Raw genomic sequence first — 144,179 nt, 5'->3', positions numbered from 1 at the left:
CTTTTCATCTTCTTCTTTGCTCATTTTCCTGCTTCCCTCCCACCCCTTCTCCATTCAGGGACTTTTTCATTCTGATTCTTTAGTCATTTTGGCATTAGCATTGTTGCACTTACATCTTCAGACAGGCATGAAAGCCAAAAAGCTGGTTGCCTTTAATGCTTCCAAGATAAGGTGTAAAAAAATGAAAAGCAAAGAAATGAAAGTGAAAGGTTTTATGCTGTTTTCAAGTGATATTTGGTCTGGTGTGGCACAATGCTTTGAAGTATATCTTATTAAAAGCAATGTCACATCCTGCCGAGAAATGGCACTGCTCAGCACTCAGGGAGCTGGGTAATCTCACAGAAACACAAAAAATGGACTTGCCAAGGAAGGAAAGAACTTATTAGGTTATGTAGATGTTCTGCAGGACCTATAATCAGCATGATAATACTGAATGAATCAATGAAATGAGTGTTGTCTTAATAACACCAGCAAAAGACGTATGTCTGTCAAGGTTTGCCACAACAACAATTTTCATTTGAAGCGCTACCTAATCTCAACCTTTTTTGCAGCTGGCATGGATTAACACCAACAGTGGGCAACTTTCAACAATTCCTGAGTCACAAAACAGCCAAGGCTATTTGTTCCCCTCTCTTGACACTTACCAGAATACATCAGTCATTAAGAGCTTGACATTCATGCGTCTTGTGGCAATAGGGATGTCATCACTGATTATAGAGATTAGTGTGGAAACATCTGGGTTTAGAATTATACAAAATAGTTTCTCAATAAACACTTGTTTGCATCTGTGCTAAAATACAATTTATTTGTTTTCCTGGAGAAAGTAGCTTAGTGGAATTTTAGAGTTGGTATTAAATAAGAAATAAGTTTATTCTTTAAACAAAAGGGGATTGATTCCTAGTCAGGATAAATTATTCAGAACCAGATTTATGTCAAATAAGAGCTAGCCCCTGCCTCATTAAAAGAATTATTCAAGCCCCTTGTAGCAGGTGGCAATATCTCACTGACCTCATCTCAACCCAGACCAGGTTATAGATGCTTTAAAGGCAAAATGTATCAGTGTGAGCTCAGTGCACCTGAAGCATTGTATTTACAGTGTGAAAAGCTCTCAGTTGAACACTCATCAGTCACCTCTGAAGGGCTCTTTTGTTTTGATGAATTAAAACCTGTTTCCAGTTGATTTCAGGTAAGCTGAACAAAATAAGGATCTTCCACATTTGGATTTCTATCAGCTCAGTTTTGGAAGTTTACAGCCATACCTTGGTTTGCTGGAGCATCTTTCCCACAGGGGCTAAGCCCAGCCACTACAGACAATGCAAAATCATAACTGCTGCCCTATAGCCCTTAGATATTCCTCTGAGAACATCTTTCATATTGACCAAGTTGTGTAGGCATACAATGAATTTGCAGTTTTTCAACTCCTTTTCCATTGATGTAAGTGAATGTGATATGGTGTTAGAGCAGGGCTACATTTGGATTGACAACATAAATAATCCTGGAACATGTGCACATTTAAAATTCAGGAATACTCATGTGCACATCCATTATGATGAGAGTCAACTTGTGATTAAATTGATCTTTGCCTCAATACAAAAGTAGTACAATAAGTGCAGCATATGCACTTCTAATTGAGTACTCAAGCATGCATATGAGAGAGTAAAGCCACACTTAGGATCAACTATGACATTATTTACATTTCCAGAAAAGTGTATGTCCAAAGTTTTTTCCACTGTACTGTAGCACAGGAATTACATCATTATGTCATTAAATGGAAATAAATAAAATGTCCAAGATTTTGTTTGAATTTTCTTCAATTCTCTAAGTTTTCTTTAGTGCAAGTTATTCTCCCAGAAAGTACATTTTGCTCCAGAAATATAAATATTAAAAAAAAATGATGCACTGTGGAACAGAAGTACTGACTTAATACTCAGTTTCAGGGTCCCACGTGCCCTATCATTAGTGGCAGACTGATTGTTTTCTACATTTCAGCAAAACACACTGGACTAATTATAATTTCACCAGCAATGGAGTTGAAGAACACAGATTAATGATCAGCAATTAAAACATCAACAACATCACAAACAATAATGCTTCATACTGTTAATTTCTGTTGCCTGAAGTCACGCTATTTCTCTTTGGGCATGAAATACATAATGCAGTCATTACTTCCAACATGAGTAAAATGCTATCACATTACATGCTGAGATTCATATACTGTAGCTAATTTACAGCACCTAGACAGGAATGTGCACTTGGTGGATTGTGCATATGAAATAAGAAGCTAAATCAGTGTTAAGATCTGAAATACCAGAACTCAGATTGCTCTATCCAAACATATGCAGCACCAAACTCAGATTTTAAACAACCATAAGCTCAATGTAAACAAAGTACATCAGACTGGAGTCTTTACCTTCAGAAGTTTTTCTGGCAGACCAACGCTGTCAGATTCAACTGACAGAGGTACAGCCTAGACTTTCACGCTACATTTTCTTAGAAAACTAACATTACTGTAAACCTGTCTGGTGCAGCATTCAATTTAATCAAGTCTCTAGCACAAAGCTCATCTGATGTCATTTCTCATTTGCACCAGGAAATCAATGGCTGCAGCTGCAAGTCACTGCAGTAGGTAACTGTGGTTTGCCCTTGCCCTTTGAGCATTTGCCTGCAGAGTTTGGAGGCTGTCACCCTGCAGTCAGCATGGCTTGTGGTAGCACAACTAGGGCAGGACTTAAAACAGCCCTTTTGTCAGCATATCTGCAAGGGCATCCCATTAGCTATGGTACAAGTGATTGTGTGAACTCACTTGCTGTAACGCTGTTTCTCTTATGCTCAATATTCTCTGTTATCTTTTTCACCTACTGAAATTTATGTTGGGAGAGGCATTCAGTAAACTGAAAAATAAACAAATGTACTATCTCTGTATTGAATGTCAGCACCTTTATGTGATCTGAAACACTAAAAAGCAAGCTGGGGACTGCTTTGTTATAAAAGAATGGTGAGCAGAGGCAGACACACAGAGGGAATGAAAGCAAACACACGAATCTCACTAGTCATTTTCAGATTGGAAATATTCTGTTCACTCAGATGCAGCCCTATTATGAAAATTGAAATGGATAATAAACCCAGAAAAGACAGGCATTAATTAATGTTTGCTACAATTAAAATTTTCTCTATATGATTCAACGGGATAAAGCAAGATGCCAGCAGCTGATGTGTTCTTTATTAATTGTTTACCAAGGACAGCTTGATAAACATGACAGCTTGTTATTCATGACAGCTAAGTCATCTCTTACCACGGGTAGAGACTCCTGATGACTACGGAAGTGCTAGACGGATATGGAGTAAAACTGCCCATCAAGAGGAAATATCAACACTAGTTATGTCCAAAACTGAAACAGGTGCAGAACTGTGAAAGGACATAGAGATAAAGAATTTGCCCATCAGTTCACAGGGATGATCTGCCTGGTATAGCAAATATCAGATCACTAGAAATGTCATGGAAGTGAAAGGCAAAGTCAGGTGTTTCATGTAATTGTAAAAACTTTCTGATTCATGTCTAACTTCAGACATTTCTTGTTCCTTTCTAAGCAGCTGGAATTAAAGTTGTTCTTGAGCTGCCACCCATGAATAAAGATTCTGCTACCCTGACTTTCTGCATCAATATCTCACAAGTGTCATTAAAACCAGCTGGTATATTTATGAACAAAAATGTTACATTGTAGAAAGCTTGGCAGAATTTTTCCCTAATACATTAGCAGCCCTGGAGGCATTGTCACAGAGCTGCCAGAAAAAGGTTTGGTTTAACTTCCCAAATCCAATTCCCAGGAGCAGCAGGGATTACAGCAAGAAAGGTCTTTAGCAATTGAAAGAGACTTTCCTTATGCCACTTAATGGGATGCCCTCTGGCCAAATGAACATACTCTGTGGGTTCTGAATTCAGCCAGGTTGAAATTCACGGTGTTTCTTGCTATGATACAGAGAAGTAAGGATGCTTCCACCTGACACCTCACACATGGCATATGGGCAACTATCACAAGTGATAAACAGAATGTCTGTTACCATTTCTCAAACATAAGCATGGATGGCTGAAGGCCCAATTGAAGAAAATTCCCCTTTTAGAGCCAAACAACAGGTGGAACAGAATTATCATCATTTTCTTACGATACTTTATCAGCATTGTCAGATGCTCAGACAACAGAGCTGATCTGCTCAGCTGCTCTACTTGCAGACTAAGGAGTTGGGATATGGACTTTATATATAATTTAAAAACAAAGAGCTATGATTCACAAATAATTTTGCCAACTGGTGGATAGCCAAAAACACAGCCAAAGAGCTATGCATGGGCTTTATATACCAACTCAGGGAAACAGTTTACTCTCTGTTGTAAAGCTTTTTCATTACCTTCTTCATTAACCTTTCCTTAAGCATTACAATACCTATTACCTTCTCTTGAGCAGCATGTTCACACACCATTATTTTTCATCATTCATGTTCCCAGTATGGTGGCACCCAGTTCAGATCATCTTCAAAATGGCAAACAAAGTGAGCCATTCTGGAGCTTAGTGTTGTCATTACTGTTTCAGACAATTTTGCTTCAAATGCTTATGTGGGAAGAGTCTTATATTAACCTTATATCCACCATCAGAGAAATTTTGCATAACAGTAGATGTTCTTAAACATGTTTTCTTCATTTTGCTTTTTTCTCTTTACACAAACTTTTATAGGCCTTAAATTCTATACAAGGATCCTGGTAGAGGTGCTAAAATCACAGACATTGTGGTGCTGATGTTTCATCACCTCATTGTGCTGGCCTGCCCTGTCATAACCAACACTTCCTCCCTGAACACAACTGGTAAGATACATCCAAATCCTGCAGAAAAGCCCAGACCATTCTGCAGTGCAACTCTTAACCAAAACCACCTCTTTGTGGCAGTTCTACAAATTATATCTGGTGATACTGGTTAGAAGAGCACAGGCAAGCTCCATTCATCATGGTAGCAGTGTTTTTCTTTTAAATATTATCTTCTGCAATATGTAATTGGAAGAAATATCATGGTAAGAAGGAACTATTTCAGAGGCACTCTCTCAGGAGGCCTGTGTTTGAAAGGTTTAGAAGTACTGGTACAGCTTGACCTGATATCAATAGCATCAGCAAATGCTCAGTTCCACACCTGGATATAAAGGAGTCAAACAAGACACTGACAACAGCCCCCCAACACACACCTCCCCCACCAGGCTCTTTTTTTTTTTTTTTTGTCTTATGATGAAGCTAAACTCCAGCTCAACAAACCCACAAAATGAAATCACTTTCCATTGCATTATTCCTTTTGGATGTAAACTTACTGTGGCAGATATCACCAAAGGATTTCAGAAATAGAGAGGTGTTCTTACATAGCTTTCAGCAGCACATAATTAGGTATTTGCTCTCAGAATAATACAGTGAACCTTTTGAGAAATATGTAAGCAAAAAGGAGGTTTTATACAGCAGTTTCACAGCAAATCAAACACATCTTATCAAAATGTGACCTATTCAAACTGCAAGTGATGTAGTGAAGAAAGATCATCCCTGAGCTGAGTACATGTTAAGTTCAGCAAAACTGTCAAAGCCCTTTAAGGCAAACAGCCCATTACAGCCCATGAACGTTGTAAACTATTACCACTGCCAAGGTAATGTGGGATAATTTCTCCAGAACTGCAAAGCTGACATATTGTCATTTGACTTTTCCTCAGAACTCTACAGATAGATCATCTCTGCAGATAACATGCTTAGCAGCAGGAAGGTTTTCTCCCTTCTCAGAACAGCTAACAGAAGAAATGGGAAAGGCAAGTCTGCACAGGCTACAGTAGCTACAGCAGCCAGAAATAATATAGCAACAAATTCTCTTAATAATTGCATAATTATATATTGTTCTATGGCACAGAGCTTGGAAAAAATCAGCTGGCAGATAGGCAGAAATCAGGACTGATTTCTGTGTCAGGGATAGAGAAATATTGCAGCACTGACTCCCAGCAGTAGAATCCTCAGTCCACAAGTTTACATGATTAAGCTGCGGCCATTTAACTCACCAGGCATTTGATCGATATCTCTGTCACACAAGAAAGGACACAAATTGCTTTGGGAAATGCTAATGGACGTCCTAAGGTGTAACTGCCTTCCAAAAGCGTTTTCCTATGTTTGTACACTAGGGGGATCTACAGCAGGAGCAGGGCTGCGGTTGCACGGAGAGCACACAGAGGAGACATAATTAAAAGATAGAGATAACAATGCAGAACATAATACTAACCATGAGGCAAAAATGGTTTTCCAAACATATATGGCTTTTAAAAGCAAATACAAAACCTGAGGTTCTTTAATAAAAAGGGCAGCAGATTATCCACTCTCCCTACCAGAACTGGTCTTTTGATACTTGTAACAGTGCAGTGTCAATGACACCTTTAGGATAATTACTGGTTTATTCTGAGGTCCTAAATACATAGTCACTTTATAACAGATGCAAATAGACTACAAAATCCAAACAGGTATCCCATAGGAAACAAATAAAACACAAGCTCCTAATGGAAAACCAATATTCCTTTAGACCTTCAAATCACAGTTGTGATAGAAAATACTTCAAGAAATCAACTAATCTGGCACTTTCTACTCTCAGTGACTTTCTCACAAATTATCACACCTTATTGAACTCTCACTGATTTGATATCACAGCAGCCCTGATGAAAAATGGCTAAAGAGAACACAGAGAACTTGCTGTGTTCAAGAGGCTGAAAATAGATGGTTTGTCCCTCTGGAGTTTCAAAACAAATAGAAGTTTAAAAGAACATACACCACAAAGTTGGGTTAAATCACTTACTGAGTAAAAGGTCACAGGCCACTGCTTTTCAAACTGAAATGCAGAGATCTGTACTAGAAGTATGGATAATAGCCCTAGAAAAGCAGGAATTTTTTGGTAACTTTTATTATAGGCAGTATACCTGTCCCTCATATGCCAATCAACAAAAACTCAAATCATGTTTAGCTGCTGGAACTTGAGCTCATATCCTAAAGATGCACAGGTCTAGGTGCAAAAATTAGTCTCATTCAGACTTTAACCAATTTGGAAATAAACCCCATTCACTGGACAGGGATTAGACTGAAAAAGTGTGGCTCAGCCAAAACAAAAAGAAGGAAATATCAAAACCATGCTGAACTAATTTCTAACAATTCTAAGTACAAATTTTATTTTTACATGTATTATTTGTTCCAAAGAAAACATCTCATATTTCTATTTCTTTAAAGACCTGATCTTCACAAAAAAGTTGAATTTGTTTTTATTTAAATTAAAAAATCCCTCCAAAACTATGCATAATATCTGTCTGTTTCACATCTGCTTTTCAGTATTGCCAAATAACAAAGAATTTCACAATTCACACTGTTCATTTCCATCCTGGTGATTTCATTTAAATGCCATATTGCTCCTAAAATACTGATAGCCACAAAAATGCCAAAGGTTTCTGCATCAAGGTGCAATTCCATTAAGCCTCACTTTGAACTTTCTAGGATATCCTCTGGCTGAATTTTACACAGATCAAGTTGGCTTTGAGATTCAGATTGAACACTTATCATGACTTTGTTTAAAAATACACTATTCAAAGATTTTTCTGCCCCAAGGAGCCCCTTTAACCTTCAAGCTGTACTTACTGTAGGAATTCATGTGAGCCTTGAGTAGTCCCAGCTCTCTCTTCTCACAGCAGTATTGTTTATGTTCATTGATATCTGTTCTCCATATCTTGAAATTGTTCCCCAACTGAACCATGCCTCTGGAGGGTATTGTTTCATCCATTTCCTGATTAACAATATGTTCTCCTTGGATTTCTAAGAGAAATGGCAAATACTGCAAAAGGAAAAAAGCAGAAGAAAGGATTCTAAATTTTGAATACATTTGAACTTTCAAAAAATTACTTGTTATTTTGTGTTTTGCTTAAATGAGCGTTCATTGAGTTTCATCAGCATGAAAGAACAGAGAAAGCGAATTCTTAATTTTCTTCTTTCAGATATTCATACCAGCCACTAGACAGGTTAGACACCTATGCATAATGAGGAGAACCACAAGTTTATTAGTAAGACCTGAATAAAAATCATGCATCCTCATGCTTCAAAGCATTACAAAAATAAACCTAGAACTGATATCCCTTTGCTCTATAAATAGCATTTGATGGAGATTAAAGAGAAACTTTTCTTCCCCATATTAGTTCCATAATTGCCTGATAGTACTACATTCTGAAGCAATTTTATCAGAGAGACAATAGACACATACACACTTTGCTGAAGAGAAAACTAATTTGCATCACTTATTCTATGGTAATTGTGCATGTTTTCAGCTCATAAACAAGTGAGGGTGCTTATCTCTCAGTATAAAAAATGCCATTTATCTTGTTGGGTATACCAGGGTATGAACACACACAGGAAAGTTTCCCATGTCACAAACAAAATGACAATTTCCTCAGAGGGCCTTGCCCACGAGCTCATACCCCAGGATAAAAGACCTTCCTGTCCTGCACAAACCAGCAGCTCAAAGCTATGTGGCAATTTGTAAACTCAAACACCCACTTCAGAGCAGTAAGAGAGTGCCTGTACTCAGCTCAGAGCACACAAACACTTACAGAAAAAAGCCTTCATCAGAAGAAGTAGCACATCTTAGAATGTATTAGACTAAGAAAAAGTTGCAATTCATCAAGCAATTTTTTCACTGTCATTTATCAGCAGTAACCATTAATAGATGTCTGCAAAGTTGCAGATGGCTCCATTTCAGCAAGTTTATCAGGCCACTGTTTAGAATATCATGGCATTTAAGCAAAATGTTAGGAGGTGACATCTTAGGATGTTATTTGACATTGCATATGGATGGATAAACTCCCTTCCCCCTGCCCATCAGCTGGCAGTTCCAAGCCAAAGAATCAGTCTGGAAGTTCAGAGTTATGAGTCCAGAATGAAAAACTTAGTGAGTAGAAGCAGCTCTCAATGGAGGCAGAGGGGTGCTACAAACTTTACACGCTCCTTTGAATTTACACAGCATTTTATCTTCCAGGCATGCACTCATTTTTAATGCAAATTATATAGAAAAAAAATATTGATTGACAATAAACATCTCCAAAAATAGTTTTTGTGAATAATGGACTTTTTCCCAGATATTTTCATTTAGTATCTTTGAAATAGCAAAGGCCGCAATAAATGATTTAGTACAAGTAACTGCAAATAAATGATAGAAATATTTTATGTCTTTTCTTAAGGGGCAATTCACATAGCCATCCCAGACAAGTGTTACTACTCAGAAAAAAAATCATCTACAGCATAAGTAAGACAGCACTGTGTGACAGACATTACTGAATCATACCACACTTTCCCAGGAGATCTGGAAATTTTCATCACAGCCACTTGCTATTAAAGCTCAAACAATTTTATAATGAGAGCTGACACATTTTAACAGTTGGTGCCATTGTGACATTAAATTATATGATGGACTGCCCCAAAATGTTAAGCTTTAAATTATGAAAAAGTTTATGATGCATAAACTCCCCATCCTCTGTTAACATCTTTTACCAGTTCCAATTTCTTCCACTTACAGTAAGTGTCACCAAATACTTTCATCCTTTTAGAAAACCACACTATAAAGTTGGAAAAAATTATAATAGAAAAAACTACATTTTCAGTCTCTTTCTTCCATTTATCGTGGTGTTAGGGTACATTTTGATAAAAGGAAAACCCAGTATGCAGACAGAACAAAGCAGATCCTCTCATGAAGTAACAACTAATGAGCAGAGGAACAAACTTTCAGTAATAATTCTGGAGGACAAAATGCTACATTTAGGTACACAGAGATCATAGAACAGACAAAGTTTGTGCATTGTCTTCAATATATAAACACACCAAAAAGCTCAAAGATATGGACCCTGTGGGGAAGTGAGTCAGCTTCCACATGCTGTCATTGCTCTGTCTCAGTGAAACATGGTGTCACTCAGTGCCAGGTGATCTGGTCCCCATGAGGTGGCTCTGCTCAAACTGCAGACCGGGAGCATCACCAAACTCACTCACTGTCAGCCATGCCTAAACACGAGGCTGTGTCCAGGAACAGATGCCCATGCACCCCATTGCCAAATCTTCAATCTGTACTTGTTACATAAAGGATTTTTCAGTCGTTCTTGTGCCTCCAAATTCTTTGTGCTTACTCTGGCTTTCTTGCTATTCCAAGTCCAAGGAAAGACAAATGAGATTATATAGAAAAAAATTAATTTATAACTGGGAATTAAAAATCTATTGTATTTAATATCTTTCCATAAAAGTGTTTCAGATATTTCACACAAGTAGTGGAGCACTGACTGTTTTGCACAGCCACACGTGGAACAGCAGATGCTACACCAGCTTGCTGTACTCAGTTCATTACAGTAGAAACAAGCTAATTTAAACATGTATACATACATATTTTCCATGCAACTGTATCTAGGAATGATTTCAAGTGTTCCTAGAGTGAAAGCAGAAATTCTGGACAAAGGTGCTATAAACAAATCTAAAATTCAGATTAAAAAAAAAATCTTTTCCAATATGACCTTTAACATTTTCTAAAATAACTGATAAATAATGACAGTCACTTGGTTTTTAATGAAATATAGACAAGAGGACAAATTCTATCTTGAAAGAGACTGGGGAAAATGCAGTTCTTGGTTATATAGCACAGCATTTCACATCAATTTTGCTGGCTTGCAAATGTAAACAATTTTACACAAAGCTTGGCAACCTAATAATCAAGCTGAGCTCCTCCCAGATAATAATAATTTTTACTTGAAAAGACTCCGATAACAAAGTTTCCTCTGCTGAGTTTCAAATGGAACTGTGAAAGTCAGACACAGTCAAGTGTTTCCATGTCATTGCTTGCTTACTGAAAGATGAAGAAAAAAACAAGATTTAAGGAACAGGTACTACAAGTAGAAGAATTAAGAAATAAACACCTGCAGAAAAAGACAGAAAAAAAACTTTCTCTAGCAGAATAGAATTCAGTGAAAGTTGACACAGTGTCCCTAGTAAAGACCCTGTTCTCAAGCACTTGCACCATTGAGAAAGCTGCAATCATCTGAGTGATGTGCCCCCCTAGCCTGAATTTCCCGGAAAATTTCAGTCAGAATACAGCAGCAGTTCCTGAGAAAAAGGCAATGAGAAATAGCATTTGCTTAGAAAGTTGAAAGAGTCTGAAGACCTTTCTTTAAAAAGTCCCATGCTTTAGAATAAGGACTTGCCAAGTTGGCAGTGATCTTGTGCCTTTTGCTCTCTCAATGAAAAGCCACTCAAAAAAGTCCAACTTCAAGCCCTGTGGTCTGTGCACAGCCAGTACTTCCTGGACTTGTATTTCCAACCTTTCTGTCTGTACTGGACATGCTCCAGGGGCCTGAGAAGGCACTGAGAATTACAGCTCAGTGCCAAATCCGAGTTGAACAATCTGAGCTAAGGCAAGAGGTCTTTGCTGCTATGTCAATACTTTCCTTACTAAGTCCAAGCAACACCAAAGAGGCAGCTCTCAAACTCAAATACCCAGGGAGAGCACCAATCCTTCAGGGAACAGACTGGACAGAGGAGGAGCTGGAGGAATGAAAAAGAAACTGGGTAAATGTAGGGAAAAGAGAGATTGAGACTCAAAAATCTTGGATTAGAAGAAAGAAGAAGGAGAACAAGTGGTGAGCAAGTAGACTGCTGGACAGGGAGACTTGAGTAAAATCCATGATAAGGAAAAGAAAATTCTGTTGAAGAACAACTCCCAGCTAGGAGAGATACTTAGGAATGAGGCTGGAGGAGCAAGAAACACAGAAGCTGTGTCTCCTACCATACCCCCTCCACTCCCCACCTAAACATCCTGCAACTTTTTAATATCACTATGTAAAGCTAAAGCTTTTGTTCTAAGGTGGTTTTTCCTTCCTTTCTCCAGCTTCTGATCATATTCATTATGTATAAAGTCCTACTACCTTCCTCTGAGGCAAACAGCATTTGTATTTTTGGCTTACCTTTTAAGGATATGGGTATTTGAATATTTTCCAAAGTCTTTTACAGCTTCCTGACAATTTTTTTTTACTATTTTTTAAAATGAAAATACAACATTCAAATTAAAAATAAGCTTTCAATAACATTTTTTACTTCCATCAGTGTACACGAACTCAGCTCAAAGGAACTTCCAAGAACACACCAAATCTTTTTTTTTTGTTTTCTCCTTTATAGATCACCATTAATTTAACAGTAGATCTATTTAGCTCAAATGCAGTGTTTCAACTGCTTTGGGAGAGAAAATTCAACTGCTTCTACAGAGCCATTTGATACAGAGTAGTTATTTGCAAAACACTCCAATATTTCCATTCCTTTTTTATGATTCCTTAAGCATCATAGTAGGTATGGTGTAAATGCATGTGATAACTAGTTGACTGAGTTTTTATTTTCTATAGTTTGGTTATAACTAAAACAATTCCCAGCTTAACAGTATCTGACCCAGCTAAGACAAATTCCACCAGGTTTGATGTGAAGTATTAAAGCACTCTGAAAAAAAATAGACATTAAAGTAATGAGGAGTGTTGCAAGTAGTTTGAATATCAATATAAATTTTCAGAGATTTTGTTCAACACTGAACAAAAATTCCAGTAAAAAATTAGCTGTAGAATCCTCATCTACCAATTCCCAGCACAAGAATACATCTACATCCAGGAATGGCTCACATGTCAAATGTTCTCAACTTAATCAACAGGATTTCCTCTAGGATTATTAGAATAAAATATTCCAATAAGGAAATGTTCTTCAAAATATAAAAAAAAGGCACAAAGCTTTCTCAAATATTTTTCATTCCATTCATTGCTTCTGGCAGTCATCAGAAGAGCTGACAGCTGCATTTCAATTTTCAGATTTCAATATTGCTTTTGATAGACATTATTCTTTGAATATATCTGAAATATTTCTGAGCCTTTTTCTTCTAAAAGTCCCCACGCAGTTGGATTTAGCTTTCACTGTCAGTGGCCTGAACAAGATGATCACTTAATGTGATAAGACCCATGAAGAAGCAAGAGAGAAGGACATGTAACAGTGTCAAATTCTGCAAGATTGTTCTGTATAACTTAAGTTCATGTGACTGAATCAGTGTCTGGAAAACTTAATTTTGGAACTCAGTACTAAGTTTTGGAAGGCAGTTCATAATTGAAAAGTTAGTTTCTAATGAAAATATGAGGTGATGAAAGGTTGCACTAGCAGACTAGATCATTTGAGTCTTTATTAATAATATGAGTTCATTTTAATTCAGTGAAGCACATAATTGGCATCAAGCTTTCCAAGATCAGCACTCTTTCCTGTGACTTGAATCTGTAATATTTTAAGACATTTTTAATGTTATGGTAGATGTTTTTATTATTTGCATTTCTAAATTAGGTTACTGTCAGATGGCTCAGAGGAATCATAAGCTTGTTGATTTTATTGAGCCCAATGATATCCAGTGGCTAGTGACAAATCTTTGTAAGCCTAAACCCAAATTCCTTGCAATGACTGCAGTCATCTGGCGCTGCGGGGCAGAGATGAACAGGTTCCCCTGAGATTACTCCACCTTGAACCACCAGAAACGGGCAATGGGGTGAATTACTCTTGCAGTTTACCCCACAGCTGCTGCATATAAATCAGTTTTCCAGAAGCTCTTAAAGTGCTTTAACAACATTTACTTCAATGCCATTATCTCTGTAATTCCAGGCATTGTCGATGAACAACAATGAAATCCAGAAATAAAAATACACCAAATGCAATGGAAATACTCTTGGCCGTTTAGACTGAAATCACCTCTCTGAAAAGTAAAGAAACTTTCTGACATTTGCCCTGCTATCATGCATTTTATTGAGCTACTTGTCTACAGGAAAGATATGCTTTAAATAACCTCATGTAATAAAAATCACTCAGTCACACCAGAAAGTCCCACTCTATTTGATATGAATTTTAATCAATAAGGTCCTTAGTACTTTTGCATTCTTAATGTTAGCAATGTCAGGAATCTCTGAATAACTGAAAATTTTTGCAAATCCATAATCTGATTTTTAGTTTAACTTTTCAAAAGAACCTGTGATTCACAAGTCTAAATTATATCACATTATTCTTTGAAGTATAACAAACTTAGGCCCAAAATGATTGACAACTAATAATGTTCAGCTAAGTGATTACCAATGAAATTATTGTTTGGCTTTTTTTTTCATAAACTGGTTATTTAAGTTTTTGGAAATTGAGAATCTGCAGGTATAGTTATAAAAAAAAAAAAGCTTAGAACTCAGATAAAGATAAAAGCAATCTCAAAGGACCAGTGGGTGAGTTGAAATTTATCATTATGCATCTCTGCATAGGTTTACAGCCCTCATTACCCAAATCATCTCCTTTAAACAGGAGTAAGATATTGCAAAGTCTAATTAAATACTCTATGGTTTTTTTAGGTTTACAGAGGCAGAAATAAGAACTAGCTACCCATCTAGCAATAGAAAAGCACAAGTCTGAATTTTCAGAAAGCCTCAACTTGCCATGGTTGAGCAATAAGGTGAGATTTTTCATATTTTAGCTAGGCTGATAAAGCTGATGAAGGTGGCAAGCAGAAAGAGATGGGGTGTGGCTGATGCAAGCAGCAAGTTCTGGCTTTCAGTTGTGCCAGGGCTGAACAGCAGCTCACATGGCTTTGCAGCATTTTCCTGATTCAAAATACAGATTTGGACCTCCAACATAGCAACAGAAGCTGAAGCCTACAGAACCTGTGGAATCATAAGGTCATTCAAACCAAGATTTTCCTTTCTGGAGCAGCATCTCACCAGAGCAGGATTCGAGGTGGATCCCTTCTCATACACACTCTCTCTTTTGCAAGGGTGTATAAAAAGCATCAAACAGGCAACCTCGCAGAACTTTCTTGAAATTAACATTCAGAATGAATTATTTCCCTTGTGTTTTTAAATAACCCCAGAATACAGAATATCATATATTAAGCTGGTATTCTTCAAAAGGAAGAAGACAGGAGGTACCAAAAGGACAGACAGTATCTTAGCAGAGAGGAGGATTCAGCCAGTCTCTCAGGTCCTCGAGGTTTGCAGCCATAACCTATCAAACTGCTCTAGGATGCTTTCTCACCCATTCAAAGCACTGCATAAGAAATTGATTGCAAAATCGTAGCCCTGTATTTTAACACCATTTAAACAATGGAGATACATTTCTTTTATCTGTTCAAAAAAGTCAACTCTGAAAGAACCTGCAGAACAAATACCATACTGCTGTCTGCCACCCTTTTGAAAATACTATTTTAAAAGGGCTTACCCAGTGTTTTCCTTCTAATAAATTAAAAAGCACCATTAAAAGTTTTCTACTAAATTGTTTTATTTGATGGATTTAGTCTAAATTCTGGATTCTCTTGCTGTGCCAGCAGCTATCATACTTCATGGCACTTCTTTAGAGAACATGTCTGCAGACCAGAACTCTGTAAAAAAGAACAAAACTAACTTTGCAGACTGTGTATTCCACATAAGAAGCAAATGGATGTCTGCTGAGGGCAATGCTCTCCACTGTGATAGTGAAAGCTTTGAAGCTTGGTCAAACTTCCAGGACACTGCAATCTGCTTCGAGTAGATGACAGCACGAGCTGCACTCTGGCAGAAGCAGATGAGGGACAGAACACACTGTCACCAATTATCTGAGCTTTTGACTGCTACAGATCCAGCTTTGCTCCTTTGTACAAGAATCCCAGCCCCACCAGTACTGTTCACTACTCATTCATCTCTTTTGTAAAAGTCTCTAGAAAGAGCCCTTCAATCCTTCATTTCAAAACCTCAGCAGACCCCTGGGTGGCTGTTAAACACAGAGTACTATTATGAAGCACTGTCAGCTGATGCCACCTCTAAGGGCACAGTGGAAGGGACCAGTTCTGGATGCCCACCAGCTCCCTAGCAGCAGAGTGGGGGATGCAAGCACAGACATGAAGCCCCTCAGTCTTGATGGGATGGGAGGCTCTGTTTGAAGGCAGCTCACGAACCACGCAACATCACGGATGCAGTAATTTTTTGATAAGCTCACTCTCACCTGTCCACCCCTACTTGTCTTTTAGAAGGAGACAATTTCTACATAATTGCACTGAGGAGTTAAAAATGAACAAAACTTCAGATGTGAGGGACATGACATGGGCAAGCACACTGGTGGGCTGTGCACCTCTACTAAGGGAAACTCCCATTACAACTGCTGACTCCAACAGAGCTTAGGATCCTGCCAAAAAAGGCAGCGCACTGATAGTTATCTATACATAGAATATTACTCCTAGATTCCAATTTTAAAATCCTAATTGAGCTATTATTTCAGCATCCCAAAAGAAAGTATTACCTGGGCACTTTGTGTGGGGATTTAGAGCCTAAAATAACTCTATTCAGGTAAGTAAGTGATATTGGAAGTCATCCAAGAATTGGTGACAAATGACAGTATCGTTTGTGATGCTCCAGGATGTTCCTTTCCTACAAGGATAGGATATGCCAAGTTCAAAGGAATTCAAACACAAAAAGTAATGCTCTAGAAAACTGCATGCAAACTGAAAGCACCAAAGTGATATAAATAAAGAATATTTTTAATCAAGCCAATTATTTTTAAATTTAAACAAAACAACAACAACATTTACAAAACCTCCACTCAGACCAAAAGGCACAATAGTTGTCCGGAACTGTAACTTGCAATTTCCACAGAATTTTGCTAGTGTCCTGATTCAGGTCCCTTTATAATACAGAAGATTAATAAAGAAGATCAACAACAAAGTTACAAGGATAAGACAAAAAACCAGTAGCAGTTGCAGCTTCCTTGTGTGATAACTGCTGATCAGGAAAACTTTAGATACTGCCTCTCATGCAGTGGGGCACATTTCTACTCTACCTGTGATTCTTAGCAGAGTTCATTCAATAAATCTGTGTCCTCAGTTCTTGACAGCTGCACATTCTGCCTTCTCCCTTTTCCTCTGAATTGCCTTCACTCCTTCAGCACAGATTGAATGACTGATTAATTGTAACAATTTTAGCATTGCCTTTGTTGCTCACATTAGAGATGCCATTCATCTGTGTGAGAAAGCAGAGATAAGCAGTGCTTAGTTCACCTCTCTGTCCTTGTACAGGGCCTAAAAAGGAGGAAGCTCTGAGTGTCTTCAGGGTAATTATGCTGGTATTTGTTACTGTGGGTAACTCTGAGTGCCTTGAGGTGGAAGCATCTTGTTACCACAGCATGACCACCAAGAGAAACATTCAAAATGCATGCATGTCTTGCAGATAAAAACAAGCACAGAATTTCCAGAAAGAACAGTTGGCAATTTTATGATAACTGGAAATTGAACATGTTTATGCTCCAATGGCAAAATATCTTTCTTCCTGCCTACAAACAAGGCTCAGACTTGCAGAAATGAAGCAGGGGAAAAAAGGGTTTTCAATACTTTTGTTATCATCCTGCCTTCCTGTATCCTGCCCCTTGTCCCTGGCTCTGCTGCATTAGCCTGTGGTCATGAATGAACAATTATAAAGATAAAATGTTTTCATTAGCAGCTTTTATTTTGCATTTTGTATGACTTCAAGTGAGGGCAGATTTGTTTTAATTACATCTTGCATTTTAGTAGCATACATTCTCATCAGGCACTTTTGTGACTCGTGAGCAGAGTGTGTGATCTACATGAGCACATGGCTGCTCTGTACTCTGACTGAACAGGCATGAATGCAACAGAAAACCTTACATAGAGCAGGAAGACCAAAGACTTTTTTAATCCTACCATGACTTAACCATGGAGAAGCCGGCTGATTTTTATTCTCCTGTACCACCCAGTCCTGTCCAGATTCAGGACCAAAAGCTAAAACATTCAGATTTTCAGTCTTGTCAGCTAACACCAAAAGGTACTGACAGATGCCTCAGAAGATTCTCCATGTCATGGCCCTTGAAACTTCTCTACCCTCTGCATTATCACTCTGCTTGCTAGTCAGGAATTGAGAAATTATGCTTTGCTTCCTTTGCATCTAATTTACATCTCAGACAGGGCTGTCATTCTAAGACAAAAATGAACAATCAAGGAAAAAAAAGAATGGCTGCAAGAACACCAGTAAAGTATACACCATTACTAACAGAGCTGTTTTTAAATACACAAAAATTTTTGTAAGGCTTTGATGAAACCCCCTCTAAAAACAACTTTCTGACCCTATGCTGATAGTAGGAAGGAAGATTGAAAAGCACCAGGAAACAATTCTGCAGTGTGAAATTCAGTGTGTAATGAGGGGTGCAGGTTCCCTCACCCTGGGCATGCTTTGGTCAACTTCATCAGGCAGCACTGCCATGGCTGAAGTACCACTGTGATTTGGGCAGTAAGGAACAACTCTGTTCACAGAAGCAACATCAAATTGAAACATACTTGGAAAACATAGAATCTGAATCATGCTGCCATTTAATGACTTTTACATCTTATGAAAGTGGGGTAGAAATTGCTGGTTTCTCGGCTGTTTTAATGACCTGGAAAGGCTCGGGATGGCCTTGGGCAGCCAGCGCTCCAAAGGACGAAAAGAGGCTTCAGGCTTTTTCTCAGTCTTCAGTGTTTATTAGTTATTTATCTAAAAGATTTTCTCTCGGCCCGACAGAGGTCTGCACAGCCATGAGCAAACACTCTAATTAACTTATCCCTTCACCATTCACCCCAGTGAAATCCTCCCATCCTCATACAGGTGTCGTCTCCCGTGCAGGATCAAAGTCCAGCCACCAGACACTTCTGGCAACATTCCAGGACCTCCGAGTCCCCCAAGAGTGGTCTCGGTCACTCTGCACATCAGTCCTGAGGTGCTGAGATCCCACAGAAATCTCTTACATTCTTTTGTATCTGCAGTTCTTTGATACTATGAAAGACCTGCTGCATTTCTTCCACTCTTCTCCATCAACCTCTTCCCAGGCACACCAAACCCAGCACATCAGACACGGGAACTCCATTCCTTCTATTGAACTTCCCCAGTGCTGTTTAAGACCAGAATAAGAACTACTGGTTTCAGAAATTGCCAGGGGAGGATTCCATAATGTCTTTAGAAAAAAAATTAGATTATTTGAGCCTGCATATAAATATGTAAAGACTGGAATTATATCAGGAAAAGATACACAGGTAGATCCTAGCATCAGAAGGGCAAGAGCAAACATTTTTAATGCAGCAGATGAGATGTTAGATCACAAACCTAACATTCAGTTAATCAAATTCTCGTGTGGTGAGAATTGACTTCCTAGACTGAACAGAATTACGTCAGTCAAGGATGATGTTCATTTCCAACTGCACTGGCTTTGTAAAATTTAGGGCCTGATTCATCAATATTCAGGGCACTTTGCAAAGGCCATCTTTTCTGTGAGCTTTTGTGGCAGAGATAGACTGATACATCCCAGTGGGTCTGTGATTCATAGTTGTAAGGTGGATTTGTTTTGGCATTAGCCTAGTCAATGATTAAATGAATTTCATTTATTAAATAAATTCTCTATCAAGTGCTGCATTGTAAATAAGATGAGGGGGCTAGAAACTGCAAAAATATCAGAAAACAATCAAAATCTATGTCAAATATTAAGAAAACTACACAGAATGCACATTCCTTCTCTCTCTGACAGGGGTGATTCTATTTTTTTCCTATCCTGTCTTCTCCTTCATCCAAGTTCCAACTTATTTCATACAGCTACAGTATTTAAAGCCATGTAACATACAACACATCCATTTATTATAGTCACTTGTTCACAAGATACAACCTAAAGAAGAATTTTCTTTCACTAGAATGCTGTTAACATCAGATTGTGTCATACATTCATGAGTTAAGGAAGGCATTTGAAATACTTCCTAATTTTAGAGTAATGTTAGTAGGCAAAGTTTGTTAACATGAATGTGTTAATGAATTCCCATCTCAGCAAGGAATGAGCTAACTACTCTTTGATTTTAGATTATGATTGTCTTGAGCTTCAGACAACTACTTTGGTCATGGAAACAAGCACCTATTTGCAAAAGCACATAGAATAAGATTGCATTTAACTCTGTATCTCTTTGGTTCTTGATAAATTTAACTTTAGGAAAGAAAGAGCAGGGGCAGATTCTGTGGATTTAAATTAGTTTTAGAATTTAATTTGAATAAAATAAAAATTAAAAGTATTGGCCATCACATCAGATAAAAATAGTGCAAACAGATACCAGACCATGAACACAAATCTACCCAAGGACAGTTCAATATAAATTCAGCAACCTCCATCCTCCAAGTCTTTTCCAAACATCAGAATTATGTCTCCTGTTCCTCTACCAGGGCCAGTCACAAAGTTTTCTGTGAACTGCACTGACTGAAGTGAAGGTCTCCAGCAGCTGACCAGGTTATTAGGTGACCAAATGTGGCAGCTCAAGCTGTGGGATATGAGCAAGCCCTGGGTCACCCCCAGCTGAAGGTCCCAGGCCTCCCAGCTGTCTCACCAACATGAAGGGCTGTCCATGTCATCCAACAGGAAGGTTTGATTCAGTCAATAGATCATCAGGTGGCCACACATGAATTTAAAATACTAGATTTTAGATTCCTACATGGTTATCAGTCTGAAGGAAACTGGAGATTTATAGATGATAACACAATAAAACTCACAGTTTGAGACTTATAGATCACCATTAAGGTCATTTAAGCACAGCTGTAAAATTCTGTAAACAGGTTGTAGGTTTTTCTCACCCTGGACACCGTTCAAGATAAACAGAAATCTAGTTAAAAGCCAATACAGTTTAGTAATTCATCCTAAAGTAAACATTTAAGAGTAGCTCAGATGGAACATTCCTTCAGTGTATCTATCAACACAGAGACTGATCAGATTTGAAGGATTTATCTGGAACATGAAGATTTGTGTCAAAGATTTTTGAACAAGGCAGAAATAACATGGTTTGGTTCCAGAGCCTGCAAATGATCATCCTAACTGAAAGCTACAAGGTACTCTGACCTGCCACCTACCATCTCCCTCAGCTTCCCACCTACACTTGCACTGTGCCTTTAAGACATTCTTCTGAAAAACAGTTTACGTTCTTACTATAAACCTTTGTTTAAAACAAACACCATTTTTACTGTGATTTTTGAAACATAAAAAATTAATCATCTAAATATCAAGGCAGAGATCTGTTGTTACAACATTTTTTTTTTGAGCCACAGGAGGGGAAGCCTGAATTTAGCATTCCCAGTGTTCTTATCAGTTGAAAAATCAACATGTCAAGTTAAGTAAATTGTCACAGCATTCATTTTACTGGACCAAAGCTGTCTTAACAAAACAAAAAAAGAAAACCCACAAAAAAAACAACCTATATTTACTGAAATACAAATGGATCATCACATATGCATTTACTTTCCCTTTTCTAGTCCTTGGCCCAAAATAAACACTAGAGAATGTCCAAAAAGAAGAGATCGAAGCAAACAAAAAACCACAAACAACAACCAAAAAATCCACATCAAACAAAACCAGCCAAGCAAAAAAACCCTTACCTGATAGCTTTTCAACTTTTTCTTGGCTCAAATTTGTGCTTGAAGTGCTAAGATTAAGTATTGGATAGAATATCATTTGAATTCACTTTTCATTAAAATATGCAGCATTTTTTAGGCATTTCTAGCTTCAAATACAAAAATGATTGTCCTCCTTTCCCCTGCAACACATAGTGTAAAGATGAGAATTAAGTATTGAATTAGGAAAAAATGTCCAAATAGATCAAATAAGAACTAGAAAATGAGATGAAGCAGAAATTCAAAATTACATTAATCAAATTCCACTATTAAGAAAAAATGCACATTTTCCTTGAGTTTATAACAGTCTTTCACTACCAAAATCCTGGATTTACAGATTATATTTTACCATTTTGCAACATGAAATTTTATGCAATCTAAGCACATAAGCACTTCTTAGTAAATATCAGTCTTATTTTATGAGTTGCCTAGCAAATGCATGGATATGTCATAAATAAATAACATTTTTATTAATAAATTATTATGGCAATAAATAAGTAATGTTTCAAATTACCCACTAGCAAAGCACAGATACTGAGCAATTTGCTTATTTTAAATTCAGATTTCCTAATACACTCCTTATTCCATGCTGCCACAACAGCATTACAGAGTTCTGATCTGCAACTTTCCAAACTCTAAAGATTGTGTTAACTTTAACTGTCTCTCAAATTGACTGGATTATGAATTTATGGAATGAAGACATTTATGCAATGATAAACAAGAAAACAACAACAACAAAAAAGAAGACCCCCCGAATCACACACAAAGATAAATCCAATGAAACAGAAATTCAAATTCTAAACAACATGTACCAAAAGTCAGTGGCTGTTTATACCTCAGATATTATCCAAAAGTACTAGAAATGAAACATTTCTAATTATAAGTAGGGGCATATCACATGAAACAATAAAATGGAAAAATATAATGAAAGCTTTGAATTATTAAGATGAACACAGGTCCACTCAGGTATTTACCACATATTCCTTGTGTGGCATTATTTTGACAGACCCATACTTTCAGTTTCCTTTTAATACTCTAGAAAGGAATAAAACTCTGCAGAGCAGAGCAGAAGCATTCCTGCTGCAGCCAGCAGTAAAAACCAATCTACACTTCAATGGATAATCCTCCTCTGGCTAAATACTGAGATAGCAACTCATTGGAATATCAATATTCTTGGACTGCCCTGGGTGCTTTCTTCTGGGAGACAGCATTTTCCTGGAATGAACATGTCTGGAGGTGGAAAAACTGAACCAACCCAAATATATGATGAAAAAAGGAAGAGCAAAGATGACTTTAAATATCATCTAAATTGTGAAATCATTCTCTAGAAGGATTTGAGTCAAACCCAAAGTGGATTGAGTGAGGATTTTGTGCAGCTGCTTAAATCTGTATGGTGGCCCAGAAGTGCTGAACTAGAAAGAGGCACATTATCCTCGGTTTCACCCTCAGCTTTGCACAAAGCTGCTATTGAGCAACACTGACTCTTCTGAGTCTTCCTGGCACAGGGAGAATGGTAGAGAGTGTTGGAGCTATGAACAATTTATCCTGAAATGTTTTGGGAGAGGAGGAAAAAAGCATTTCATAAATGCAGTATATGCCATTAGCAATCATCAAAGCTATTGCAGCCATACATTTCCTCTGTGAGGGAAAGCAACCTCAAGGGAAATAATGCCTTAGGAGGCAAAACTTGCATATCTGCAAAAACTAAGTGCTTAAGGAGAAAACCTGTCCAGTCAAAATGATCTGCAGGGCTGGGGGGATGAAGTGACCCAAGGGACAATCTCACACAGTGCTTTTGGTGCAAATATGTAGCTTAGTGCCTTTAATGCAGTAGAATCTGCATATTGAACAATATGCAAATCACAGGCACTGTTTTCACAATCTCAGGATGTTCAGACCTCCATCCTTAATAATCCCAATGAAGATCACTGTCACAAACCAGGAACAACAGGTATATCTATGAGGACAGAGAAAAGGATGAAAGCCAAGCTCAAATGTTCACCACTGTTGGTTGAACAGCTAAAAGCACATGGCCCCTGTCAAGTGCCAGGCTGGCTCACACTGGGGAAGGGCAAAGAAATGGGCACAGGGAGGATGAACAGGATGATGGTTATTAGGCATTATCAGGTACTAAATACAGAACATACCCAGAGAAATATTTCTTCATACAACATACAACTGAACTGTGAAAAATTGCATCTGTGCCACAGGTGTTGCAAGGGCTAAACTGCAAATGTCTTAAGAAGGTTTAGGCAGCCTTGTATTTAAAATTAACAGAAATAGGGTATCAGAGGGAAATCTTCCTATGCTACATTTATAGTCCCCAAATTAAACAATATTAGTATAAGATAACCCATCTACAATTAACATGAAGCTATTACATATACAATACAGCTTAACTGCCTTCTCAAAATCTCTAGCCTTGACATTTCATGTACAGGGAGCTGACATGAAATGAAAACCCCAGGATCTTTTCCTTTTGGGAGTGTAGGGGGTATTATTCTGCAATTTTTTGGCTTTCCAAGTCTCCCACAAGGTTAGTTAGACAAACATTTCATGAGTTAACAGTGCCTCACTACACTGTGTAGCTATTTCCACAAAGACACCCTTCTATTGATCAAACTTCATGTTTGTTGACTGTCTCCATCTGCCAGACACATGACTGCTTCATGTGGAAGCCCAATACAAAGCAATTGCTAGGTAGCAATTAATTACACTTGCTAAATATAAACTAAATAAATCAGAAAACACACAGCACTGAGCAAGGATATTTGAAAATACACTTGCTTTGGCCCATCTCTTTTAAGTCAGTGAGCTGTACTCCTGGGACTTTTAGGGCACAAACATGGCACTAATCCCTCAAAGCATCATCTGCAGTGGTGACACAATCCAGATGCTCAAGCTGAAGCAGATTCAACATGAATGTGAATAATGCCACGGGAATTGCACTGAGCAGGGATCCATCCCTCTGCAGTACCCAATGCAGGCCTTACGGCCGAGCATCACTCAGCAGCTTTAAACACTCCTTGCCCTGGGGCTCCTCTTACCGTTTCATTGCTTGGGTATCAATAAACATTAGAGAAATAGCATGCTGAACAAGAACAGAACTCTGGTTTTGCATGCCAAAACAGTAGTCAACAGCATAAATACATTTTGTTAAGAACATCTATTCAAGGATCTCCTTACATGGTTTATAGATTACTATAGAAAAAAAAAAAAGGATGACCATCAGTAGAAGAATGTAAAATTTGACCTTCAGCTAGACAATGATTGGCATTGACTGTAATTCTTCATGAGATTTCACATAATCAACATGCTGATGCATGCAGGGAGAGTACATAATCAGCTGCTCTTGATCACAGACCATTTTGCCTGAGAAAAAAATCCAGCACTGGCTTTCAACTGTGTAAGGTCTGTGAAAATTGCAACTAGAAACTGAAGTTATGGGGAAAATAGCAAAGGAAAGTTGGAAAATATACTATTTGAATTTGAACAAAATAATACAATCCTACAAGGTTTATAAACTTCAGACTGAGAAGAAATTATTGACTTAATCCAGTGGTTTGATCTATAGGTGTTTGTGGCAAAATTGCAGAAGAGATTTATCATCTTTTACTTCTCCCAGCATACCAGACAGATGCAGTCCCATCCCAACCAACTCTTTGTTTTATTCAGCAGTTCTTGGGGACCCTACAAATACATCAGACCTGAAGACAAACATCAGTTCCAGATGATAAACAGACTGGGGAACAGTCCTGTTTTTACTCCATCAAACATTTGAAGAAGTATATCCCAGTTATAAATATATCTACTTATTAATCCTGTTTGATTAATGTTGATGATCTAGTTGGCTATTCTGCATTAGTTCATACAGTCTCTCCTATGATGCACATCTAATGTTACCTACATGACCAAAAGCAGGGTATTTCCAAACTGTACAATTGCACATGTAAATTCAAGGGTTGCACACAAGCAGTTAATAATTGACTCTGCTCATTTTTTAATATTCATGTGAAGTTGCAATAACTTCACATGAATATTAAAGTTATTAATTCATTAATAATATGGCAATCACTGTGGTTAAATAGATATTTTTAGGACAGAAGAACCAGAAGTGTCACCAGGTTGAGACAATTCCCAATACAAATAAATGAGTCCTGCACCTTTTATGGCAACTAACAAAGTTCAAAGTTAATAGTTAAGGAAAAACAGATTTTTTTTTTTTTAAAGTGCTGAGCAGTTACAATTAGAATTTCCCCTTCAACAGACAAGAGTTTCAGGAGGAAAAAGTACTAAAACCTTAGGTAAGGAGGAAAGTCTGTGCTTCTTCCAGACGCATAAACAAACTTCCCACTCTAAGTTTTACAATGACCACAGATGCTATGCCACACAGTTCAACACTCACAGGCATAAGTTCAGGATCAGCATTATGAAAGCTTAACATTTGTATACTAAATTTTGTGACTGTGTTAAATGTGAAATTCAGCTGAGCTCAAGATTCAATACAAATGGTTGACAAATTGAGAAAAAGGTGTATAAATCAAAATAACTTTCCTCAGTTACAATATATTCTTTGTAAAATGCTTGATATGAAGAAAGGGGAAGATGAAAATGTCTCCCTCACCACCCTGCAATGTGCTGGATTTGTCAAAGAGTGGAACAGATCATCAAAAAACTGTGTAGAATAGCTGTTCATAGAGCATTTAATCCAAACAGAAAGACAACTATCAGTTCAAATTCAAATAGGCTTTTTCTTCCTCTGGTCAACAAACAGGGATTGTCAATCAGAACTCCTTCACACCCATAACAGTTTCAACCAACTTTATGCTCTGATCACATATGTACATAGTGCATTTTAATGAGAAAAAAAGTGTCCCTGTTTCCTCCCTAGTATAGAGGGAATAGAATTTGACCTATGTTAAAAGGACTCCTAATCAAATAATCTTTCTCAAATAATTAAAAAGTACAGAAGTCAACAGAAACTTCCACTTAAGTAACCCTCAGCTTACACTTCAGTATAAACTTAAAATGATCCATTTTCTAGCCCAGAAGTATAATACCTTCACATTCCCCATGAGGAACTCCAAATAGAGCAGATATAACTGTACGGCAAAATAGCAAAACAGTTTGAATAAGAATTTCTGTGCTGAATGTGTAAACAGAAGCAACTTAGAAAACATGGTGAAATTGTGCACCTTTGCAAGGAAAAACAACATTCTTTCTTGGTTATACACACATATATAAGGAAGGAGGGCATTTCAGCTGGCCCTTATTTAAATTATTCATTGTTGCACACACATATTTTTAGTTCTATAAAAGGTCAGTCTTCTTCTGATTCCACAACACTTGCTTGTGGAGTAAAGAAGAGTCCCATGAATATGCAGACACACACTCCTGTAACACTTCAGTCACTGTGCATTAATGTGTGTTCTCTGTATATTTCAAAGTCAACAAATAATACCTGTCATGAACATGAATTTCTAATATCTTCTATATTTCATTTTAAATGAAATGTCAAAATGATGGAAAATATTTTCTAGAAAGCTGCAAAGGGCAGTGTCTAGTAAGAAGCTGCCATATGCAATTCTGCACTAGTGCAAAACATCATTAAAGGGACACTGCCACAAATTGAATCAGATTTTTAAATCATTATTTTACTTACCTTTGTCAATCCATACACAAACATTTCTAAGAATAGAAATCTGTAATCCTGATTTGTCATTCTTCAATTACAATAGCCAGCTAGATTTCCCTACAGCTGAGAAAATGGATACCAGTATATTATTTTTCCTTTGTTATGCATTATCATGTTGACATAATATTTACAAAATGCACTGAGCTGGAAGCCAAGTTTGGATGGGTGATGTTTGCAAAAGATTGATTTTTCTGGCTCTGTCACCTGGCATGCACAGAAATGCTTTTATACATTTATTCCCCAATATTGGTTCAGCTGATTAAGCACCAAGGAAGTCTTAATCAGTTTATATGGATATTCCAGTCACTCACATTCAAAACCTAAGCTGCCTTTTACATCCACAAGCCAGGCCCAGCAGCTCTCCTCAGCTCATTGACATCTTTCCCCTGTCCTTGGCAGTCCCACCTTCCCCAGAGAACTCAGGTTGCATTTTCTGTAATCACTCCACACCCATATGTTTCCTCTTTCAGCTCACACACAGCACACTGTGCTCTGCCAGGGGATCCTTGTTAACCCACTGAGTTCATCTTTCACTAGATTAGCTCTGTTCATAAAAAGAGAAGAAGTCATTAAGGCAAGTGACAATTTGACCATCAGCCACAGAATGTGGAAGAGTGGGGTTTGGTGGTTTTCCTGGGGGTAGGGTATTGGATTTTTAATGTTGGCACAGTCCTAATTTCTTCCACCATTGTTATTTCAGACTTGTGAACCATCCAAACACAGTTCACAGAGATGAAAAGATAAATCTTAGGAAAAAGAGAAAGCATTGATTTTCAGGCAGCAAATGAATCTCTAATGTCCATACTACCTTCACTGTGATCTCTAGCAGATAAATTATTAATGCAAGTGTATGAACATCATTTTGTTGTGATTAGATTTCACTTAAATTTTAATTTAAAAAAAGTCACAGGGGATTGAAGAAGCAGTCACATAAGATAAGTGAGTCAGTCAAAGTTTTATTTTTCATGTTTGTGTGCTGGGATTATCTGGAATCTTATCATTCATGCAGCAAATTACCAAGAACTACATTAAAAATGTGTATAGCCATTTTCATTTTTAAAAGATTCAAGACTATAAATAATTAAATGGGTGAGACATCTGTTATTTATGAGCTGAAATGACAGTTTTAATTTAGTTCTTCGTTTAGCTGAGCCTGACGTATTGAGACTAAGTAAGAGAAAACAGGAAATATTTTTAAATGACATCTCTCAGAGTTTAGAACTTCCAAGAGTGCAAATCACACACTTGGGGTTTTTGTTTGTTATGTTTTCCTTCCAGATCCATCAAAAAACACTCTTCATTTTTGACCTAGCATTGCATATCCATGAGGATTCTGATGACAAGGTAGAGCAACCACAGTGGCTTCACAAAATAAATCAGCCACGTTACATCTCTGTAAACATTCAGGAGACAAATTGTTTATTTAACACATGGATACCAGTCAGACATGTTGCTCAAACTACAACACTGTTATGAAGCAGATATTTCCCATACTTTTCCCCTTTATTTCTCTCCACAACCATACTAGTAGAACATTTACTGTTGTGAATCAAAATATTCCCTGTGAGAAAACAGAGGGCTCAGAAAACTCTACAGCAAGGTCTGCACAGAGCTGGTTAAGTCAGATAAAAATAAAAGGTGCTCATCTCCCCCTTGCCAACTTTGGTCTGGGGAGGAAAGCTTGGCTTGTTCTGAAACTTCTGCTTTTCTCTCTTTTTTTTTTTTTTTGTTTGGCTTGTTTTTGATTTTGCTTTTGTTTTAATAAAAAGTTTACATACCATGAAATCATTCTTTAGGAACAGACCTTTAATGATTCTCCCTCATCATCAATTGATCAATTGTTGAAACTACTATCTCATATGTCTACTAACTTTGAGAGACAAGGCAATGGGCACAAATTATAGATTTACTATTCAAAGGATTTTTGCAGGCTTCAGTGAACATAACAAAAAGCAGCAAATGATTCAAATGTAAAAGTTGGGGGTTTTTTAGTATAATAATACTAAAAGAGAAAAATAAGTAAAAAAAAATCTTTTTTGATTGCAGCTATTTTTCCATACTCCAACTTTAAACAAGCCACACAGCCCCCAAAGCCAAAGGGCCCAGAAACAAGAACTCTGAAAATAGATGAAATTATTTGTATAAATCTCCAGATCTAGTTTACCTGGGAAATGACTGTCCCCATTCTCTTTCTGAAAAAAGCAGATTCATAGCTTGAGGGTCTCTCAGGGGCTGGGGAGGTGTGTGAAATTCTGCTGAGACAGAAGCTTTCCAACAGGAATGTCATAATTCTTCTCCAACTGAGGAGAATGAGCTCTTGACTTCCGTGTGATCACCCTGGGACAGAAGGGACAGAACTGCTTTTCAGAGGTTTTGGACATAAACAGCTTTCGCTGAAATTCATGGGAGTCATCACTGCTCTGAGAGAAAGGGTTCATGACATCTGCTGAATGACAGAGGCTGATGGAAAAAAAAAACTGGAAAAAGGCCTAAGCCTGGAGACTTGTAATAACAAGCCATCTTTTATTGGATCAGTCATTTGAGTCTGGAAAGGAGAATATTCTAGCTGATCTCATAAAAGACTTTATCTGTCCCCATGAACAGCAATTCTTAAATCCTAGGCCATCACTGACACAACATTACTGCCATGTCTAGAACCTGCAGTAACTTTCTTTTGATATCTTACTGTTGCACAGAGGAACAACTATCTTTTCAGAATCTCAGGGCAGTATAACCTTCCCACTATTACACAACTGCATTGTTTATTTTTGGTGAAGCAGATAGAAAACCAAAGCCTCAAGGTTTTGTTTCTTCACCTACTGCAATGCAAGGAAAAAGGCATTTCAAAAACCTGTATATTTTACATCTTATCTCCTAAACAAGAAAAGGCAAAACAAAGTAATACTGACATTTCATTCCTGCAGAAGAAAGTACAAGAGTGTTTCTCAGCATATTTTCTTATTTCTCATTGGTCATTTCCCATTTATTTACTAGGATAAAATTGAAAACTGTTGGGGTTTTTTTCTCATACAGAGAGGAAAGAAAAAGAAGAAAAAGCTCCTAGCAAAAATGAGGTGGGGAAGGAATCCATTCTTTTTTCACTGGAAGATCAGCTTGTCTATTAAAAAAAAAAAATCACAACAAATTTTCACACAACCTAAGAACAATTACCTTACTCTCTCCCCCCTATATATAACAGTTGAGATATATATTAAAAGAGAATCAGCAAGAAGGCAGCAGGTGTTGAGGAGCATTCAGGCCAAAGACACCTGCTGTAGATGTCAAGAAAATTGAGAGAAATTAGGGACATCTAAGAGGACAAACACAAGTGAAAGCTTGAAAAGTAACAGGGTGCCAGGTGAAAAAAATAAACAGTGCTAATCAGACAGATGAAATTAAAGGCTTGCAGATAAGCACTGCTGAGTTGCCCACCCCATGAGTATAATCATTCGTAGCCACAGAAATAAACTTCAGAAGTTGCAAGCTGATGTAAATATCATAATATACATCCTATAACTTCCTAAAAAGCTAGATGAGCTCATTTCAAATCCAACTTTTTTTTATTTTTTGTAAAAGGAAACCAATATATGTTCTGAAAACAGTGAATAAAAGATAAGAACATAAGCCGGACTGCACAAAATAGCCTGTTACAAGGCACGATTTAAGAGCATCTGGAAATCAGATGTCAAGTGGGTGGCTTTGAGTGATGAAACACCTGCTCCAGTGCCACCAAGGGGCAGCTGTTTCAGCTGTAGAGCTGTGGACTCTGATCTGCAGAAATGTACTGCATCTGGAAAACACTTTCTGTTTAGGTGTACTTGAAATGGGGATTTCTTTGAAGGTCATACATTAATAAAGTACAATTTTACTTTTGTGAGTCAAATTTTACCAGGAAACTCAAAGATAGGAAGAGCAGGAATCACATATGAAACTGCCAATAGCAATGCATCTCTTAGTTCTGAAGCAAAAGAAGGAGCACTCAAACTGAACCAAGAGCACTGTTATTTGTAAGAGGGTGACCAACGCCATGCTTGTTCAGTGTGGGCAGGGCCCAGGGCTGGTCTGTACCATTGGGCAGCTTGGTGGAGGCACTGAGAAGATGTGCCTTGCCAGTCAAGCACCCTTTGCGTCCCTCAGGGCTGCAGCAGCACCAAGGGAGGACAAGTCCTGCTCCCCCAGGAGCCCCAGCCGAGGCTCTGCAGAGCCAGCACCATCTGCTTGGCCCACTGGGCACATTCCCCAGCCAGTCTGGGGGAAACACTGCTGGCACTGAGGGAAGGACACACAGGGAATATTTGCTGTCATTTACCAGCCCAAGGACAGCAACCAATTAAGAGTTTTGAGAGTTTAGGACACTGAAAATGAAGTGCGGGACCATGCTCAGATTAGTAAGAAAAATTGTCATCATAGAAGATATTGACTGACCATGACATAAAACAAAGAAAGAGGCAGACAGGTGCTGAAAAGATCTGCTCTGCAAACAGGTCCAACAGTCAGCACCTGAAGGAGAGATCTCATTACCACTATCTGGAACAAAGGTACATGTCATATGTTGCAGAGATTCACATTTCCTTCACTCTCTTGAATACCAGGCCATTTCTGCAGAAAAATGTTTGGGCACCATAGAAATCATTGCCAGATTTAAAAGCAGGTGCATTTGTTATTCAGGTACACATTGAATATTAAAATTGTCAAAAAATGTTTAAGGTGAACTAAAAGTTTTGGAGTTTACAGCAAGCTCACTTTCTTAAAAAGTGTCCACACATACAATAATGTAAATAGCATTAATTTTAAAGCAGATAAATGGAATACCCCAGTATCATCAACACTGATCTCATATTAAAAAGGAAGGGAAATTGTGTTAAAAAAATCAAAGGTAATCTACCTTTCACTTGTTGTCTTCCTAATGTACCACTGAAAGAGCTTAAGTACTAGTGTGACCTTTGTAAAGGTCAAGGATTCTGTAGTTGTATTATGGTTAAAGTAATTAAAACAACCTACAGAATACCTTTTATCTACAGATTAGTGCTACAAAAAGAATTCATCAAAACTTGCCAACTTTGCTTCCCCACCTAAAGAAGAACTGAATAATTTTCCAAACTGAAGTCTGGAAAAAATATGCCACTTCCAAAATAATCTCAAAGCTTAATATGAATCAGTGTCTTTTCAGAAAAAATTTTAAACAACCCAACAGTTTTCAAAAACATTAGATTATTATGAGCTAACACAAAGGTTTTGAAGACAGCTTTGCCTCTAGTTCAGTTTCTATTCCATCTTCAAATGTCAAAATATCAGATTTAGTCATTACAAACACAAATGTGAGATCTTGATCTTAATTACAGGATGTTGCCGTACAGTGAGTGCTAAGATGTAGATATCAGAAAATATAAATAAATAAAACTTTAAAATACAATAGCTTGCCTTTTTCTTTGTCAGTAAATGGCAGCAAAAGGACATAATGTATCCCAGTGCAATATCCCAGGTGTATCTTCTTCTGTACCTATACTACTGACATGTCAGGAAATCATGGAAAACATAACAAGGTATATGATCTCCTGTCCCAATAATACTTAGTAGAATACCTTAAAAAATAAATTTAAATACACCAGAATGTCTTTCTAATCCACCCATACAATAGAAAGGACACATTTCCCATTCCATAACATTGTTTCTAAAATGGAGGAAAACAACTTGATAGGATTTTAGGTTAGTTTAGTTTTTAATGATTTGGATAGGAAGAAAGGAAATCCAACTATAAGCTTTGACAGGATGAACATCTCTGCACATGTAAATCCTATTTCACCACAGTTGAAATACATACGTATGTCCAAGTGATTGTGTGCAAAATAAAAGTAATAGAAATTTTCTATTCTCCCACTCACATAATAGCTGAGTGCATTTAATTGAAACCTCCTTTAAAACTTTTGAGCTGAGACTAATGATGGCAGTTTTGAGACAGTAGAATTTTTTTAAAATGTAGTTGATGGGATAAAGAGAGGGCTTTAATAAAAGACTGCTTGCAACATTAACTAGGGTGTTTACTGGTGCAGAAATACCAGAAATTATCAACATACATCTTTGCTCAGGTAGGCTGCAGATAAAACTTATGTGGCAAAAAAGGAAATTCTTCACTGGATTTCCACAAGTACAAGGAATCCCAAAAGCTTAGTGTGAAAGGAAAAAAAAAAAAAACTTTTTTTTTTTCCAAAAGCCACTTGCTAGAGTTCCCTGAAGCAGAGAAAATGCCTTTAGATGTACAACAAAAAGTCAAGGGCAAACCTTGAACAAGTCAGAACTGTGTTAGCATTTCTCATGTGAGCTGTCCCAGGCGTTGTTCAGGCATGAAATAAAGGGTTTGTTGAGCACAGTAACAAGAAGTGATACTTCATTACAGGGTACCAGAAACAAAAATTTCTATATCATTCAGATATTTACAGTTATAACTGGGAGGGAAAAAAAACCACAACCAACAGATATTTGATGGAGAGACAACTTATCTCTGAAATAGTTCAATAGTCTCTAAGTTAAGGTAAAAGGTACTGAAAATTAAGAAATTGTAACAGGTCCCAGTGCATATAATATACTCTTTGCAGGAGATGGAGAGCTGGATGCAGTAAAGGCCCAGGGAAGTCAGAGCATGAGCTCTGCTGCCTGGTGGAAAACAGAGACACCAGCCAGGAGAGGAACTTTAACACACAACCAGCCCTTGCTGGCACACTGCAGGGAAGGCTGTCGGTCTCATAAACATCAAAAATGGCACCAAAAAAATTGGCATTTTCTCCAATTTCCTACATCTGGCTTCTTACACTGATTCTGTTGCCTTTTAAATAACAATCTTCCTGACTTTCAATATATAAAGCATAAACAAACATATAGGAAATAAATAGAAATATCCAGGCTTTCTGTATTCTTAGAAAATACTTAATAAAAAAATCAAAAAGTCCAACAAAAAGAACCACCAAAATCACCATCAAAAAAAAAAAAAAAGACCCAAAACGTACAACTGCTTCATTGTCCACAAATAAACCACACAGAGAAAATATCTGTCATTTTCAAGCTCCTTCCCTTGGAGTTCTAGCACTGAGAACCCACTTTAGAGGTATATTTCTGTAGTGCAATGATGCTTATTCACCTATTAAGTTAATCAGTGGTATTTGTTCCCTTGGGATATGGTTTTGAAAAATTCTTTTAATCCAAGCTTTCTTTTCAGCATTGCAGTCAAGACTGGAGGCAAAACAAAATTAACTCTAATTGTACTTGATCTACCAAGTTACATGACTCAGCACTTCAGATACTAAAAATTCATCCATGGAAAAGCACAAAGCACTCCCAAATGCCTGACAAGACCTGCTTTCCTGCTTTTCTTACTTGACAAGCTGAGTCTGAAAATGCTCTTAATGGATTCATAGCAGTGAGGACAGGGAGTTAAGGATACATTTGTATGGGAGCTGATCCAAGCAGCACTTCCACACAATACAGCAGAGTCCCAGCCTGCAGAACATCAGTGCAGTGCTGCACTCAGGGAAACAGGTCCTGCTAAGCTCTGTAAAAGGCACCACCTGCACAGCTCCCCACTGCAAGAGAAACTTGCTTCACACAGTTCAGAGGTATTTATCTAGCTTGGCTAAAAAGAATAAAAAACCCATCCAAAAGTGTTGCATCCCGGGTCTCGTGGGATATGGTAAACTACTGCAGCCTCCAGAATTTTGGTCATAATGCCCTTTCAATTTTGGCACACATGAGCACAGAAAGGTTCCTTAGGTGATGGACACTCAAAACAATGCAGGAAAAACTGTACCTGCAGTTGCCCACTACATCTATGATTACATGCAGCTGGCAACAGGCTGGTTTGGGGCATTTCAGGGAGAGACCCTACAATGTCAGCCCTTCACTCTATCCAGATAATAAACTCTTTAATGCTAATCACCTGAGTTTTGCTTTCTATTTATATATAACTTTGCACATGCAATCCCTTCATTTAAACTCTCAGTGCTACTGCATATAATAAGGACCAGTAATAACAACTAAAGACATAGCAACTTTGAAAAATGTTTTTTTAAAAATGTCTTGAAGATATTGAACCTTTCCTGCTTATGAAGAAAAATTAAGGAAAAGCCTCCAATATAAGACTGCTGATTTCATACCTCACAACTAACCAGGGAAATGGAGTGGAAAGGATGTGCATGCTATGATTCTTTAAAAAACATGATCCAGGTCATAAACCTGCCTAGTCAGATATGGGAATATACTGGACTCCATGACTCCAAGGAGCAGCTGCCTACATTTCAAATCTTCAAGTAACACAGGTATGTACAACAACTTCTGGAGCAAAACACCCCTCCATGTCTGACTGAACAAACAGCAAAGCATTTCCACAGAGATGCTGAACTGCAGACTGCACAGGTCAGCCTGCTCCACTCCTGAGTTCTGTGACCTTACACAGCTGCTGTGGTATGGATGACTGCAAATCATTACAGCTTAATAGAGCTCCAATGGAAGGACCAGCTCTCTGCTTTGCTCCTTGCATCTCTGGAGAGAGTGAACTGACACCCAATAGAATGGTAATCAATACATACCTGACACAAGCAATGTACATAAATTATAGATGAAGGATCATTTAAATACATTCAACCAGCACAGTCAGCCCTTCAGATGCACTTGAAATGCAGATCTTGTTATATGAAGATTGCTTTGTGATACATAATTGTACAGGGAACCTTTTTTCAACAGAGTTAGGTCACATTACAGGCTCTGGGATGAGCAAAAGACCAGCTGCTTCAGAGATACAATACCATCAGACTAAGAACACTGCCAGGTATTTCCTGCAGTTCCAGCTCCTTTACATTAACTGTAATTTGCCTTAAGGTATTGATTGCCTTCACCAAAGTGTTTCTTGCTTAATGATTCTACTCTATTCATCGCCTCCTTCTATTTCCATCTTTCTGCTCTTTTGATCACTTGCATCATGCTGATGGCATAACTAAGAACATTATTCATCTGTTGTCCATACCTTAGTTCAAGGGCCTGATCTAAATAAAGGCACACACTATTTCCATCTTACACCACATATGAACCAGAATAATTCCTCCCAGAGCAGTTCCTCAGCCACATCTCTCATCTTCAGCAGCACTATGCTGATTTACACTACTAAGCATCCAGTCTGTGAGCTCTATATAAGCCCAAGAGAAAAATCAAGGCCCCAGGAGATCTGTTCTTTCTGAGATGCCAATGAACTGAAGCAGTCCATTTGTCATAACCAAACTTTGTGTTTCATCTTTATTCACCTCTATCACACATTTTTCCTTCACTCATCACTTGTTTCTCTTCTCTTCTTTGGATGCTCACTTAGGAATACAAGAAAGAGTAATCCAGTTTGATTCAGAGCTACTCCCCCTCAGATAAACATGGAGTGGGCACTCTCAAGAATAGGAAACTATACAGGTTCATTTTGCACCAAGTACCAAGGAACAAGTTATTACTCCAGAGACAATTCAAGTAAATCCCAATAGCTGTTACTTCAAACATAGATTAGTTTATCTTTATTTTGTCATACACAAGGTATGGACAACTTCACATGGTAACTAGTGAGCGATAAAACCAATTAGCACTAATTTGGTCACTAATCAAGCGTTAAGTCCATGAGCGAAATACCAAAATAAAAATTTCTCATATCTTTAAATTTATCTGAAATACCTTTCTTTCTGTTCCATATATATAATATATACAGTCACAAGCTGTGACTACAGCTTGTACAAAGAAACTGCAGAAAGAGGCAATCCAGCACACTGTGCTGCAAGAGTAACCAACAGAGAAAGTTTTGCACCAGCAAACACATTTTTATCACTGAGACCACACCTACATTTTCTCACAAAGTTAATCCTTTTCTCAAGGAATACAATTAGCCTGCCCCTAACATAGCTCTTGCAGTCAAAATTACTTCATTCATACTTTGCCACCTCCCAGCTTTTAATACCTATTCAGCCATATGCAAAAGTGAAATATCCCATTAAAAATACAATCAAGCAGTTCTACTGAAAACTTACATCGCTCTTGCTGTAAAAATCTTGTCTACTTTGAATTTAAGCTAAGAAAAATTGCTCTGCTCACAACAATGTAACAATGAGAGCCCATGGGAACAAGACTCAATTGGTTCCAAGAGTTTTACCCAGTACAAAATGGCAAAAAGGCAGCTAGAAATGTGTTCAACCTTCTCAACCCTGAGCATTCCTGTAGCACAGAGGAAATTCCCTAGCTGGCACAGAGCTCCTTCTACAGACAGCATGTGTGGTAGCTTGGGAAATACCTGGAGTGCAGTTTCTGCAGCTGCCAAGAGCACCAGTGCAAGGGCAGAATTAGTGCAAGAAAATGGGCTGTTAAACTGGCTACAGAGTGTGTAGCCTACCTGGAGCTCTGTGCTGCCACATAGCTGTAACTGAGAATTCAGATAAATTAATAGACATTTCAGTCACCACAGCTACTCATATACAAATTGGATCCTTTTAAGCCCAAGCACACACAAATACATGAAATCAGCTGTTTAATTGTTCAGAAGTCAATTTAGGCTAGCACATGGCTTGAGCTCTTTCCAGGTCATATGTGGTCATGTCAAGAACCACTCAGCACAGGAGAGCAGAGGATGAGGTCTAAATAAAATAATGTGGACTCCATGAGGTCTTCCAGTTCAGCATCTTTCCCAGAGGGACCAGGGGAGCATCTGCTCTAGCCAAGGACAGTCCACAAAATGCCTTTTCTCACTCCCAGATGCCTTGGGTGGGGGTGTGGCAGCCCCTTCTGTCCAGCCACGTTGGCCACAGGCACCATTCACATTTCCCCATTCTGCAGCCCTACCCTTCACTTCCCCTCTGGGAGAGCAGGAATGGAGACTAATAGAGGGGAAAACTGGTCCTGATTATTTACAGAATTACTATAGAACGTGCATTTTTAAAAGGAGGTGCCTGTGGGAGCGTTTCCTTTGTGCAAGATGAGAAATCAGTTACATAACAGAAACCCACAGAGCAGGGAAGGCACAAAGCATTAATAAAGCACATTGAAGTTCACTTGAATTGAGGTGATGGGTTTGCACTGCCAGCTGGCAGTCAGACAGTCTGGCAATGTCAGAGGTCTTCGTGTCTCCTGATAACAGAGTCAGCAAGGGCTACATGTAACCTCTCTGGAGCAGTATTTGATGTGACTGGTGGACATTTAGCTAAATGTTCATTATGCCTTTTTAGCCAAGACTTCAGAATGCAAATGCCAGGTACTGTATCTCACAGCAGATCAACCTGGAAATTGGATCTCTCCATTAATTAAACAGCCAAAACACAGAAAAAATATTCTAGATCAGGCTACAGTGCAGATTTCTATGTACAGATGAAGCACACAAAACATGAAAACACATGCAGATACTAACTAGAACAAAACTGCCAGAGTTTAATTGGTTGGCAGTCAGTGTGACTAGGCGGAAATAGCTGCAGATTGTTCTGTATTGTGCAAGAAATGAAAGCAGCAAAAAAAAGTAAAATATTTACAAAACGACAGAGCAGAAACATTCCCAGCCATAACTGCAAATCTGGATAGAGTAATTTATTAGGAACAGTAAAGAAACAAACTGAATTATAAGAATTTCAATACCAATAATAACAATGTACTGAAAATTCAGAGGAAAGCAGGTAAAGCCTTACAAAGAACAACAAAACCCTACCCTGACCTCAGTATTTTTCCCTCACGCAGCACACTAGAGTAAGAGAATGACAATGCAGTCACACCTTTACACACAACTTCCTGCCATGCATGCCAACGTTTGCAGCGCAGCCAGGATTTTATTCTAGGTTTAGTGGAGCTGTGTGGAAGGAAAGAGAGCTTGTGAGATCAAATGATGAGCTCAGCAAGCCCTGGCATGAGTTCCTGGGCTTAAATACAAGCTCGAAGGTCAGGGAAGAAAGAGAAGGAGTTTAGAGAGGCAGAGCTATCCATCTTCTTCAAGTACTACCAAGGCATTCAGGCCATTTCTGCTTCCAAATATTTAAGGAAGCACTAAGGATGCTAAAAAGTACATTTTCCCTTGCTTCCTTCCCTCCTGTCTTCCCTGGAATGATTGCTATTTCACTATTTTCACCTTTTGTTTTACTTTCCTTTTAAATTTACAGCAATGCAGACTGGTTCTGCTCTGCCTTGCCAAAGAGCATTCAGGCCAAACTTGACTCAGCATGAGTCTACCCTCTTGATAAGAAGGCTGAGTAAAATCAGAAAAAATGCTTATTGCATAAATAAAGAAAATCAATGGTAAAGCCAGCTTTAAGTCAATAAAAACTACTCATGATTAGAGTAGTTTTTTGGCCAAAGAAAGGAAAATATTCTGCATGGACTAAGAATGAAAATACTATGTCAAATATTTAAATTGATCTGGTATTTTAAATAAGGTTCCAAACTTTAATTAAATAAAAGAAAACACTGTTGTTGACTAAAGCCATTATAAATCTTTCCGTTTTTTACTTGTCCACTAACAAAAACCTCCATTTCCTACAAATGAACATTGCAAGTCACTGTTGGAATAGTACACAGAAGACAAAAAGCTGTACAATTTCTTTTATCAACCATATGAGGTGCCCATTTACCGAGGGTGATGCTGTCATTAGAATTCAGTCAGCTGTTTCACTACATAAAACAATACAGGGATTTTTTTTTCTGAAATAAGTTTGCAAATACTAAGAATTCAGAGAGAAAGGGATTTGGGTACTCTACATATTCTCTGGTTGAACTTCAAATATTGCTGGTCTGGTGCTACATTAATGTCTCCCTATGTTTTCCTCATCTTATTACAAGTTTGTTTTTCCTATCATTTCTATCAAATAGAGTTTCTTTGAGATGAATAAGCAATATTTCCTACAATTACACCCCAATAACATCTACAAGGACACTTGGCTTTAATTTTTTAAGATCATGGTCTAGCCAAGAGAATCTTCAATCTAGTACCTAACTACTTCAAGTGGAAATAAACACATCCCAAAGAATTTAAAGTTTCTACTTATACCTGCACTTACTCTGAGCATTTTGCCAAAGGGTGTCACAGCAGCTTTCCTGCACAAATAGTTACAACAGTAATCCATGGATGACAAGACAATATAAAGAGACCTTGAGCATAGCAAGCTGTGCTCAGTAGGACCTTCTGAAAATCAAGATTATTGTTGAAGTGTTGCACTATCATTTCTTCCCAGTTTGGGGTTTGTGTATGTAGCCTCACTAGGGAAATTACTACCCAGGAAAATATTTCTGAAACACTGAGAAGCATGATGTTAGGTCTAGCCTGAGAATATATCTTGAAATAAGCCTCAAAAAGCCCAAATGATGCCATACATCTAGAAGTAAGCACCAGACTGTTTTGCTTTATCAAGAACACTGAACACAAGCATGACCAAGGATGCCTGAGATATATGTTTTTTACTCAGAAAAAATGGTTTTTATCTGGGTTTCAAGCAGACTTTCAAACTGAGCTTGGGAGGAAAATGAGAATTTTTTTCCTAAGGACCACAATTTATGATAAATCCTTTTATGTATTAAGATTTCTATCTCTTTTGCTCAATCCCAGCCCCCAATATAATTTTCAGAAATTTTTCAGTACCCTCTAACAGAGATCCAGTACCTGCTCAGTGCTACTATACTCAGTATCTGCCAACTCAAGATACCTCCCTGTAAAGGCCTGGAATTACCTAAACAGTTGTTACATGCAAATTCCCTGTAGAAGAGAGGCAGCAGGATATATTGCCATTTTTTATGAACAGGCAAATTCATCTTACATAAACAAGAGCCTTACTAAAGAGCTACAGTGTCCCCCAGACTCAAAAAGCAAAATATCTGCCATATTCATAAATCCCAAATGGCCTTTGAATCCCAAGAGCTACTCTGAAATGAGTTTCCACCTTCACAGGAACTACATTATTCAAAGGACCTTGCACTTCTAATTTGTCATTGTAATGTGTTCCTCAATACCTTGCAGTGACATTGTGTAATTTGATGGTGTTACATGAATTGCTCTCCGAGGACGAGTTATCCAGTAATATTCCCAGTGCCGTTAGTTTCACTGCTGAACATGGCCACTCTCACAAGAAGGACAGAACATGGAGTTATTGCAGAATAATTATTTCCATATTGGTTAATTTTGTTAGAGAGTAAAAGTGGCCTCACTGAAGCTTAAATAGCCTCCATCAGCCCCTCTCTCTCTGACAGTCCCTTAAAGCTGAAATTGCTGAGACAGCAGTGATCAAAATTTATCATGTTCTGCAACAGAATGTTCTATTGCTGAAAAGTCTTTGGTGGTGACACTACTCTTTCTCATAAAATAGCACCTAAAATGCTACATGCAGTTGCTCCACAGACTAAAACGCATCTTTTAAACCACACACTGCCAACAAATCACCAACCACCAGTAACAGAACATGGCTAAAGTGCTTCACAGAGCAAGCACAGATCTGAGGCCACTGAAGGAAGCAGTGATGACAAAACAAAAACACCAAGTCTGGCACATCCAGGGCCTTGCTCTCCATCTGAAACATGCTGTACTCTTCACCCACATTGCTCTTCCAATAACACACTGTTCTAACACAGCTCCGGTTTTGGTGGTTTGGGTTTTTACAGCTGTTATCCATAGATTCCTCTGATAATGACTAGACAAACAATGTTATCACACATATGTCCCTTAATGCAGATTTTAACATAGTTTAATTAACAATTAAGAAACATCTATCACTGCAATCAGTGAGAAGTACAACTCATTAGGCCAGACTATCCTGGATGTGGAAAAAATCCTTATAAAACAGGCATATAGCTATTCAGTTATGTTTTAAAAAATATCAAAACTATGATTATATAAAAATTACTGATAACAAACTTGGCAGAAAGATATATTGACATTTCAAAATAACAGCAGTCAGAACAAATAAGTATGTCTTCTAAGCAAAGTATTAGGAATTTTCATTAAACTAGAGGTTGCAAAATTCTAGCTCAGTTCCCAATAATACAGTATGGTTCTCCCTCTGCTGGAAAATCCATCTTACTACACAATCCAAAACCATATAAAGATGAAGTATTATTATAACATACTTCTCTGACTCCTCCTGCTGGGAGAGGTAAAGACTTTAATATAAACACAGCTCAGTGGTTTTATAATGAATGCTGCATTGCCTCGATAATTTATTTATTTGGGTAAGTGCTTCATTTTTGTGAATGACTTGCAATCTCAAGTTAAGGCATTGTAACTGTTACTACTCAAACTCCTACTTGATGACAACTTTAAAAATTATCATGCTTGAATTTTCATGGTTAAATTGTCTCCTTCCAGACAGATTATTTTTTTTTTCAGAAAGAAGGGAAGGAATGTTGTATTTCAGCAAAATTGTCTAAACTCTTTTTTAATCACAGTGGTGAAAAAAATGGGTTGATATTCAATTACTTTCTAAGAACTTACACACACAGACACATACTAGAAAAACTCATCAATTCAGCCTCTATAGATGCTGAAACAAATGCTTAGGCACCAGCTGATTTTTAGTGCAAGTAACAAGTGCAGCAAGTGATGAAACCAATTTGGAGAAACCTGTTTACTAAAACAAAGGATGGGTGGAATTAGTTGCTCTGTGGAAATATTTCACAGCTAGCATAACTCATGGCACTATTTAACACTGCAAAGAGGCTTCCCTAACTTACTCAAGTACAGAGGTTCTGGATAAGCATGTGTAAGCAAATCTCTTAAGGAGGAAATGCATATGAATACATTAATTTTTTAAGACACATATATGCTCTGGAAGTGTCTGCTGCCAAAATCCAGATATTGATGAATTTGAGTTGGATGCACATCCAGATTTCCAACCATTCCAATGCTTCCAAAAGCAATAACAATTTCTCTCAACTCATCAGAAGAAAAATCAGAGAAGGAAAAAACAACACATCAAAAGCAATTCCTTAAACGTGCACTTACTTTGCTTAATAGCTACATAATACACTTTAGGATGACAGTCTTCAACTTAGTTATCTAAATTGCATCATGATTGAACCTATTTTCTGAAAAGAACAAACTGCAATGAGCTTCACAAGAGTAGCCTACTTACAACTCAAAAAGATAAGATCTTATTAAATGGAAGAGTAGTCCTCCATGAAATTCTGAGAATTGCTTTCAATTAGCAAGGCCCAATTCAGACACCCTCCTGTGTTATGTTGCTTCTGGGAAGACAAAAAAAAAAAAAAAAAAAAAAAAAAAACCCACAAAAACCAAAACCCAAAAAACCCATACCAAAAAAAAACCTAAGAGAAAAAAATTATCATTCCAGCTCTTCAGTCCTTTAAACCCTTCAGTTAGCACCCATGGGTCACTGGTATGCAGCCAGCTGAGATACAGCCCACCTTCTACCAGGTCTCTTGCTGAGAAGTTAAAAGGGCTGAAGTTCTCCTGCCCTAAGAGACAAACACTTTCAAATATTTTCATTTTTGGATCAACACAAGTCCTGTGACAATCCCAAGTCTCTGGTCCAGGGATAAACCTGCAAACCATTAATAAGACAAAACTGTCCCACTCAGGGAGCCCAAATCTCATTGTGCCCCCAAGCATTGCTCAGTCTGTGAAGCATCCAGCATGTATGAGGTGCTGGGCTCTTCAGCCCATGTCCATCCTGCAGGGCTCTGTCAGTGCTGCCCACTGGGGCTGGCACTCCCTGCCTGCCCCTGACCAGGGCTGGGTTCAGCTCCAGGGCCACCGCAGCAAACAGCCTGACAGGATGGACTGACTGGGTGTGCCAGCCATTCCAATAGCTTTCTAGTCCACACTACAGGGACCCTTGGGGAATGACAACCAGCATCTAGTGTAGAAATCCTGTTCAGCTGAAGTCAGGTAAAACAGCTCATCTCTGCTCCAGAAGCCTTAAAAGGAAAAAGCTTCTATTCTAGCAATAGCCATTAAATACTACAAAATTGCATTTTAAACCTGTCTGAATCACTGATTTTCTCTTGCAAGTGGAAGATCCTCGCAAGGTACACAAAGTAAGCAGTTCTGAAGACTGGCAAACATCACCACCACAACAAACACAGGCAATACTGGAGAAGTCCCTGAGAACACCCAAGAATATTGGCACCTTTGCAATTAGTACTTTCTAGTCCAGGTAATGGCTCTTAAACATGAGTTTCAATCTGATGAGTATAGGATGTATGATAGACTGAAACAGGAAACAAAACCAAATGAAAAAGTATTCACAAACTCATTCAACTCAGAAACAATAGGCAGGGGAACTTAAAAATTAATGAAGGAGATCTGAAAACTGAGATAACATCAACAGAAACATGCAAAGTAACCAAACCAGGGAGGAATAGGAAACAAATTACCCTGCAAGTCTCACACACAGCTGCACAGTGTTAAAAACAGACACCTCTGAGCAGAGGATACTTCTGCAGAGCTGTTTCAGAGCAAGTCCCAGCTATGCAGCAGCTTAGGGGTTAGAATTCAACAGATTTAATTTAAAGACTATAAGAAAATAAAGTATTTTCTGCCACTTTAAAATGCCAAAAGAAGTTTCCATAGCTGCTCTTCAGGGCAGTATCCTTTTTTCCAAATGATCTGAGATTTGCTCAAGTGTTAGAACAGGAATCAGAACTCATTAAACAATGTTAGTGCTTTGGCAAAACTGCCATGTTTTTGACCAAAATGTGATTAAACCCAAGAACATAAAGGGTACTTTGAAACAGTACCTGAAAAACAGGACTGGCCTAGGCATTGCCTACATTTCCCTCTAAGTCACCACACAGGGTCTGTCAGCTACAGTGACCTAACAGATTTCACAAGAAAAAACCCAAACCCAAAAAGCTACTTCTCTAAATGAACTACTCTGATGATTTTCATTTCTTTTTCATTGCTCACCTTGTTCCCCTATATTGCATCCAAGTTTTGTCATTTTTAAAAGTAAAATCAATTTTCCTTTAGACCAACCTTTTTCAGATTGCATAAATAGAACAGAGGTCCACCCAAGTAATCTGAACATTTCCTGCAGACAACCCTTTTTACAGGGTTTACCTTAAAGCATGGCCAAGCGACTTCCAAATTAAAAAGGGATGGTGACTTCAACTTGGGCTCTTTTTTCCAAGGATTCTTTTTTGGAGGACATAAAACAGCTATCAGTTATAAGAAGTTTAATCCATTTAGCAAACCTATATTAGCCCTCTATTGCAAGTACGATTCTTCTCCAGGGAACGTTATAGTGGCTGCCCTGCAATTCAAAGAAGTAATAATTCAAATGTGCATTTCACTTACAGCTTTTGTGAAACAATATTTTTAGAGCTTTTAAAAAATTCTGGGGTGATGCCAAAAATTAAATTATAAAAGAGTCCTATCAAATGATTAATCAATCTTTTTTATTTAAATAGTCTTTGGATTGAGGTCCAATATAAAAATAGCTGCTGAGTTTTTTCCTAATATCACTGTAAGATGTGATAGAATGTGCTATAAAAATACACCACATTAATAGATTTTGTTCTAACAATAAGTACTTTTCAAGAGTTTCAGTAAAAATTTTAAAATACAATACACACAAAACAAATTATCTGCTGAATCTCAGTTACTTAATAGCAGAATAGCTATCAAAGTTACCTTAATTGTAATTCCCATCATTTTGGTTTCTATGTTACATTTTCAAATCTGGAAATATTTTTCTCCATAAAAGTACCTGTGCACTCAGCTCCTACTCCTAGGCTGGGTAAATCTGTAACTATGCACTTGTCTAAATCTCATATATTTTCTTCTCATAACGTGCACAGAAGAAATTCAGAACAAGCAGTAGGGTTTATTGCATAATTATTAGCTCCTGTAGGAGATTGTGTATGCATGAACAGCTTCGGAATTCTTTTTTTTAAAGACTATTTCACATCTAAGTCTTGAGGTTGATTTTTATTTTTAATGTCATCACTGCGTATTTATTTTGAAATGACTGCTGTGTTTTTTAAAAGGTAATATTTCTTTTAAAAATATTAATTTTGTAACTTATCGTGCTGTAATTTGGTAACTCAACACGCTTATTCACTTAGAGAAATGTGTGTTAAATGTAAATAAATACTTAAGAAATGTCTAACAGTGACTGTTATGCTGTGAAACAGTTTCTAATACATCAGAAATTAAGGATATTATTTGTAATGAAGAAATACTTGACTCAGTTTAAACCATTTTTTCCTGAATTGTTCCCACTGAATATTATTGAGCAACTATTAATTGTGAATAACGAATGAATATTTGAACAAATATGTGAGTCTAAAGATTGATCAAGAATTGTGTGCTTTTCATTCTCCTCCCTTTAATATGCTGTAATTGTTACCTAACTTGCCCCTTGGCAGTATGATTTATTTTTCTGAGTGCAGAGTGATAAGAAAAATAGTTTCAAATAAAGGCAACCAATCCATATTCCATGCACATGTGTGTTTCTTCTTCATACAATAAGGACTGGAATCTGGTGTATCTGAAGGCAGAAATAACAAATAGAAATGTCCTATGCAAGACCAAGCAGCTGTTTAGAATTCCAATTGAATAGACTCTGCTGCATTTGCTCCAACCCAGCAGAACAACTCCACCCATTTGATTTACATACCACATTTCTTATATGCATAATATTCTTAAGCGTGGGGCTGAATTTTTTCAGAGATTCCCTATATCCAAAAATGAAATCTGGCCAAAGGAAAAAACCCTCCTCACTGCCTCAGCCATTTTCTTTATCTGTCTGCTAGTGCCAAGAAATGCAAACACCTCCCTACAGAGACATCACTGCTTGAAAATTGGATCCTCAGTACCAGCTTCATCATCTCTGCTGGCTGTGCCTATGTCTGAATTGGACTACAAAAAAAGCAACAACACTTACAAATTATGTTCTGATTGCTCATTAGTTAAGACTTAAAATATTGGTAGAGATGAAAAAATTCTAGAAATAACCCATAAGCTCCTTATAAAAAGTTATTCAGACTACACCACTCAGATGTGTTTCTATTTTAAATAAAAACTGTTGCAGAGGTGCTGTTGAAGATGCCTGCTCCTCCTCGCAGTTGTTCCTCTTCACACTCATGTTCCTGTATTTTTTACCACTGGCTTCTGTGAGTGTGGATTCAGTCATCAAAAGTCTCTTACCCACATTTCATCCATCCAGAGCACTGACACTAGCCAAGAATTTTAAATACATCTCAGCTGAAGGTTTTCCATGCAAAAGAAGAAATTCCTTTGTCAGTTTATTTAAATTTTTCTTATCAGTCATGATTTGAGAAGAGAAAGGCTCTTATTTAGAGGCATTAAAATCCAATTTAAACTTAGAAATTGCACACACAATCAGCCAGAGCAAACCTGTTATTTCATTAATGGCAGTAAGTCTGTGCTGCCTGAACTGAAACCTGTGCTCCCATCCAAGCTCTGCCTTGATCCTTCTCAGCACAAACCTGCACTCAGCCATTGGATAAGGCAAAAACATTTAATCCCACAAAACCAGTGGGCCTCCAGACATCCATACACTCTTCTGGTGACTTCAAGTGATCAACAGCAGGCAGATATTTAATTTATATTCCATAGAGAGGTCTCCCTTGAAAGATTTGGCAATCAGATGAAATTTGTACACAACGAAAGCACTGACTGTCTTTGTAACACCAAGAATTGTCACACTGGGTGACAGAGGCCTGTAGTGTCACTACAGCACCATTGCTTTATCCAGCTGAGGTGCACAGCCATGCTGTAGCACTTGATCTTCCTCTCCTTCATCTCTTGTATTTAGGCCGTCTCCCACACAGCACCATCTTTTTCACTAAAATTCCTGTTGTGCACAGGAGTCCTCACATTTGTAAGCTCCAGGCTGATAGCCTAAGGCTGTGTCTATGGCAAAGAAAGGCTCCATCACACCTGTGTGGATGCTGCCTCCCTGGAACACAGACACATGTCACACCTTCACAAGTGCAGCTGATAGCAGCTTGATTTTAGATGGCAGCAAAACAAAACACATTGTGCAACTATACCAAGAACTGCTAAAACACAGAATAGATTTAAGCTTGAGAGGTTTTAGAGGTTTGGAGCTGACAGACTGTGACTGTCCATCAGCTTTCATAGCCTAACTGAAGATATGCTCTTTCAAAGTGAAAGAGGATTAAATAACTCAGCCACCTTCAGAATATTCCTAATTCTAGTCTCCCTGACAAGGCTGGATCCCAGTATTGATAATATGTGAGATGTACCAGATATCACAAATAACTACAAATTAAAAATTAAATTTTGCGTTTCTAAATTTAATTAATAACAACAGATGGTGTTGCTTCTTTCTATTCATATCTCTGTTTGTGTTGTTTGGAAAGTATGGGATATGTTTACTGCTTTGTAAGTAACTATGACTCTGACACCTTGCTTCCCAGCACAATTTTTCTTATTCCATGTTGACTGGCACTGTCAGAGCACTGCAATCTGCAGAGCAATCTCCATGCTCATGATTAAATAGCTCTTGGTATTATTCATTTCTCTGGGAGACATGATAAATATATTCATACTTAAAGGTATGAATCTGAAAAAAACACGATATTTGAATATTTCAGCTCAAGCCTTGATAAAGCTAGACAGATATAAGAAAAATCAATCCCCTACTGGTCTCATTTCAATTTCATGGATTCTCCTCTGCAATCATAAAGCAAGGTAGTAGCCTGTCTAAATGGAAATATTACTTGTTCTAAATTGATCAATATTATGCAGAAATGGACAGTAAGGGCTATAGATACTATGTGCTTGAGAGACAAGCTTTGAGATTTGAGTGGCCTTCTACTTTGTGGCCAGTGCATTTTGCTGCCCATGCCAAGACTGAAATCACCCCCTTCATAACATCATCTCTTATGAAGCAGATGCTGAAAAATGCAGCCATGGTCTGTGAGATTGCCCTTAGCATCTCCTAAAAAGGGACTAGCATACTACTAGGCAAGTCTTCCCTAACAATAGGGGCATTTTATCCTGATGAAAATCAATGAAAACATTCTCTCTCTTCCATAAAGCCACTCCTTATCCCCCATCACTAAAAGATTTATTTTCCTTTCTCAGTGAGAAAGAAGGCACAGCTTAGGTCCACCAAATCAAGCATGTGCACACTGCACTGCCCTGGCTCCATGCTGTCTCCAGGCTTTAATCTATTTATTCTCAATGCCTGGGAAACACTGATATCACCATGTTACACATCATGAGCAGATATATTTAGAACTGTACAGGTTGCAATTAAAAGTAAGAAACTGAACCTGAATTTCCCTCATAAAACCTAAAGTTTAAATCATCCCCTGGCTGAACATAGATAGGATCAGAAGCTAAATTTCAATATGAATTAGGTTACCTTCCAACTCACACTCCCACCCCAAATCATCCTTCCCTTTCTTCCTTCGACTTTCCAAAGTTCAGAAGAGTCCTGGTAAGAATATGTCGTCTTGGTGTCACTGGGGTACAAAGTCCTGCTGTCTGGCCTTTCTGTGTCCTCTGCTGGAATAACTGTCCTTGTGACCATCTGTATTTAGGACAGTAATTTTAAGGTTTTGTACAAATGCTCAGATCTCCTGCTACAGTATGAATAAAAATAATTAATCCTAAGGACGATGAAGATTAATAATCATTAAGACAGGCTTCAGGAACAGGTTTTGCTTGTGAATGAGGCAAAAGTTAACACATGAAGACAATTTATGAGCTATAATTTCAAAACACATTGCAAACATTTATCAGTTGCTAAATGTATTTGCAAAACAACTAACCAAGTTCTAGCAAACCAATTAAGGGGGCAATGAAAATAGACTAAAACAGCAATGAAGCTTTCTGTAAAGAGTTACCTAAGCCACAGTAGAAGAGAAGAATAAATCATACATTAATACAGTGTACTATTTTAAAATAATGTCAGATAAACAGAGGAGGTAGCAAAGAGAAAGTAAAAAATTTTTGCTGTGAGAAATTAAATAATTTTCCTTCTTTCTCCGTTGTCATTACGTCCCTGATAAAATGAGAACCATTTCATGACAACTTTGAAGTGTACTTTTCCCCCTTCATTCCCATTATTTAAGCTTACTTAAACTTTGGAACCTGAAGTAGAGCCAGCAGATATACCAGACAAAGACCCACAGACTCCCACAGGTTTTTCTTGTGTCCTCTGACCTCCAGTTTTTAAAGGATTTTTTCTAAGTTTATTCTAAACTTTTTAATGTGTATTAGTCCATGACCAAATGAAACCACTGGGTGTCACTAACACTCTACAAAAAACACAGCATGTTATTGAATTTCCCACGTATTTTCTCCTGGAATTACTGCCACATGCTTTCGCAATCCCCAAGCCTTCATAAAATACCCACATATTTAGGGCCAGCATTAAATTTAAGCAGATGACTAAGTGGGAGTACAGACTCTCAGGAGGCCTGTGTTTTCCTGAGAATCAATACTATCTCTGCCTCAACTCTGACTGAAAAGGATTCAATTTAGCAAGCAACAAAATCCTGCCACAGAACAACAATACATGAAAGCAACTGTTTCTAGGCAGTCATTCTGAGAACAGAACAACCTAATTAATTGGTGTCAAATAGAACAACAAAGACTAATGTGCTCCTAGGGTGAAAATCAAGAGATCCTTTGTTATCATATTTTATCAACTGATACTAAAATCCAACACTGACAAGAACTATTCATTGTGCTTTGTATTTCTGTAGGGTTGATCTGTAAATGAGGCTTAGAGGTGAGGTTCTATAAACTAGTTCTTTTTTTGCTGCCAGTAAATTAGCTTTCCACTAGCAAAGCTCTATTTTAGTCTGAATAGAGCAAAGTAATTAAAAGGATTTCCTTTCATCAGGTTTAGGAAAGGACTTTTTCAAGTGTCAGGTTGTCAGCTTTCTAATCACTTGACAAATGATAAATCACTCAGGACAAAAAAAAAAATCAACCTTTTAAAATTGTTTCCACTATAAAAAAGGATATAGTTTCTGCCAGAATAGAACTGTATTTAACATTCAGTTTTCCAAGTGCAATACTAAATAAATCCTTTGTTTCTGAATTGGAAGGATCAGCTGTGAAAACATCACTTCAAATATAAAACTACTGAGATCAAGTTTATCATTGCAGTTTAAGGACTTCCTTTTCTCATTAGTAATTCTGATTTTTATTCCCTTTGATCTGTTCAGTCTGAAAAAAGTAGAGCATCACCCATTTCCTTGATTCTTGAAAACTGATTATTATTTTAAATGAATCAATTTTTTACTTATTTTTCACAATCATTCTAATGATACTTTAAGCATAAGACATAAAAAGAATGTTATGCTCGCAACAATGCACCTCAGTGTAGTTTTATGTCATCACCAGCAGCTCCATTTGTCCCATACATCATTCCAAAGTAGTCCCATCCACATGAAAGCTACATGCTGACCGAGAGGAGACAGAATATTTCGTTCCCTTTCCTCTCCTATTCTGTGATTTCATTTTAACAGCTGATGGCAGACATGCAACATGGTAGGGTCAGAGCAACACAAATGTAAAGTATGTGTACACCAACCATTTCTGAATGTTACTGCTTCCCCTGCCACAGTGCCATGACACTGGAACATCCAGCACGTGTCCCTCACTCCAAGAAACCTTGCAAGATGACACAAACAGAAGCAGTTTGGTCAAAATAAAGCACAGGTAAGTTAACAAAGTTATCCTGCAATTTTGTCCATACTTATGTTTTTCATTAGCCATGATAGTATGTTGGCTATGTTTCTATCAAAGAGGAAGAGATATATATGTATGTATAAAGAAAACAGAGATAGATATTTGAATGGCATTTCTAGGAGATGGGGAATGATCCCAAAGTGATGTAAGCAGAGCTCAATCAAATACAACAAAGTGGTACCACTGCACATCCACTAAAGTCCTAAAATTCACTGTGGTACAGGTTCTTTACAAATACACTTTTCTTCCTTAGTGTATGAAAGATGATCCTCTGGGATCAGAAAAAAGGCTTCAAAATTGAAGGCTCTCTGGCATCAGTCCATTCCAAAAGAGCAAAAAATCACATACTTCTGGAAAGAAAGAGAGCTAAAAGCCTGACTTGTACTAATAGAGAAAGCTGAAGATCTTGTCTCCCTCTTGAGAATAGCAAGTTTTCAATATAGGAAGCCCAATTCCTAAAAAGTGATTCTGACTATTTAAGATGCAAGACCCTTGTATATTCTATGGGTATCATACTCTTTCACTGTTATGGATGGGAGGGGAGAGGGTCTGCAGCCATCTATGTCCCTAGATATTTCCTTTAACTTAAAAAAGCTTATAAAATGTCTCAAAGGCTTCTGCTGTGTCTCTCTAGACATCCATTCTGTCAGTAAAAGTCCTTCCTGAAACAATGTTATGTGAGGTTGCCTCTGAGGACGCTTAGTCATTTTTCCAACAAAGCTACCAAAGCATTCCTTGGGAAGTTATTCTGATCTATTTTACAAGATTACTACTTACTAATTACTAGCAAGGAGAGGCAGATAAAAATTTTGGGACACTAACATAGAAATTGAAGAATAAATGTTTGCGAACAGAATAACTGAGAATTAAGCACACAAAAAGGCTGGTTTGTGGGTGTTTTGGCTAGCACAAATTGTCAGAATACCACCTTGCACATCTTGTTCTCTAAGAGTTAGTAGAGGAAAAGAATCCAGCATTTTTCCAGCCTCCACCCCTTCCTTTTGATTCTTCTAGTAGATATTCCATTCCTAGGCTAATCTTCCTGCTGCTTGTTTAGTTATGGAGAGGAGAGGATTTAATGAAAGTTAAATTCTCCTTTGATCAGTTACCGTAATAATAAGATAAAGAAAAATTTAGTGATTTTTTTTTTTTAGGAGACATGTTAGGTATTTGAAATCAAAAACATAAGGTCTGCTGAACTCTGAGATGGAAAAACAAGGGAAAAGAATTTTCAATTACAGCTCACTGAGCAAAGTAACCAGCCTAAAAAGCTTAATGAGGTATTTCTTATGTCCAGCTTCACATCTGGTGAGACCAGTGGTGGTTTCTACCACTGACTGGACCAATGAGTCAGAGGCTCCTCTGTTGCCATGACAAATATTTTACCAAATGAATCACAGAACTTACTCACAGCTAACGCCATCTGGCAGAGCTCTGAAACTCTGGTGGTTGTACTACCCTGTGGATACAACCCTTGCTAAATACAGTACCAAAGACTTTTTCCCTTCCCTCTACATCCAGGTAGCAACTGAAGAAATTTCTGAGCTATGGAAAAACAACGTTCCAAACACACCTGCATATTTTTGCTGCTTTTTGCAATAAATGCACTGTCCTTGCAAATTAAAAAGAAAAATAAAAAATAAAAAACACCAAAACCTAACAAATTATTCACACTGTCTGCACTGGCTCGTCATTTTTTCTCCCACTCCCATCTGTTCAGTTTCACTCAGCTGGAAACAAGAGAAAAAGCCAACAACATTCAGCCACTCTGTTCCTTGGGAGCTGGAGCAGTCAAGAGACAGGAGTTTTAAAATGGAGTCCTATTGCAGATATGTTTTTAAAGTGCATTGACAAATTATACATACATTAGAAATATGTCTTTTACTACCAAAAAATTATAAATTGTATTGCCAGGTGAACAGGCCTGTAAAATGACCACACAAAAATGCATATAACACCATAATTCCCTTAGGCCTTTGGGTTCTATAATGCAAAAGATATAAACCCATAAACATCTTTCATGAATTAAAAGAAGTATTAGAGTTCATTTTAGTCACTGCAGTTGGAAGTGGAAAGTATTCCTGGTGTTTTTCCAGCATCAGATCCCAGGTTTCCTAAGTTACCCACTTTTGGGAGTGGGAGGAAATTACATTTCAAACAGTTCAGCATCTAGTATTCAAAATAATAAAAATAATTATTATTTCACAATTCTTTGAGGTTTTGAATTCCTGTTCAATAGTTGTTCTGGTTTATTTCTCTATAAAATGGTTCCATTTTCTTCAGAAGAGAGATTCCACTCAACAGCCAGGTCTGTAAATTTACCTTCTTGCATTAGTACAACTGCACAAATGGAGAATTTACACTGGTGCTAGAGGTCTAAGCACCCAAGCATCAAATTAAGCTGTACAAACCATAATAAATAGACTGCAAAGTAGATGATTTATATCTACAGCCTTTCTTGGGGATGGCAAGACCAAACAATCCAATCATTTGTAGTGCTGATCCAACTCTCCTAAGCATCTCTCCTTTTCAACATTATACGCATTTATTTAGTACCAAGACATAATGGAAATAATTAATCTTTGTGTTGGAACCAGGCCCAGTACCAGAACCAAATGGAAACCACTTTGCTGCTTTTGAGCTTGTAAGCATTACTTTGCCACAAAGCAGGCCAAACCCAAGGTTTACCTAATCCACTGCTTTCAGGAACAGAAGTTGTACCATGGTGTTTTCTTACCAGTAAAAAACTGTTGGAACAGACAGAAGTTCATCCTGGGTGTCTCCTCCTCCATGGATCCCCAGAAAGAACAGGCAGAAGGTCAGATGTACCAACTATTCTTCTCATTGCCAGCAAAATACTGACAGATTCTCTAGCTAAGTGAAAGCTGATGACTTCAAAACAGATTAACAAGGCACAAAGAAGCATCAGAATAGAGAAAAATCAGAGAGCATTTGAAAATCAGAATCTAATTCTTACAGATATCACACACTGTGCATGAGATCTTTTAGATCTTTTTTAAGGTGTGACAGTTCAGTAGCCCAGCACAGCTGGTGCCCAAACAGCTCTTTGCAATAGTGTCTGACACCAAGTCTGAGACCGTCTACAAACAGACCACACCACAGACTTACTTGGGTTGCCCAGCCAGTACTCAAAATAAAAATGTTTTAAATAGGTTATTTGGCCAAGAATAACTGCAAACACCCATCACTAACAAACACAACAGAAATTGTAATTACTCTATTTGATCTGCTTAACACTAAAGATGAAAATACAGACTGATAACAATGACTACAAGGTTATTCTGAAATGATCCCTTGTGGTTACCTCATCAATAAGATATAAAAAATACTCTATGATCCACATAAAGTGCTTGTCCTGCTGCCTTAATTACTGCAATTACGCATTTGCTGGAATTGAGGAAAAATTTTAAAAAACCAATGTTGATGAGATATAGAAAAAAGTATTATTTACTTAGCAGAAGCTCCTTCACCTAAATTTGCAATATCCATGGAATATCAAAGAACTGTGAATAAAGACATGACCTGAATTCAGAGATAATAAACATCCAGAGAAAAAAACAAAAGAAAGTTTTCCCACAAGTTTTAACATAAGCAAAATGATACCATTTTCTGCTTCTCTTAATGTAGCAAATCTCTGTGAACAGATGGTAGCAGATCTGTGTGATGCAGTGGGCAGCATTTCCATATCACGCTGCTGGCAAATACCACCACCATTTAACTCATTTATTCCTGTGCACACCCTCACAACACATGGACACATTGCTACCTGGCAGAGGTGCTCAGCACCTACCATTTGAGAGTACTTAGTGCTCAGGTCTGGCTTCTCCCTGTATCGTACGTGATGAACAGCCAGCTTTTTCATCACTCCTTCAACAATCACAAAATTAACACTGCCCTCTGCTTTTCAGGCAAAGCAGATAACCCAAATTCAGCCGGTCTAGGTTAGACAAAAAAACGCTGAGGTCATAAAAACCAGCTGGTCTATGCTTTAGGCTGGTGGAACAAGAGGAGCCCCTTCTGTGAGATGAGGTGAGATGTGAGTGCAGTGAATAAAGCCTGTCCATGGCTGCCACCTCCTTAGTCCCCTTCATACTGCCCTGCCACAGACCTTGTGACATCAACATTCTCTTTAACAGCATCACTTCCACTAACTGCAGGCACTGACATCCATTCCTCTCCTGGGCCAGACTTTCACCACAGTTTTACCAACAGTGGGTGCCTAAATAAACTCTCTTCTTTATGCTGTCCAGAACTTCCTCAATATATAGAAGGGACTTCAGCATTTGTTTAAACTGAGTTAGGGAATTCTGGAGCTTAGGGAGACAGGGGGAAAAGGGAAGGCAATGGGAGGGTGGGACATGAATCCGGAAAGCACAAAAAAATCTCAAGGAAATATACATAAATTTAAGAAAACCTGTACTCTTCCCAGCAATCAATTCACTGGCAAAATTATTTGCTTATTTAGGCCCAGATTTCACCCTTTATTTTGCCCGAAGGTATATGACTGGATAGCAGAGAGCACTTGCAGTGTATTTGTTGCAGAACATAATTAACCATGGCCAGCATTACATTCACTTCTCATATCCTGCATGCAGCTGTAGGATGAAGAGAATGTCTTCCACAAGCACACATCTTTATTACAATCTCAGCATGGTCTGCAAGAGCAGAACACACAGTTCACATCCCAAAATAACCCTAGAGATTCTCAGTACTATATAATATGAAGAGTCACACAAATTTCTCTTTTACATGTACTGCAGCATCCTGCAGATCAGTTTGATCCGATGTGTTGACACAGGAAACAACAATCCTCAACTGCACTGAAAGGCTCCAGTTAGAAAACTCTACAGACCTCTCTCTGGAGAGAAGTTACATAAAACTTAGTTGTTGCACATATAATCGTCTTCAGAAAATGTTTATTGTCAACAGTTACTTGCTTTTCATTATTTATTACAAGTAATACAAATCCCAAATAATTTAGTCACCAGTTTGAAACTATGAAGCTGATAGAGCTTTGCATATCACCTGTCAAAGTTACTGCTACCTCTGAGAAACCTTACATGATTCATTATTTATTTTAGGAACTGAATACATAGATAGCACTTTGTTCTCAAGCTATTCTCCATAGATGCCATTTTTAGAATACAGCATATACCTTAAATATTAAGGTATTTTAAAATGCTCTTTATGTACTATTGCAAGAAATTTTCAAAGGCTTTTCTATGGACACAAATTATGAGCAGGTGTTAAACCAAGATCAGCTGCAAGGCTGTCAAATTGCAGTGGGGGATGTATGGAATTTTAAAAATATTTTTAATTTTCCATTTTCCAGAAGACACTGTATTTTCAACATTGGGAGGTGGAAGATGTGGAGGATATCAGACTTTCACACAGCCCCAGTTACTATTAACTATGTGGTCTGGTTTATATCCCCAGTCAATTTAGTCAATTAGCCATAAGAAACTCCCTCAACATCTCAAATTTCCACACTAAGAAAAGCTGAGGAGATGCCTCAGAGTTATGATAGCGAGCTGGAATATTGATAACTGCTTCACTTCAAGTGATTCATATCTGTCCTGACAGACTGCCTGGAAATGCATAAAGCAAATAAAATACTTGTGGTCTCCAAATTACCCACAGCAAACACATTCATATCGCCCAAGCCTCAGCCCATAGAGATAAATTGCACTGCTGAGCTCAGCACAAGAAAATGCCATTGAGTTAATTAGCAATTGTTCAGCTTGAGAGTTTATGCAAGAGACAGGAGTACTTCAGAGTTAATGATTAGAGCCTCAAAATACCAAACTAAACCCAACAACCGGCACAGAGCGCTTCAGTTACACCTGTCACATGTTGCACAGGGGGCAAATTCAATCTTATTTTGCACACTTCTTTTTGTAATGCATTCCCTGCACAGACAGGAAAACAGTGAGACGTTTCAGGGGGCACTTTGGAAGACCTAGCTAAGTACTCAACATGAGGTGTTGATTTCCAAAGCCTCCACTGAGCATCTAAAGAACAAAACAAATAAAGAATGTGGATACTTTTTCCACTCTTCTTCCTTACCAAATGCAAACATCCCTTTAAAGACAGCATTTATCGGGTTTTAATATTGCAAACAGAAGATATAATAAGAGGCTCACAGTGACTTTCAGCAGCTAAATGCACATGATTGCACGTGTTATTTGCATCATCCGTTCAAAGGAAACAAAACTGACAGCTATAATGTTACAAGCTTGGTTGGTTTTACTCCAATTAAAAAACCCATACTACAATCTTCACAACCATGGGTAACATTACAACAGCCTTAAGGTAGTTAAGGTCTTACCAAAAGTGAGTATTGAAAATGTTGGATTAGGATGCATTCAGGTACCTGCAGAAAACGTTAGGCAAAAAGCCCACAGCATGCAAACAAGCAGATCTGCATGTTGTGTCAAAAACAGCCTATATAGGTGCCAGGAAAACTCAAGAACAGTACCATATGGAAAGCTAAAAGAAAAGAGCAGAGGAGAAAAATCCCACCCTTACAGATTCTTAATAACACTTATAAAAGTGAGAAGGCATCCATAACAGGGCACCTTGAAGTTAAAGAAATGCCCAGTACAAGAGCTACCAAAAAAACCCACAAATCTGAACTCATAAGAAGCTTTTCATATGTCAGCCCAAAATATTTTGGCTAAAGTTTCTCACAAGGGGATTTAAATACAAGCCTTTTTCAGCAGCATTATTCCTGTGATGCTTGTGAAACTGCTGGTGTTGAAGACCTGACTGCGCTTGAAAACAGTCATTAGAAATTTATAACTGGAATCATCTTTTGGGGTCCACCAGTTCCTGGGTGGGAATTTGCTCTGTAAATTCATGCAACACCTTTTATTACCTCCTTAAGGACAGAAACATCTGCCTCTGAAATGAAGAGCTGAAATCCTGAATAGAATATGACTCAGAACGCATCTGGGATTTGTTTTGTGTTTTTTGTTCCCCAATGAAAGGGCCATGTTTATGTTATAAAACATCTTTTATAAATACCTAGTGCCATGAGAAAACTCAGTCTGAATGCTTGTTTATGTATTAGCAAAGTTATTAGTGTGTAATTGACAATAAAATTTGTCATTCTATTAAGTCATCTTTTAGAGTGGAGGATAAAGTACATGCTGCATGAGCTAATGCACTTGAATGAATTACACGTGGTCATTTGTGACTTCATTGGAGGGATTCTGTTTTCCAGTTGTTTGGAAGTCATATTGAAAGGCAGGATACACAAATGAACAGAACTGAAAGGGAGCAGAGCACTAACTATTCTGCTTGAAGAAAAATATTTACATTGAAATAACAGTGCCACCTACTATATATTAGGATCCCAATGCTCTGAAAATTATTCTGACCACATTTATTCAATAAAAGGTTCATTAAATATCTCTATAGGACACATATTTAACAGCAAGCACACGAATAAATTCAGCCAACAAAACTAGTTAACACTTAATCCTGTCAATAAAATCCAGTCATACCATATATCACTATTAGAAGTAATTTATGTTTACTCCATCTCTATTTTCTTAACATCTAAGTAGCTACAACTGAAAAATTGCCAAGTAACTCAATCCTATTTTTTTTCTTCTTTAAAATTGTGTTTGTGGAAATTTGTAGACAGGAAGGGTGCAGAGAGGGAAATATGTGCAAAATATGCACTGCCAAAAGTGTTCAGCATTTAGATACCCCTAGGGAAGCAAGACTATCTGTTACCACGAACTTTAACAAAAAGAACAAGCAAAAGCTGTGTTGTAGCAAGGTCTTTCCAGAGTACAGTAGAAATGACCACCCCTCTCAGGTGAATGAATGCCTTTAAGGCCTTCTAGAGAAACACACAGAGAATGAACAACAGAAATAAACAACAGTTTACATATTAAGATCATTCTGGACACAATCTTGTTCAAGCAGTAATAACAAAGGTGGAGAAAAAGAACACATTGCAGCTGAAAAATTAATAGCAGAGAACAGATGTCACAACTTATAGATTTAAGTACAGGATTTCCTCCAGGCTAACACCTGAATTTGTGTTCTAGAGAAAAACCAACAAGTAGCTATTAAAGAGAGAAAAATACACTTTGTTCAAGTGTACCCAGTGAAGATTTGAGATAACCATTAAGAATCATGAGGAATATATTCAGAGAATCATAAAAATATAGTGCTCAGAGTCTCTCTTTCTTGTGGAATGGTAAAGGCTTTCAGAACCACACACCCAACTAAGGGGCTGAAACAGGGGATGTTCTTCAAATTTCAAGATACCAAGGCAGCACTTCACCTTCGCAATAAAAAGCAGTCTCACATACATATTTATCTGGCATAATGCCTCTTACAAGTGCTTTTTTTTTTTTTTCTCTAAGCTGACCTCACTGTGAAACCTTTTGAAATTTCTGACATTTCTCCTAGCTTTTACCCCTAAGAAAAACTAGAAAAGTTGTTAATTTTTTTTTTTACATAATAATGGCTTCTATATAGAAACATATTTACTTCTGCTTACTTTCCTTAGCTAAGTGAAAATTCTGCTCCCTATAGCAAACAGAAGCAGTTATTTCTCCATAGCACCCATGTAGTTCAGAGTTTGCTCTCTAAATTTGGATCCCTTTCCTCTGCCTCCCTCTCTCTCTGGAAGCAGCAGAAAAGATGACTGAAGCCTCAGCCTTGTAATACCTCTAGACCTGGAGAAGCAAAAGGCAAAGCTGACACAGTCACCCACAGCCTCGAGAGGTCACCCAACTCATCCTGCCAGACCAAGCCAGGAACAAAGCACTCCCAGCATTCCTAACACCTGCTTAAAACACCACCTAAAGCAGCTCCAGCTGCACCTTATTAGCATGAATTAAACAGACCTGCTGATTGCATGCAGCTGACACTGTCCTGAGGCGCTGGAAGCTCTCTTCTCACAAAGTCAAGCCAAAATAGGGAATTCCTGGGCAAACAGACTCCAGCAGAAGGACTGCAGGAACTTTTGCTTAGAGCTAAAAAGAAAATAAAGTCATAGAATAAAGCAACAAGAATAAAGCAACAATAATTAAAGGGGAAATTAAAAGATTGAAGGCCCCTTACATATCTCCACTATTATTTTATGTCTTATATATGCATATATATATATATATATATGTACATGGAAGAGAGTGTTTCATGGTCTCAGGTATAGAAATCACAGTCACACAGACAAAAAATTACTTTAATGTGAGGCATTTAAGTCTCTAATAAGGAAGAATTATTTCAGGTGGGTAAAACATTCTGTCAGCAAAACTCAGGTGAAAATATTTGCTTTCAGGAAGAATGTGGAGGCCTTATCTGCAGAGACTTGCAGATTGACTCTTGCTCAAAGTTCTGTGCACAGAGGTAGCCACATTTACTCAGCCACAAGAGCTGCAGTCAGTCTTACTCTCATCAGGAAAACTGAACTGAAAACCAAAAGTCTGCCTCATCATGTCTGTACCTAGCAAGACTGAACCAATCATGCAGGTACTCAGCTTTCTGTGAAGACTTCAGGCCATCACAACCAGGAAAACCCTTTCCTTTAGATCACGCTGTTCATTACAGGTGCCAGTCCAAAAGCCAGCTGCCCTTTTTAGGCATTAGCTGGATTTCATTCTGCTCATTAAAACAAACAAACAAATATCTTAAGCAAAAAAAAAAAAAAAAAAAGCCACACCAAGGACTTTTTGCCTTTAAGTCCTGTTGCAGGAATTTAAAAAAAAAAAATCTCACTCATAATAAAAATCAGTTGTAAATTACATATCTTATGTGGAAGAGCCTTCAATTGGAAAAGTTATGGAATAGTGAGATGAAGCACACGAACATTAGATAGTGTTTTCACATTTAACCAGGTCAACTGAAGATCTAAATGCTTTTTTTCCTTTTTCCCTTTCACCTCAGCTAGAGACACTGTGGCCTTTTTAAAGGGATTGCCTCTAACAAGCATGGAAGTAGACAAAATCTGAAGTGTTTTCTTAAGAATGTTTTTTCCATCCCAAAGTAACTTGACTTCGTGTTTATTTCCTCTACACTTCGAGCAGCATTTCATTCATGTGGTATGGGATGTACACTTTTAAGAAGCAGTACAAGTAAGGTGAATCTTGTAGTCTTGACTCAGGCAATACTGCCATAGACTTTAAAGGAGTGGGAGCTTTGCAGCTTCAATTGTTAACGACAGAGAGACCACTCTATTGACCTAGGACTGAAAAACAGAGAATTTTCCTTATCTCATTACACACAACTCACAGAGTATTTTTATTCTCTCAGTCAGAGTTTAGAATCCCTTCCAAGATGTTTCCAGGATCCAGTGTTCTCTACACCTCTGAGACAGAGAAGGACAGTATGCTTTAAAGGCATACTCGTTTCCAAGAGTGTTTGGCGGTTATTACAAACAAAGCAGCAAAAGCCTGGCCGTGTTTTCTGTGAGGCGCACGAAATTCAACTGAACAAGTTAACCAAAGTCCCCTCACTGCGGGCAGGTCCCGGCCCCGCTGCGGGCAGCGCTGGAACGACGCTGGTGCATTCCCGAGAGCATCCCAAGCTCTCTGGGAAATGACCAAACGAGAGGATTCTCTAAGGAAACCAACCAATCCACCCTCAGAAGCACTATATATATACACAGATGTGTGTGTTTGTGTATGTGTACGTCTAACTACCGAGCGGCAGCCGTGCGGCAGCGCGCCCGCACCTGCCGGGCTGAGGACAAGGCTTCCCCTGGGCGCCCCGCCCGCCGCGCTCCCGGGACACGCCTCCCGCCGCCCCGGGCCGTGCTCCGCATCTCCGCCGCGGCAGCCGTGCAGCCGTGCCTGCCGCCCGAGAGGCGAGTGGGGCCCGCTCACCTCCCGGCGCCGCCGCGTCCGTGCCCGCTCCGGGCCGGCCCTCGCTCCTCACGGCACCGACTCCTGACCACCCCCCATCCCCCCCCCGTACCGTACCGGCCTCGCGCGCGCCCTTCACAACCCCCCCTCCAGCCCAGCCCAGCCCAGCCCCGCCCGCGGGCACGCGCACAGCCGGGCCCGCCCCCCGCGCGCGCAGAGGGCGGTGCCCGCGCGCGCGCGCCTCACCTGATCCGAGCGCTGCCCGGCGCGTGCGCCGCCGCGCGCGCCCCCCTCCCGCTCCCCCCTTGCCGGCCCTCGCGCGCGCCCGCGGAGCCATCCGGGTCCCGGCGGCGCGGCGGGGCCGGGGCCGGGGCCGCGATGCATCTGCACCAGGTGCTGACCGGCGCCGTGAACCCCGGCGACAACGGCTACTCCGTGGGCAGCGTGCAGGACACCCCCTTCACGGTAACGGGCGCCGCGGCCGGCCTGGGCCCGGCGGGCGCAGGCCCGGGGACGGCGGAGGGAGGGGATCCTGGCGGGCGGGGGGCGCTGCGGGACCGGCGGGTCTGGGGGCGGCCGGGGATCGCCTGGCAGCGCCCCGTGCTCTGTATCAACCGGGGAAACCCCCCGGTGGGTGTGCTCGGATTTCGCTGGGCCCTTCTGTCTGTCTTTATTTTTAAATTTTTTATAATATATTTTTGTGTATGTTTATATCTTATCTGCAAAGCGCACACAGTGAGTTGCACTGGGGCTCTGACGAAGCCTGCCCGCTACTGAGGAGCGTCTGCCTTCCATTACTGAGCCTTAACACACAAATTAAAAAATTAAAACACCAATTTGTCAAATGCTCCTCTCAAACTGGAAAAGAAACAGGAAAAGATGATAAAGATACACACTAAGTGAATTTCAAGAGCCCCGTAGTTTATAAAACAATCTGTTTCTCATTCACAGGCTATTTTAGTTTATTGTCAATTTCTAATGTCAGTTTCACTCCGTTAGGTTACTTATGCTTGGTATGCTTTGATTTTGGTGAGTGATCAGTTTCTGCAGTGTTTTCCTGCTGCCATATAATCAGTATCTTATTCTTTAGGTGTCACTTGTCTTATTGCATTTTATATTAACAAGATTATCCCAGGCACAAACCAGTTCCAAGCAAAATGATGCAGAACATCCTTTCTAGTGTAAGATAAATGTCAGCAGACTCGTGAAACATTTAAAGCTTGCAGTGAATTATCACCAATGTCTTATTTCAGTAATGAATGCTAGATACTCTTAAGAAATAAAAGGTGCCATGTTTGTCTTTATTTTCCTCGTTCTGCTGCTATGCAGCCATACTGCTATTAAAGGGACCTCTTTTACTTTTGATTTTTATATAAGAAGTCATTTACTCACATTCACATTCTAATGTGTTCCTTTTTACAATGGCAATTTGAAAAGTCAATCAAATAGTATTATGCAACATAACTTTATGCCCATTCTTGTCATAGCTTTGATAACATCAGTAATGAATTATAATGTGTATTGTGGTTTATACAAGAATTTTCCAAGAGCAAAGGTAGCATCTTCCAAAACGATGCAGGATTGTTTGGTAGGATTTAAATTATGGAACTACAAATAACAGATCACACTGTTTTTCTGGCTGCTGTATCCAATTTTTTTTGTAATAGAGCAAACAAGGAGCTAAAGAGATAAGTATGCTTTAATAAATGTATCTTATGGACTTCCATAGCTGTAACTTTCTTCTGTGCTTTTTCTTCATTCTCTGTATTCATGGTATTATTTCCTGTTCTTTTAGGCCTTGATCCTAGAGTAAACTGTACAGGTAAAAACTACCTGCAAACAGGCAGTTTGAGGTCTTATATCCAGATTCTTAGGAAATTGGTTACCCGTGTGACTTAGTAGAACCATAATCTACCATTGACTGCAGGCAGTTCATTAGTGCCTAACCTCAAATTCTGTCAGTCAGCATCACCTGTCTGGACAGAGCTTTGTGCCCCCAAACCACTGAGCTGTTTGGAGCCAGGACTTCAGCTCAGATCCCGAGGCAGGTTTTGCAGTTCAGGTGACAGAGCCTGACTCTGCAGACCTGCTCTGAAGCCCCAGCACCTGTCAGGCACTGGCTCACAGCACCAGCAGGGCAGGGAGAGGGCAGGAGGGCAAGGGAGATGGACACAGCACGCTGTGGGAATCCATAGCTGTCTGCAGGAATCCATAGGTGTCTGTGGGAACCCACAGGGCTGTGGCACAGGAGCTGCTGTTTGTGTGCACATGTGCCCACTCACGTTTTGGTTGGTGTTGGGGCGTTGAGAATGCGTGAGAACGGTTCAAAATTGCTACAACAGATTCATCGCAGGCACTTGAAAATACAGCTTTTTTTGTGTGCAGAAATGAATCACTGCTGTTAAAAATACTCTGCTTAACAGCAGAATAATGGGTTGGGTACGTATATATATGTACCCACTAGTTAATAGGTTTGGAACTATTTCCCTTTTTTCTTGAGGAGGAGTAGAAGAAACTTCCTCTTAAGATGAATGTACTTTAGATGTCCAAGTCCAGCAATCTTAGGATTCTGAGAGAAGAAACACATTTTCTTCTAACCTGATTAGGGACATTGCAATTCTCAGGTTCTTCATTCTTCCCTTCTTCTGTGGTTTGTCCTTGGCTTGTTTACATGACTCCTTGCTGGGGATAAAGGTAAGCTTTTAATTTCCAAGTCGGTGTAGCTAGAGGTAAGATGATAACACAGTCTGCCTCAACTTTTTTAAAGCTTTGGTTAAAGTCATCTAGTTATTCTGAGAATAAGACAGGGAAATAAATAATTTTCCACTATTTTTCTCTCTGCCTGCTAAAACAAGTATTAGCAGCTGCGTGAAACCATAGAGATCCAAAGAAATAGAGACGGCTGTCTGTAGGTTGGCTACAAAGGTTTTGTCAGTGCTTATTCTGGAATGTGCAGGGTCCTTTCCTCCCTCAGCTCCCACATCTGCCTGCAGCAATCCTGACACACATCCAGCCTTTCCCAAGGAAGGCTGAGGCCCAGAGATGTGTGTACCTGCTGGATGGTCTGGTAGAGCGGGTGATACACAGGAAAAACTGTTGGAAGGGTGATTAGAAGCAAAATAGCTCCATAATGCTATCTTGTACCAGACAGTCTCCTCAGCCTCCTTCCTCTGAGCTCTGAAAAGACTCTGCTTAAGCAAAGGGTCAAAGTACTGAGTGACAGAAGTTCTGGGAATAATTCTGTGCACTTTTCAGCTTGCTGTTAGTTCATGTTCTCATTTTAGCAAATATTGCTAACTGTGTTCCACAAGTGAGTTTACAGAAGGTTGAAGGTTTAGCTTTAAGCAGAGGGCCTTACAGCACAGACCCTGCCCTGACAGAAGAGGTGTTTGTGCCTCACAGTCTAACTGGTAGCTAATAAGCTTTTAAAGGTAGTAAAATGCATTTTTCAAACCACAGCTGATTGCATTTAGCTTTTGTTCTGAAAGAGCTGGTTAAGCAGCTACAACAGAATGGAACTGTTTCTAAGGTTAGTCTGGGTTTAAAAATGAATAGATAAAAATAGCTATGTCATTTACCTAGAGGCTGGATTCTGTAAGTATAAAAATTTCAAGTGTCAGACAAGCAGGAAATGATATTTACTTTTGCACTGATCGCGCAAAATACAAAACCATAAACATCGTTAATGAAATATCAGAAGGTCAGATTTGAGGGATATCTAAGAATTTTACTGATAAAAGTGAGAAAAATTCATTTGTTATTTCTCATTTTTGAAAAGGACAAGCTTCTTAATGTATTTCTTTCCAGTACTGACACTTTGCCTGGAGCTGCGTGGGGTGAATTCCAGACGCTATTGCAAATGAGTTTCCCACACCCCTGTAAATTTGTTTACCTTGTTGAAACCAGCAAAACCTTCATTCACACAGATGTCCACAAGATACAGCAATTGAAAATAGGTTTGCTCTGCTGTGTTGGGTTCTCCTACGTTTTCACTACTTCATCCTACTTATTTGCAAATCCCTCTCAGTTATTTATTACTATTTAAATATATCTATATGTTCTGCACTGTTTTTATGTAAACTGGATTGGAGATGCTTAATATCTGAATCCTTACTAAGTTCTCTTATCTCTGTATTTTTAAGCATGTTGTAAAGTATTTAATCATGAATTTGTCTGAAATGTCAATTTAGGAAAGCCTGTTTCACAGGCCATGGGCTAGTAGTAAGTTAGGAGTTGTTTCTCAGTTATTTTGCTTGTTTGCATTAAGTGTATGTAATTCTAGAAGTACTTGGAAGGAGGAGGGGGAGGAAGTGCAAGTGATGTCCATTGATGAGAGCTTGGAAACAGTTCAGGATTCAGGTGTCTTCATTGCTAAGTGGAAGGTGGAGGAATTTCTGCCAGAAACGTAAAAATGAGTGTTGTTTTACTAGAGGAGTCCTTTAAGCCCTGTACAGACTTTCAGGTTTCAATAGATGTTTTAATTCATGTAATTTTAGATGTTTATGAATTTCAGTTTTTTAATAACACCGATTGTTTTTCTTCCACATCATTTACCATCTTGAAATGCCTCTGCATCCCTGATAGTACACACAGGAGCTTGAGGACTTGTGTTTTATTATGCTTATGCCAAATTTGTAAAGAGTTGCAGGTTATAGAAAGAGAATTTTTTTGGCTTTTTTTATACAGAGAGAAGTATTTGTGTAAGGAAAAACCAGAATGAGACTGTGAAGGAATAATTGTTTCCCTGTCTCTTAGTTCCAGAAGCAAACTGGAAAACATGAGCAGCTGAAAAAGACAGAAGCATGTGCTGCTTTCATATTATCTGAAAACTGAGGATATAGCATAAACTGTTAGACTAGGACACAATGTCCTACTTCTGTGTGGTGCTCCTGCATTCAATTAAAGTTTTGTAATTGTTCATTTCAGTGGTCCCAGATCTTGACAGATAGAGCAAACATTGGCAAACTACAGCTTATTAATTGCTTATGGATCTTGCAAGTCATCCTTGCATTCTGGCGGTTTTGCAACTCCATTTAATTTTCTCCTTGAAGTTATCAGTGACATTAGAAATGGAGGTTGGCAGATACTCCATGTGGGTGGTTCTTACTGCACTTGTTTTGTTCAGTCACTGCTCATAATTCTGTTTATTTAAGAGCTCTGTGCTGCTCTCATCCATTACTGTATCTCGGTGCTGTATTTTTCATCTTTCCTGTCTGTATGGCTTACCAATTTCCCATTCCTTTTATCAGGCCAGGCAGATTGTCAGTCTGCTACCATCAATATTGTGGCCTCTGTTTCTCTGGCAGGAGAGACCTGTGGTGGCACAAATGACCTCATGATGTTGTTGTCAGCTGAATCCTTAAGGAACTACTGATGTTAAATATTGTGACACTTCCCTGTTCTTTGTCACTGTGGGGTGTTTATGCTGCATTACCAGCTTAAGGACAAAAGAAAAGAGGATTTAACAGAAAAGTGTTCTCTTAAAGTATAAACATGTTAATATAATGAAGACATCAGAAAAGCTGCATAAAAGCAATCAAATGAAAAACTTGCATTTAGGCATATAACATGAAATATGAAAATGTCTTTCAATCATAAAACTATATGGACCTTTTTCAAATGTGTGTTCTAATGACTTTACTTCATAAAATTATTTTAAGATTTCATATACTTTCAAGAAAGAAGGCACATTCTTACAACAAATATCTACACTCAGAAAATGACCCCAGAACCAGGAGGTAGCAGCACTTGCTCTAACAGCCTAGAGCTGAAGGCTGGTGTCCTGCTGCTGGGAAGGGGCTCTGCCTGCCCCCCTAACCAAGGGGTCCCCACTGCTGGCACAGGGCACTCAGGCTGCTGAGTCACTTGTTGGTGCAGCAGGAAGCACAGGCAAAGAGTAGGATGCCTACAAGTGACAGTAAGATTTCACAAAGGAAAGAGATCTCTGTATCTTGATGAATAAGAACCACCTTTTCACTTACCTGTGTAAAAATATGCTAAATAGTTCATAATTAGCTGAAAAGTTAATGCTTTGTTGGTGGAAGAAGTGTAGGTAGGGGACAGAAAAGATGAAAAACTAAAGTGTTTGAAGAGAAACACTAAATTCTTTTGCTTCACAGAATAAACAGACATAGCCAAGGATAAATTATTTTCTGTTTCATGCATTATGAGCTGTGCAAACACATACAAATGGGCATGTTTAAGAACACTAAGCATAAGGAAATTGAAGTTGATAAGCCTTTTACTTTTACAGTTTGACACACACATACATGTCTCTTGCTAATAAAAATGCGACTAATCATAAGTTATATATAATTTAGCTTGAAATTTGCAACTCAAGTTATGAATACCAACAGTGAATTGAGGATTTGAAAGGTTCAAGTCCTTGTTTTAAGTGGGTCAACACCTCTTTTTATTTAGATAATTTAAGTCACATCTTTTAGTAGGTTTGTACTGGTAGTTATGGAGAAGACTGTTGAAAAGAAGATGACTCAATTCTTTTCTGTTTCAATGCTCACCCTTTGAAGTTTAAGTAGGAGAATAAATTTCTTGTGAATATTTGAATTCTGAATAAATTGTTGGAACAAGAGGATGTGCTTTTATTTTCCTGTCTACTTCTGGGCATTCACATCCTGGTCTTAATCTTCTTCCTTCATACTAAGGAGCCCATACTGTTTCATCCAGTATTCAACACTGCTGGTGAAGCTTGTTTTGTAAAGAATACAGTATAAAAATAGGAAAGCAATGAAACAAAAGGACTTTCTGTTCAATGCCAGAACTTATTTCAGAATCTCATCTTTCTTTCTCTTACATCCTGGAAATAATCCTATTCAATTTTAATAATAACTTACTCCCTTCCAGACTGAGTCTAATAATCACATAGCCTAGTCATCAAGGAGCTGGGATATTCTGTTACACAGATAATCTCGCTCCAACAACCTTTTAGCAATGCTGCTTACATTGTGAATCACTCCAGTATCAGTTCCTCAGAGCTTCCCAGAACAGCAGTGTGGGTTATTATGTCTCACACAGCACTGTGTCATTCTATTTTTGTGAGGTGACCTTGGAAATCTTTTAGACAATCTGTCTTATCTGCAATTTTCATTTTTGTGTGTGCAGTTGTGTGGTGTATTAATTTCTGGGGATTGAGTTTTTGCTTTGCTGCTTGCATTGCTGTTCCTTTCTGTTCCATGCAGTGACGTACTTTCACTAAGTTAAACTCTTTTTTTCAGCATTTCTCACTTGTTGCTCCTTCCCAGGAGAATTAGAAGTAGACATAGAAAGTTGTGAGACCTAAACTGTCCATTCTGATTCCAGTGGCGGTCTTACACCCTCATCTTAGTGCAGCCACTGAGGGGCACTGGTGGTAAATCAGTACAAATACAACTTTCATACATTTACAATAAAGTAGCCTTTACACTGATTGATCTCAAAGTAGAGGGCAAGGGCTGACTCAGTATTTTGGAAATTATTGTGGAAAATCCAGTGGACAAGTTAAAGTGACAAGTAATTTTGTACCATCTGAAATTCACTGTGGAGGACTTGCATTCTCTGCTTAACTCAGGTGTTATAAATTTCTGCCTACTGTATTGGAATCAGTGGAAAACTTGCTTTAAGGAAAGAAACTTCCAGCTTTAACTGGTTACTGTAAAAGGCTTAGTGGAGATTGATTCTAGGGAGAGATTTCTGTGCCTGAAGGTGGGAGCTCAATGGGACAGATAATCTGGAGTGATTAAACTTTTTAGAACAGGTGAAAGGTTGGCAGACAGGTATATATATTTATCCTGCCAATAAAAAGTGCTGCAGGCTGTTACTGTTCTATAGCTACTATGTAAACAAATTCTTTAGAATATAGAGTGTATTGCACAACAGTATATCCAAAAGAAATCTTTGTTGTTTTACAGTCTTATAGTAATATGACTTCTTAAAACTCAGAAAAGCCCAGAAATTACATTACTATAGAAAAGAATCCCTTAACAATCTTGATTTTAAAAAATAATAAAGAAGGCAGATAGAGGTACAAGACACACCTATTGAAGAAAGGTACATGCAAATTCATTAAGAAATGCTCCTGGCTTGACTGCCTTGCTCTAAGTGTCAACAAGAATTGGAGGGGAGAAAAAAAATCTACTAAAACTTAAAACAAAAAAAAGTAAATAGAGAGCTCAAGTTTCTTGATTTCAATTTGGGATTTGAGTTGTTTTTTGTTTTTTTTACTCTTTTCTGTTTGCTTTCATTTAAACCCTGATAGTGTTATGGGGTCTCCCTTGCTACTTTGTTTTTCCTTGTTGCTCACTGAATTAGTGAGGAGCAAACCCGCTACATTGTAACTTCCTGTTTAACTGGGATGTTCACAGCTTCCAAAAACATCAGTCCTGTAGCAAGTGTTTAGTTAGCTTTTAAAATAAACATTTAATTTTGTTTCTTTTGAAAATTGTTTCAGGCATATGGCTCTGGTTGTGACATTGTTATTCTGGCAAATGACTTTGAATGTGTGCAGATTATTCCCGGTGCTAAACATGGAAACATCCAGGTCAGTTGCGTGGAGTGCTCCCAGCGACAAGGCAGGGTAAGGATTTCAATAAATCTTTATAGAAGTTTTAAAATTTGAGAACTCTAAATTAAATAATTAAACAGCAACATAATACATTAAGGGAATGAAAGAGTTAATTTCCCAACAAAGATCATGATTTATTGATCTGGGACTTCTGAGTAGCACCTCTTGTGTTAGTCTTATTCTTTCAATTTATTAGTAATTTGGGGGAGGGAGAAGGGTAGAGGAAGCAGGAGACATGTTGGAACAAAGGTTTTATTCCCTTTCTGGGACCTGCAATAAGAGGTGTGACAAGATGTGAACAGATGCATTAGTTACAGTACAATATCAGAACTGGGATGGTACTGAAATGATGGTTACTGGCTCCATTTTGTGTGCTTCCATCTAACAAAAGAAGAAATGGATAAATCATTTATCTATACATACATATACACATATGTGTGTGTGTCCTGCAAAGTCATGAATTTGAAATACATTTAGAAAGGCTTCAGCATGTTTAGTGTGTTTAGAAGTGCTACACCAAGAGCTGTCATAACTGCATGGCCCCTTGATTTGCTTAGTGGTTTCATTCTAAATCCCTAAACAATGCTAGAGAGACAGGTTAGAAAGAGGAAGGAAAAAAATTTTCTAGGAGTTCCGGTAGAGCACTGAGCAAATTTTGTTTGTCAGTTGTCACTGCTGACTAGAATTAAAAATTGGTACCAGTACTGAGGGAGCCCTAGTTAGGATTTGGGCAGATTTAGTTGGCAGAGCCCTTGAACGTCAGCAGCACAGTCCCAGTAAGAGTGGGAGAGAGATCCCAGCTTCAGAGATGGTCCCTGCAAGACCACCACAAACCCCTGGGTGGTTCTGCATTCAGGACTCCGAACACACAGTCTGTTCTCTGACTGACTCTGTTGTTGCAACCCTCTCTCCCCCTCCCCCTAAGGAAGAAATAAGATTTCGTAATAAATGCCATGAAACTTTTGCATCATTTCCGTTTTGAGGAAACCAGATCCTGGATGGGAAGGACTTAAACAGTTTTTCTTTAAAAACCTTCTAAAGAAGAAAGAGAAGTTTTAAAGATAGTTAGAAGTATTTAAAGGATATGAGTATTAGGAACAGGCCCAGATAAATACCTAAGGAATACTATTTTGTGTTTAGAGATTTCTGTGAAATAAGTGAATGAAAGAAACTGAAGGGTTCAATGGCATATGTACTTCAGTTTTTCTATTTACCATTTATATCCTCTCAAAATGTATTTGAATGCTAAAAATAGAGTTGCATTTCTTTCCGCTTTTTGTAACTATTATTTAGTGATACAAAATGTAATCTAGGGACACAGACACTAATAATTAATGCATTAGTTAGCTGTGAAGTACACAGAACACGAGCAGAAGCAATGAAGGCATCAACTTTCTCTTGTGCTTAAAGAGTAGTTGCTCTAGATGACTGTGACTGTTTGTGCCACTGAAAGAGATGTCTGCCCTGTTTAGAGTTAAAATGTGAAAGGTGGGTTTATTCAAGAGTATTTTCCTCAATTGCCTTAAGAAAATATACCCATAACACAGTTAATTACATTTGTACTAATTTCACTTTTCAAGTGAAATTTCAACCCTGGCACATAGAAGAGGTACTGGAAATTCTTTAGCTAATTTGGAATACTAAGGAGCACTTACTCCACTTGCCTCCTAACCTTACATTTTGAGTCTTCAACTTTTTTTTTTCTTTCCTTTCCCCAGATTGCTGCATCATATGGAAACGCTGTTTGCATTTTTGAACCACTTGGTATAAATTCTCATAAAAGAAATTGTGTAAGTGTGTATTTCATTATTTTAATTCTGTTAAGACTTTTAGAAGAGGCAAAAGTCTGTCTGCCAGTTATTTTTATTATATTATGTTGGCACACAACAGAAAAATGGATAAACAGTTTCCACCAATCATAATACAACTGGATGGGTAGACTCTTTCAGTGAATGAACTGTGGACTGCACTTCTCCTAAGTTCCCAACATTTTGTTCTTGAGTCTCATACTAGAATGACAAGCTGGTATTTCTTATTTGTGAGGTTATGAGAGGTGCAGGACAGACATACAGCACAGACTTGTTTAGTGCACCCAGACTTATTTTAACAGCACAGACATGGCTGAGCACTTGACCCCTGAGGATGTTCTCAAGCAGGTTTCACAATCTTTGTGGTATCTATACTGCCATCCCTTATGTTCCTCTAAATCTATGGTCGCAGTAGTTCAAAAGTAATCTACAGAAATATTTGTATGTGGGACAAGTCCAGATAGATTTTACAAAACAATTTAAAAACATACTAAAACTAGATGTAGCAATCTATTACTTAATACTTTTGCAGCAGGCTTAATAGCAATTTCATATAGAAAGAAATACCAATATCTTTATTTTTTGCTGTTGATGTGAGACTTAATCCTTGACTGTTTTTACACTACAGCAGCTGAAGTGTCAGTGGCTAAAAACTGGGCAATTCTTCCTCAGTTCTATGACTTACAACCTGGCCTGGGATCCTCAAGGTAATGCATCATTTGTAAAATATTTGGTCAACATTTGTAGTTAGAATGACTTGAACACAAAATATTGTTAATATAATAAAATGAGAGCTTGAATATGCAGATTTTAAATTACCTCTTCTCAGGCAGTGTTGTATAAAATGTGAGGCTACAGTTAACATTTGTTAAGATGCTGTGCCAAGTGTTTGCCTCTCTTATGTAAGATTTTGGTTTGGGAATCACAGTGCTAAGTTGTTAACTGACCTAAATTGTCGCTAATAATCATTTAAATGAAATTTTAGCACAGTTGAAGTCAACAATGTACCTAGACACAAATCTTTATAAGATGTCTTTGTATTTATTTGTGATATGAATAGCTATTAAGCATCTGCAACATTTATTGGTAAATACAATTCTATGATTCAAAGTTCTCCTTTTAACAATGCAAAAAGAGGAACAAAATAAATAGCCTTGGTATTCTTTCTTGAAAGATACTATAAATTCAAAATGTTTTAATAAAACCAGCTGGGTGAGATGATGGAATACCTTATCATATTTAAAATGGACTAAAGTTTAGCATTTAACCTATTCTGGATAATTCACAACAAAATATGATGAGAGGCTTAATCTTTCAACATACCTTCATCATCCTGTTTCCATAGCTTTGGTATCACTCCCTTTCAGGTAACAGGTTATTGACAGCAACAGACTTTTTGCAATTGTGGGCCCCTCCATCTGATGACATTCTAGAGGAAGATGAAGATGATGATGCCAGCAGTCAGATCAAGGATGATAAAGTTCTCCCAGTTCTAAATGACTGGAAATGTGTCTGGCAGTGCAAGTGAGATAATTTTTGTTTTAAGACAAATTGCAATGCTACCTCACCTATATTTTAAAATGTACTTTTAAATACCCTAAAATTCAAACAATATAAGTTATTTCAAATAAAAAATCCTCACCCCTGTTGAATCTAACCTAGCTTGCTGTATTTAAACCAATTTTTTCAGCTGTCTTTTCAATAAAGTATGAAAATACTTCTTTGCTCCTACTATTCAAAAAGTATGCTTAAAGAAACAACTATAAAATACTTAATCTAATTTTTACTTAATTTAATATTAAATTTAAATAATTAACAGTAACACTGAATCAACTGAATACCTATGGACTAATATTTTAGAATAAATAGACCTTACTTAACTTGCTCTTTTGTTCTCTAGGACTGCAACATCAGTACATTTGATGTCATGGTCTCCTGATGGTGAATATTTTGCAACAGCTGGGAAGGTAAGGACAAAAAAGAATAATTGAGTAATAATTGAGTTTTTGCAGTATTTTTCATTTGTCTGACAAAAGTAATATGTATAGACCTGAACCATACATTCTATTGTAATCTTAGCAAAGGTAAATTATGATCTCATGTAATGCTGTATTTTGTGTAATTCCATGGATTTTAGCAACAAGAAATTGGATTTATCTATGTACTCCTACTGAATACATGAGTAAATGACAGTGATACAGACTTGTATGTATGTATGTGTTATATTTTTTTAAAAAAAATTTTTAGATGTAGTATACTTAGATGAATTTTCAGATATACATAAACAATCTTTTCTACTTCTGTTGAAAGTAATGAGATCATTATGATCTGGTATAATATGCACATATCTGGATAAATTAAAGAAGGTTTCTATTTAGTGAATTCTGGGTTCAGTTATCAATTCTATTTCAGTTTGCAATACTTTTTGTCAAATCACTATTCAAGCTAAGTTTTCAATTAATAATTCTCTTTAATATCACCCTCTCATTTGAATGATTGCTTTTGGTTTACAAGTCTCAATAGGTAAGAACTTTTTACTGGCACCTACTGTTACTTGAACAGCGAGATGAATTTTAGTTCTGAGCCAAATTTTCATGAACAATACCAGAACAGCAGTTGCTTATTGCTTGTGATTTTGTTCTTGTTACATTTTTAATTATAGCTACCTAAACCCCTGGCTTTTTATTGGTTTACCTAGGATGACTGCCTCTTGAAGGTTTGGTATCCTATGACTGGTTGGAAGTCATCTCTCCTGCCCCAAGAGAATGAAGAAAAGAAAAAAGGCTCAGAGGATGTGCAGTTTTCCTTTGTTTATTTGGCGCATCCCCGAGCAGTGACAGGATTTTCCTGGCGGAACATCAGCAAGTACATGCCCAGGTTTGAAAGCTGCCTTTTTTTCAAAAAGCAAGCAAGCCTTTGATCAGGTGTTTTTTTAACATTCTGCCTAATGTTTTGCCATCAAGAGCATGAGACTTCTCTTCTTATACTTTCAAGAAACAAGGCATGGCAATACCTTCCCATTAAGTTCTGTATCACCAGGTTTAAAAATGATAATCATGTTAACCTTCAGTTAGGGGAGAAGCAGAAATTTGGATAAAACAGTAACTACTAAATTCTTGTACACTCCCCTAATTTCTGCTATGTCTATGTAGCTGAGTTCCCCAGGCAGTAATTTTGCTGTCTCTGCCATCAGGGGGTTGGTCTGTAATGTGTTACTCACGTCATGCCTCGATGGCATCTGCCGGCTGTGGGCAGAGACGCTGCTGCCCGAAGATGCTCTCCTGGGGGAGCAGATCTGTGAAACCACCACCTCCAGCATCAGCAGCACCATCTCTCAGTCTGGAAAGCAAAAGGACACTATACAACATGCACTAGAGGTACATGTAAATACTTAATTTGTGACATTTTTATTTCAGGATTCTCAAATCTTTAAATATTGAAGGATATAGAGCTCTAAGAATGTATATTATGTAATACCTATATGCATAACAGAATAACCTCAATTATTCCATATCAGGTTTTGAAGTCTATCACTAAACACTGAAAAAGTCAGAGACTCCAACTCTGCATTCATACACCATGTTTTTAAAACTCAATTTGCTTTTTTTATAGTTAGCTAACAGTGATGGGAAGAGACAATCTTTAATGTGGAATAGTAATGATGGTTTCATTGTGATTTGGTCTGAAAGTCTGCAATTATAAAGACAAAATAATAAATAAAATCTTAAATTTTAGTTACTTCATTAGATAATTTTGTTTCAGTGACAGTCTTATATTCTTAGTGAGTCTATAAAGTTTACAGTAAAAGAAAACCTGTCTGTAGAAGCAGCTGCTCCTGGTCAACCTTAACAAGCACCTTTTTCTCATGAAAAAGGGCATACCAAACATCATCTGCAGCTACAAATGTGAGTGTGAGAATGTTTCAATTAACTGTGTGGGATGTGTGAGAGTGTCCAAGAGAAAAGAGAAAGAAACATCTGTTCTTCCATTTAGTTGTCTGATTGGTCAGTCTTTAATCACTGGCTGTGTAGTTGATCCTTCTTGCGCACAGAAAAAACATATAAATACTCAAGTGTGTTTAATAAAGATGATCCTGCTAGATGACAAAGTGGTGGTCTGTTATCCTCAGCACTACACTATCAATATAAAACCAAGGAAAGATAAGAAAACAAAAAAACACCTCACCACTCATTTGTAGACCATTATAATCAGATGAAGGTTTTACTTCTTAAATATCATGGCCATCAATAAATAGGGAGCTTGGGAGCAACTTCAGACTGTTAAATCACTTGTGCTCTTTATATGCTCAGAAATTTTCAGTCATACAAAAACAATTCATTATAAAATTATATTACAAAATTACTGCTTTTAGATTGTTTTAATTTTGTCCATTAATGTTGTGCAAAATCCTGTGTATTTTTTGTGGTGTTGTTGAGTATATATTAAAGGAACTTTTAGAAGACTGTTAGAAGAGATTTACTTTTGGGTAGATCAGAAGTACATAATACATCTAATTACTAATTAGATGTATCATGTTACTAATCTGTGTTGAAATATATTTAAAATAATCCTTTTGAAATTAGTCTTCATTTCGTTAGTAGAAAGAAGCTTTATGTAAGTGTAACTTTTTATCTGACAATGTTTTTGGTATTTATTAATTTATTTTTTATAACTACAACAGACAATTCATCATTTGAAAAATATGAGAAAAGGACAAAGGAGATCTTCAGTTCTTGTTACCCACACAGATGTACTGCCAGATCAGCAGGGCATTCATGAAGTTCAGCGTCACATTTCCCATCAAGCAAATGCACTTGGTCACTTCCACATAGCAGCAAGCATCAACCCTAATACAGGTGAAATACAAGCATTGATTAGACTGCAATAATGTGTTTGCACAACATGGAAAAAATAAAGGAAGCTGAGCTTTGTCTCATTAAATAGAGGGAACTTGTAGGAAGTCTGTTATTTGGCATAGAGTTTTTTAAGACAAATGAAGTTGAATTGTTCTGAATACCTTCAGCATCTTTATGAGCAAATGAAATTCATCTTTGCAGATCAGAAGGCAAAAGAAGCATAAATTTCCGGTCTGGTTGGTGTTTGATTCTTGGGTTTGAAGGGCCATGGTATATGATGAATAGAGTAATTGCATCCTGCAGAATGTAGTGATTGAAAAAGACTATCAGAGTCTCTTGGTGGGAAAACAGCTGATTTTTATAGAATAATGCAGAGTATTTTTAAAGAAGGAAAATATTAAGGAGCAATGACTTTCTTTACCTAAAATCCATACATGAAAGTCAACACTGCAACATATGAAATTGAGCAGATAGAACCACTAAATATAATTTACCATTCACATAAGAATAAATTTTCATGTAAATGTATTGACCTTAAAATACCTTTACTGTTTTCATTACAATTGGATGTAAAATCTTGATCTTTACCTTTTTAATCTTGAGGCACAAATTATGTTATACCTAAAATAAGTGAAATGTGTATATGTGTATATATATATATATATATATATGAATAAAAAGATGAGTGGTTAATACATAGCTTTATATGGTTTAATACATAGGTTTTTTATTTGTTTCAAAATGTCCACAGATATTCCTTCAGTGTTGGCTGGAACTGCTTTTAATACAGATGAAGGAAGTGGAGGCTTTGTTGTCCACTGGCTGAATAATAAAGAATTTCATTTTACATCCTCTATTGAAGTATTCATGCAGCATCTAAGACAAATTTCGGAACAACAACTAGAACAAGATTTTGATATTGAAGCTGAAGAGGAAGAAGAAACAGAAGAAAAAGAAAAAGGCTTACATATGAAGTTAGATCATGGTTAGTAATCTGGTTAGTTCTGACCAGCTAGTACTACTAGCAGATTAAAAAATTCTGTGTTGAATGGAAACTGATAGGGATATCTTTGCAAAAAATGGCATATTTCTGTTGCAGATTTGTCTATAGACAGAGAATCAGAGACAGGGACTGGTACAGGCTCTTCAGAACATGAAGATGGAGAAAGAGAGGGAAGCCCCAAAACATCTCTGCTAGCAGGGCCTCGCCTGCCTCTGCCCACAGTTTTGTTGGACCGGAAAATCGACTTGCTCCTAACAGAATGGAACAGGAATCCAGATATGCTTTTCACTATCCATCCTGTTGATGGGACCTTTCTAGTGTGGCATGTGAAGTATTTAGATGAACACACTCCAGGCATCTTTCGACAAGTTCAGGTATGGCATATTTGAAAGGGTTTTATTTTTAATGCTAACATTGTCCTTTGCTTTAGAGCTGAATATCAGTAGGAATTCTGTTTAAGTACTTCCTGTAAAATAGCTAACATTTATTCAGGCTGAAGCTGAGTTCATATATTCTGATTTTTTTTCTTTTTCCTTTTTTTTTTTAGGTTTCATTTTCTTCTAGGATTCCTGTTGCATTTCCATCTGGAGATGCTAGCTCCCTTAGCAAAAATATTATGATGTATGCCTGCCCTGTCTTTGTAAAAGACAGCAGCAGTGCTGCACAGCAGAAAACAATGGACTTTCCAGATAATACTCTAGCAAATAAAGGACCAAGCTTTGCCCAGGACAGTGCAAATGTGAATATAATTTCTCCTGTGGTAATGATGATTTCCAAACACATAGACGGCTCTCTAAACCAGTGGGCAGTTACTTTTGCTGATAAATCAGCTTTCACTACTGTGCTAACTGTATCCCATAAGTTCAGGTACTGTGGACACCGCTTTCACCTCAATGATCTGGCCTGCCATTCTGTTTTACCATTGCTGCTGACATCTTCTCATCACAATGCTCTGTTAACTCCTGAGTCAGACACCTCCTGGGACTCCGACAGGATAAACAGGATGATGGATCCTATTAAGCATAAGAGAGGTTCTTCTAAGCAGCAGCTTAAGAATGCAGCAACCCGTACATTCCATGACCCAAATGCAATCTACAGTGAGCTGATTCTGTGGCGAGTAGACCCCATAGGACCTTTATCCTACACTGGAGGAGTGTCTGAGCTGGCTCGAATTAACTCTCTTCACACCTCTGCTTTCTCTAATGTAGCCTGGCTTCCAACACTCATTCCCAGCTATTGCCTTGGTGAGTGTACCTGGAATGTTTCCATATAAAGTTAACACTGTGTGTTGTAGAATTAATGTGTTACAATAAATTACTGTTTTATTTGGAGTGTATTTACATTTACTTTTCAAAAATTTCCTTTTACTATGCAAATTAAGCATTTTTACTTTGTTTTAAGCTACTGCAAATCACTTGCAGTGGTCTGAGTGTGTCTGCAGTCCCTGTGGATCAGCTGACACTCAGGAACTCCTTTGTGTGAGTAAGCACTCCTTGCTCCCACAGAGAACAGGATGCTGCCTTTCCCCAGTGCTTCAGGCAGCTTCCTTGAGTGCTCTCTGCATTGATGTGGTTTGCAAATGCAAGTGTGCTGATGGCTGAGGGTGCTGGCCACGTGCAGCTGCAGGGACATTGGCTTGAACAGAGCTAGTAATTGGACCATCTGGACATCAGAACTATAGGGGAAGATTTTCAGCCAAAACTGGCATTAAATTGGCTCAAATCCCTTTAAAATGCTGGCTTAAAAGTGCTTAGGAGGTCCTGAAACAGTACTGAAGTTCTTCAGACCACCAGAAGCTTACAAAAGCCCAGTTAGAACCCAGGATATTTAAAAATAAATAAACTACATTAACTTTACAGAACTGCAAAGAACACTTTTTCAGAGGTCAGACTGTACAACGTCTGATGTATGATGCCCTTGGCCAATTCTTCAGTTTTTGTTTTTAATTTTAGAGCTTTCCATTGCAATTAAGAAAATTACTTCTACAAATGTTACTCTATGAAGCCACACAGATACTTCTTTTCTAATTGTCACAAAGATGTGTTGTAGTAGTTGTCATCTTTGTATACAGTACTAAAAGCCATTGGTACTGTGGGTGTAGCATTAAATTTTATACTAATGCAAAGTTATAAATACATAATATATTTCATTTAAAATAAAACAAATTCTTTTTCTCTACTTACATAGTAACATTCTGGGCTGTCTGTATCCCACAAAGTGTTCTAAACACAAATAATGAGCTGCATTCTTGTAGTTTGGAGGAAAATGGATATCACAGTGTAAAGCCTGTTGTATGTACTGTTGAGAAACAAAAAAAGACACTCTTAAATTTTTCATATCTTGTTCAGAACTCTAGACATATCTATTTTTCCCTCCACTTTTATGTCTGCATTTCAACTGCAGGGCAGAAGGGAATATTCATAGAGATTAATTTTATGTAAAGAGCCTAGGGTCAATAAACAAGGAAGAAAGCTATGGCTGAATAGCTTCCCCTTACACTCCCCAAGGTTCCCCTGACAACCTTGGGAATGTGGAGTTGGCTCTTCCAAGCAATGCCCTGGAGATGACAGCAAATCAAACATCACCAGAGTAAAGAATGGCAGCCTTCCCGTAGGTGTACTACAGACTGGGGCTTGTGTGAATAGTGTTTGTAAACATACATGAGTTCAGCTTAGATTGCTGAACCTTTTTGAGGAGTTCTGGGTACATTCATGAACAGAAAGGGAATTATTTCAAAGTTCAAATGATGTTGTGTTAATGCACACATTTGCTTAGGTTTTTTGCTTCAATGCTTGATGAAAATTCTGTTTGAAGCATATTCACATACTGAGGATTGTAATAGACTGCTTGGTACCATTGACTGCCATTTTTTTCTTCATGAATTTTTTTTGTATCTCCTATTAGGTACCTATTGCAACTCTGCTAGTGCTTGCTTTGTTGCATCAGATGGCAAAAACCTGAGGCTCTATCAAGCTGTTGTAGATGCACGAAAGCTTCTGGATGAATTATCTGACCCTGAATCATCTGTAAGTTCTACATGGTTTGGTTTGAAACTGTTAAAATACAACTAATGTAACTCACCTTTCCCCCCTTCCAGTGGTTTGCCTTCCTTTAGTTCTGTGTGATTTTTATGCCATTCCATGTATAGATCTTATGCATTACATCTTGCATAGTTGCACATTTTGCAGCTCTCTTGAAGCATTTGCAGAAAAAATGCAGCTATTACTACTAAAAGTGTCTGCACTGAACCAAAATTTCCCATACAAGTTTCTCCAATCTGTGGCAGGCGGGAAAAGGAAAAATAGGATTTCTTAGTTTGTCCTCTCAGAAAAGGGGAGTCAAGAGCAAGAGGGAAAAGGAAAACAGAAGAGCAAGGCTGAGGTGTATCCACCTAAGTTACATCTATATATGAGGAAGGGCAGAGATGGTGGGATATAAGGGAATCAGCTAAGGGTCATATTAGCTTTCTTTTTTCAATAACTAATTTTTTCATTCTTTTTATCTTTCATTTCTGTGACTTTAGGAAAAGTAAAGCCTGACCTTGTACTGTTATTGTATAAAGAAACACATCTTTAATTTTTTTCCCATTCTTCTGTTATTTTATAAACCACCTTGCAAGACAAGGCCTGTCAGTATTCAGATCAGTCTGAAGAATCTGTTCTAGGAGCAGTGACTATGAACATACCAGCAAAAATCAATAGAGCTTTCAGCTTATATATAAGCTGTACTGAAGGTGTTTTCTACATGTTGTGACAAAAGCTTGAAAGAGAAGTGAAAGGGTATATTGTTTCTCATTGCACAGACACATTATGTGGTGTTATGCAAGGATAAATCTTTAAATTAGCAATATTTAGCTTCCATAAAAACTGGTGTTTCATCCCCATGAAGAGCTACTGACTCACAACAGTGCACATGCTTTGATAAATACATTATTCATGAGTGTCAAAGTGACAACTGCAAGAACTCTGTTACAGTTTGTGCCAACAAGAAAAAAATCGAAGCATCAGTTTATCATAAGCAACTGCAATTTTCTTCTGTCCAAAGGAAAAATATACTAATTCTACTCATTTTTCTCTGTTTCAGAAACTTATTGGGGAGGTGTTTAATATTGTGAGCCAACAATCTACTGCTCGACCAGGATGTATCATTGAGCTTGATGCAATAACTAACAAAGTAAATAAATGGTTGACTCTCTAGGGTATCACATAAGGGTGTTTAATAACTTTCTTTGTTAATTAGCCTAATCTGTTGAAATGACATAAAAGAGATTACATTTTTCTAGGGTGACAATGACTGCTTTGAATATTTGTGAATATTGAGGTACCTTGAGCATTTTACTAAGCCAACTTTTTGTTAGCTGCTAAGAGCTCAAAGTTCATTTTTAGAGTAAAGCTATATTTTCTAAGCATATTATTGAAGAAAACACAACTTTACTAAAGAATGATTTCCATGGTATCATAATTTAAAGGAAATAATTACAATCCCCTCAAACACAAAAAAACCCAAAAATAAATTTTAAATAACTTTTAAAAGCCCAAACCTAAAAATTAGATCTGACTATCCAAAATGTAAGAATGTAAGAATGATAGCCAGGTATGACTTCAAGCTTTTTGTGTTTGTATTGTAAAATAAATTTATTAATTAACACAGCTATACTTCTCAATCAATGAGCAGGTAGGATAACTGAACCTTCTTCTTAGTCACTTATTTTGATGATATATACTATATATGCTCCAATGCTGTTTTCTGTTAGCAGCTTGCAAAAACAGTGAGTTTTACCAATTTTAATTAGAAAACTATGGAGTTTGGACATTTATAAATAAGTATTTCTATATTGTCAATAAATTTCTGTGTCTTTCATGTATCAGTAACATAAAATCTTCAAATTTAGGTTCAGATTTACAAAATATTTTCCTATAATTTTTATAAATGAGTACAAAGAATACCATCTTGTTTCTCTGGGAAAAAAAAAAAAAGTGTTTTGCAGCATCACTTTGCCATCACTATTTTAGGGATATATTTTTCCTTACCAGCAGGGAAGGATTTCACCATGAGCAGCCTTCTCTGTAGCGAGGTGGAGTTACTGTGAAGAAATACATTGCTGTCAGAAAAGACAGATGTTAAGATATCTGAGAGAAGGAAAATCTGCAATTTGTTCCCTTTTTCAGATTTCCCAAGCAATTCGCTGCAGACATGTCCTTCCACTGAAGTGGGATAAAAGTCTGAGACTTTTTGCCACTGTTATTTATTCAACACCAAAGAAATAAAAATGAATAGATGAAAATGAAAAATGAAATCAGATACTAATTCATCTGTCAGTAACTGCAGCAAAAGTATTATTACAGAATTTGTCTGTCCTGGCAGACCTTGGGGAAATTATTTCAATATACAAATGATGAGTTCTAGAACATGCTGTTCATAATATGAAAGGAAAATATTTGTTTTTTCTGATGATAACTTTAAACTTTATAAAAGAAAGTCTTCCTCATTGGTAGCTAGATTGCACTGAGGAAATAATTAATTGCATTAATACTAAATATTGCTGTACTGTTCTGGAAGCATAACAGTTGCTCAATGTTTCAGTGTGGCTCAAACACACAATTGCTTCATGTCTTCCAAGAAGACTTCATTTTGGGATACAAACCACATAAGGAGGATGCAGAAGGGAAGGAAACTGAGATATTTTTCCAGCCATCACAAGGTATAGCATGAACTCTAACTAATATGAATTAAATTGGTAACAAAAAATGTTTTTCAGGAATACTAAAATCTGGCTGGCATGTGGTAATTTACTTTTAAATGAGAATCTGTAAAATTTAGTGAAATGGCTGTCATGTATTGCTCATATAAATTGTTGCTAAATGGTGTTAAACAAAGAGTTTCTAATAGCCTGGAGTGAAACAGCTTGTATGACAAAGTACATTTTTCAAAGTGTTTATGTCGCATATAAAATGTGAACAGAATAGAAGCACATTTTCTGCATCAATAGGTAGGTGCAGGTAATGATGCCAATATATCTGGCTTTCAAGTTAACACAATGGAAAATCACTGGAAGGTTTGGTAGAAGACTTAAAACTTCAAAAAAAAAAAAAGGAAGACAGGTAGAAGAGTCTTTATAATCTGGCAAAAAAGTTCAAACTGAATGGAAAGGCAAATATCTAATAAATTATATATGCCATTAATATTCAGATTGTCTGTAAGTCAGTATCTATTTTGTAATTCTTCTGTTGTCATGAGTAATCAAAATGTCAATTAATGCATGCTGCTAATGATACTGTTTCAATATTTTGTTTTATAATCTAACCATTTATTTCAAAGACGAAAATGGGGATTTTATTGTCAGTTTTTAGGGCATCTTTTGCTATGGAAAAATTGTTTAGTTTAAATATAAATTTCATGACCCTATATCAATATATATGTTTAAATATTTTATATATGATGTGTAAATTACAGGGTATCGTCCACCACCTTTCTCAGAGAAGTTCTACCTGGTTGTAATTGAAAAAGATAGTAGTGGCTGTTCTGTTCTTCAGATGTGGCATCTTCATCTCAAATCTGTCCAAGCCTGTTTAGGTGAGTGGGTGGTTGTAATTTTCTTAGACATTTCTATCATATTACTTAAGATAAACAAATTTTGGTGGTTTATTATAAAACAAATTGTATCACCTTTGCCCAGCAGAAGCCTAGAAATCAAGAATCTTCAGAATATTATATCAATGTAATAGAAGCAGTAAACTTCCTTACAAATATTGATGGCATTTTAAACTACTAACAGTATTAAAATGTGTTGATGGGATAAGTAATGTACTTAAGCAGTGGCTTCTTTATTTCAAACTATCAGTATTTCAGAATGTTATGGATGTCTTAAATGAATAGTCACAGCATGCAATAAAACTGACACAGCATGCACACATGGTATAATGATTTTGTGTGCAACTTGAGCTCTTGTAAAAACAAATAAATTTGATTATCAGATATTAATGCTTTGTCCCTATAAACAATTTTTTAACACTGCTGGCATTTTTTAATATAGCAAAATCAACTGAAGCATCTTCAGCAGATAATAAGCTTAGTGTACCTGAACAGAAGACTGTAGATTCTTCTCCAGATGTATCGCCTGGCATAAGTCCCATACCACGATCTTCATCAATTGCTAACCTTCAGACTGCCAGTAAACTCATTCTGAGCTCCAGACTTGTGTATAGCCAACCCCTGGATCTTCCTGTTGGTGTGGAAGTAGTAAGAGCAACTCCTTCAGCAGGTAACTTTTACAATTTTTGCTATACAGTTGGTCCACTGATTTATCTCCTGGTTTATAGCATTGTATCTCCCCAGCCTGTAAGACTCTGATTTACTGATACAGAAAACACAAAGGACTGAAAAGGTGCTTTCAAATCATCATACCCATGTCATGTTACTCTTCTGTAAATGTATCAAGTCCCCACAGGAACGCTGTTCCTGAAACTTACCACTCTAATAGTTGGAAATGTAAGTTTTAGTATTAATCTATTAATGAACAGTTTATACCCAGTTGCTCATTTGCCAGCATTCCTGTGTTTGATATATAGTGGGTTTTTTACCTGATGCACTAACACCTTCTTCTGTTTGTCTTTGTATTCCTCTCATTGTTCTAAGCTGAATTCTCTGAATTAGTTCAGTACCAGTTTATCTTTGAATAGTGACCAGAAATGCAGATAATAGGTAATGTTCAAGCTGCAAGACTGTTACCAGCTCTGATATTATTTGCCCTTATCCAAATCCAAATTTTAAAAATAACACCACGTTGTAAAGTTCTCTAGCAGTAGGTAGACAGTGTTATATCTGCCTTAATCATAAAGGCATTCTATAGTGTATTACTAAAAGCAAATGTTTGTTCTGACTTCAGGTCACTTGAGTTCCTCATCAATATACCCTGTCTGCCTCGCACCGTATTTGATAGTAACGTCCTGTTCGGACAACAGAGTGCGGTTCTGGAGATGCACTGTAGAGACTGACCTGAACAGCAGAGCTGAGGAGAAGGAGACCTACCACTGGAGAAAATGGCCTTTAATGAATGATGAAGGGGAAGACAACAGCAGTACAGTGAGCATAATAGGAAGGCCGGTTGCTGTTAGCTGTTCTTACACAGGACGTCTTGCAGTAGCATACAAACAACCCATACAGCATAATGGGTTTGTTTCCAAAGAATTTTCCATGCATGTTTGTATTCTTGAATGTGAGTCTACTGGAGGATCAGAGTGGGTTTTGGAACAGACAATTCATCTGGATGATTTAGTAAAGGTTGGAAGTGTTCTTGACTCAAGGGTCAGCGTGGATAGTAATTTATTTGTTTACAGTAAGTCAGATGCTTTTTTGAATAAAGACAAATACCTGGTGCCCAGTATCAAGCATTTGGTGCATTTGGACTGGGTTTCAAAAGAAGATGGTTCACATATATTGACAGTTGGAGTGGGTGCCAATATCTTCATGTATGGAAGGCTTTCAGGGATTGTAACAGATCAAACCAGCAGCAAAGAGGGAGTAGCTGTCATCACCCTGCCTCTAGGAGGGAGCATAAAACAAGGTGTGAAGTCAAAGTGGGTGTTGCTGAGGTCCATTGATTTGGTTTCATCCGTGGATGGTACTCCTTCCCTGCCTGTGTCTCTATCCTGGGTGAGAGATGGAATACTGGTGGTGGGCATGGACTGTGAAATGCATGTTTATGCTCAGTGGAAACACGCAGTCAAGTTTGGTAATGGAGAAAGCGACGTTTTTCCTTCTGAAGACTCAACAACACAAGATCCATTCAAAACAAGCGCAGTGGTGAAGAAGACCAGTGTAATTGATGGGGCAGGTGTTGTGGATGATGTTTTTGGCACTCCAACTGTAATTCAGGATGGGGGCCTCTTTGAAGCTGCTCATGTTCTTTCACCTACTCTACCCCAGTATCATCCAACCCAGCTGTTAGAACTGATGGACCTGGGTAAAGTTCGCCGAGCCAAAGCCATTCTGTCACATTTAGTTAAATGCATTGCAGGAGAAGTTGCAATAGTCAAAGACACAGAAGCTGGAGAAGGGACTGGTCCTAAACGCCATCTTTCTCGCACCATCAGTGTGAGTGGCAGCACTGCCAAGGACACCATTACTGCTGGGAAAGATGGGACCCGAGACTACACAGAGATAGACTCGATTCCCCCACTGCCGCTGTACGCACTGCTTGCTGCAGATCAGGATGCCACCTACGTTGCCGAAGAAACTTCTAAAATACCTCAGGGCTCTGAAGACCATGCAAAGAGAAAAGCAGAGGATCAGTACTCAGATCTGTTCCAGGTTCAGCCTGTTACAACCGAAGACTTTATAGATTTCGAGCCTGAAAAGAGGGAGAGTAAATCCAAAGTTATTAATCTGTCACAGTATGGGCCAACTTACTTTGGCCGAGAACACGCCAGTGTCCTTTCAAGCCACCTGATGCACTCAAGTTTGCCAGGCCTCACTCGACTGGAGCAGATGTTCCTTGTAGCTTTGGCAGACACTGTGGCCACGACAAGCACTGAACTAGATGAGAACAGAGATAAGAATTACTCAGGTTAGTAACTGACATATTATTGAATTGACATTCTTATTCTTCTCAGCAAAGGTAAACTTAGTCCTTGGGTATTTTGGGATGACAAAGCTGAAAGCTAGCATCACTTATTCAGGTTAGATACAGCAGGAAAGAAAAACAGATGTAAGCAAGAACTTGTAGTTCATACATAATAAATAACTTGTAGTTCAGGTTCTCAGCAGCCTTGACATACATTGCTCACACAATATTATGATAAATTGTCTCCATGCCTGCTGTAGTCAGCTGCATGTTTAAAAGTGTGTTTCCTGTGGCACAGGAAGAGATACCTTGGATGAATGTGGCCTCCGGTACCTGCTGGCCATGCGCCTGCACACCTGCCTGCTGACATCCCTGCCTCCCCTGTACCGTGTCCAGCTGCTCCACCAAGGTAACCCTCACAACATCTGCTTACCTTTCATTTATAATGTCATATTTCTATTCTCTGCATATTTTCAGTTTCATTAAGGCCATTATCTTGCAAAGGCTTGATGTAGGCTTCCCTACATGCACTGTAAATAGCTCTAGAATAGAAGATTCTGGCCTATCCAGTTTGGGGCATGAATAAATTGCCCAACCAGATAAAACACAGATTATATAGGTAATTCATTATTTCCTTACATAAGCATGGGTTTATCTTAAAGAATATCTATTATTTTCATCACAGCTGGTTTTTTTTTTTTTTTTTTGCTTAATCTGAGTAAATGTTGTGAAATAAAAACATTTCACAAAAAGCAAAGAAGTTACCACCTAAAGAGCAGAGAGAAGGGTTTCTAGCCCAAAATGGGTCTGCTTCTGGGATAATAGAATATTTTTCCTTCTGTCCTTCAGTATAAATCTTGTATAGTTTTGAATGGAGTACTGGAAAATTATGAAAGAAGTACAGAGTAGAGGACATCCCTAGCAAGCATAAAGATACTTCAGCTGTTCCTTTAACAGCTCTACTTGCTTTTGAGGGAATCAGTGTCTCTCAGATGTACCCAGCTCTTGGGTTGGAGGCCCCACTTTGCATCCCTGAAATATTCCATTTACTTATTAGCAACTCTTAGTCTTCTGAATTGTACCGGTTTATGTTATTGTTTAGGCCTGTCAACTTGCCATTTTGCATGGGCTTTCCATTCTGAGGCCGAGGAGGAGTTGATCAATATGATTCCTGCTATCCAGAAGGGAGACCCACAGTGGTCTGAGCTGAGAGCGATGGGCATTGGTTGGTGGGTCAGGAATATCAATACTCTCCGAAGGTGCATTGAGAAGGTACTTTTTACTGGTTACAAACTCTAGCTCCATGCTGTTAGATGTGCCTACTATACTAAATTTCCTAGCCATCTAATGTAAAAATACATTTTTAAATGTTACAGTTTATTCAAAGAATCCAGGAGCAAAACAATTATCTAGTACTCCAAATCCAATTACATGAGAGTCCTATATAAAACCCAAACAGTGTTCATTCAAGAAACACTGTTATTAGCTTAAGTATCTTTAAGTAATGGATCGCCAGAGGAATTTCACCTAATAGTATGAGTTACTGTAACAATTTTAAAGAAAATATTTTTATTTGCACATTGCTAATGTCCCACTGTGCTTGAGAGGGGTTGCTATCTGCAGTAGTGCTGTATTTCTGACTCTTAAAAGCATTTGCAGTGTAGAGCTCTGTTACGTAGTAATAAAACATTCTCACAAATTACTTTGCTGCTTTGTAGAGATAACACAGTCTACCTTGCCATCCTCTGTGACAAAGAACACAGGTTATTTAGCTAACAGCAGCTTTTATATTTTCATCAATAATAGTAGGCTTTGTTCACTACAGGTTGCAAAAGCTTCATTCCAGAGGAACAATGATGCCTTAGATGCTGCACTTTTCTACCTTGCTATGAAGAAAAAGGCAGTGGTGTGGGGTCTGTTTAGGTGAGTTCTGCTAACTTGAAGTTTGATTAAATGTTAATTGAACCAGGAATGCAAAGCAGAATTCATTCAAGAGTAGAGTTTAATTTCAAGCAATGTTGTTCAAGCGATAGTATGCCAAGGTACATAATAAATAGCTCTATACATTGCATTTCTTTATGCAGGTCCCAGCATGATGAAAAGATGACTGCCTTTTTCAGCCACAACTTCAATGAAGACCGATGGCGTAAAGCTGCTTTAAAAAATGCTTTTGCTTTGTTGGGAAAACAACGGTTTGAGCAGTCAGCTGCATTTTTCTTGCTAGCAGGTTCATTAAAAGATGCTATAGAGGTATCTGCTTTTGAGAAATTAACTTTCAGTTTCTAATTTGACCTATGTTACTGCATCCTTACAAGCTGTCTCTGATGAAGTTTTCACAATTTGTGGCAGCAGAAATAGGATGGTATGTCCACACAGGACTCCCTTTTGCCCTGCAGACATACCATTTACCTCCACACTACTGTGAAAAGCAACTGGGAAGCTGATTTGAGGGCCAGAATAATTATTCAGATACCATTTCTCAGTGGAAGTACTCTTGGGAGTACTTGGAACTATCATCACAGTTTGAACTGTGACCCTTCTGGCAAAACTTTGTTTGAACTGCACAGTTAAGTTGCAGCACTCTGTTCAGCCTCGAGCTATTCTGCATGACCTCTTGGTACAACATTAAGTAAAAAAAAGAAGTCAAGAGTTCTCTTGTGAAGCAGTGCTGGGGTCCCTTTTTAGTGGAGCTATGATTGCTGCTTGCCACAAGGGAGGTGGGAGCTGTGAGAAGGATCATAAGCTAAGCACTATCTCTCAGGAGAGGATGGGATTTAGAGAACCTTTAGACTATCTGCCTATTTATTTTCAGTGTGTTTGTCTTCACTTGAGAATGTATTTTCCTCAGAGATGTAATTCTACACAAGATGGTGGGAAAAATATCTTACCAGTGACATAATAACATGAAAGTTGGAGGGTGCAATTATTCTACTAGATGGACTAAAAATAGACATCCTTATCTTCTGCCACATTAATTTTTTAATGCTATGTACTACTATGCATACTGAAATCCCTAAAATAGAGAAAAGTACACCTCTTTCCAAACAGAAGAAAATGTTACTTGGATATCTATCACTTACCACATTTTTGACCTGAAGATTAATTTATACTTCAAAGAACAGATAAGAGGAGAAAAAAATATCTGTTCTGTAAACATATATTGCTATTCACTTTATTTTATAGAACTCCCCTTATAAAACAGCCTTTTCCCCACTGCTTACCATAGGTGTGCCTTGAGAAAATGGAAGACATCCAGTTGGCCATGGTCATTGCTCGTTTGTATGAATCGGAGTTTGAAACTTCTGTCACATACACCTCCATTCTCTATGAAAAGATTTTGGGTTGCCAGAAGGATGGAACTGGATTCAGCTGTACTAAGTTGCATTCTGATCCGTTTCTGAGAAGCATTGCATACTGGATAATGAAAGATTACACACGAGCACTGGATACATTATTGGAACAAACACCCAAAGATGATGATGAAAACCCAGGTAAGGGAAAAAATATTAATCTGATAGGGCAAACGTGTTAAGAAAAAGAAGAGAGGCTCTTCAGCCCTCTAACACCAAACTTAGTTCCTGCTGTCAGCTAAGCTCAGGAGAACTGTCTTTGTTTGGCACTTCATACAATACTTTTCTAGTAATAACTGCTGGTTGGTCTTTTTTCTAATGGACTTAAATTCTTATTCTTACTTCTAGGAATTAGCAGTATTTCCTATGCCATCTATTCAAGACTAATGTTAAGTGACAGGTGGCCACATAGGTTTCATATTCTCTACAGGAGTTTCCTTGGGGAAATCTCTACCTGGATGATCATCTCAGTTGCCTTATAGCTTAGCTGAGTGCAATGTAACCGTGAGGCAAATGATAGAATTTGTATCTTGCTACTCATCCAGCTCATACTTCTTTTCTTTTTGTGGGGAATAAGTAATTATTTCATTTTGTTTTGATAACTAGACCCAACATTATCTTTGTGTGTTTTGATAAATCCCTAATGCAGGAAATAACTGCAAAACAGAATAATACCACCTAGAAAGCATTTTAAATGGATGTCATATCTGTTTAATTCCTCAGTTATTGTCAAGTCCTGCAATCCTGTGGTGTTCAGTTTCTACAACTACCTTCGGACCCACCCTTTGCTCATCCGAAGATACTTCAGCTCACCAGAAGGAACTCTCGCCACCTTAGGTCTAAAAACTGAGAAAAGCTTTGTTGATAAAATTAATCTTATAGAAAGAAAATTATTCTTCACTACTGCAAATGCTCATTTTAAAGTAGGCTGCCCTGTACTAGCCCTCGAAGTCCTTTCCAAAATTCCAAAAATAAGAAAAAAGTCACCTCTAGCTGGAGAAAAAGATTCATCCAGTCCTTCAATCCAGGCTGATGCTTCAGATTCCAAAGCCCAGGATGGTGCTGGAAGTGGTGATATAGACTGGTCAAAACCCATTTCAACTTCCTTTGCTTTGGAGAGCACTGTTGAATCTTCAGCACAATTTGACTGGAGTCAACCAGCAGTAAAATTTGATGATGAGCCCCTTACTCTTGACTGGGGTGAAGACAAAAATGGATCAGATGAAGAAGACAAGGATGTTGGGATAATGATGAAAAAGTCTGATTCTAAGAGTGAAGATGAGAGGACCTCAGACACCAGCATGGCTCAAACACCACATGGGGAGGTTTCTGAGGCAGGAGACACTGAGGTTGATGTTATTGCTGAGCAACTGAAATTCAGAGCCTGTTTGAAAATCCTTATGACTGAACTGAGGACCTTGGCTACAGGTTATGAAGTGGATGGAGGAAAGCTCAGATTTCAGCTGTACAACTGGCTGGAAAAAGAGATTGCTGCTATGCATGAAATATGCAACCATGACACTGGGGACAAAGACTACTGTAAAACATATACCAAAGTAAATGGGGATCTGCTTGACCCCGAAGATATTATGGATAAGCCAGACATTGGCTCGTACGAACGGCACCAGATCGAAAGGCGCAGACTACAGGCAAAGCGAGAGCACGCTGAGAGACGCAAGTGGTGGCTGCAGAGGAACCAAGCTCTGCTCAGAGTTTTCCTCAGTTATTGTAGTCTCCATGGGGCACAAGGTGGAGGTTTAGCATCTGTAAGGATGGAGCTGAAGTTCTTGCTGCAGGAGTCACAGCAGGTAAACCAAATTCAAAATTCATTTCTGCTGATGAATGTGAAGAGTTCTAGACTGTCAGTTATGTCAAGTGCACGAGTTTGTGCCTAGATAGATTCTGGTAATGTTCTCTAAGTCTAATGGTCATTATAATGTTCCTGGAGAAAGAGCTTGCTATTTAAGTGTGCTGCTTTTCCCAATATGTATTATTTGGTTCTGAAGAATCTGCTCTGTGACACTGAAGATCAGGCTACTTATGATTATGGAATAAAAATGTTGCTGGTTTATATTGTAGCTGCAGCAATGTATGTATTACTATGACATAATTTTAATCACAATTTCTAGGTACCTGTATAATAAATTAAATTCACAGTTACTGAAGTAAAACAAAATCTCATTCCTAGACCTCTGTAAATCATGCAAAGGAGCTACAAGGAATGAGATGTTAGCTTCAAGGCTCAACAAATAATATAAACTCAGACAGGTATTCTGTTATGGCATTTTCTGCATTTTGTACAAAAAGAGATTTTACAGCAAATGTTAACTACTACACTGAGCTACAGCAAATAATCTGATACTGGGCAAGTCTTTTCACATGCTCTAGTCCTAGATTTCTCCTGTTTAAAATAGGGCAACACACAGCTGTTTTGGTTAGAATGTACATTAAAGCATTTTTTAAAGTTCTGTTTGTTTCCCCTTGAGAAACTCAGATAAGTACAAATTAGGCTTTTTTCCTAAACTCAGACCAGTGACCAGTTGTACCAACTTGTGCTACTGCAAGTACACGTTTAGTTACTGTTTCTTAAGAGACAATGTCCACACTTCCTAATGAACTACATAAAAATACTCTTCCTGCATGAAATCAAAATGTACTCCAGCAAACATGGCTGTCAGGTCTGAACCTTATAGTAAATAATAACTTGCTTTTGACAGTAAAATCTTGTCTGTAGTGAGTAGACAACAGTGGAAGAGGATAAATAATCTGGGAAATATATTTAAGATGTAAAATTATCTCTATTTTTTTTTCAAAGCAATAATTTCAAATACAATCTTTTCTTTTATAACAGGAAACTACTGTAAAGCAACTTCAGTCTCCACTTCCTCTACCCACAACACTACCACTGCTGTCTGCAAGCATAGCATCCACAAAAACTGTGATAGCTAATCCTGTGCTGTACTTAAACAACCACATCCACGACATACTTTACACTATTGTGCAGATGAAATCACCACCACATCCTAATATTGAAGATGTCAAGGTAATTCATAGCTTTAATCTAAAGCCTAATGTTTGATGAAATGGACAGTATCATTTTCTTCACACTGCGAATTTCATTGAAATTTCCAAGAAATCCTTGCATTTCCTCTTTTTAAGAGCTGGACTGTTTCTCTTCCATTGTGAGGCAGAACCAGTTATTTTGTTATTCCTAGAGACTAAAGGAATCTATAAGCACATAATTGAGGTAAGAAAAGAGATTTTAGACAAAAATATTATATCATGACTACACAAACTTTTTGTATTTTATGTGTATTGAGTAGCTGTTACTACTTTGAACTGCAGTGTTATATAGTACAGCTTCCAGGAACCATTCCATCAAATTCATTGTCATAACAGGACATGCTTAATCACTACTTCAGTATGCTCATTTACTGTGGCTGTTCTGTATTAGAATAAAGTTAATTATCTTGAGATAATATTAGAAGGTGTTGACTGCCATCAAATTATCTTGAACAAATAGTGTTGATTTTCTAAGCACTGTGCTGTAAACTCAAAGTAACATTCAGTTACTATTTCATGCACTTGCTTTAAAACTACAACAGTCCTGCAGAACACATTTCCAATACCCTTTAGAAAGAAATGTATTTTACTCACCTTTTAAATGAAACATATAGCTCATTGGTTCTCTTTATTTTAGGTGTACACACTTCATTCTTTAGCAGCTTCACTTTCTGCATCCATTTATCAAGCACTATGTGACAGCCACAGCTACAGGTAAAGAGGGAAGTTTTCATACAGTCCTACATTTGCAGTATACTTTGTGCATCCTAAATGGAAATTCTTCCTGCATGTGACTTAAAAAGGGATTAAATGTTTGTTTATGGGTAAAGATACTTTTACACATTAAACATTGCTTACTTTGATATGCCCGATCAATTTTACACAGATAAAATAACACCATTCAGGGTTTTTCAGTAAACAGTAGGAAAATATGATGTCACTCTCACTTGGTGTACTCACTTTCTCATCAGAAAAAAAATTTATTTGTATGTAGCAGTCAAACAGAAGCAAATCAGTTTACTGGGATGGTCTATCAAGGACTGCTTCTGAGTGATCGACGCAGACTGAGGACAGAAAGCATCGAAGAGCACGCAACTCCAAACTCATCTCCTGCTCAGTGGCCTGGTGAGACTAAAATTAGGTTACTTTTAGCTCCACTGGACCAGCTCCATGTGCCAAAATTATTTCAGTGTCCTGTATGAGGGATGAAATAGTCGATAATCCATGACAGAGGTTTCTAGCTTAATTCTCAAAATAGTAACAGCCTTTCACATTTTCACATATCAAAACAAATAAAAATAAATTTTGTACATGGCAAACATCTTGTCTGAAGAAGAGACCATCATCTTTAGGATAAACTTAATGACAACTTGTCACCACAAAATGTTTTCCTCCAGTCTGCCTAGCCCCTTAGCAATACTGCCTCTCTTGTCTCCACAGCACTGTCCTTCATGTATGCTGCACTTGGTATAGCTGTCAAAGCAGCTAATTCTGATGTACAACATAAATGGTGGAAATGGTGCGGGAATTTCATAGGCGCACTGAACTGCCCATAGTATTTGCAGAGAAGTGCAATGCAAAAGTCCCAGACCTAAGAAGGCTTTTTATAATTTTGATCTTTATAATTTTAAGAAAACTGTTAATAGTATGTTTCATTTGAATAAAAGCATCATGTGGCTACTTGTGTTTACTATAAAATGTGGAAGTAAAACGTTTTCTTTTTGTCCATTTGTCCTCCTACTCATTTAACCCCAGAATTTTTCCTCTTTGCAGGTGTGAGTTCACTTATCAACCTGTTAAGCTCAGCTCAGGATGAAGACCAGCCAAAGCTGAACATCCTGCTGTGTGAAGCTGTTGTCGCCGTGTACCTGAGCCTGCTGATCCACGCCCTGGCCACCAACTCGTGCAACGAGCTGTTCCGGCTGGCGGCGCACCCGCTCAACAGCCGCATGTGGGCCGCTGTCTTCGGCGGGGGAGTCAAGCTGCTCGTGAAACCCCGCAGGCAGTCTGAGAACATCCCAGGTACGCTGCTCCAACGGTGGGCATTTTGTGCCTCTTCTGGTAGGAAAGCCTGCCTTCCTTTAAAGAACAGAATTTAAGAAACTACCGGCAAGAAAACACATTAACTAAAAAGTTGAAACAAATAATAGCCTCACAGCTGTCCTTTGTAATGGTGTACAGCACAGTTTGAATTGCATTAAAACTGTACAATTATTATAATAGTAATATTAGGTGCTTATTTATAATATTTTTCAGGAATTTCAGCCATTATTTTTAGGAAAAAAAAACATGGGTGATATAAATCAGTTAAATAATATAAATCAGTTATTAACACATCAGTCAGTGTTAATACCTATGGGTTTTTTAATGGGAGATGAGTGTTGTTATTTAATGACTGCAATAAGTAGGAAACAATATTTCTGAAATCAGTTTATATTGCAAGGTAGGATTTCACCTAGCACGACACCACAGAGAAGAAATACCAACTTAGTTTGGCAGAAAAACAGCTCATGCATATGTAAGCTCCAACTAAACCCAGGATTTTTCAAAGATGAGCAAGTATTAATATGCTGTACGAGGAAAAGCAAAAGTGGAGATTGAATTCAGACTCTGAAGACAACGACAGATACAATCATTTGTTATAAACTTCAGCAATACTAAAAATCACATCACACAGACTTTTAAATCACCAATAGGCTTGAAACTTATGCAAAAATTAGACATTCTCTCTCCAGAATATAAAACCAAACAGTAATAAGGCATTGCACCATTACAACTATGCACAACAGATGTTTGTCATTCATGGAATAAGTTAAACTCATTTAGGGCAATTATTTTCATAAGATAATAGTGTTAATAACTTCTGTAAGTTGTGTTCATTTGAGATGTATTCTGTTTTCCTTTAACCTTCAAGCTGCTACAGCTTCTGATGTTTCAGAGGATGGTAATGAAGGTTTGTAAAGACTTGCAGTGTAGATGAGTGTTAGTAGTGGCTTTTTTGGACAAACAGAATAGTTTTTAAATACCTAGCTCCCTTGTAATAAAGTAAGTGTAATATTCGATGTTTCCAGGCTAATAACACTTTAAAAAACAAATCCTCATTAATATTTTGATTACTATTAAGGCATTTTAAATCATAACCTTTAATTGTCAAAAAGCCTGTCTTTCTATTAAAATATTTTCTTTGCTGTCCTTAGAATTCCTTGGTTTATATTTGAGTAACTGCTAATTGTGCAGCATACTGTTTGGTGATATTTTACATATTACTTTATTTCTCAACAAATTATCTGAGTTTCTTTATTTCTTTCTTGAGAAATTTTTCAACTAAAAGACTTTTTAAAAGCTGCATCTCCTAAGAACTTAAACCAATATATAAAAACTATTTTTCAAAATATATTCAATGTCCAAATGCCACAGTTATTGAATTTATCATAATGAAACTTTTTTATGATTACACTTACTTTATTTAGGCTGGCTTTGATTCTAAATCAGTAGAAATTAGTACCAATAACAGTGGTGTTAGTTGCTTCAGCTATAAAATAGAGACATTTTAAAGATGCAATACTAATATCAGCTTTTTTAACTACCTGAATTTAGCACCTCCTCTTCCATCAGAAGAAATGGATAAACACCGCCGCCGGTTCAACATGAGAATGCTGGTGCCAGGCAGACCAGTAAAAGACAGCAATGTACCACCACCTGTACCTGCAGAAAGACCCTCTTATAAAGAAAAGTTTATTCCTCCAGAACTCAGCATGTGGGACTACTTTATGGCAAAGGTAATTGAAAATTCCATTAAGTTTTAAGGGACAACAATAAAGTGAAAATTTTGAGCGCTCTTAGTAGTAAGACGCAGAATATTATCCTGATAATAAAGGATAAAGAGCCTACAAGTCTATTACTTCACTTTCAAAACATGCCTCTTATCAGTAATAGTGATTAACACTTCCCCCCCTTGCTAATTAATTGTATTTCTAGAGACACTGACTTAAAGGTTAGGTTGCTATCATTTAAACTCTATGGGAGTCATAAGTGAAGTTAAAGAGATGAGAATATTGTTTTTATACAGACTTTTGCTTTGCCTTGCAGCCCTTTCTCCCTTTATCAGACAGTGGTGTTATATATGATTCTGATGAAAGCATTCACAGTGATGAGGAAGAGGATGATGCTTTCCTCTCTGATGTGCAGATCCAGGAGCACACAGATGCCAATTCTTACAGGTCAGCAGAAATTGTCACTATTGTAGAATAATTATGTTATATGCTTACATTTGCTTCCAAATTTCAAAAAAATGGATCTTCTGCACCATCCAGCATAATTGAAGCAATTTTAGTACTGTGGGCAGACTTGTCTATGGCAATAGGATTACAGAAATTACAAATTTTCATCACAATAACAGTTCCCCATTTACTTGCCAGAAAAAAGGGATTAGGAAGTTAAAGTTGGTGTGGTTTGCAATTTTTTGGGGAGAGGAAAACAACTGAGAAACACCCATTTTCATTTTTAAGACTCAACATCATGAACCACAATGCCAGCTGTAGAATAATGGTTTAGACTGTTGATTCAAGCATGCAGCTTTTCAATGAGGTGCAGGTTAAATACAGCCTTTCTGCAGTGTTTTCTAACCTGTGTATTTGCTTGAAGAAGAAAAATACTTTGTAGATAACTCAATATTTTTTTAACATGACCAAATCTATTCTTTTTATACAGCTGGGCTCTTCTGCATCTGACAATGGTAAAATTAGTTCTGCACAACATTAAGAACTTCTTTCCCATTGCTGGTCTGGAATTCACCGGTATGCTAAATCCTGCTTTACATTTTATTTTTCTGTATATATTGCTTTCTGTCAGACTTTATATTTTAGTTCTAACTTTAAAATAATCAAATACCTTAAATATTGCAATTGCCAACATGTACATTTCCTTTCAAGATTTTTTTTATGGTTATGTTATTATGGGGGTTTTATACTCGCTGTAGCTTAATTTCTTTTTCTCCGAGCCTCATTTCATTAATATTTCTGTTTAGATCTGCCTGTAACATCTCCATTGGGCATTGCTGTAATAAAAAATTTAGAACACTGGGAACAGATTCTTCAAGATAGAATGGACCAGTTTGAAGGCCCACCTCCAAACTACATCAATACTTACCCCAGTGATGTGGGTGTAGGGGCAGGACCAGCTCTTCTCCGCAATAAAGCAATGATTGAACCTGAGAACACACCTTTCAAGTAAGTGTTTTTTGCCTAGGATAAACACATTCTTTGATCACAGAAATTCTAAAGAGCATTTCCTCCTCACGTTAAACAGCCAAACAAAGATTGTCTAGCTCTTAGGTCTAGTAGCCAAAGTTTTACAGAAACCATTTACCCACATCCCTTTGTTCATTCTTATGCAGCTACCTGTCTCCTGCAGCAGCCTTTACTTCCTCTGCTGCACTTCTCACAGCTGCAACAAGAAAGGAAGATTAGAAAAGAGCAGAGGTTGTAGGAATAGAGGGCAGTGGCCGTTGCTGGGAACACCCTGTTCAACCTGTTTTACTATTCCTTCAGTAGCAGTTGTCTCTCACTCTATCCCAGCAGCAGAAGAGTTATATAATACATGCAGATGTCTGGGGGAGGAGGAAGACAGTTGTACTAAGGTCCTTTTAAGGCTAATCCTCTTGTGTTTAGACAGTGTCATGCCTGGAGGTGTCTGTAAATGCAGATAGTGAACTGTGTTTTCAACTCAAAAATAGCTTTGCTCAATATATTAAACTACAACTGAGTCAAAACAGTGCTGGGGGCAATTTTGGGTGCCACAATACAATAAGGATATAGAACTATTAGAGAGCATCCAGAGGAGGGCAGTAAGGTGGTGAGGGGTCTGGAGGTGAAGGTGGTGAGGGATCTGGAGATGAAGCCCTGTGAGGAGCAGCTGAGGGCACTGGGTCTGTTCAGCCTGGAGGAGACTGAGGGCAGACCCCACTGCAGGTACAGCTTCCTTGTGAGAGGAAGAGGATGGGCAGGCACTGATCTCTGATCCCTGGTGACAGTGACAGACACAAGGGAATGAATGCCCTGAAGCTGTGTCAGTGGAGGCTTAGGTGTGTAATTAGAAAAAGCTTTTTCACCCAGGAGATGGTTGGGCACTGGAACAGGCTCCGTCCCTCCAACTCAGGATACCCTGTGTTTCTTTCTCTCTTCTGTTTTATCCAGATCAAAGGATTACTCAGCTCTTCCAGCAAAAAGGCTCTGGCATTTTCTTGTGAAGCAAGAACTCCTTCAGGAGACTTTCATAAGATATATATTCACAAAGAAAAGAAAGCAGAGTGAGGTAAACAAAGAATGTAACTTTTTTAAAAAAAACAAAGCTCAATTATAACTGTTCTTCAGTCTCCTCAGTATTTAATTTTTCTTCTCATTTTTCATTGATATTTCAGTTTCTCTTATTTAACAATATTTGGATTTTTTTCAAAATCAACATGACTGTTGTTGATTGGGATATCAACTGAACCAAATATTTTTGAGCAAGACATATCTCACCTTTATGTATTTGAATACTATCCTAATAAACAGAACATTTGCAGTAACAGTTATAAGCAAAGAAATTTGAAAAGTCTTTCTTTTTTTGGTGTGTCATACTGAAAAAGAAATTTAAATGTGCTATTCATTTGTGTATATGTATATATGCATGAGTAATATATACATATAAAGGTAATATTATATAGTAATATATAATATGGGTCTTTACAAATTGTGCTGGTTACAACTGCTGTGTTCTAACTGAAAATTTAAGCCAACACATAAATATCATGGGAAATAAGTATATAATTTAATATCTTTTAGAATTCCTGTAAGTATGGAGTTTGTGTGTGTATTACTCCTCCATTTATTTACTATATCATACATTTTGTGTTCATTTAGGAGGCATTACATTTTAAGTGAGTTTGTTTAGATTCCTGTCTTAGTTTCTGTGCCTTTTATAAAAAGTTAAAAATACATTTGTCATCATTTACTGACAGAGTGGCCTTTAAAATCTAGTTTGGAATGTTTCATTCTTTTTTTATATTTGTTTGTGCATGTGTTTTGTGTTTGTGACTGTGTGATGTTATGTAGTCTGTAGAAGATCGTGTGGAGCAGGTCAAACAAAACTGCGTAGCAGAAGATCACAAAAACAAGGTAGTATCCCTTCTCCCAAACCTCTAGCACATTCTTAAAAGTTCTGTGGAACTGGCTTTTCTTTTCTAATGTGACTAACAGAAGCTGTGTGTTCTGTGTAGTCTGTGTGACAGGCTTTTAATCCATGAACTAACTTCGGATGTCCTGATAATTGGGATGAGCGAACACCTTGTAAATAGTGTTGCACACACAACTTTGTGTTTCTTACACTCAAATATCACTTTTGGCTACTAGAACACCAAAGAGTATGAGAAGTCTAAAGTTTAGCTACTGAAACAATGCTAAGGCCACTGAACTTTTCTTGCATGAATTTTGCACTCTGAATGTATCACTAAAAAATGGATTTTCACACTAATTGAAGTTTTTTATAAATGTTTTGTAGGTTGAAGCAGATCTTGGATACCCTGGAGGAAAAGCAAAAATCATTCACAAAGAATCAGATATGATAATGGCATTTGCAGTTAACAAGGTAAGCCTCAAATACTACAAGAAATGTAATAAAAGATCTTAATTATAGTTAGTATAAATTCTGTATTTGTGCTGCATAGGCAAACAGCAATGAAATTGTTTTGGCATCTACACATGATGTTCAAGAACTTGATATTTCAGCTCTACTGGCTGCTCAGTCATTTATATGGATTGGGGAAGAATATGACAGAGAATCTAAAAGGTAGGATTGTTTCTTTGTGGTTATATTAATAAGAATATTGATTTTCTGTGAGGCTGTATCTATAGTACCTGTGCAAGCACGAATGGAGCATACAAAAAACATTAATTACTCTTCTTCAGTAGGTTTCAGATTGCTTTGCAAGTGAGGGAAGGCAAGAGAATAATTACAGTCTTTAGGAATGCATGCACTGCACAGTGAAGTGAAATCCCATGTGGTGCACAAGATAATGAAGGAAGCCCTACCTTGCACACCCTGCAGTTGCCTTGCATCAGTGCAGTGTTGGGGGGCAGCTGTGGTAGCTGATGCTGGCTGTTCTGTCCCCTCCATTCCTGTGCTGAGAGCTGTCAATGCATCAGCTGCAGCGAGCACTCCTCTGTACCAGCTCCCTGCACACTGCGCACACAGGTCAGGGACAGCCCAACAATAAATATTCTTCTCAGGGAAGCTTAGATTCTTATACTGAGATCATCTCTTGAGATTAAACGTAGATAGATTTGGGGCTTATGGAAAGAATTTGTACTGCATAAGTGCAGGAATTACCAATTTATTGTCTCATTATTGTCACTTCCTCTACCCACTGCCATTAGGCTCTTGACAAATAATTAAAGATTATTAGGAGCAAAGAAGTTTTTGTTTAAAGCAGAACTGTTCTTTTCCAGTTCTGATGACGTTGACTTCCGTGGTTCTACCACAACACTGGCTCCTTCAAGTGCACCATCATTTGGAGTGAGTCAGATCCAGCCATCTCCATCCATGCCCTGGCTAGGCACTGGGCAAACCAGCACTGGAGCTGGTGTGGTGAGTACTTCTGTGTGTGTGCAGCTCAGGAGAGGAGGTGTTTATCATCTGCTATTTACTAGAGAGACCTAGTGTGCATTATCATCATACTGTCAATCCAGTACTGACATAAAAGGCCAACAGCAACCAAGACCTGGCCAAAAAGAAGGCCAAACTAAGCATTTCCTCATATACTGTAGCACAGAATTACTGTGATATAGAAAACAATGGGTCAGTCTGGGTGGCTTATTGTGGGAAATGGTAAAGGTAAGAAGACTTTCAGAAGGCTGCAGCTAGCCCTAATTGCTCTCTTTCTGTTTCTAAGGCCTGCAGCTGCAAAGTCTGAAAGTACAAAATTACAATAGTACAGCAAGCAAGGATATGAAACAATAATTTGAGTATTAGCCTTGGCCAAGATAGACCTTAAGACTGCAGAATATGCTTAGCAAGATAGTAGAAGGTTTTAAGCTTAATAAAGAAGTAATGTATATTGTTAATAGAAAGCATACAAGCAAGCATTGTGTGAAGCAGGTGTACATGTGCTTTTAGAGATTGGCTAGAACAGTTGTCTGTAAGCTTTAGCAATATACTATTGGCTGCAAAGTTTTAAAATGCTCTGTAACAAAGAAATCTTTGGCTGCTGCTGGCAAGATGTGAGCTGTTGCCATCTTCCAATTGCCTCAGCCATGTAATGACACTGGTGCTGCAATAAAGCTCAAGGAACATATCCCAGCAGTCCCATCCTGTTCAGGAAAAACCACCAACAGTTTTCTTTCTCATGGGAATTTTGATGTAGGACCATCCAAATAATGTTAGCTTAATAGATTATTTTTTTTAACTAGGGGACACTTACCATGTAATAGTATAAACAAAATTGAATAGTGTGTTTGTATTTTTCAAAATTATTTTAATTTTTCTTTGTTTCATATAAAGCTGATAAAAAGAAATCTGAATAACGTCAAGAGAATGGCTTCACATCCAGTCCATCAGTATTGTAAGTGAATCATTAGTATGAAATTTATAATTTTCTACAAAATACTGTACTATTAATTATCATCTTTTAATCTTAGATCTTACAGGAGCACAAGACGGAAGTGTCCGAATGTTTGAGTGGACAAGGCCACAGCAGCTGGTGTGCTTCCAGCAGGCTGGGAATGCCAGGGTGACAAGGATGTATTTTAATGCCCAGGGAAATAAGGTAAGGGATAATTCAGGCCATGAGTTGAAGGCTGTGAGTGTACTCCACTAGAGTGGAGAGCAGAAAGAGAACAAAAAGACATGCTTTGGCCAGACCCTATAAGGGATATGAAATGCAGAAAGAAGAATAGAGAAAGAAATTGGGAGGAATACCCACCTCCTCAGTTTTTCATGTTGACAATTCTATTATTTTAACAGGTCTTGTCTGCATTCTTACTCACAAAATATTTCACTTCATTATAGTTAAAAACTGTAAAAAGTGAATTAAAGGTGTTTGGGCATGACTGTACATAGCTATAAAACAGCAAAGGTGAAATAGCGGGAAATATAAAGTATCTCACAGCAAATCTATTTTCAGGTGGCATAGAATGTCATTTAAACTCATTCTAAAAATGTGTTTTGATTGTGCTTTGAAATATTGCAGTCTTACCATTATGTAGGACTCAATCTTAAGTCAGAAATTAAGATGTATTTGTTGCTGTGCTTCACATGGAGGTCATTCAGGCAGGACTTGTGAAGCCCAACTAAAAAGAGAAAATATAAAAAGTATTTCTCAATATTTCTAAAATTATTTTGTAAAATTCTTACAGAATATGCTGCATAGAATATACAATATTAAATGTTATTCATTTTGGTTAATAAATATAGCTCACTCATTTTACCATTCATGACTACAATCTTTGCAAAATTGTTCTTATCATGCTTTTATGGCATGTTATCATGCATCTGACTTTTTTAAAGCATTTTCAAGCAGAGTCATGGAGTAATGATGCCTTTGTTAGCTTTAGCATCTAACATTGAAAGATAAGCTTCCATGCATTCGCCATTTCCAGAAAAGAATTGGGTATGCAGGAGACCATCAATCATTAAATAATCATTAAACAATCAGCACTGAATTCACTTGGCTTCTAAACTAGTTTTTATTTTTTGTCATGAAGATCATTGTTATTGATATTCAATTTGCAGGCGAAGGCTTGGTGGTTCAGGGGGGTTTTTCCCTGAAGTCAGCAGTTTACTATCATGAAGCATCCAGTAACTACCATGTCATGCTAATAAATGCAATTTATTCTTTACAGTGTGGTGTTGCTGATGGTGAAGGTTTTCTAAGTATTTGGCAAGTAAACCAAACCACCTCAAATCCTAAGCCCTACCTGGTAAGTAAACAGATTTTATTTTGTTGTTATTATTATTGTAGAGAAAAGCAAAGTCTTTGAAACTTGAGACAGGCCCAGAGAATAGGACTTGAATGAGCATATTTGGCTTTGCTGCTTTTTAATTGGCACACTTCATCAAAACTGCAGAGTTTCAATGATACATCTTTGCTAAACCAATTGCACCATAACCATAAGCTATAAATGTGTAATTACAAATACTCCTTCAACATTGTCCATGTTTTAATTAATAATCAGAGCCACAACTAATAACTTTATAACCCCAAAACTTAGTAAAAATACACTCTTCAATACATTTTACTGCTTCTTGACATGATGACCATGCTTAATTTAAAACTCAGGCTGTTGTCATACACTATACTGCAAATTTGTTCTGTGTCGGTTATTGTAGTATCTTTTCATTTTGTACTGGATTTTAATCTATTGATCCATTCTCAGTTTCAAACTGTCAGTTTTTAAGCTTTGTTTCAAAGGCTCTGTGTTTTACTATCACTGACATCAGACTGACAGTAATTACTTCTGATGCAAATAACAACTGGTAAGGTTGCACTTTTCTGTTTTGTTTTTAATAGAGTTGGCAGTGCCACAGTAAAACCACAAGTGACTTTGCATTTATAACCTCCTCAAGTCTAGTTGCTACATCGGGACAATCCAATGATAACAGGTGTGTTTAAAGAAACAATGAAGAATTTAAAAACTACTTTTTCATCACCCTTAACTTGCTAAGCTCTTGGGCATTAATGTGTGGTTGACATTTTAAGGCTTGTTGTTCTAAGTTTTGTTACAGCTTGAACTTACCAGATAATTTCTTTGAATATCATTTCTTCAATTGCTTGTTTCCAAGTTTTGTTTGTGTGAGGAGTGGTCAATAATTGACCCATTTTTTCAGATTGTATTCCCAATGCAACTACTTTGATGTGATGCTGTTGCTGGGGGTAGAAATCTGTTCAGCAGAGCAAGATAATTCTTTTTCTCTCAAAAGAATAACTTCTATAAATATTTGACACAACCTTTGATCAGCAGACATTTTAAGGGTAGAAGGTATAGTTCCACTAAGAAGCATAAAAGAGCAAAGAAAATAATTAAAACTCTTAGTTCTTTGCAAATGCTCTCCAATGACTGCAGAGTGTTCAATTCTGCCTTCTAGACTGACATAAAATGTGAGCACTTTTGAAGTCATGTCACCCCATGAGTCACCTGGCAATAGGCCATAATGATTTTGGTTTTTTCTCCCTCAGAAATGTGTGCCTCTGGGACACCTTGGTTTCATCTAGTAACAGTCTTATACATGGTAAGTGCTGTGGTGAAAATTAAACCTCTGCTTCTTACTGACTAAGGAAATACAGCTTGTGTGTGCATTTGGGGCAAGGGGAAAACCTTATCCTGGGGAACAGATCTAAGTTTGTGTTGCACATTAATACATGCACCTGGTTCTGCATGTTCTCTACAATGATGTTAGTCTGCTCTATATGGAAAAGTATGAAGAAGGAACATCATAGAATGGTTTGGTTTGGAAGGGACCTTAAAAAATCATCTCTTTCCACTCCCTTTGCCATGGGCAGGGACACCTCTCACTAGACCAGGTTGCTCAAGATCAGCTATACTTTTTTCTAAATCGGGAATTTATCTCAACTTCATATAGTGAATTTTATATTTTCTGAAATTTTAAATTCAGGTATGACCCTCTATTCTAAAGTAACTTAGACTGCATATCGTGCTTTCATGTGCATTAGATCTAGGTATTTCTTATGAGAGCACTAAGCTGTCAGCTGATAAGACATTACCCATATGAAGGAATGTGTCTGCAAAGTTACAAAATATTCAGGTAGCAAGTTATAGAAGAAAGTCATTTTAAGATTGAGAGCTACTTACAGTTTCAAATCTATTAAATTCTGACATCCTTCTTCTTCAGCCTTCACTTGTCATGACCATGGTGCCACAGTACTTCAGTATGCACCCAAGCATCAACTGCTGATTTCTGGAGGTAGGAAGGGATATATCTGCATCTTTGACATCAGACAGAGGCAAATCCTTTTCACCTTCCAAGCACACGAGTCAGCTGTTAAGGCCCTTGCCCTGGATCCTTCCGAGGACTATTTTGTCACGGGCTCGGCCGAAGGCAACATGAAGGTAAGGCATGGAGGAGCTGGCTTCTGGGGGAGGGTGTTTGGCTGAAGGAGTGTATTGTCTTATGGAAATAGCCAGAGAAATGCAGTAACAAAACAAAAACAGTCCTCAAAACCCCGAACCTACACTTGATGTATAGCCTGCTTTACATTTATGCTGTAAATTGAAATGTACTGGTAGGCTTCTGAAGCAAGTAGGTTTTTTCCCCCCTCTAAAGGATAGTCTTCTTAAGGTTGTGAGACTGATTTTAAGTGGATAAAGCAAAGTGCACGGTTCTGAAATCTTACCTTCGTTTTTTTCTCACTTAAAAATATTCTGGCTTTGCTGTTGCACATTTCTTTGTAACACAGGGGGCGCTCAGTAACTTCAACATTGTGTTAAGTTTCTGTATCACCAAGTTCTATTTTTTTCTCCTGATGCTGTAGCCCCAGACAGCTACTGAGAGGGCAGAGTAGCAAGAAACAAACACCAACATGAAAACAAATGAACAAAACAAACACCAAAAAAAAATACAAACCACCACAGAAATACAGTCCCTGTTGTAACAGCCATTTTACCTGAATACTAAGAGAAGGAAATACAATATGGTAAAGAGAAGGTGCATAGAGTTTCTTTCCTTTTCTGGATGACTGCTTTACAGGGGTTTTCATGGCCTGGCCTTGCTGAGGCTCCTGCTGCTTAGGACACAATAGGCAGCTGTGCTTCCTACCGCTCTGCACACTTACAAATTGTGCAGCTTACTCTCTGCAGCATTCCTTAGCAGGAAAGCATTTCCAGGTGCTGAAAAGCTGACAGTAGTCATCTTGAATGAAAATGCAACCTTTCCATTTCTACAGCTTTCCAGGGGGGCAGATGGGAGAAGGACTCTGATCAGGTAACATAGGAAGCTTTACTCTGCCCAATACCCAGCTGGTCCACAGTAAGGCAGCCTTACACTGCATCAGCAGCCTCTCAAGACTCACGGACTTGTAGTAACTGTTGCAATGAGGCAACAAAAAAATATCCTTTATCTTTCTCAACAGAGTTTAGAACAGCCAGGAATCTGAAACACTGTGGGGAAAATACAAATCCTTTAATATTTATCTCCTTTTGTCATTCTTTTGATACAGGTGTGGAGACTGACCGGCTACAATTTAATTCATTCATTTAAAAATGAACATGCTAAGCAATCCCTTTTCAGAAATATTGGTGCTGGTGTCACCCAGATTGAGACTGTGCAAGGCAATCGTATCTTCTCCTGTGGAGCAGATGGCACACTGAAAATGAGGGTTCTTCCCAATGCTTTCAATGTACCTTCAGGCATTTTTGACATTCTGTAGCGTTCTGTGAGCTAATCCTGGTTTCTATAATGTCCCTGTGAGTAGCTAAAAACACAGTGATATGCACTGTGGAAAGAAAACATTGTGTTTCCTTTCAAATCAGTTACTGCAGCATTAAGTGTTATAGGGAGAAAACCAACACTTTACAGCAGGTATATTTTGAATATGCCCATAAGGATCACTGGGGAGGAAATGCATGTACTGGATTGTAAAAGCAAGGAATTCAACCCAGTATTGTTGGTCGTGGGGGGGTTATTGCTCAGTAACCCACAAGCTGCATTTTGTGAGTGTTGTAAAGATCCTGAGAGTTGTCAGTCACTTCACAAGCACTGTGGCTCTACAAGTCAGTAAGCATTTCTGACGTGATTCTGATTACTTTTACTCCAGTTTTTCCCGCTAAATGAAGCATGTATACAACTTCTCATTGTAAAATAGTTTAGTTCTAATTAAGGGTACTCAGTGTATTTGATTTCTGCAGGAAGTGTAATGGATGCAAACGCCGTGGAACATGTGCAATCAAGGATGTACTGTGAGAGATGTATCATTTTATGCTGAGATTCTTTTCCCAGTTAGTATTATTGCACAGTTGATACTGTAACTTGCACATCAATACATTTTTAAATGCGATGGGGTTTAATTTGCACAGTGTTTTCCTTTCTTTCTGAGCTATGTTTTCTATTGGACACCTGCCTTTACTTTAGGAATGTATTGTAAGCACTAAATGTTTGTAGTGAAAACATCCAGCATTTTAGTCAGCTTTGAGTTTTGAAAATCATTTGTCCAGAAAATACTTCATTAAATGAAGCTGTTAAGAGAATACCAATGGAACATATAATGCCACATTTCAGATGAATGTCAGGCTTTATGTGGCCAGCTAGTAAATAGTGGATAAAACTGGTAATTAAATTATTACCAGAGTATATTGTATAAACTATGCAGAGTTCAATATTGTTTGCTTGTAATATAACTAGCTACTGTTGTCAGATGTATTTTTCTGTTGTAAACAAAAAACATGTTCTTCAAGGACTGGAATGGATGTCTGTGTATTTAAATGTTAACAAACTGTCTTATTCTTCCAATGAAATTTTGATGTCTGTGCTGTATTGTAAGATATACTAGAACAAAAAGCACCTTTCTCCAAAGGTGATTTTAAATTGCAGCTTGTGAAGTAGGAGAAAAGAAGGAAGGGTAAATGTCACTGTTTAGTTTTCCCTTTGTAAGTTAAATAAATTACTTTTATTTCATGAAACAGCCCATTCTAGAACTCTTCCTTATATTTAAACAGATTTATCTAAATCTCCAGTACATTGACTGGATACTTCCTGAGTTAGCTTTAACTTGACCTCAGACTGTACTGAAATAAAAAAGATTAGCTGTTTACATTTTGTTTTCAGCTGTTCTTGACAAGTGCAAGGTTAACAGAATTAAGTTCCACAGCTGCAAGAAGAAGAGAAAGGAGGTAGAATTTCCTGGCTATTCCTTCTCCAAGACATTGATCCAAGTGTTTTAACAATGTTATGCAGAAGTTTACCATGCTTTGACATAGGTACATTATCTAGAAAATATCACATCTGACTTGAACTGTATTTGCCCGAGTATATTGCTGACTTTAGGGGTATTTTAGCTGTATTGTGGTATTAGTACCACATTTCAATTTTTGAAAAAAATACCACAAACAAACATGAAAAAACTCCCAACCAAAACCTTCACACCCCCCACAAAAGTCACAAGCAGCCCACAGAACTGTAGCTCTGGAGTGTGTAGTGTCACACAGGTATAGATAGAATTTTTAGTTTGTGAGTTCTGGTGTATAAACTAGTTCAAAGCATTAATCATGACTTTTTGTTCCCTTCTGCATCTCTCTCCTTAGCATGCAGGACCTTAGTGATAACAGCAAGTATCCTGAGAAGAGCCCAGCCATCCCTGTGCCACACACTGGAGCTTAGCTGCAGCAGAGGGATTCCTCCAGCACATTTGCTAAACAAGGTTCTGCAGGCACAGACATTCCCAAATTCATTAATCCCTTCAACAGGGCCTGGATCATACAGGTATTAAACAGCTCAGTGCAGTTCAGGATTTAAGTAACACTTTGCTCCTAAGTATTTGAGTGCACTCCATGAACTTTAGCAATATGCACAGGCAGCTTAGAAATTCAGGCAGGGGTTTTCCAAGACCGTGATTTTGAATCTAGCTAGATAAAACAATAGGAGAGGTTTTTGTTCCAACATTAAATTTAGAAATCTGAAATACCAGAACAAAATTAAAATTAAAAAGTTCCTATTATTTCTCACTTTCAGCTCAAAAATTTGAATATGAATTGGCAGTCTCAGACTTAAAGTTAACAACAGATTAAGTCACTAAGCAGCATGATGATTCTAAAAATAGCAGCAAAAAAGTACACACTTCATTTTATGATTTCATCTGTGTGGATCAATGTGGGGACATTTTATTTTAGTAATATGCCTTATTAAATAGCTATAAGCAAGTTATACTGGTATAGTTTGCATGGCAGTGAGAGCCAAGGAAGAGTCTGCAGCAACACAAGAAACTCAAATAACATTAAAAATGAAATTTTAATCATAAAGGTTATGCCTTTAATTATAAAGAAACACAATTCATGTCTATTCAGTTGTATTTAATGTCATTATTCCCATTTTCCTTTAGCTGGATTTTGCTTTTGATTATTAACATTTGATTTGACTTGTCAAATTTTAAGCTTTCTGCTTTTTTTTTTCTATTTAAACAAGTATTTCCATTCCCATTATTTTAAAAGTTTTAAAACTTTGTCCAGAAAAAGTGGTCACACAGAATCCATGGAAATTAAATGAAAGTGACAAAGGTATTTGTACACAAAAGTTCATTATTTAGGTGTTTATATTAGACTGTCATCACTGACTAGAAAATTATTGCAGAGAAGATGATGGTAAATAAAAGTTACAAATAGTCTCTGCTGATGGAATAATCAATGTACATTAGACACAATTATCAGCTGAGTAACAGGAAAAACAAAAGTATGTCTATGCTGTGTGCTATCCGCAATAGTGAACAACAATTTTTTAAAAATATGAGGATGGCCTATGTAATTGAAGTGTGTTTAAACAAAGGCACCTGATCTCCCTTTCATACACACTTACACACCACCAGCAGCAAACAGAAAATTATTCCAAGTGAAGAGACTCCCATGTGTATGTCATAGAGTTTAAACAGATGCTGTAGTCAAAGGTGGCATGTGAAAATATATTCATGTGCCAAAACGGACTGGGTATACCATTAAGCTTCCATTCTCCCACGTGTACAAATTCTTGTCTCGCAGACTGTACGACAGCATAGCAAGAATAGACTGTGAAGACCGTAACTTAAACCTTGCATCAATCTGCTTCCCTTTCAGTAAATCAAAAGCAAAACTTACTGTCATGTCCTTAGTGTCAGTAACATACAGAATGCCACAGGCTATGAATGCATTACCAGCCTTGGATTTAGGATAGGTGGTATTGATGTGCCAATTGACTGAGAAGCTTTCTTCATCAATGTTGGCTACCATTATATTTTCATCAATGCTTGATGCATATATAATCCAAAGACCCTTCTCATCCACTGCTATGTTGAAATACGTCTTGGAGTTAGAGAAGAGGTAGTTCTTGCCCTGGTGTAAGGCCTTTTTGATGTGCAGGGTGTGCTGCGAGTCTTTATCGAGCCCGAACCTGAAATGAGATACAGGAAGGATTCAGTACAGGTGACCAGAGCTCAGCACACACACACACAGGGTGGTGAACCACTGATAAGAGTTAGTGTTGAAAATATCTGTTCAAGGAGCATTCTGATGTCTTTTAAGACTAAGTTCTCAAAGGACCTTCCAAAACACTAGGAGAAAATTATAAAGTCATAACCAATCTGAAAGGTGTGCAAGAACATGGATTTGCTTTTGGTAGGTTTCACTTCATTTAGTCTGTGATCTTTATTATCACCAAGATGAAAGAAGCAACTAAAAGGAACGGGTATGAAAAAGAATTGAATACCAGGTGAAGGCCCAGAATTGGGGAATGGAATCTATACAAAAGTTTGCTTATGGACTAGGTGGAGCTAAAGGAAGAAAATGTGATTGACCAAAGCAGCAGGAATTCTGGGCAGCTTCACCTAGTCTTGGAGTTCCTCTGATGAAAACAGTCCAGATAATGTGGTGGTTTACTCAAGCAGACATCAAAGGAATTAAAATCCTACTTTTGCAGAGCCAAAATTGTGACCTTATACTGGCCTCAATGGGACAGTCTGAATTCTTCCATCTCTGATGTATAAAATTGTTTTTATTCCTTGAGATTCCTTAATAGGTTGATAATCTGAGGGCAGGAGCAGTGAGCGGCTAAATCATGTTCCTGTACTGGTTTAGGAGGATAATCAGCTCTTCCTGAGACACATCTGCTGTCAGCATTTAATAACCCAATAACACTGGGTTTCAGCAAAGGCAGGGAGAGCATGGCTTTATCTTTTTAAATAATGCCCTCTGCAAAGAAGCACGTTTCAGTGTCTGACTTCTCTCTCACTGTATAGCTCCATGCTTCAAAGAGAGGAGGGGAAAAATACTACTCAATAAAGGAATGTGCTACACTTGCAAGTATTTTTTCTCAAAAGATAGGCTTAATCACAGGAACAGTTCAGATCCAGGAACATGCAATACTGGAAGAATAATTTTTCTTTTTAAGCAGCATGGATAGCATATATTGGAAAAACCATGGTAAGAAAAGTTAAGAATACCCAACTTAGATCATTCCCCTCAGCTTTTGTAAAACTCACATCTGCAGCAACTCCATATTCCAGCAGCATGTGTGTGCAATAAAACAGCCAGTTAAAGGCTGGAAGAGATTTGAGAAATACATGTGTCAACCCTGTTAATCTTGTTCATTGTTTCACCTCTATAAATAACCTCATGCAAGGGCTAAAAGGACAGACCTTAACAGACCAGGACTAGTTGGTCAGAAATGCAGATTTTTTTTCAGGATTCTCTTCTACTAAAAGCCAACAAGATAGAAAGCACCCCAAGATTCACAAGTTCTGCAGCACATGACACCCTATCTTTTCCTGTTATTTACACATCAAAATCTGGAAGGGAGCAAAAATGTGAAGTTTAATTCCCAGGTTCTTTTGGGCTCCCCCAGTCAGGGACAGTCCAGCCTGGAATTCCAAATGGTTCTGAAATTCTTTGATATTCTGACATCCTGGGGTAAATGACAAGATATAGTGTAATAGTTTCATCAACCACAAGAAATCAAGCTACAAACATTTTTCTGATCACTAATATCAACAAAGTCAATCAAAAATAACAGAGATAGTAACACATGTTATGAACCAAAGTAAAAAGAATGAAACTATCACAGTGTTGGAGGTCTGACCATCATGAGAAAACCTGCCAAGGTTCAGACAAACCTAGTTTTGCCTGCTTTTAAATATGACAAGAAACTCTTTTTGAATGTTTTTACAACATTTGTGAAATGGACTAACCAGATCCTCACCTCTACTTTCCATTAAAACAATACAACAACTCCCAGAAGCTTTTATGGAGCCCAAATTCAAGGACTTCAATGTCACAGAATCCATAGTGCCTCATTCTGTCTGTGCTGAAGGTAAATAATCTCAGAGTGAAGAACAGAACAGAAAGGCCATTTCTCAGCATCTCCTTGAGAGGATTTGAAAATTCCACCAACAGTTTGTGTTCATCTGTATATGAAGGCATTTCCTGATTAACGGTATGCAGGGTGAGGAATCTCTGCCCTATCACTGTGTATTGCTTAGACAGTGATGGTCTTTTACAGACTACCAGAGAAAAAGCCAAAATATGTTTAAAGGAGGCTGCCAAAAAGTGAGCTTGTGCTTGGCAGAATAAATATTATAGAATCCTTGCAGCTTGCTCACATTCCTTGGCATGCACATGAGTATAGGAAGGCAGCACTCACACCTGCTTGGGAACAGACATCAAAGTATAGTAAATGTTCTTGGCTCAGACATCAGAGTCGTGTAAGAACTTGAAAGAACAAGCAATCTTTCACTTGCCCTTGGACTGTCTTTGGCTCTTCCCACAAGGTGAGATTCTGGGGTTGATTTGTATTGTTTGTCTCTGTCCTCAGTAGAAAGTTAAATAAGAGATGTAATTCTCAGTTCTAGTTTGGGGAGATGTATCAGGAAAGTAGAAGAAACTTCTTATTATGAGGAAATCAAACACTGGAGCCCCTCCTCCCCAGTGGAATGTGCAAATTTCCAGGTCGCCCTGTCCTCAGCAGGTGCCTCAGTGCTCCCCTCTGTGCCAGCAGCATTCCCTGCTGCTGCCAGCCAGAGCAGAGCACAGCAAGGGCTCTGCAAAGCCAAGTTTCATGAGTAGGCCATGGTCACAAAACTACCCACCTACACCTCCCACACTGCAGCTGAACCACTTCTGACTCAGATGCAGGTAGGTGCACAGCTTATTCTTCTAAATGCAATCCTTTCTTCTGGTACCTTAATTCCTTAGTCAGTTCTCATTTCTTTCTTGTGATTATGAACACAGCAAAGAATCCGAGCTGAAGAGCACCCACAGCAATCTAAAGTTCAATAGAACCTGTCTCTACCTGGTTGGATCCCAGGATAGCCAAGAGAATTTGTTGTCCTCTCTGCACATGGCATCTTGTTCATCCTGGGGACCTGTAGCTCTATGACATGATAACTGCAGAAGTGAACCCCTGAGACACAGGGCTGAACAATGCCTAAAGAATTATCACAGCAGAGTAGTGCCCCTGAGTTATTCTCCCAGTTTTCCTCTTCCCACACCATCTGCACACACAAAGTGGAAGGCTGGTGGCCCAAATTTTTGTTACAGATTGGAAAGAATGAGTTATTCAGTTCTGGAAAAAGCTCTGAACCATTCTTCTGTTCTTCCTGTTTAGGTAGGACCAAAAAGAAATACAAAATGCCACAAGGAGAATTGTCTGCTTTTCTGAGGTTCAGCTCTGGCACTCCAACCCATTGCTCCTCCTTTCACAACTTCACTTGTCTTAGGCCAACTATCTTTGACTTACTTCTGAATGTAACTGGTTCCTCCCTGATGGTAGTAGAGATGATTGTTTTGTACTGCATGACCACATCCATAGAAAAGTCCTGTGATGTTAATGATCCTGTAGCTGCCATTCAGCAAGGCATCGAAATTTTCATATTCTTTAATATAGTTTCCTAAACAAAGAGGAAAACATGTTAAAAAAGAACTAGCATTTGGTTCATCTAATTTTGAGATCTCTATACTAAAGTTCAGTCTCTACTGAAAGTCCATCTCAATCAACTATCAGACAAACACAATTGTATTTGTGTTTTCAATAGTGATTCACGTTGCTGGAATGTGAAAAAAGAATCCAGAGACACACAAGAGTAATTTATAGAAAAGATGATCAAGAGCCTGCTTCCCACAGACCTAATAGGTCCTCATTCTGAACACAGGTGATGTATATGCAGAAATATTTCTTTTTCCCACTTAAGTCCTGAACATTTCCCTGCTCTAAATGTAGCTTTTGCAGCAGTTGCCTCATTTTCATGCCTAGCTAAACAAAAAGGCAAAACTCCGAGCTACAATTTAAGGAAGTAAAGCCATAGGAAACAGAAACTCTTGAAAGAAAAAGATAAAAGGCCACAAACAATAGACATTTAAACTTGGATTTAGTAAAAAAAAACCCCAAACATAAAGCTATTTTAAAAATCTGATGTTGACTCTGAAAATGTCTAAAGATATATCTAAAATGCCTACAGCCATATGTATAGTCAAGTATTAAACAGGTAATATGGAAAATATTCTGAAAAAGAGGTAGGTAAAAACTCATCATTCTTACAAGTTTAGGCTGAAAGGATTAAGGAAGGAATGTCAGATAACAGATTTTTGGTCAGTGACTACTACTAAAAATACCTAAAAAATGCATGGTGAGCCAAATCCTTTCATCACTTATGTTGGCAGGTTCCCTCATCCAAGTTCCAAACGTTTGCTGTACACTGACATACTGATCAGGACTTCCTACAGACGTTATGACACATTCTGTGGGGAAAAGGCACATGTCCATGATCTGTGACACTGAGAGAAAGTAGCACTCCAGTCACACTTCGTAGCAGGTTACCAGCTTTTTTTGAAGGGGGTTCTGGGGTTCTGTCTTCAGCCTTTCCAGCGAGGGTATCATCATTTGGTACACCACATATCTCATCTAGGGTGAAGGGAGAAAGAGAAAAATTACTTGTTTTACCCTATTTGACATGATAGATGGACACATCAGTGACTCCACTAAAATAAAGGAATGATAACTGGGATTTTGCTTCATCTGGAAAAAAAAAAATGCTTATGTTGGTGTGGTCAAAAATGAGATAAGAAAAAGCTTGCTCTCACTTCTGCCAAGGAAATGAAGTGTTGAGGCTGACAGTCAGCTTTGAGGAGTAACTAATTAAATCAACAGATTTAGTTCCTTAGCTGTGAATTTCTGAGTAGCCACTTAGGAAGAGAGAGTTGCCCTTTTCATGACATAACTTCGGGCAGCTGAGGAAGCTGGAAAATGGCTGATTCAGTAAGAGAAAAAGCATTTTCTTGGGAAGGAGTAGTTGTTAAACACAAAACCTTCATGCACAAATCCCCACAGACCATAAGATAGGGTCGATCCTGTTAGCAATAGAACATTTTGGTCATGTTGTTAATGCCCAAGACAGTAATAAAACAGGTACACATGCTTTGAGCACATAATGCATGAGCTTGACATCCATGCCACTAAAGAAGCAGGATGAAATACTAAGGGAAATGACACATTATATTATTGACACACATAGAAATTGTTAGAATCACATTAGAATCAAACACCTGGAAATATTTTTCCCTGTCCCACAGCAATTTAAGGACTAGCTGGCTGGATTTGCTCTTAGAATTCACTTTTAAAATAATGCCTGAATTAAATTTTTTATGGACCATTTTCTTTAGAGCCAAGTATCACTTCTGCCCTTAAAACAATGTGACACATTTCGGTTTGCTTAGAATGAATAACCACAGAGAACAGTTCTCATCTTTCTGCTAGTTTCATTGTAGCCTTGTTTTCTAATTCCATTCTTAACTTTTATCTCCAGTTTTTCAGACAGGCTGTGCTTTACACACAGGCTGCACATTTTTTAGACTTGCATTTTCATTGTTGCCTTCTAATATATTTCTAGGATTTACAGGTCTGTGATCAAGTTTAAGTGACAAAGATAGTTAAAAATAGGAAAAAAATATAAAGTAATGCTGAAAGGGTACCATGACATGCAGGAAAGAAAGGACAGATAACACTGCATTGTTGTTTTCTCCTTTAGGTCATATCCTCCTTTTGTTCCTGCAGAAGAAAACTACTCCAAGATGGAGCAAGAACAACATGTATTTCTCCCTTCCATTATCTAGGGCATTTGGTGAGATGACATTGAAAATTTGCAAGTGATCACAGTGTATCTCCAAGTAAGGCACAAACAGTCCACCCAGCCATGGTAAGCTGAATGCCTACAGATAGAATTTACCAATCCCTCGAGATCCCCTTCCAGCTTCTGATCCCAAAATACTTCCAGAATATTTCAAAAAACAAAATCACTCAGCAGAAATTATAAATTGCAATGCACAAGATGATTTTTCTTGGGCTGAGTCTAATAGATGCAGTTGACTGAAGGAGCAGTTCCCTGTACAGCAATTTATCTAAAACTACCGGAGAGCCAAGGGCCAGCTCAGGGTTTGTAGCAGATCTGAGTGCAGGATTTGCCTTTGAGAATATTTGCAGTACTTCCAGCTGCATGGATTAGAAAGCAACTAAAATTAAAGAGACAGTTTTCAATCAGAGATTCTTATGGGAAATTTTCACTACTTTCTTCCCATCAAAAACCAAGATAAATATCTCGCTGCTTCCTATCATAAAATATTCTGGGTGAGAGTTAATGGAGTTTAAAAGTCATTAAAACTATTCATTTGGTCTGTTGGGGGAAGGTGGGAAGGATGGAGCAGAGATGTTTTGTTTCTTCCAGAATTCACCAAAGTACCAGAGAGAAAAATTATACCTGCACTTCCAACTAATTATTCTCTTCTCTTGAAGAAACTAAGTTTTACCAGATTCAAAATTTATTTTGAAAAAGCCAGGCTTGTATTCTTATGCAATAAATTAATTACAATTGTAATTCAGCATATGTATTTTCTTTCCTTGAAAGAGTAATGAATATTTAATTACAAAATCTGGATTATTCCTTGAAATTTAGTAATAAGATCTCATGGTTTGCTGAGTCATAAAACATAAAAGCTCATCGAGGAAGATCTCATCTTTGCAGAGTTATTTGAGTGTAACTCCCATTTTCCTGCTGCAATTTAAAATCCATCAGAGAGCTTATCCTCCAAAGCATTTCAGTTTGTTTCAGGACTTGAAAAGAGGCCACCTGAGCAAATGGCCCAATTATCTCATACAACAGTTGATGCATTTCTGAATTTCAAATAGGATGAGATTTCTGCTCCGGCTCTCTCCTGCCCACTGTAAGGAGGCTCCCTGGGCTCTGTTCTGACACTTCAATGGTCCAGAATCAGGGGTTTATATTTACATCTAAAATTAAATATTCATTATCTAAAAGCCAACTGTTTCAGCTGCATTTCTCTTTCTTTCCAAATTTATCCCACCTAATAGAAGACACCATTTGTAAATACTTTGCCTGAGCATTACCAAAACACAATTAGAAGACCAACATGAAGGTAGGCTGCTGCCTTACACAAACTGTATTTCAGCAAAGCACCTGAACACATGTTCAGCTTTAAGCTTATGCAGTTTTAGTGGTGCCAGCAAAACTAAACCCCTGCTGTTTTGAGCCTTGAAACAATGGTTTAATCTTGGTTTAATGGCAAAGAACACTGGAAAGCACTGACCTGTGCATTTGCTGCTGTAGATGTTCTCCTGAAGCTCCACTTTGGCTTTACCTTTACGTTTACCTGGAGGCCCTGGGGGTCCAGGAGGTCCAGGGGGCCCAGGTGGTCCAGGCTCACCTTTTGCACCTGGGTACAAAATGCAGTGTCAGGACACAGCCCTTCCCCAGGCAGCAGGAAACCTGCAGAGAACTGTGCATGTCCACAGGACACCCACAGAACAGCCTCTCTCTTTCTTCAGAGGTTCCTGAGTACAGAATATGGTGCAATAAACTCTCTGAAATGCTGTTTGTTAGAAAGTGAACCAGATAGAGCTTCACAAGGAGTAGCACATCAATGCATTTTATCTGTCTGGATTACAGGCCCATTAGAGAGTTACCATTTCAGATGCTACACTGCTGTGATTTTACACAGTTTATATTTGGCTGCTTCACATATTCCTGAGTGAAATCTGCCCCTCATTTTCTAATAGAAAAATAAAACTACACTGGAGCAGGAGGAAGTCAAATGTATGAAAGCATTCTGGAAAGGGTGATATTCACACACACTTCAACCCAAAGGCCAAGCAGAAATGTTTTTGTGAAGATTTGCCTTGCAAAGAGAACAATCTCCTGTGCATAGCAATACTCAGACTTCCCTGTGTATATAAACCCTATTTGGACAGGTTGGTCCTCCCCTTGCAGATCATATTCATGCTTCAGAAGTGAAGCATATCTTTTTCTGTCAAGTACACTGTTGCAAGAGAACTCCCAAGAGCACTTTTCTCTACCTTCTAATATCACATCATTGTTTGCATCCCCCTTTTTTCTCTTGGATCCCCTTGCACCTTTTCCTCCTGGCATACCATCCTTGCCAGGCAAACCCATTTCTCCTGGTTCTCCTTTCTGTCCTTGATCACCTTTTGGTCCTGGCAAACCTAGAAATAAAAACCATTTCAGTATCAAGAGCACTGCTCCAGTATTAAGCACCAATAAATAAATATTTTTTTTATTACAAACCATATCCACTGTAGTTATGGATGCACTTCACCTCTATTTAGCTGGATAGCTGTAATTTCTTTGGATTTCAAAGCAGCACTGTAACCTAATATGAAGGGAAGCTGTACCTATTTTTCCTCTTTTTCCATTTACTCCTGGTTCTCCCTTTTGTCCTGGAGTTCCTGGGATTCCATCTGATCCATTGTAGCCAGGCAGCCCAGGAGGCCCTGATCAAAGCAAACAGCATAAATTAATTTTCTCAGTTGAATGCAAGTTACCATGAAATCTACTATCTTTACATGCAGCATGTTTATTTATATATTTAAACCCCAGCAAAATATAACTCATACTTTTCTGATAAAGAGAATTATTCCAAGCAGACCCACAGGTTAAGCAGCAGATAGAAAACAAGTAACCATTCATAACATAGCCTTGCAACCACCTGAGAACTGAGACAGAATTCAGTAAGAAAGGAGGAAAAGTTATGGGGGAAGTGGGAAGGTGTAATCAGTAACCAATATTTTTTTAAAATATCATTTTAGTGTTAAATTGTAATATCCATTTCCTTGGGAGGTTAATATATAAGTTCATCTCTTCACCTAGATGCTACTTAAACATATTAATTTGCTTTTGATTAAATGTTCTACTTCCTCCACTAGAAAATGAAGATGTCTAAAAACTCCCCTCTCTCAAAAGGGGCATGAACTGACTTAAATACAAGCAGTATCAAGGCAGGCAGTCATTCAACCCTCCCTTTATCTAATTAGCAAGGGAAGACAATTTTGTGAAAGATGCATTTCTGCATTTCAATGTTTTGTACCAGCAACTGTTTCAATTACCCCCAAATGTTACTGAAATTGTCCAAGTGTCTTACCTGGGGGTCCTGGGGGGCCTATAACAAGAGAAAGGAAAGAAGAAATAGTGAGTTTAACCTAGCAAGAAAACAAAGCAATTCCAAACTGAACTGATGAGCACTAGATCAGAACAGTAAAAGGGTAAGAAAATCCCTCCAATTTCAAAATGAGCATTTATCTGTTCACCTGCTTTGTATTATAAATAACTTTGAGCATTAGCAGTGACTGAGACTTGTCAAAAGAGTAACACCTTTACATAAACATGTTTTGTTTTTTTCAAATTTCCATTGACAAAAGTTTGGCAAAAACCTCTGCAATGTAACCTCACTGTCAGGGGCTTTGGTGCCTTCACAAAGCCATGGATGCAAGACACCTCACAGTCATATTTCCTTTATGTTCTTCAAAAACCTCTTCTAGTGGAAGAATATTGGCTTTACAGCACTGATGAATGTCACAATTAAAAATCCTGTTGGATACACATTAAAAATACATGCCACACTTCCCTGTGTTTTACAGATTGCAATTCAGGACTAAGACTATTTAAGAAAGAAAAAAAAGTCTTGTCATTCATATAAACAGTCAGAGTTTTCACATGTGACTTATCCAGTCTGGATCAAGCTTCCCACAGAAACTGGTTGGTACATTTAGCAATTGGATTTGCTTCAGTCATTCAGCAACTTGTAATACAGAAAAATCTGCCTCACTCTTAGACAGCGTATATGTAGGGCCCTAAAGAGAAGCAAGCATAGCAGGCAAGAGTAAAGAAAGATTAACCAGAACAATGTCTGTGATTCCTCACCTGTGATCCCCAATACACATCAAAAAACTTTTAAATGGAAAACCAATTGGAGAATACAAAGGTGACAGTTGCAATTAAAGAACCAAGTTAACTCTGAACATTTTTATCCAGCCGAAGTACTGCCTTGTTTCAACCACTTTTTACAACAGAAAATAACAGTAATTACTAGATTTCCCTAAAGATAACAATTTCAGCATTAATTATGAAGCATTATGAGTAAAGTGAAAACCATTTTACAATACCATTACAGGAATCATCCCTTTTAATCAGTACAGGCAGTAATATCAGTTAACATCTTTCTGCCAGTAAATGGCTATTTCCTTCACACTATATTACATCCATTAGTGCATTGAATTCCTTCCTCATCCCTAGAGCTGAGGCTCCTTATAAAAGCATAAGATACATAAGAAAGGTGCTTGAAAAACCAGGAATGTCATTAAGGCCTACAGCAGAGAAAGCCACTCAAGTATTGGTGTTAAGAGAAAAAAAGGTGCAAAAGGCACCAAGTAACATGAATTTACAAGTCTGAAGCCCAAAAAAACCAAAACTTAGATTGTCTGTGCTTCAGCCACTGTTGCAATCAGAACTGATGTATAGCTCCAGAAATATTATTTAACATCTGTGTGTACAATGGTAGTTCTCATTTATGTTTAATCAGTTGAGTCAAATGGACCTTATTGAAAATTCAAACTAGACAGCAAGTGAAGCATTTTCTTTAACTCATAAATCTGGCTTATTTCTAATCTTCTCATTTCCAAAAGGAACACAACTCTGTGACAGACCTCCAAGCTGGACCATAGCTCTTAAATTGGCTGCTACCAGACACATCACCAAACCCCACAAAGCTTTCCACACCTTCTCGCCACTCAGCCTTCAGCAGCTCCAGGTCCTCACTGGTGACATGTGACCTCACTAAGTGCCACTGCTCCGCTGCACTTGGAACAATGGGAGCGAGTTTCTACCCCCTGCATGTTCATCCTGTGCTAGGCATGAAGTGTGACATATGCAAAAATATTGTGACTAAACCTCAGCTGGTATTTGAAACACCCAAGTCTAAAAGATTTGCTTATGAAAATGACATCAAAGAGAAATGGCTCCAAGTAGCATCAATTGAGCTCCTTAAATTCCAGCTTTTATATTCAGAGGATACAGATAAAAGTGGTACATATTAACCTTTTTTTAAGACTCTGATAAATAGCAGTATTTTGACATAGTTATTGATCTCAGGTTCTTTGAAAACACTGTTTCTGGGTTCCTGGAGGTAACACAGGTGTAATAATTAAGGCAGCAAACATACCTGTTAAACATATCCCCTTTGTGCTGTTACACAAATCCACCATCACTCGGACCTAATATTGCAAAGAAATTAAAGTTGAAAACAATATATTTCATAAAAGTATCCGGTTCACTTTACCTACGGAAATAATTCCAAACCCAAAGATACTACTGGCCCTCTGTGCTTATTAGAACGAGCTATTCAGAATTCTGTAACACTGTTACACCATCCATCTCTTTGGGCAGTGGAACCTCAGTTTAATCCTTACTGAAAATATGAATAAAATATTGGGCAGACAACTCCATACATCATTTAGTCATTAAACTTCACACATTACTGGAACACATATGGTTGTCCAAGCATGGACTCTATCAGCAGAAGGTATTAAAATCCAATTATCAGCCAATAAAAACTACATTCAATTTTATTTTATGTTTGTATTAAGTGATGGGAACTTTTCTAATGAAGCATACCCAGGGAGGAAGATGACCTGTGTTCCAAGTAAGCAATTTCTTATCTTTGAATAACCAAGATGTGCAAATTTGAAATGGACCTTCATCCACTCAAAATAATTCAAACAAAAAGACAAGTCTTTATTAAATCAAGCTGGAAGACACGTTCATAAAGAGGCTTTTAATCTAGAGTAGACTAAAATTTATCAATAGAGGAGTCAAAATACACAGTTCTTGGCTGAGCAAACATTCACATTACATGTCCTGCATAATGAGAGTCAACACTAAAACATTTTGCGACTCATCAAAACAAACAGCAGAAATATTATGACCATGATCTCTGCAAGTCCCTGAGCTCTCTATGGGAAAGTCTAATGTTTATAGCCAGAAAATAAAGGGTCACTATTTCAGGGCTGTGCAATGAGTGATAATTTATGAACCATTTACCCAGAGCTGCACATTTGTTGATCTTTGTGCAGTTACTCAGTCTACAATTAATAGAAATTAATGGAATGCACTAGTCCCAAAAGACAGAAGGAACAAGTGCAAGGCAATCTGAAAGGCAGATTAAAGCTTAATCCTAGCAAGGTTATTTGCCACTGTCAATCATTATTTTTTAAATTATTCCATCATTAGTTTCAACTGTCAAATCTAACAGACTCAAATAGATGACAATTAGTTTGGTGGAAAATATCCTTTTGCTGCAAAACCAAACCATATTTGACAACGAGTTTCTGTTCTGTCTGATACCTGCTGAGAATGTACTGATTCCAGACTGTACTGGAACAGTACATTTAGAATTTCAGACTGTTTAAATTAGCTGAGAAGTGCTAACTGATTTTAAATATCAGAATATGCTTGTTTTCTTTCCCCTCACACTCCTCAAAAACACTTGGCTCCTACCCTGTAATTTGTAAAATACATGTTGCCCATATGCACTCCAATTCTAACTGCATTTTAATTTAAATAGTTCTGTTGAGGTTGTTGAAGTGATCACAGCTCGCTTTGGGGCCCTCCAATTATCTCAGCAGCACTACTTTTACCAGTCAGTGCAACTCAGGTGGCAATTAAAAAACAGGGCACTCAAGAAGTGCAAATAGCCTGTGACAGAAACTCCAGCTTAGCTATGAAAGATACCATTCACAACCAGCATCATCACTAAGAAAAGCTACAGATAAAAATATATAATTTAAATGCTAAAATCTTAGTTTCCTCATGGAGAAATGGTGGGATAATAAAAATAAAATAAACTCCTAAACTATGAAATATTACTCAGATAATTGGTAGACATCATCTCTTGCACTGTCTTAAATCACACTTTGAATCTTGGCCTGTACCCTCCCATCAGCCTTTCTGCAGCAGCAGATTTGCCAGTTTCCTATTTTTACTCACTTGCAAAATAAATATACATATACTTAAATAAGAGGCCCTTAACAAAAAATATGCTCGTGTTATTAGAGCTAACATGATTTAGCTCTGATCTAATCTCCAGAGAGAATCTGTTCAGACCAAGCCTCTGCTCAGGCCCACATTGAACAGGAGCCACCAGTGCCACAGGGGTCATCCCACCAACTCTGAGGAACTTTGTCTCACACTACAAAAGTAGCCAAGACTTCAAATTACATTAGTGGGAGTTAGATTCAAAATACAGAAATGCGGGAGTGGGAGGAGGGGGTGCTTGAATATTTTTCTAAGAACACTTTTCCCCTTGAGCAAATGATTCTGCACACAGTTACACACTGTGCAGTGGCCAGAATGAAAAATGTTTGATGGGAGAAAGGCATCAAACCCTCCCAAGGAGCTCCCTGCAGGATACACAGGTTTAAATGAAGCACATCACACACAGCATAGTCACAGTGGACATTTAGAGGCACAAGTGCACAGTCTGGCCACGTGCTGTTCAAATATACACAATGTGCTCAGTCCTAGTTGGAGAGGGCAATAAAATTAATGTAATGTAATTAATGTAATCATGGTACCTATTGACAGCAGAGTAGCACATTTAATGGCCACTGTCAAAATTATCCAGACACCCACCTGCAACTAATGATCCCAGTCTGAGCACCTAGCATAAATGGCATTGGCTGTCTTCAAGCCCTATCAGGATCAGAATCCTTTCCCCAATAATTTTATTTGTGGATCTTTTGGACTCAAAAGAGCAATTCGTATCAGATAGAGCAAAACAAAATGCACCTGCCAAATTCAGGGATGACTTCCTAAAATAAGTTGTTTAAAAGACAGTTTTGAGTACAAAATGATGTGACTTTACAGATTTTTACTGTTTGCAGAAGTCTTGTGCTGCAAATTCTAAACTTAAAGCACAATAACTTAGAAGGCCTAGCTTAAAAAAAATATTACTCTAAAAACCAAAGTCGTTATCATGACTCCATGCTTTGAACACCTGTGCTTGACACTCTCATTAGCTTTAATATTAATGGAGATGTTATCACTGTAAAATGAGGATTGCAATAGTTTATTAACAGAAATGCCATCAGAACATGACTGAAGAGGTACTTTCTCTAAACAGTTTTTTAAACCAGCAACATTAATACATGAGTTAGAGCCTGAAGTTACACTTTTGTGCATGTAGACCTGCAGCCCTTACTGGGACAGTTTCCACCAAAGTTCTCTCAATAGTAATATTTTTCTTGCATTTCTTCTATCTCAAAATGCAAAAGCTCTTCAGTCTATTCAAAATTTGTCAGCTATGCAGCCTGTGTAATTTTTCAACTGCATGACATTAGTTCCTACTGAGCATCATCTTTTCACTGATGTGCAAAAAACTGTGCTGTTCTACCACAGAAAGGACATACAGTTCTCCTGATCCATCAAATACCACTTGAAATTTAGCACTTACTGGAAGGGCATTATCAGTTTCAAAGAGATGTCAGGTGATATCCTGTGCCTCATGCTGAGATGCTGAACAGCACAAAACACACGGGGGCTCTGTTAGTGGTGTTAGCTTTAAAAACTGGGAACGCTGGAAACTGGAAGGCTTGTTATTGCAATGAAATTTTGGAGTTTCACTAAACCCCCAACTGTGGTTATGATATTTTCTGAAAAATCCTTTCTTTATGATTTTTTCTCCTGAGAAGCTGAGAGACCTCAGGACCAAAACGTAAACAATGGCTATCTGCTGCTGTGGAATGCAACAGGCGGATCTGTGATTGGTCTCGTGTAATTGTTTCTAATTAATGGCCAATCACTGTGCAGCTGTCCGGACTGTCTCAGTCAGTCACAAGCTTTTGTTATTCATTCATTTTCTATCCTTAGCTAGCTTTCTGATGAAATTTTTTCTTCTATTCTTTTAGCATAGTTTTAATATAATATATATCAAAAAATAATAAATCGAGGCTTCTGAAACATAGAAACATAGAGTCCCATCCTAACACCACTGCGAGCCCCCATCACACCCAGCCTCCCTCCCTTTGTATAGGTCTGGTTCGCAAAGTCGGGCGGTACCCTGCGAGCCGAGCCCGGCATTGCCAGAGCAGGCAGCGGGGCAGAGCCCCGCGCTCTCTCCAGGTAAAGCCGCCCCGCAGGAGCCAAGGCGGCTGCGTGCCCGCCCCGGGGCCGCAGCTGGGCCAGGCCCGGCTCTCCCGCCCCCGGCCCGCTGGCAGCCCCGGCGGGGCCGTACCGGCACCATGGAGTAGGTGAGCATCATCATCATCTCGTCGCCGTCGGCGCGCACGTGTGCGCGGGCGCGCTCCCCGCGGCGGCTGCGCTTGGTGCGGGCGGCGGGCGCGGGCGCGGGGGGCAGGCCCCGCTCGGAGCCGCTCCCCGCCGCCGCCTCCAGCTCCCGCAGCGCCGCGCCCAGCTCCCGCCACTGCGCCAGCAGGAACAGCGTGCCCGCGGCGCTCAGCGCCGACAGCAGCCCCACGGCGGCCAGCAGCGCCCGCCCGCCCGCCGCCCCCATCGCCCCGCCGCGCCCGCAGCGCCCCGCATTTATGGGCACGGCCCGCCAGTGCGGGGGCACGGCGGGGCCGGCCCGGGCCGGGCTGGGCACCGGCCCCGCTAAACCGGGCAGGACGGGGACTGCCCCCGGACGCTGCCAGAGAGGGATGCGCCTGGCACAGCGTGTGACACAAACGGGCTGATGCTGTACATGGGGTTTTCCAGGCGTCGAGCAGTGAGACTGCATAATAAAAATCCCCCCGTTAGACAGATCCCGTCATCACACTGATCCGTGACACGGGTCCTACAGTTCACAGCATCAGTGAGCTCTCTTATGAATACCATGTGTCATTCGCTTACAAAAATTGACCCGTTGCTTTAGACGTTCAAGCACAGACCTTTCCCAAATCACTACTGCTAAACCTTCTCTGACATGGGGTATCTTTCATATAGTAAATTTTGTTATCAGTTAATTCAAGCACAGATCTTTCCCAAATCACTACTGCTAAACCTTCTGTCACATGGGATAACTTTCATATAGCAAATTTTGTTATCAGTTAATTCATAGCAAAGATAAGAAAATGAATTAGAGCATATAGCAGAATCTGACTGAATACCAAGATGAAGAATGTAAAAGCTCTTGAACTCAAAAACACTTTTCAAAAAAGTTATTTTTAAAGTTGACATTTCAAATCAAAGCCATGCACTTTCTTACATTGATATCATTTCAAACCGACCTCAAGAAACCCCAGGCTTTTGAATGGCAAGTTTCCTACAAGAGAAGGCTTTCATCCTTTGTCACAGTGACAATTCTCTGCTGCAACTGATCACATAAATTTTGTCTCCATTCTAACTACACCATTGACCTGTAATTCATGCTAATCCCACGGTACATTGACAGATGAACTATTGGGTCAAACCAAATCTGAACTTAACACACTCAGTTCTGCTACAGCTGCCTAAGCACAGTAGAGAAGCAGAGATAGGAAAACAACTCCATCATATTAAATTTCTCATCTCTCTGAAATAAGAAATTACTGCAAAAAGTGCTGGGGTCCTCAGGCATTGCATCAGAGAGTTTCCTTATGAAACTGCCACAGGTATAGGTCAAACAAGATGAAAGAGAGACCAATCATTCCATGTCATCCCATGATGGCAGATGAGACAGAAGAAAATCACCATGCACCCAAAGGCATAAGGCTTATCAGCACAGAAACAAAGAGTAGTTTGGGCTGAAAAGCACCTTTAAAAGTCAGCCCCTCTGCAGTGAGCAGGCACACCATCAAACAGACCTGGTTCCTGAGAGCCCCATCCAGCCTGGCCTTGAACGTTTCCAGGATGGAGCACCTCTCTGGACAACCCATGTCAGTGTTTCACCACACTTACTGCAAAATATTTCTTCCTTGTATCTAGTCCAAACCTACTCTAAGATAGTCTAAGGAATAATTACAAAACTAAATGAGCAAACACTTGCTGAAAAATCATTTGAGGCTTTGGGCCTTGGCAAACTATTCTGAAGGTATCACAAAGTCCTCCATAAATGAGAATAACCTTTCTGATGTCAGTGAGGGTCACAAGAATAATTGCTTCCCCCAATATATCCACACCAAGCAGGACATTCCTGGGTGTGGAAAATGCCCTGGCCAGGTGGGCTCAGCTGTCCTGGCTGTGCTCCCTCCCAGCTCCCTGTGCACCTGCACAGAGGCTCTGACCAGCCCCTGGCTGCAGGTGAGCACTCTCAGCACCAGCCAAGGTGTCACTGGCTGTCAGCGTTATCCCACAACTCCAAAGTGCAGCACTGCACCAGCTGCCAGGAAAACAAATCATTTTATCCCAGCCAAAACCAGGAGACTCTGCAGTTGATGTCCCAGCTTAGCATAGAAGTGCATATTTGAGTTTTACTTATAGTATTACACTTGTAAAGGAGAAAGAAGAGAAAGAAATAAGACCTTGCATAGAATTTCCCAGAAGACTTATCTTAAGCAAGCTTACTTTATAATTCATAGACATAACAAAATGAGTAAGAATCTATCACACCAGCAAGCTAAAACTTTCTGTCCAAGAACAAATAGAACTGCACCTCAGAGACCATACAGCACAACTAACAGCAATTCTTCATTTTTATTGTCCATTTCAAAGAGCAATGATTGAGTAAAAAAAAAGAGTATAATAATTATGAGCTACAATTTGGAGAATAACAAAAGCAACACAGGACTCTTAGCACCCTTGTTTTCCCATCTGCCTAATTCTGCAAGGTTTTCTCTCCATTACAAGCAAAAAGCAACTGAACATTGTTCATTAAGAAATGGGCCATTGGATCAGCACACCCTATCCAAGGCTGCAGTCAGGAACCTGCTGGGATGGCAGAGTGGCAGAGTCCTTCCCCAGGCCCCAACATATACCAGAGGTTTATGGCAGTGTGTGCAGACCTGCCCTTGGCTTGCTAGGACACACAGTTACACCTCTGGTGAGAAACTGCCCCATTTTTATAAGCCAGGAATCAGCTGACAGCTCGATGTCATGGCAAAGAGGTTCCCAAGACTGCACTGGAAGTTCTTTTAGCTGCTCCAGTGGCAGGAGCAGCTGACTGGGCTGTGGACATTCCTGTCCCTGCCTTCCACTGAGTGCTCCCCCCCAGCCCATATGAACAGCAGCTCATTCAAATGTCTCATGTTATCCTCTGCTACTGCCTGATAGTGCTGCGGCTCCTGGATCTCTTGTCCCTGTGTGACACAGCTGAGATTTTGGTTCATCCATGCAGCACTTGTTACCAGCTGCAATGCACTTCATGCTCAATGCCTCTCTTCCTTCACAGTGACAAAAACCAATGGTCCCAATGGTGATCAGCAAAGCAGAATGGAGGCTTGGGAATGCTATTGGTAAATTCTAGGAACTTTACTGCTATTTTCTTACTCAAAAACCAGAAAAATTTGCTCAGTAGCAATTTAAACCCATGTGAGAAAAGTGTTATCCCCTAGATCCATCATTTTCTCAGTTAGGTAGAATGCCAGCAAGCAGCACTTCAATTATTTCCTGGCATTCAGAGCCTGTGTCTCTAAAGCACATCCTAACTGTGCATCATAACTGACAGGGCATAGAAGGGTCACATAAATCTGCCCAAGCAGCACTGGAAGCAAATAGAAGCTACCAATATGCAAGCTGCAGAAGCAGCACCATGTTTTTTCTTTTTAGAATTCCAGCTTTGCAGAGCTGAAATTAATTCCCAGAAAATAAAACATAGCATTCCCACAAGAGGTATTTTTGTATCCAGATTACTCACTATGTGTATAATAAAAAATATTCCTTGATTATCCTCAAGCTGACAATGTATTCAGATGGTGTCACACTTAACTAATGCTCCCACTGATGTTTTACTTTGTAGAAGTTGTTATTACTAAAATCTCATCTATTTTGGCAGCTGCCCCAGTGATAAAGCACATTGGAGATTAGAACATTATTTCACTTGGGTAGATAATGCTGGAAGAAGGACCAAGGTGCTGAGGACAATGCTCTTATGAGACAGTTAAACTGCCTCTGATCATGCCATGACAAGATCAGACAGATTATAGTCCTTATGAATGCTATCAGAAAGAAAATAATCTCTTTTCCTGACCTAGTTAAAGTGAAAAAATGATCTTTTAAAGCTTTCATAACCTGCCATGGTAAGTGACAAATTTTATTGGATCTCCCTTCTTCTCGAGAAATACACCAGAGGTTTGATATATTAATTTTACCACTCCAAAGCTACTATAGACTCCAAACCTACAAAGTAGAAGGAGGAAGATCATTCTTTGGGCTGTCAAATTGATGAACAGTTAAGGCTTTCCAGTAAATTTCTTGTGCTTTCCACTGCCACAGCTGACCCTGGTGAGTGCTGCAGCCATGTGTTCAGCAGGGATGTGCTCAGGCAGGGCTGCAAATGCTCCTTCTCCTCACCCCTGCTCCCATTGCTCAAACCATGGCATGCACCAGCAGCTGAGCAGAGTCTGTCCATCCAAACCACAGTTACACTTTAATATTGGCGCTGAAATAATATAAAATTTATAAAAATATGAAATAAATATTGGCACATTGCTTCTACAGCAAAGAATTAGCTTTAAAATATCAAAAGGCTTCTGACTATATGCAAAAAGAGGCTTGATTTTGAAATTCATATTAGGTCCTGGCATATTCATGTTCAGAGAAACTGGACCATGTAGGTTTGAAATGCCTTTGCAGCAGTTGTAGGTCAGGCACAATAGCAGATTTAGTGATCCAGACCACACTAAGCTGTGTGATCAACCTCACCCCACAGAATTAATTCAGGCTTCTATCAGGCGCACACACCAGAATGCCTCCTACTCCATTTCTGCACATACATTCCACACAGATTATGGCATACTGGATACAGGCTTGCTTTTCAAGGAAAAAAATTACTGGGAGAAGATAAAAATACAAAGAAAATACTATAATTCTCATGATTTTGTATCAGAGGTGTGGAAAAGATGGAGTAATACCCCAACCCTTAAATCTTGTATTGTGCTTTTCAGAGGCACAAATACATAAAGCTCCTCGAGGAATCAGCCACAAATACCTTGAAAGCTACTTCTGATTTCAGGAAACTCCTAGTTAGTACAGAGTTGCAATACACCAGATGTTTGATACATTCATTATCAACATTATCAATTATAGAATAAGCAAATCTATCCAGAGGAAAGAATATGCCAGCTGATAATTTGGAATATCTGGATTTATTATAAATCATAAATTAGGACTCAGTGAAAAGTGTTTCTTAATAGGTAGGTCAAGTTGGTGTTTGAAGTTCAAAATAAAACCCATAAATATCTGCAAGAGCTGCAGCACAAAGACTACTATTCAGTGGCATCAGCAGAATGTCTCATTGTCTTTGAATGCACATTCAATAAATTGGAGGAAGATGCCTTTGAGATGTTTCATCTGGGCACTGGCAGCTAAAGACTATTTTCCCAGAAAACTGATCAGAATTCCTCCAACACACATTAGAAAAAAATCAAAGCTACATCATGGACAAAGATGACTTAAGGAGCAAAGAAAGAGAACAATTCAGACACCATGGCTACAACAACCCATTCATAATCCAAATTATGGGGGTAAAGCAACTGATCAAAACACATGACAAATAGGAAGTGACTTAAAAGATCTATCACATCTTTGTACCACCACTGAAATCTGAAAACAATGAGAAGAACTGTAGAAATCCAGATAGCTATCTGGATTAGTCCCTGTTTTTTGCAGAGAATCTTGCAGTTCAGTAGGGAAGCAAAGGATCAGGACACTCCTCAACTACCCTGAAACACAGTCAGGAATTAAATATCCAGTATCAAAAAAATAATCAAAATTATGTTATATCCATGTTGAGATGCAAAGCAACAAAGAACTTTTTTTGGTAAGGGTATTCCAACAACACAATAAAAATTGGAGTTTGCATGCTGGAACCTCTCTGACACCATCCACTCTTAAGAGGTCTGTCCAAGGAGCAGGAGCGGATGCCTCTGTGGCCCAGGTATAACAGACTGGGAGAAATAAAACATCTGAATATAAAACGGAGCAGAATTAAGATTGCCTCTCTGCTTCCAAAACCTCTCTCCACATCGTTTCACCGTGCATGGCAGCCACCACCTTAGAGCAGCTGCTGCCTAGAGCTTCAACCAGCTCTGTCACAATCCACTCTCTGCAGCTCCTGGCAATGTTCAGTCAGGAAATATTGAATGCAAGCAGAATTCCAGCTTTATTCTCCTCAACTTTTTGTCATTCATATTTACCACTGTGATTCACAGGGGATTAAATATAAATTTGCCTATTCGAGCACTTTTAACACATTAATTTGATATAGAACTATACAAACCATAAATATACATTTTAAGACTATTTATAAAGCCAAGAGAAAGAAATAGCACTATATAACAGCACTGTTTAATATGTCATAGAGAAGAAATGTCAAATAATGAATTTACTACTGGTATCTCTGAGTTTCAGAAAACTGAACACAGTCATAGCCAAACACAGCTGAAAAATAAATGCACCAACTGCACTGGGATAATTTATAAATGAGAACAGCAGTGTGATTCCAGAACACTCCCAAGAAAACTGCTCTGTATTAGGTAGATTTTTATAGGCACTATTTGCCCACTCATATCAAAACTGTGGGACATATTCTTTCAGGTCCTGATAGGAAAACCCATTGCAATTTTAAAGACACAGAGAGGCAACAAAGCCAATTAACAGTAAAACCATGCATTAGAGTGACATAAAAACAAGTTATATTAAAGCAATTTAAATCCATTCGCCATTTTCATCTTTAAAATCTAGCAATAATCTAGAATTGGATCTTCTTCATTTAGAAGAGTTAAAGCTTCCATCAGTAACCAAATAATTGCCAACTACCTATTCACCTAAAATCAGGATTAAAATAATATCCACTGGATTAACTAAAGAGGAGCCTTTAATGAGCTTACCCTGACACCTCAGTGCCTCTTAGACAGATTTGGGATCTTGGTGAGCAGACACTGACAGTCACTCCTAGAAATTATTTTCCTCTACCACTGACAAGGCAGGGCCAAAAGACTGGTTTGGACCTAAATGTCTAGAGTTACAGAAAATTAATTATATTCACAGAAGTATTACCACCCAGGGAAAGTTTGATACTACAACAAACTTTATTCAGACACATTTCCTAACAGACTCTCTATTCCAGTGACTCCATAACCTCAAAACAACAGAAAAGGGAACCAAGGCAAGAAACAGGAGATAAAATGTGCATTTTCCTTATTAGATTAGATTTGAAATATGGTTTTCTAAATACAAATTATCTAGAAGCACAGTTTTCAGAAAAGCTGCACATACAATAATAACAGGTACAGACATAAAACTGTATTTTGAGTATTTTGCCCTATTCAGGGAGAAAGTGTGGAAGGCACTTGGGTTTTTCCAGCTGAAGGAAGGGGTGCATTTCCCCTTGTTTCAGAGCTGTGTATGCCTTGATTTGCAGAGCAGAAAATGTGCAAGTCTGTGCAGATCTGGAATGGCACATGGCTGTGCCACAACACTCAGATTGTTCTGGGAGCACAGGATGGAGGGGGCACTCTGGCAGAATACTCAGTTCCCTTGCAGGCACTGGAGCTGCACCCACGTCAGGCAGCAATTTGGCACATTCCCTGTCTGGGAAGAAGCCTCTCAGACTGTCTGCATCTGTGCTCCTGGTCTCCACAGTGAAACATCTCAAGATAACACAAAAGGACCAGAAATACCACAACTCAAAAAAAAAAAAAATTAATAATTTTCTAAACAAGCAGCTCAAGTCAGAAAGACACTTGAGAAAAGAGTCATTTTATCAGATTTTTGAACATGAATGGCTGGATGCCACAGCACTGCATTCCCAGCCCCTTTTCTGTGAGTGCAGGGGTCCTCTGTAAGGAGTAGTTTGCATGTAACAATGACAAAGATGGGCACAACACTTAGTGCATGCAGTGTATTTGTGATCTCTATGTACAGTTTGTAACCAATGTTAGGGTAGGTTTAATAGCAATGCAATTAAACATGATAACACATTTCTTCAGGTGGGACAGCTGAAAATCTGTGCTTAAGCTGCTAGGCAGGGGAAGTGCAGCAGTGAGGAAGAACTGCAGCATTTCTTCAGCCAGATCAACTACTAAGTAAAAAAACTAAACCACAAAAAACCTGATCCTTCCAGAGTGATTTCACCACATTATATTACTCTACAGAAGAGATGAGATGCAGACCGATTGTGGGGTAATCCTCGAAATTTTTTTTAATATTCTACTTTTGATGTAATTTGGGTGCTGATAAGTGTCCTTGCATATTTAAGTAACTACACAAAGCCACCTAAATTTATATGTTTATAATTTTAAAATGTTTAGATACTAACTTTAGAATTCTTGCTTACATGCATGGGGGATTGTCATTTATGTGTTACAGAATTAGATTGGGATTTATTACAGATATGTACAGAGTCTGGCAAGCAGAGGTGAGGATGATTTGATACATAAATATTTATGTGAAGCAAAGCCATAATGATGGGTCTGGTTGCTCATTAAAGAAAGAATAGTTGTAATCTAGAATACTCTAACCTGACTTTTACTGCTTATCACTCAAGCCTTGGATCAATTATTTATTTAGTTTTATGGAAGATCTACTGGACCTGGCCTCTCCTGAGCCTAGAAATACAATCTAAGCCATTAAGAAAATACAGACCAGGAGATTTCCTCTTGATTACCCTCACCAGCCAGTGGTTTCAGTCACCCAAGCACAGCAGAGGAATTTCCATCTGAGAACATTTACTGGGAACAGAGGGAATTATCACAGGCAGAGACTGAAGTAACACAACCATTCTGCTGCCAAGGTATTTCCTTCAGAGTTAGCTTAGCTAACACTGAGAGTACTGCCCTGTGCAGGGCTGCTTTGAGACTATTTACAAAGGCTTAACTCAGAATCCCTAATAATTCTGAACATTTCAGGCATTAAAATTCCACCAAACACTGAAGAGGATTTTGCACCATTTCCCTTATGCTGCTCTCTTAGACATAATCTTCAGCAAATAGGTATCTTCAGGTGAATAAATTTCAGTACTGCTTCTTCAGCTTGAGTTTATCTTGTTACCAATGGGTTTTTAGAAAATGCATTGTGTTTTACTTGTTTGCACACCCCAGTAACTGTGAGCAATTTTGCAATGGACAAGTAAACATTTCACTGTATGGCTGGCTGATAAACATAACTACAGATAATTCTTACCTGTGCAGGTTATGATACATTCAGCTTTGTTTGCATTGCAGAATTTATCGGGAATGACCTGCACTAAGCATACTTACATACAGCTTTAAAGATAAGTTTTGAGATCACAGCATTTCCCATACATTCTGGGTCATGAATTCTGGGCTCACAACCAAAGAGCAATTTTGGCTGTTTTGCTACACAGCCACAGGTAACTCTGTGCCCACAGCTTCCTCTGCAGATGGTTACAATTGTCACACTGTGTTGTGCAGCATGAAAATATAATATTCCATCAAACTCTTACATGAGAGGGCCTAAACATAAAACACACGTTTCTACAAAACTGGCTTGCAGCTTTTACAAGGTGGAGCCATAATAGTACAGGAGGTTAAAAATATTTTTCAACACAGAGGGAATTATCTTAAAGGAGCGTTTTCAACCTGAAATCCTACACAGCTTCAAGTTGGATTTATTAATGGTTATGGAGTGTTTTTCCTCCTTAGACCATTTCAAAATATATGTTACTCTTATTTAACAAAACAGCATAAATTAAAAAACCACCACACTTTATGAGAATCTAATGAGCCCCAAAATACTTCATAACTTGGTCTGATATACAAGCAAAATTATATAGTCCTAAAACACTGAAAAACTCTTCTGTATAAACCACAAGCCCAGTGCACATAAAATGTTTTTGCAAACCTGCTGTGCCTACAAGAGCACACTCTGCATTGTGCAAAGCAGGTGCAGAGAGGCCTCTCTGGATCCTCTTCACTTCAGAGACTGTGCAGCCAAAGCTGCCTTCACACAGAAATCGATATCACTAACAGCACTTGAGGAAGCAGATTAGAGGATTCAGAACAGAAGCAGTGAACAGAATTTTAACCTGATGGCCTCGTAACTTCTTTCCAAGCTAAACTTTAGTATTGCATTCAGTGCTTTAATTCCACTGAGAAAATGCCTGCAGCACCTTCAGCTCTGCAGACGCTCTTGCTCTCCAAGCAGGGCTGCTTTGGCTGGGAGGTTTGGCTGCACTTCCATTTCAGCAAAAGTTCAGCATGTTTGTTTTGGACTTCCCATGGAAAGTATTCCCACTTGTTAAATAAAAGGATGCCTGAATCATCCCAATATATCCAAGTGAGCATTAAAAAGAATTTGATGTGATACAATGACAGTGGATTCAGGTTCCCAATGTAAGTGCCAAATAACAGAAGTTTGCTTAGAAAAAGTAAATGGACACTGGAGCATTTTCTAAATGTGGCAGCAATACATGGTAAGTGGGGGGAAAACAGGGGAAGTATTTGCAAGTTCACAAGTTTGTGTCACCTTTATTGCAGACATAAAAGAACACTGCATGAGACTTACAAAGACATCCCTGTGACAGCAGGGCTTAAAAAACCAAGGAGAAAAAAGTATTTAACTGACAAAGAATCCTGTAACAATCTGAAGACTCATCCTGAACTGCTCTGAACATCTTGCACATTTTTCCATGACAAGAGAACAGATTGTCTCTCAAAGCACCTTTCTCCACTCTCCAAAGTGTTGCTCTCAAATTATTCTGATGCCCACGGACAGAAAATCTAAGACAGTCCTCACTAGTTCTTGCACATCAAGGACAAAAATCATCACACACCTCTTTCTTTTTCTCACCAGCTGAAATGCCAGTTCAGGAGAAGGAATAAAATGAAAACAAGTTGACCAGCTAACAAGCTGAAAGTGTAGATGCTCAGGCACTTAATAAATAGAGATTTAGCTTTAGACAGTGCATGCATGACCTGTTCCTATAATTCACCATTACAGCTGCCTCTGCCTGTGACAAGAACACACTGTCCCCTTCTTCAAAATAGGCAGTGCTTCTTGAATTAACAAGTGTGGTCTACAATAGTCTCAAGATTTGAACTTATGTAGGCAGACTAATAGGAGAAAAATATCCATACTGTTAACTCTTTCCATTTTGGCTTTCATTTGGAGTTTTTACTGCTGTTCTATCGGTCTGATATGGACAAAAGGAGAAGAGTGATTTTTGGGGGCAATGTGAGAGATGCACTTGACTGCTTAAGAAAATGAGGTGTTTGGCCCCAAAAGGGGCAAAGGCCTGACCCAGAGCTGGGCCAGAAACCCCTCCAGGACACCCCCAGAGGAGGAGGGGGCCCAGAGAGCAGCAGTGCACAGGGGTCCCTTCTGTAATTCACTGTGAGCCAAACACTGCGCTCTGCACCCCTGGGAGCCTTTGTGAGCTGCCTCTGCTGCCTCTGGGCCGTCCCTGCGGGGCTGCAGGGCAGAGATCTCCCCTCCAGCTTCCCCTGGAGGCTCCTCAGGACAGACAGACATTCTGCTAAAGACACAGCTTTGGATGAGTCCAACCCAAGCTCCCTCTAAACCGCCCCTGACTGCACTCCAGGGCACTCTCCCCTTGAGCAGGGACACCTCTCAGGGTTTGGGGCTCCTCACCCAAGGCCAGGAGATTCTTCCTTGCAGATTGGATGTGAAAATGACCCTCAAATACCAGCTGAACGAGCCCCTGGCTCCTGTGCACCTCCTCACTTATGGATTATTCAGGGGAAGAGTGGTTGCAATAAAGCCCAGAGCACACAAACATCACATGAGACTGGTTTTGAAGAAAATTCAGTCTCATGTGCAGAAATTAAGGGGCTGCATTCAGTCATACTGAAAACTGACCATTTTGCCTGCACTTGTTCCAGACCAAAGAAATCACTGAAGAGATTTTTTTTTGTGTGTTCAAAGCCACATGGAACATCTTTTATAAGCTCCTTACATCAACAACAATTAAAATCAAAAAGAAACCCACCAAAACCATAAACACCAAGCCCCAAGTATCCAAAGGTGGTGTCTGAAGACTTGTACCTGTGTCCAGGCCGTAGAGGCAGAAAGATTTCAAGAGGCTCTTATGGATTGTTTTGTACCTGACAATATCATGAGCTTCTCCCAAAGCTTTTCTTGCCTTCCAGAATAAGAGCCAATGTTCTTTTTTGAAATTTGATGACCATGACACTCTGGATGTTGAGCACCTAAACTTCTCAACACACTCTAAAGTTTGGGGGTTTGGACAATAAGCCAGAAAGAGAATTGTGAAGATTTGTGAAATAGAATTGCCAAATCTGGCTGATGTTAGAACTGCAAGCAGTATAGACCCTCTGAAGCTGGACATGAAAGATAAAATATAGGCAGTATAAATGGGTTCTACCAATTACATTGATATGAGAGTACATCAGTGATCTTTTTAAATGGTATTATCTAGGGAAGCCAAACTCCAGTTTGCATGAAGAAAATTCTGCTGTGAGGCCAAAAAAGTACATCCCTGCACTGAATATAATGTTAGAAAGGCTAAACAAGGCAGCTCCTTACAAGACACGGCACAAGAAAAATTCACATACCAAATGTGAAATGAGTGATTTCCAATATTGTGTGACTAAATCCCTCAAAACACACCTGCCTATGCACTCAAAATACACCTGCCTGCGTGCACACTGTTCTTGGAAAGGTGCATTTATGACAATGACCAGAAACAGCCGTGGAGGGGACATGAACAGGTTTCAGGGTGCAGGGGATGCTGCCAAATGAAGGAGCTGTTTAGAAGCAGCACCCAGGCACCCCCCACTGGAAATGTGGCTGGAAATGAAGGCAAGGGCTAAAATCTGACTGTCTGCAAACATTCTGCAGCATTTTGTGCTTCACTAGTTCTTTAACAACAGTGGACTGAAACAGACTCAAAATCTGCAAGCAGTTCACTGACACAACTTTCAGGAATTGATAATTTTTTATACACACAGGATATGTTTGTTGGACAATTTTGCTCCCCAGTGAGAGAACCTGACAGGCTGAACATCACCTGTTCCCCTGGCGGATACACACCCCAATCAGAAAGCAGCACTGGAAGTATTTGAAGACAGGCACTTGCAGTAGCCTCACCTCTCTCAGTTCTTGATAATTGACTTGTTAAGGGTAACAGGAAAATAGCACACATGGGAAGTTAAAAGAAAAAGAAAGAATAAAATGGCTGGTTAAATTATAGCAATGCCTTTCTTTAAGTGCCTAGGAAAGACAGGCAGTCATTATTGCAAACATAGGGGTGTCTGAGAGTGCCACTTTAGATTCCTTTACTTTTATATAGAGAAGGAAAGGCACAGAGAGTTTAACCATTGCCCCATTGTTAAACTGCCCACCTGGCATCTGCTTCTGTCCAATACCCAGGATGGAGCAACAATCTCCATGGATCTCCAGCAGGACCCTGTGCTGACAGCTCTGCTCACACAGATGTCTCTGCTCACACATCATGGGGTACAACAGGACAGGTCCACCAAGGGCTCTGCATCCTTGGGGCAAAGCAAGCATTTCCCTCACTCCTCTGAGACTGCACTGATACCAGCAGGACACAAAAAGAATTAAGATCTGACACCATCTCACCAGTTTCACAATGCTGGTTCTTATACCAGCGATTTCATTGCCACTGATTTAATGTAAGCAATTTTCTTTCTACCTAGTTTCTAGGGGAGAATCAAGCCCTTATGACTAAAACCCAACACTTATCATGTTATCATAGGAGGCACAGGGTCCCTAGAAGGTTACATACCCTTCTGCTCAGCTATGAAGAGCATTTTGCATCATTTTCCCTCAACAGCCTACTGTGAAATATTTAGAACAAAAAAAAAAATCCTGCTTTATTTTTGTTTAATGGTATAAAACCCAACTTTGTTAATTCAGTGAATGCCTACTCAGGCTCTGAAGAATTTGTAGTATTCAACACAGACCTTTGTAGTGAACAACAAGTCCAATCATTCTGGTTGCATTATGCAAAGTTCCAGGAATTCTTTGGCATGAGAGAAAGATACATTTTGTCTGGCATATGGAAATATTATTTGATTTAAAGTTGTATCCCACAGAAGTCAATCTTGATGAAACCTAGTTTAAATATAAACAATCACTTTCATGCTATTTTACCCATTTTGAGGCTACTTCATGACCAGCTTCCTACCCCTGAATTCATACACAAATTCTTTGTATCAGTGAGTAGATACATAGCACTCTCAGAAGAAGGAGCTCCAACAAAAACTTTAACAGATTTTTTCATTTTTAGACATGTACTTTTGGTTAAATAAATTATCATGGAGTAAGAAATAAAAATGTGCCTGTGTGAGAGACTGGCCATTCTTGGTCCCCCTTAAACTTCAAGTAACACTTGCTGACCAAGAAAAAAACTGAATTTGTTTCACACTCCTTATATTAACTTTGTATTTCACTAATCTCATCATTCTGATGAGCTTTTAAAAAGGAGTACTTAAGTAGTTTCTTTTGTGCATGTATAATTAAGAATATCTAAGGATTTAGGTGCTTCCAAACAAAGCTAATATTTGTTTTAATTACAATTTATCACTAATGAAAGCAAGGCATTTGAGAGCTCTTTCACCAATAGCCAAGTCACTCTCCAATGTTAAAGCCTGACCATCACCAATAAAAGAAAACCAAACCATCAGTGAGAGGTGGCTGCAGCCACAAAAGCATTGGGAGTGTCAGAACTTCCCTTTGCCTTCTTCCTCCACAGAATACAAAACCAAGGATAATGATGTGTTTGCAGTGGCAACAAGGACCAAGTCTGGCTTCTGAGAAAACACAGAACACAAAGGAAAAACACAACCAGAAAACCAGCACAGAAGGTTCAACACAAGCTGCTGTTCTTCTCAGCAGCTAAAATCGCAACCACACTAAATGCCACAAACCAGTTCCAAGTCATGGGGAAGAGCTGGAAACTTTGTATGATAGCTCTCTTGTACAAAGCTTTCTTAATTTGGTGTCTCTGAAACAATTATCCATCTGCTTCAGAACTGATCACTTATATTAACCTGCCCACGTTAACCATCTATAAGAAATGCATCATACAATGGACCAAAACCAGCCCCAAACCTCAGCTCCTCCAGAATGTAAATATCCCTAGTCTACAAGCAGTAAGAATATACAGTTGGCTAGTAAAAGAAAAGGAAAAAAAGCTAATGCATGACTTTGCTCTAAACTTTCAGGAAGGCCCAAAAGTTACAACCAGGTATTGTGTCTTCTTGAAATAAAACAAAGTAATTTTAACACTTTCAGAATATCAGACACTATGCCACTGGTGGAAACCAGAACACAACAGAACTGAAGTTCTGCCCACTTTTGCTTGTACTGCAAACAAGTCTCTGCATAATAAATAGACATGGAAGGGTGTGCACACATGGAAAGAGTTCAATTGTCCAATTGAAATTATGTTTGCTTCTGATTGTCTAATCTTCCACAGGGCTGCAGTAATACCACAAGAATTTGTGCATGAATTCAGCCCTTATTCTCCCCAAACTGTCTGCATTATTTATTTACTTTAACAAAGGTTTCTCAAAAGAGACTTTGCATTCAGAAAAATTCTAGGTCTCTTTCATCCTTCCCTGAGTTAAAAGATTCCATCACTGGAACTATTGTACAAAAGCCTTGAACACCTTCTGTTCCAAGTGAGATCCCAGTGCTCTAAGTGTAAGGCCCCACCAGATGAGTTTTCTTATTATAGAAATGCCAATGCTAAAGCTTGAGTGAATTCAAAAGTAATTTTCTTTCTTCAAAAGAAGAAGAATGAAAACATTTTATGAGACTCTTTTACATTTGTGGCCTGACAGTGGAAGACAGGGATGCCCAGTGTCTTACTGCCACAGGATATTACACAGCCCTGCTGGAAACAGAATTGAGTCATTGAATTTTCCCAACTAAAGAGTACTAAGCAAAAAAGGATGATTTTGACCAATTTCCCAAAACAGTCTGTTTGGACTCATGGGGTAAACTTACAGAAGAGGCAGCTGAGCCAGCCAAGGATTTCCCCATGCTGACATTGAGACAATTTGGATTTCTCTTGCTTCAAAGCAGTAACAGACA

At 38.4% G+C, this 144,179-nt stretch overlaps 2 protein-coding genes and 2 long non-coding RNA genes across 7 annotated transcripts; 1 reads left to right on the top strand and 3 right to left on the bottom strand.

The window, feature by feature from the left end:
• The first annotated feature begins 63,102 nt into the window (after positions 1 to 63,102).
• On the top strand, positions 63,103 to 110,631 carry DMXL2 (Dmx like 2). Of its 2 annotated transcripts, XM_063169703.1 has the most exons (44): positions 63,103 to 63,229; positions 71,208 to 71,333; positions 73,040 to 73,111; positions 73,758 to 73,836; positions 74,497 to 74,653; positions 75,030 to 75,096; positions 75,828 to 76,006; positions 76,323 to 76,506; positions 77,811 to 77,985; positions 78,737 to 78,970; positions 79,085 to 79,362; positions 79,536 to 80,232; positions 81,893 to 82,014; positions 83,072 to 83,161; positions 84,572 to 84,689; positions 85,442 to 85,561; positions 86,022 to 86,249; positions 86,874 to 88,553; positions 88,849 to 88,959; positions 89,653 to 89,822; positions 90,376 to 90,473; positions 90,635 to 90,800; positions 91,777 to 92,041; positions 92,624 to 93,708; positions 94,752 to 94,943; positions 95,601 to 95,677; positions 95,958 to 96,088; positions 96,737 to 96,985; positions 98,561 to 98,742; positions 99,053 to 99,183; positions 99,674 to 99,759; positions 99,990 to 100,191; positions 101,158 to 101,275; positions 102,058 to 102,120; positions 102,503 to 102,589; positions 102,669 to 102,790; positions 103,450 to 103,588; positions 104,501 to 104,561; positions 104,638 to 104,765; positions 105,841 to 105,918; positions 106,509 to 106,600; positions 107,175 to 107,227; positions 107,849 to 108,066; positions 109,173 to 110,631. In XM_063169703.1, the coding sequence occupies exons 1-44, from the start codon at positions 63,143 to 63,145 to the stop codon at positions 109,380 to 109,382; spliced, it is 9,207 nt and encodes a 3,068-aa protein (XP_063025773.1). In that variant the 5' UTR covers positions 63,103 to 63,142; the 3' UTR covers positions 109,383 to 110,631. The 2 variants fall into 2 exon arrangements, with proteins under 2 accessions (XP_063025773.1, XP_063025774.1); XM_063169704.1 differs by lacking the exon at positions 102,058 to 102,120.
• On the bottom strand, positions 64,045 to 74,574 carry LOC134425246 (uncharacterized). Its single transcript, XR_010029620.1, has 2 exons — positions 74,453 to 74,574; positions 64,045 to 65,446 (listed from the first exon to the last, which is right to left on the bottom strand). It is a non-coding gene; the product is annotated as an uncharacterized LOC134425246 (long non-coding RNA).
• Positions 81,192 to 84,051, bottom strand: LOC134425247 (uncharacterized). Its single transcript, XR_010029621.1, has 3 exons — positions 84,019 to 84,051; positions 82,070 to 82,265; positions 81,192 to 81,286 (listed from the first exon to the last, which is right to left on the bottom strand). It is a non-coding gene; the product is annotated as an uncharacterized LOC134425247 (long non-coding RNA).
• Positions 110,632 to 112,224: 1,593 nt separating the features above from the next.
• GLDN (gliomedin) lies at positions 112,225 to 128,361 on the bottom strand. Of its 3 annotated transcripts, none has more exons than XM_063169709.1 (10): positions 128,272 to 128,361; positions 124,204 to 124,255; positions 122,128 to 122,145; positions 121,382 to 121,480; positions 121,046 to 121,192; positions 120,280 to 120,405; positions 117,500 to 117,583; positions 117,295 to 117,420; positions 116,423 to 116,573; positions 112,225 to 113,083 (listed from the first exon to the last, which is right to left on the bottom strand). In XM_063169709.1, the coding sequence occupies exons 1-10, from the start codon at positions 128,302 to 128,304 to the stop codon at positions 112,624 to 112,626; spliced, it is 1,296 nt and encodes a 431-aa protein (XP_063025779.1). In that variant the 5' UTR covers positions 128,305 to 128,361; the 3' UTR covers positions 112,225 to 112,623. The 3 variants fall into 3 exon arrangements, with proteins under 3 accessions (XP_063025779.1, XP_063025777.1, XP_063025778.1); XM_063169707.1 differs by having other exon boundaries at positions 121,103 to 121,192; positions 128,272 to 128,353; XM_063169708.1 differs by having other exon boundaries at positions 121,121 to 121,192; positions 128,272 to 128,353.
• Positions 128,362 to 144,179: the final 15,818 nt, after the last annotated feature.

The sequence above is a fragment of the Melospiza melodia genome, chromosome 15, assembly GCF_035770615.1.
Source record: "Melospiza melodia melodia isolate bMelMel2 chromosome 15, bMelMel2.pri, whole genome shotgun sequence".
Classification (NCBI taxonomy): Eukaryota; Metazoa; Chordata; class Aves; order Passeriformes; family Passerellidae; genus Melospiza; species Melospiza melodia.
The sequence above is the reverse complement of the archived record's forward strand: the minus strand, read 5'-3'. Positions and strand labels throughout refer to the sequence as shown.

Coding starts and splice junctions, on each gene's coding strand:
- DMXL2 (XM_063169703.1), top strand. CDS start 63,143: ATGCATCTGCACCAGGTGCTGACCGGCGCCGTGAACCCCGGCGACAAC. Junction 88,960..89,652: donor TGTCCAGCTGCTCCACCAAG/GTAACCCTCACA, acceptor GTTATTGTTTAG/GCCTGTCAACTTGCCATTTT. Junction 90,474..90,634: donor GTGGTGTGGGGTCTGTTTAG/GTGAGTTCTGCT, acceptor TTCTTTATGCAG/GTCCCAGCATGATGAAAAGA.
- GLDN (XM_063169709.1), bottom strand. CDS start 128,304: ATGATGATGATGCTCACCTACTCCATGGTGCCG. Junction 117,584..120,279: donor CTACAGCAGCAAATGCACAG/GTCAGTGCTTTC, acceptor CCTTCACCCTAG/ATGAGATATGTGGTGTACCA. Junction 116,574..117,294: donor GCTCACCATGCATTTTTTAG/GTATTTTTAGTA, acceptor CTCTTTGTTTAG/GAAACTATATTAAAGAATAT.